General features: G+C 29.1%; 8 protein-coding genes across 14 annotated transcripts in view; 4 read left to right on the forward strand and 4 right to left on the reverse strand.

Moving 5' to 3' along the window:
• The first annotated feature begins 1,475 nt into the window (after window positions 1-1,475).
• On the forward strand, window positions 1,476-7,755 carry LOC126847229 (parafibromin). Of its 2 annotated transcripts, XM_050587426.1 has the most exons (12): window positions 1,476-1,720; window positions 1,899-2,004; window positions 2,082-2,201; window positions 2,268-2,416; window positions 2,976-3,189; window positions 3,487-3,664; window positions 3,757-3,896; window positions 4,247-4,267; window positions 4,339-4,463; window positions 5,086-5,315; window positions 6,056-6,197; window positions 7,321-7,755. In XM_050587426.1, exons 1-12 carry the CDS (start codon window positions 1,590-1,592, stop codon window positions 7,355-7,357), a joined length of 1,593 nt encoding a protein of 530 aa, XP_050443383.1. In that variant the 5' UTR covers window positions 1,476-1,589; the 3' UTR covers window positions 7,358-7,755. The 2 variants fall into 2 exon arrangements, with proteins under 2 accessions (XP_050443383.1, XP_050443400.1); XM_050587443.1 differs by lacking the exon at window positions 4,247-4,267 and having other exon boundaries at window positions 1,478-1,720; window positions 7,321-7,751.
• Window positions 7,756-11,801: 4,046 nt separating this feature from the next.
• LOC126847605 (uncharacterized) lies at window positions 11,802-64,973 on the reverse strand. 5 transcript variants are annotated; one of them, XM_050587927.1, is made up of 8 exons: window positions 64,773-64,973; window positions 51,422-51,515; window positions 19,721-19,926; window positions 15,381-15,516; window positions 15,009-15,142; window positions 13,769-13,855; window positions 11,998-12,175; window positions 11,802-11,913 (listed from the first exon to the last, which is right to left on the reverse strand). In XM_050587927.1, coding segments are annotated over exons 2-8 (807 nt in total). In that variant the 5' UTR covers window positions 51,423-51,515; window positions 64,773-64,973; the 3' UTR covers window positions 11,802-11,848. The 5 variants fall into 5 exon arrangements, with proteins under 5 accessions (XP_050443884.1, XP_050443889.1, XP_050443875.1 ...); XM_050587932.1 differs by having other exon boundaries at window positions 51,445-51,515; window positions 64,667-64,973; XM_050587918.1 differs by having other exon boundaries at window positions 64,667-64,973.
• On the reverse strand, window positions 46,919-49,125 carry LOC126847593 (uncharacterized). The gene is made up of 2 exons (XM_050587906.1): window positions 48,992-49,125; window positions 46,919-48,251 (listed from the first exon to the last, which is right to left on the reverse strand). The coding sequence occupies exons 1-2, from the start codon at window positions 49,076-49,078 to the stop codon at window positions 46,929-46,931; spliced, it is 1,410 nt and encodes a 469-aa protein (XP_050443863.1). The 5' UTR covers window positions 49,079-49,125; the 3' UTR covers window positions 46,919-46,928.
• On the forward strand, window positions 64,801-74,973 carry LOC126847577 (pancreatic triacylglycerol lipase-like). The gene is made up of 11 exons (XM_050587904.1): window positions 64,801-64,986; window positions 68,338-68,760; window positions 69,480-69,615; window positions 69,702-69,864; window positions 71,894-71,997; window positions 72,067-72,338; window positions 72,405-72,518; window positions 74,017-74,137; window positions 74,230-74,378; window positions 74,458-74,524; window positions 74,617-74,973. The coding sequence occupies exons 1-11, from the start codon at window positions 64,908-64,910 to the stop codon at window positions 74,723-74,725; spliced, it is 1,737 nt and encodes a 578-aa protein (XP_050443861.1). The 5' UTR covers window positions 64,801-64,907; the 3' UTR covers window positions 74,726-74,973.
• A 22,625-nt stretch (window positions 74,974-97,598) lies between these two features.
• LOC126834143 (uncharacterized) lies at window positions 97,599-101,807 on the forward strand. Its single transcript, XM_050565861.1, has 12 exons — window positions 97,599-97,712; window positions 98,112-98,259; window positions 98,747-98,823; window positions 98,944-99,142; window positions 99,211-99,294; window positions 99,361-99,419; window positions 100,411-100,552; window positions 100,645-100,703; window positions 100,949-101,111; window positions 101,198-101,268; window positions 101,381-101,543; window positions 101,622-101,807. The coding sequence occupies exons 1-12, from the start codon at window positions 97,656-97,658 to the stop codon at window positions 101,702-101,704; spliced, it is 1,305 nt and encodes a 434-aa protein (XP_050421818.1). The 5' UTR covers window positions 97,599-97,655; the 3' UTR covers window positions 101,705-101,807.
• Window positions 101,808-103,810: 2,003 nt separating this feature from the next.
• LOC126842510 (ATP-dependent helicase brm) lies at window positions 103,811-114,937 on the reverse strand. Of its 2 annotated transcripts, none has more exons than XM_050579635.1 (17): window positions 114,307-114,937; window positions 110,894-111,055; window positions 109,448-110,823; window positions 109,232-109,379; window positions 109,069-109,141; window positions 108,633-108,882; window positions 108,471-108,552; window positions 108,238-108,395; window positions 107,541-107,718; window positions 107,239-107,481; window positions 106,825-107,180; window positions 106,416-106,746; window positions 106,120-106,350; window positions 105,003-105,191; window positions 104,483-104,935; window positions 104,227-104,410; window positions 103,811-104,153 (listed from the first exon to the last, which is right to left on the reverse strand). In XM_050579635.1, the coding sequence occupies exons 1-17, from the start codon at window positions 114,616-114,618 to the stop codon at window positions 103,990-103,992; spliced, it is 4,890 nt and encodes a 1,629-aa protein (XP_050435592.1). In that variant the 5' UTR covers window positions 114,619-114,937; the 3' UTR covers window positions 103,811-103,989. The 2 variants fall into 2 exon arrangements, with proteins under 2 accessions (XP_050435592.1, XP_050435512.1); XM_050579555.1 differs by having other exon boundaries at window positions 109,069-109,144.
• Window positions 111,685-113,095, forward strand: LOC126842651 (inositol monophosphatase 1-like). The gene is made up of 6 exons (XM_050579748.1): window positions 111,685-111,866; window positions 111,938-112,071; window positions 112,141-112,391; window positions 112,502-112,610; window positions 112,737-112,888; window positions 112,959-113,095. The coding sequence occupies exons 1-6, from the start codon at window positions 111,807-111,809 to the stop codon at window positions 113,045-113,047; spliced, it is 795 nt and encodes a 264-aa protein (XP_050435705.1). The 5' UTR covers window positions 111,685-111,806; the 3' UTR covers window positions 113,048-113,095.
• Window positions 114,938-117,139: 2,202 nt separating the features above from the next.
• Window positions 117,140-122,743, reverse strand: part of LOC126834381 (uncharacterized) — a 5,916-nt gene continuing 312 nt past the window's right edge. The window contains exons 1-2 of the mRNA XM_050566254.1: window positions 119,835-122,743; window positions 117,140-117,985 (exon numbers count right to left, since the gene is read on the reverse strand). The exon at window positions 119,835-122,743 is cut by the window's right edge and continues 312 nt beyond it. Of these exons, the coding sequence (XP_050422211.1) occupies window positions 117,762-117,985; window positions 119,835-120,387 (777 nt within the window). The 5' untranslated portion in view covers window positions 120,388-122,743 and the 3' untranslated portion in view covers window positions 117,140-117,761. The remainder of the gene's footprint in view (window positions 117,986-119,834) is intronic.

The following is a 122,743-nucleotide window of genomic DNA, read 5'->3' on the forward strand; positions in this document are numbered from 1 at the left end:
GTCTTATTATTTGGAATGATAAAAAAAATCGTGAGATTTTGAGCTAAAGCTAGAAATGTAAAATCGTGATAATGTTTTTAGACTTTTCAAACAAATAAATAAAGCAAGTAAACCAGGCAATGAACTGTAATTATTGCATTATATTATGTTATATAAATATTTTCGTGGTCGGCTCCCAGCTTAAAACATCATATTAAAAATGAACCATATTAGGTATAATAATTTTATTTAGCTAATTATAAATTTTTAAAAATAACTATCAACAACTTTAGAGGGAATAATTTACTTAAGGCCCCTGGATACCGACCGTTTTTTCAGCCAAAACACATCATTTTTTGTCCATCGCACAGGCTGAACCATTAATCCGATAAGCAATCTAAAAACAGATATGAATTCGACATTAAGTTTACTTAAAATCGGTCAGAGCACTTTTTTCAATTTTCAATTTTAACCCTTTCCAAATTTGATTTTAAAATTTAAAATTTTATAAAATGTTCAAACGTGTTTTATGCGTAGTAGGAATAAGATTTCAAAAAAGTACGCTGACCGATCACAAGTAAACTTCATGACGAATTCAAATCTGTTTTCAGATTACTTATCGGATCACTGGTTCAGCCTGTGCGATGGACAAAAAATGTACTATTATATAAACTAAAATGGCTTTTACTCATAGACAAAATTATTAAACTAAAAATAATACCATGAAGCTCATATAAATTAACCGATAAATTAATTTACATGGTCGAAATTTAATAAAACCACTTTTTTCTTAAATATTGCCTATACAAAACTCCTTAAAAATGGTCGGTATCCAGGGGCCTTAAACGTTAATAGTAAGTTTAACTGTTTTATTTTTTATCAATAGTCGTACATTTTATTATTTTTAGAAATGCTATTATTGCGAGAAATGTTACTATTGTAAGAGTTATTTTTTTTTGTGTTCCTATCCTTTAATTAAAAATGATATTGCTTTTTATCGTAAGAATGAAATTTGATTTATTTATAATATTAGAGTTACAATTTATTTCGTAAAGGTGTAATATTTTTTTTAAATAATATTTTGCTTATCCGAGTACAGTCATTCAAACAATACGATTTTAGCAAATCTGGGGCAATGAATTATTAACCTGAAAGTGATTCAATATCTGGCAAAATCCTCGATACTAATGAGGGGCGAATTGAAATTTTTTTCATTCCTAGGCAAATAATATACTACACCATATTGCCAAAAAAATATTTTCAGATTTTTTAAAATAAAAATATAGTCATTCTTGGCGCTTTATACAACTGCTTAAATGTCTGCCCATAAATTCTCCGCTTATGCGGATTTCGAGATAAATACATAGTGTAAGAATATCACGTGCAGACTGCAGTGTTATTTATTATTATCTGGATTTATGTCACACTGTTTGATGTATTGATAACATTTGTTTAGGTTTTGAAAATAACACTGTCCACTGATAAAATTAAGAATTAACTTACCAAGCTAAATTACGTACGCAATATATTATATTTCAAGTTTTATTTTTGTGTACTACTATTTTCTATTATATTTTGTGTTGTGTGTTTTATAAAGTAAATTTGTAAAAATGGCAGACCCGTTAACACTTTTACGAACGTATAATATTAACAAAAAAGAAATAATAATCAAGGACAATCATATATTGTTTGGCGATTTGTCTTGGCCAAAAACAGTAAATACCAACTTTTTAATGTATGGGTAAGTACTCCTGTTTTTGTCAAAACTTTTATGTAATCATTCAGCTCCACAATCCTCAGCATATTTTTTCAATTGGTTAATAATGTTATTTTTCACTGTACGATGTAAATCTACATTGTTTTTTACAGACAAGACTTTTTAAGTATGACTTGTTAAATGTTTTCATTTCTACTTTTAGCTCTGGAAAAGATGGCGCACCTAAAGAATATTATACGTTAGAATGTCTACTTTTTCTTTTAAAAAATGTCACATTGACACATCCTGTGTATGTACGGCAAGCAGCGGTAAGTATCTAAATTATTGCTTACATATTTTTTTTCCCATTTTTTCCTGATTAACATGTTGATCAAAACATTTTTAGGCTGAGAATATCCCTGTAGTAAGAAGACCTGATCGAAGGGAACTTTTAGCTTATTTAAATGGCGAATTATCTACTTCTACGAGTATTGATCGAAGCGCTCCACTTGAAATCCCTACACAAGTATAGACTATTTAAATTTTAATTATGTAGTTTTATTATTATTTTTAAAAAATGTTTCTATATAAGGTTAAACGAAGTGCTGTTGAGGATGTTCAAGAATCAATTGCTAAAAAGCCACGTATGGAAGATACGCTACAAGTGCAAAGAGTTAAACAACAGCTGGCTGCCAGATTAGACGCTCCTAAAGAATCAGCCGTCAATGTCGATAATATTAAGTAAATAATATTTTGATTATTACAAAAACAAACAAATTTTTTAGAATTACACGGTAAAGCCATTCAGGCTCTTCGGCCAACCACCACTTTTCTCCTTCTATTTCTATTAGTTGCTTTTCCTTTGCCATTATTAATTCCCAGCATGTTTAAATTTGATGTACTCTATTCATCTATCTTTGTTAAGATTCATCCTCTAGTGGTTTCTTACTCTTTTCCATTTTACCACTTCTAGAATAATTTATTTTTGTATCCTATAACGTGTCCTGTCTAACTTATTCATTTGCTTTACATTATTGCTGCTATATCCTCTTCTGATATATTTCTATACAGTGGGTAAGGCGGCAGTGCGTTGTTGGCACCCACTGTCGCCGGTTCGACACTTGGTCACGGGCGCTCTGTTTTCCGGACGAGCCATCGTCTATCGAATATTGTAAGGTTTTGTTCATCTTTTATAATTGTGAACTATGGCTCCTTGCTTAAAGTACAATGAGACGATGTCTAAATAATGTTAAGAGTTTATAAATATTTTTTAAATGTTAAATTTTGTTTCTTTATTTAGGTCACTTTCAGAAGCCATGTCTGTAGAAAAAATCGCTGCGATCAAAGCAAAGCGTTTAGCAAAGAAGCGTACTACAATCAAAGGACATGATGACATCGGCTTAGGACCTGATTTACGAGTTATGTTGGATTTTGATGTAGATATTACAAAAGATATAATTAAAAGAGAAAGACAGTGGCGAACTCGGACAACAATTTTACAAAGCAATGGAAAAGTAAGTAAACTATAATTTTTGTTACTTGTTATTTGTTTGCATTATATTAGTTGTTATGCCAGCTTGATCGGCTAACTAGGAATTTAGTATAATTAAAAACATAGTAAATAATCATTTTAACTTATATGAGTAAAAGTTAAATTTTAAAGATACTGCATTTAAGCCCAATCACATTAAATACTAGATTACTAGTACTAGTTACTTAAGTGTACCCAATTTTGTGTTAAATAAATATAACTATAGTTTTTCTATTTATATGTTTATAAATAATAACAATAAATACCATTTTTAATAAAGGTATTTGGTAAAAATATATTTGCCATACTTCAATCAATTAAAAACAGAGAAGATGGTAGATCACGACCGCCTCATAGTATGGCGGCAACTCCACGTGCCGCACCACCTAAACCGACAATTCCACAGCCTACAGTGTATAACCGTTATGATCAAGAACGTTTTATTAAATCTAGAGAAGGTAACTAAAATATGTTAATATTTTAATAATCTATAAAATATAATTAATATCTAGATCAATTTACTGTTCATTCGAATATAATTTTATGTTAGATACGGAGGGTTTCAAAATTGATACTATGGGAACATATCACGGAATGACTTTGAAATCAGTGACTGAAGGAACGGTCCCAAAGAAGCCAGTAGCTACTGTTACACCTGTACAACAGTCATCACGGCCACCTGGAACACAAGTAAGTTGTTAATGATATTTATTTCAAGTTTACATCTGTCAATGTGTGTGGTGCAGTGAGGTATACGAGTTCTAATACATTTTTTGTATCATAGTCTAGTTAAAAAAAGCAGATTTAAAAAAATAATATGCTATGCTCGGGGGAAATGATATTTCTTGATATTCTTGATTGTAAAAATATATATCAAAATATTAGATACCGGTATAAAGTGGTATTGGCTCAGTTCTAATTAGAAGTTATAATAATAATAAACATCAGAACAACAAAAAATATTAAATTAATTATTTTATTATTATTATAATTATCATTTAAATTACTTTATTAATAATTTAAATTTAATTATTTTTAAGTTTTCGGAAAGGGATTTCTTGGTAAGTTAATGACATTTGTGTTTAAGTATATTGTTAAAATGTATTTAAATTATATTATGAATTATTTGCAGGCCAAATTGTCTGCTTCCCAACAAGCAAAACAAAGAGTGTCTCGAACTCCAATTATCGTCATTCCTGCAGGACAGTCTTCCTTAATTACCATGCATAACGCTCGAGAAATCTTACAAGATTTGAAGTAAGCAATTTTAATAATTTAATAAATACTTTTTAAATAGTTACTTTGTTTAAAAATATAAAAAAAATTCCCAAACACTGAGACCTAGCGAAAGAGTTGAGTATTTTATAGTTTGTTCATTTGGCAAATTATGATGAATGTAATTTAACCTCAAATGCTAATTCACTCTTTTGCCCGTCAAACCACTCTTCTTTATTATAATTTTTCTATAAAAATATTAAATTAGATTAATTTGTATTAAAGGTGTATGGATTTTGTTTAGTAATAATAATATAAGGCTACTAATAAAGACATATTATAAATTATTAAAATAGCTAAGAACTGATTACTGCAGATTCAAATTTTTATGTTGTTAACTCCCAATTTTTAACTAAAACTATAATCTTAAAAAAAAAAGGTTATAAAAAATCATTACTTATAAAAGCTTCACATTGGAGTTGAACAGAAAACAATACTCACATTTTACTAATGCTTTTAAAGAGTAAAATAATTTAGTCGGAATCTAAAACAGTGTTGAACATCTATTAACTGAAATTTTAGTAGAGAATATAGTTATTTTGGTGTTTTCTTGAATTGTAGTATTTTTGTATTATTAAATTATAGTATATATTATACTCGATAGATTTGTGTCGACCGAAGAAAAAAAACAAAATGGCTTCAAACGCGATAATGAATTACTTCTTCAACGTCGTAAAGATGGCGGCATGACTGTACCGTATCGAGTAGTAGATAATCCACAAAAACTGACACAGAGTGAATGGGAACGAGTGGTTGCTGTGTTTGTTATGGGTCCAGCGTGGCAGTTCAAAGGTTGGCCCTGGAGTGGAAATCCTGTAGAAATTTTTTCGAAAAGTAAGTACAATATCAGAGTTGGTCGTTATTTGAAAATGTTTTTAATTAAATCATTATTTAATAAAAAAAACGATTCAATTGAAAAATTTTATATTAATTAATATATTTTTCAAATTATGATTTATATTTAAAAGAAACATGGTCATTAAAACCACTTATAATATTATAATATTTTTGTTGTTAGTTTATTCTATTAATAATGAATACAAAATGTAATTTGTAATAATTGTTATAATATTATATTTGTGATTTCTTCCAATCATTTTATTTGCAATTTCTAAGTCCGTCAACTGTGTGGATTAGAATTTTTCCCAAAAATGTTACCAGTATGTTTGTTTTATTTGTCTAGATAAATTGAATTAAGTTTGTGGCGATTGGGAGTTTGGACTTAGTTTTGTGGGAATTTTTTATTTTGTCCGTGATCTATTGAAGTTATCTATCTAGTTTATGTAGGTAGTTTATTAAACTCGGTATGTGTAAAAATGTCGGCCCTTTAATTAAAAAGTTTTAGATGTTATGACTATTTTTGCTGTTATCAGTGGATCTTTCCATATACTATTTCACCAGGATTAAAGACCTTTTTTTGGTTATGTTACTATGGAAATTAATATTTTTTTGTTTTTTAATGATTTAATTTCTAGTATAAGTAGAATTGGTTTTTGAAGAAGTAAAGTGCCAATAATTTTAGGCATCATATTTATATTTAATGTATGTATTATTTAATAAAAATATTTTTGCAGTTTGTGCATTTCATTTAAAATTTGATGAAATGAAACTGGATAAAAATGTAGCTAACTGGGCTGTTAATGTACTTCAAATATCGAGGACGAGACGGCATTTGGACAGAGCCACTCTCATGGTATTTTGGGAAAAATTGGATAAGTATGTATCTTAAAAAAAAAGTTAATTAAAAAAAATAACTGTATGATATCACTAGATAAATAACAATAATAATAAATAATTTATAATTACCTAAAAATAAATAGTAAGACAAAATAAAATTAATTTTTTGTAAAACGTGATATTAAATAAGTAGGTAAATCATTTATTATTAAAATAAATAATTTACTATTTAGAAAAATTGCACACTAAATGTATTTTATTATTATTTTTCAGTACCTTAATAATAAAATAAATATTAAAAAAAACAAAACTATAAATTAATTTTGATTAAACTCGGGGACTCGGACGGGCCGGAACCATACTTAAAAATACCAGAACATATATTTTAAAAATATGAATCGTTATTTGAAGTTTCAGATTTTTTTTGTTTATAATGAATTTGGAACCGGAGCTTATATATTTACATATTTATTTTTATAAGTATTGTGTATTATAAAAGTAGCATATTTTAAATTTTACCCAGCAAAAAAAAAAAAAAATCCGTTAGAAAAAAAACCAATTAGTATAATATTGTGATAAATAGTATATATTCATTTTTATTGTTTCTGACTTTCTCTTGGCTATATCTATTGGCTAATATAGAAATATCATCTTAGCCTTACAATCCCAACTAATAGGGTCGGCCACCCTAGTTCTACACCTCCATAGAGCTCGATCTCCTACATCTCGTTCAATGACCCCAGCTATCATATCACTCTCTACTCCGTCTACCTATCTTTCCTTCAGTTTTCCTCTTCCTTTCTTTCTCTCTACATTCAGCTTCATAACAACTCTCACTGTCTCTGCCTCATCCCATCTCATAACGTGACCAAACCATCTCAACCTATTCTTTCTCATTTTCCCCACAATTGATGCATCTCCTACTCTCCACTTATGTATAAATTTCTTATTCTATCCTCCCTAATCACTCCACTCATCCATCTTAGCATTCTCATCTCCACTAAACATTCATCTCTGTTCAGTTTTCTTGTCTACTGCCCAACAATGTAATTATTTAAATATAATGTATAATTATAATGAGGATCTTTTTATTACAAAACAATTTACAATTTATATTTTTATTTTTATGTAGCATTAATATAAACTTTACATTTTTTTTCAGACATATAATGAAGAGCAAACCAACTTTAAGATTTTAAGTTTGAATGTTCACTCTAAAGTCATAATATAAAATGGTGAACAAATAAAGTATTCAATAAGTATTTTTATATTCATCATTATAAATATGTCTATGACATTACACTGTTACAACATTAGTTATAGAACAAAATGTTCATATTTTGTTTTATTGCATATTCTGCTCGAAGTCCAAATCATTTTTTTAATTTCTTTTGGTAGTCTTAAAAAGAATTTAGTTATGTCCCATGTTCAAGTATAAAACAATTTAAAAACTTTTGTTGTACTATTATGTTAAGTTACTTGTATATATTTTTTTGAAACTCCGTTGTTTAAATGTAAATTTAAATTTAGTGTATGAATTAAAAATAGAAAAACAATCTTGTAAATATTATAATCTATCCAAAACTATTATTTTATTTTTTGAGACATTGATTTGTTCAAGGTGTACAATTTTATATTAATTAAAGTTATTATCTAAAGTTTTAAAACCTTTAATCAAATATTTCTTATTGTAAGTCTGTTCTGATAAGTTTGAAATAAAAAACAATGTTAACGTTTTAGATGTTATTAGTCAATGTATTTTAATTTTTTCTTTCTTCGGTTGATCAGATAAAAATAGTTTATGTAAACATTTAAAATTCAGTGTGTTGTTTAATACATATATAGACAAATGTTTGTTTATAATTGTGTTCAATTTACAAAATCCATGTATTAATGCACAAATTAGAAATCAAACTATTTGATAATATAAAAAAAAACAACTAATTATTTTCAAATATCACGACAAATAAGTATATGGCTAAGAACTAAAAAAAATGGTTTCAATAAACAGAAACTCGTAGATTAGATTATTAGTTACAATAGATTTCTAATTTCATTATGTTCCCAAAGTATTATAAATTGTTTAATATTAAAAAATGATTCCACAAATAAAACCTATTTAGTATTCACTACAAGGGTTTCCCCTAAGGTAAATTAGTATCTTAGGGATTTTTAAAGATTTTTCGGTTGTCAATAATGTTATTATTCTGTATGGTTGTACTTGTGTAAACCAAAATCGGTAGTAAATATCTTTTATTTCCGAAATAGCACTGACAATATTAACATTTTTTTAATGATAAAATCATTGTTCATTTGTATGTTTTGACATTTTTTTACATTTTTTTCCAACTTTGATGTACAAAGATTACTATTGACGTGCTGTTTACGTTTTTGGCAGATTTTGGACATTAGTTGCATTAATGTATGAATTGTCTAATTTTTTTTATTCTGGTAAATGTATCATTTGCGTTAATATACTATTTATTTATACTGCCGACTGTCTTAATAAGAACGATTTTTGTAATGTTTTATTTTAACTCGTTATTAGATTGTGATTATAAATGTGTTATTGGCAATAAACATAATCACTGCTGGATTTACAATTTGTCATCTCGACTCTTATAGTAGATTTTGGTAATAATGTTATTACATTTATCCTTACTCGGCGCCTGTTTAACTACACACTAGGGTTTATTATATAGTACCATTGTGCTTAACCCCATCAAAATCGTTACCTCATTTTGATTTGAAAATTAGTTTATAGTTTATACATGTACATGTTTATAAGCTGAGATTGTGCCACTCGTTTTCCATACACTTGCCCTAACCCTTCAGTGTTGTTTCGGTTTGCTAATAACAAGTTTTACTAGCAATTTAAAATTCATGTATTATAAAGTATAAACAAAATATATATCTATAATTTCACAACTATAACACTACAATGATTTTTGGATCAAGAAACAAAGTAAATCTGATTTTTCGCTGAATCGTTTTATTTAATTTTTAACCCAATGGAAAATTAGATAATTCTAATTTTTGGTTTTTTAATATTGCTCTGAACTTTGAAAGCAAAATTTATAAAATAAATTGACGTGCCAGAGAAATAATTCTGAGGCCAAATTCGAATTCTGTGAGAAAAAAATAATATATTGGTTTTATTCCAAAATCGTGTTGTGCAGTGTGATTACAATAAATATTAGTATTTATATAAAATAAGAGGTGCTCGCCTATTATGTAACAGTGAAAAATGGGTATATTTCTTAGGTTTTATCGTTTGAAAAATGCCATTGATCGTATTGTGTTGTCGATAGTGCGATTTTTCGGCAGTTTTGAATCCAGATAAAGAGTGTCCACGTGGAAAACAGTAATATAAAAAAAAGTGATAAGATTAATTGTTATTTTTTAATTAAAAATTAAATTACAATATTATATTATTATTATGATTTTTATACGCTTCCGTGTACTTGTTGTATTATAAAATTGTTGTTGGATTGTTTTTATAATTATCGTTTATTTATAATTTGCCATCCCATTATTTCATAACGTCATTAGGTAATATATTATTATTTTATTCACGAAATATGGGTCACCGTAGTTTATCTGCTTGTTGCTATTATTATTTTATAACGTTATGAATTTGTCGAAACCGCGTTTATGGTTCATCTATAAATTATAATCGTGGTTGAAACTATCTATATAATATGTACTTGTTTCAAGTGTTTCAAGTGGTATGGTCAGTTCAAAATATATTTTAATAATACAATCTACTGTACCGTGTTATAACTTATAGTTTAATTTTGGCGTTAATTATTTGATTTTTTTTCACCCGAACCACATAGTCTGTCGTTTAAATGCATATAGTCTTTAATATATTTAGAACAATTCACTGACCGAGTTGAAATCGAATAATCATGTAAGGAACTCGTTGTTGACCTGACAAGGGGTCTAAACATTTGGAATCCGTGTTTTATCGAAGTGATGAAATAGACCGAACCGCACGAGAAGCGTGTTGGTAAACGGTAAGAGGTTTCTTTTCCGTTTTCTCGACGATGAGAAATAATTTTAACTGCTTGCGCACATTATACAAATGAGAAAAGTTTGTCTTAAAAGATGATTGTCTACTGAATAAATGTAATTGCGCAATAAACAGAATCCTGAAGAATGTTGTTAAAATGGCTCAGGACCGTTTGTATTCGTCTGTTGATTTATCGTTGTTGTTGTTTGAATTTTCACAGCTTTCTTCTTTGTTTTGCCTTTGTCCGTATCTTAATGAACGTCGAACGTCTTTTGCGTTGACATAACGAATCTTGTCGTCTGTCGATGACGAGGAGGACAAAATTAGAGTATATTTCGCTTATACAGTGTGATATATATATTTATAAGGCAGCGGTGTGTATAGGTAGGTATGCTTGACATAAATATGGTAAGACGGGTATTATTGGATATTGTCGGTTGGGATCGGAGTTGATTTCATCTCAATATTGTCCAAACGACTTTGGCATCTGGAGTGGTGAGATAGTGGACATAATTAGGTAGTGCGGTTCAAATTAAAATCACCCCCAGTTTGCATGTATTTCTTGTATAACTGTAGAGGAATAAATGTCGTTGATGAATTTAACATTGCCTGAACACCCCTCAAAATATATACAAGAGTAAGTCGCCACTTTCGAGAAGTCAGAAGGTATTTGTATAGGTATATTAACTAAACCTATCTACCTATATAGTATTCAATTTGGTTTTATAATTGAAACTTTCATTTTAAAAGTTATAAAAACTGTTAAAATTAAACTTTTGGAAAGTTTTATACCCCGATAAATACATTTGCATATTTCATTATACTCGATGGACATAATATATAAGAGTGGATTAAAATGTAATACCTAATGCATTAAAATAAAAAAATAATAGTAATATGTTAGTATGCTTATATGTTAATATGTTAATATGCTATTATGGTAGGTATCGATAATTTACCTTATATATTAAACACTATAATTTCTAAAATTATCAGTGAGCTTTGTGTAAAATGTGTTTCTGTTACACGCACGTATTGTGCTAATAATACCAGTTTACCAAATGAATTATCGATTGTCAAACTGTGACAATAGAATAGTGAATTCGTAAAGTTTGATGAAAAATTACTTAATTTATGGGCAAGGAAAAATAAAAAGATAAAGTAAAAACAATGTTTATTTATTTGATACCTTAAGTATGCTGTGCTAAACGCGTATTTACTATTTATAACCTATAGAATATATATATAGCGCGTACACTGTACTTACTTATGGACTTAATAATAATATCACACCACTCCAAGTCGTAAAAATATTTTTAATGAATTGTATTTTACATTATTTGCTCTAAATTGCCGTTATTTAACTATTAGTCTTCAACTGTTTTCAACCAATATAAAAAATTAAAAAGTAAACTAACGTGAAAATATTCTTTTTATCATGATATGTTGAAGAAATGCAGAAACGCAAATGTTATTCTAATTGTGAATTCACTTTATTAATTGTGAGTATGCTGTTTTATATAACGGACCTAATTACGAGAAACTAGTAAAAAACACATTGTGATAACTTACAATTCTAAAAAAAAAGTTAAAATTCAACAAAATGCAAATAAATATATAAAAAAAACCTTTTATTTTACAAAAAAACACAATATTTACAAAAGATATGTTGCTGTCACGTTTTGCAAACCGTCAAATATGATGTAATCAACAATCCCGTTAGAATTGATAATTGTTTTCCTGTTAAAAAACATGTAAATGATTACATTATTAGTATTAAAAGTTAAAAAATTAAGAATTAAAAAACAATTTAATGTTTCTAACTCAGTGTTAATGTATTTCCGGTGTTTCTGTATTCTTCTTGCAGCATATTATCCGTGTACGTTTGTGTTAACGGTTGTATTACAATCATTTTTCGCCATTTTAGTTGTTCTTGTACAAGACTGGCTTCACAAGTCAGATCTAGTTCTACATTAAGACCTTGGAAATGATCTTTCTCTACCTGCAAAGTTTAATAACGTTTTTCACGATTGTATAAATAAACAAATATATATAATTTGTATAATCTTCTTTTTTGCCATATACCTATAAAATATAAATCATTTACTTATGTAACAATATATATATTGTTTGTTCCAATTAATTAATCAATCAAATATTCAAATATATATCAGGTATACAAATTGCAATGCATAAATACAAAAAATACTTTCATGAATGTACAAGTTGATCCAAGCGGGCTAAATCACACGAGTCACGAATGTCGTATATTTTAATTGTATAGAGGACGTAATAATTCAGACTTCTTAGTTCTCCTCATTAATTTCAATATTTTGCCGGATGCTATTTGTTTCAACCCGTAGTATTATTGGATTTAATATCATACCTTTTCTACTTGTGCGGTTCAAGACTATGATTTAAGTATTGGATATTGACTTACGCTTTACATACATCTTTTAAAACATAAAACGTGATATGTATTTGCTATTGAATTGCAACTATGTCGCGCAACAGTTCAGTCTTGAGCCAAACACCTGTTTGTGCGACGTGTGGCAGCACAGCGGTTCAAAACAATTTTTTTTCATTACTCATTACACAACAGCATTCGCTTTATCTCGATCACCTGTCTTCCGATTAGCAATCCAGATCATCGATGCTTTAATAGCAGTCATTTGTTCTCAATTCACTCGCTGTAAGCGAGACCACTTTCATTGGACATCTACGAATTGGTTTCTTAGCAAATCTTAACCATAATACAACCACGCTTTCTATAAGCTTTCTTACATTTTTCTCCTATTATGTTCTATTTCTTGAGTGTGGTTTTGCATCGTCCGACTCCTGTTCTTAGTGATTTAATGCCTTCCATTCCCCCCCACTTCCAGTCCTTTCCTTTAGGCAGCTTTTTTTTTATTTCCCTCGTGGTGTTTTGTTTTCTTCTTTCCACCTGTTGGTTCTTTCTTTTCCTGGTAAATTCTTTATTAGTTGGATCGCGATCCAACTGGATCCAATTGGAACGCGATAAGGAAGTTTTTCCTGGATTTAAGTCGTCGTAGAGGTGGGTTCTTTCCATTTTCATAAAAGACTTTCCACATCTACACAACTTTCCCAATCTACTGACACCTCATGTGACAAATTCTGTCAGATAATATTACATTACAATTTACTAACTTGGTCACGAAGCTAAAAATAAATTAATCGTGCAATGATCAGTTTTTCAATGTTTGTTACTAAACCTGTGACGAATGCAAATTAAGTATTTTCGTGGCTTTGTTTGGTAGGTTTAGTATAGCTGGGTCATTTACTGTATTATCATAGTCAAAATATTTATCAAAACTTTGATTAAAAATGTAGTATGTTTTCTCTGAAAACCTTAAATCCTAATGATAATATAAATTGTAGCTAAGGTATGCTAAAAATTGGTATGTACATTGTATTGGATTCTTCATCGACCACATCAATATTTATTGTGTTTAAAGAAACGAGTACTCTATCACAATTCCCGTTCGTTTTTACTACAAGAAGAGAATTTTCTGAGGTGTACAATAAATTGAAAAGAATCAAAATCCATTAATACTTTACATACATGAGTGCGTACCTTAAATCGAATGCCTACAGCTTTTGAATAAAGAGGTCCTTCGGGATTGACCAGCACCGGATAGATTTCCACTTGACGGTCGCTTGCCTATACGAATAAAAACAAATATTTATTAGAAAATAGAGAATATAAAATATGCAGTATGTACATTGTACCTACATGCCATTAAGCATACGTCGGCGGTCTGCCGATAGTATATACCTAATCAAATAATTTCTTAGTTATAACATAGGATCGATTATGGTTGTGTCTAAACCGGGGTGTGATAAAAAAATGTGTAAATAGTAACAATATTAAAGCGAACGAATAGAGAGTTTTGCTTTGTAATCATCTTCATTCTTCAGTAGCGCAGTGTAATGAACCCAAAATCATAGAGCCAAATTTAACTTTTACCAAGTTTACATAATGGACTTTTACTCGTTATCCTGGAAATATTACCCTTTAAATTTGTTTTTTAATTTGATTATTAAGAACTAGATTTGTAATTAAAAATATATTTTACATGTGCAATAATTGAAATTGAGTACAATCTAGACTTGCGATGCAATTAATTTATAAAATCCAACATTTGAGTTTTTTTAACGACCGAATGTTATAATAATCACTGTGTATGCAAGTGTATTTATGCTATTATGGTTAGCAAAGTTATAATTCAAATTATATTTATTTCTCTTGGCACTTGAAATGGCTTTTTTAATGTTGGATTTACGTAAAAGGAAGTCATTAAAAATAAATACAAACAAATGTCATGTAAAATAGGAAAAAATACTTTTTTAAGTGGTGTATGCACTGGTTACTTCGTCAAAAGCAAATGGGTCGTGTATTATTATGTGGATAATATATTATATTATAAATCGACAGCGCTGTTGACAATTGCAACAATTCAACAATGTATAGATTATTTTTGTTGTGTATTTAAATTTAGGTTATTTAGGATTGGCCACCCTAGTTTTTAGTCTCTACTCTACACGACTTGCAGACACCTCTTTCAAAATATACACGATGGAAAATGTTGTAAAAAAGATTTTCAAGGATAATGTTCTGTACATTTTTGAGTTAGGTTAGGTATATTGCTACAATACACCTATATTTATTTATTACCACTATTTAAATGTAAGTACGAAGTAAATTTTATTTTTGGAATAGCCGACAGTAATTTACTTAGATAGTCATTAATTTAAATTTACCTGTTGAGTGATAATAGTATTATAAATTCCTAACTGATAGTCTGAATACTCACCTGAACACCATTGATGTACCATGTTAATGATGGTTGCGGGTAGGATTTGAAGGAAGTACAGTTTCCTGACACGATATCACCGACTGCGTACCTGCTGCGTACACCTTCTATTAACGGGTTCCCTTCCGGATATGCTGTCAATACATAGTTATCACTTATCATTAATCATTTCTACACTTAATGCCTTTAGAAGCTTTTAAAGCTATTTTAAAATACAGCAAAAGGAAATCTCTAAAATAAGCTCAACGTTACGAAGTCAAGTCTTGATAGAATTTGATCGAACTTTTCATACGATATATGCTTAACTTTTTCTTCATTATTTGCTTATTGCTATACATAAAATATATTATGAATTGATTATTGACAACATACCTATAACGGTCATGTTTGCAGACTTAAATACCATTTCAAATTTAGGTGCATCCGTTGAGACTTCACATCTGTAAATCCCACTTGTTTGGAACGTGAGATTACCAAGAGTCACTCTTCGCATGTTGCACCGAGAAAGCTAAAAAAAATAAAATCATTAAAAATCGTTTTTAATAGAATAGTTCTGGTTATTATGAACAAGTGTAGGTTAATGTCAATATGCACTTATATTATAGTTTACAGGTTATAACAAAAATTATATTTTATATAATGCATGTTTTATATTTCTGGCTAAAAAATATCTTAGTTTATTGGTAACTAGATAATAATATAGTCATTCTACACCGATTGAAAGAACAAAGAAAAGTAGTAATGACAAATATTTTTCTTAGGAAAATTACTCATATCTCAGCAGATGACAGATATTTGATAAACCGAATAACTTAGATTTTAAACTTTAGAATAATAGTATCTATGAATAACTAGTTTAAAAATGAGCTATTAATATGAAATCCTCAATACCATACTAATTAATAAATACACATTATAGTTTTAGCTTTAGGTAAAATTCATGTTTAGTGAAAAAATTACCTGTACAGAAATTCTTTAACTAAGGTATAATATATGCGTCCTTTTTACATCATACAGGGAGACTACTAATTATAAGTCAGTTTCGTATTATAAGCTGATTCATAAAGTACTTAAGACAACATTTTAGAGTTGAGCTAATCTCAGGGATTTCGTTAAAGTTGTTACGTGAACAGATTTATATAGGTGGACTTAAAACTATATAAATTGCAGTGTTACATGTTAATAACAAAATAAATTTGTATACATTTTCCATACACATCATTAAACGCCTTTTGGGAGCTTAACTGCTTTCCTTATATTTATGTATTAAAATGTATGTATTTAATTGAATCATTTTTTATGCTGTTTGGCGTTTTGGTAACAACGCAGCATCAATAACTTCTACCACCAAAATGGTAATACTTACTATTTACATAAATGTGTTCGTATCAAATAAATAAGAATTACTTACAGCCTGTGAAAAAATTAAAGCTTGTTTTTTTTGTAATTTTTAAGGAAATCGTAAGCCTAACGAAATGTGCTAAGAGATTAACGAGAATAGATGTTCCTCACACACATCGTAGTTTGACTTAAAATGGTTTGAACGCTTGAAATAAAAAGTAATGACTGTAATTACTGAATGCTAGTTATCACTAGGAATGTGGTTTTAGCTTAAAATGTGCAAGAATTTATGCATTTGACAAATCCGATAGATGCAATGAATCGAGCAATTAATAAATAAACCCAAGAAATTTATTATGTAGATAAGGATAGGTATACAGAACTTCTATAACCATTATAATAAGTTGATTTTAGAGTATTATATATTTTTTTAACACAGAATTATATGAATTTGAACAATTTTGTTTAAACAAATATTTACATTTTAAAGTTTAAATAACAAAGTGATTTGGTAGGCATGCAATTAGTTTCAAGAAGACACGCATTGATCTAAAATGTATGGAAAGCTAGTAACTTATTAACCTAATTCAATCGCACCAGAGCGTTTGACAGTAATTGACACCACTAATTTGTATTCAGTATTAATATGTCCATTCTGCCAATCAGGCGTCCGAACTAGGCCTTAGGGCCTACTCCCGGATTTAAAAAGTCATATGCGAAAAAAACCGTTATTCAATTAATTTCAATGTAAAGGGGATCAGAATACACCCACGGTACTATGCCTGTTGTAACAGGCGACAATTAATGAGATCGCGTCAATTTGACAGCCGGTGTAAAATTTTAAACAGCCAAACAATATGAGGAGTCCTAGAAAAAAGACGGTTGTGCACGGCCGCGGGGATAATAGGTGAAAGGAAATGACGTAGATAGGGATGGACGATGTAGGACTATGAATAGTGTGATACCAGCCGGACAGTCAGTGCTGTAGCTGTTTCATTTGTCAACTTCCCAACGCTTGTAGTCAATGGTGTAGAGATATTCACAACCTGTGTCTAGGTACGAGAAATAGGTATAAATTAAGAATAGGCACGTGGAACAATAACCAATAGACGTAGAGTATAGTAGAAGCGTTAAAGAGGAGGAATGTCAAGATTTGTTATGTTCAGAAAATTAAGTAGAAAGGAAAACAAAAAGGAGTTATAAAATAATACTTAGGTAGAACTAATACAAGGAATGGTGTGGAGTATAGTGGATAAAGATAAGTGGATAGATAGATAAGTATAGAAGTAGACTTTTTAAGAAAAAGGATTAGAATTAATCCTGATGAAATTAATTTTAGAGAAAAAAGTACTGAACGTAGAAAGTGTGTATGTTTCACAAGTGGATGTGATGAAAGAGATAAGGCAGAGATAAGACCTTGCCCCATCAAAACGTATTTTAGGAATAGAGGAGAGCATTATATAGCGTTTAAGAGGGAAAACAAATATATTAATTCATGTGGAAGAGAGAAAGTGTAAAGCAGATTAAGAATTATAAGAGCATAATATAAGTTAATAAAAGTCGTGGAGTGAAGTTCAGGTGTAGTGAAAAGAGAGTATACAAAAATAAAAAGAATAAAGGAGGAAATAATTCAATGGTGGAAATTAATAAGGGAACAAAGAAAAAGTGTTTATAAAGAATGTGAAAGAAAGGGTCGTGTGAAATGTTAAGGGAACTATAAACAAGGTGTGAAAAAGGAAGGCCGCTTATGTTGAGAGTGCTGCAAAGAAAATTAAGATGATGGATTGTTGGTGAGAGAAGAAGTAATATACCAGAAAACAAGGATATGTAGTTGTGTTGTGGGATGAGGAAATTCAGAGTGTTATAAAGAATAAGAAAACACAATTTAAGCTATGGTAGAAGAACAGGAGGAGAGAATACAGAAAGAGGTACCATGGTGCATGATGTTCGCAGATAGTTTAGTTTTGGTTAAGTTTAACGCATTCTCTGTGGGGGCTAAAAGTCCGATTTTTGTTTTTAAAACCTTATTATAGGGGTTTTTATTTAAAATATATGTATATATTTTTTAAATCCTTCTAGCTTTCTAATAAATAAATTCAAAATCGACCATTTAGCTCTCAAAGAGAAAGTAGTACGCTTTAAATAAAAAAAAAAAATGGAAATCCGTCCATTATATATTACTATACTCATAAGTGACTTCTACGAAAGTATTTTTTTCTTACGACAAACCAAAAAGGTGGCAGAAAGAAAAGAATAGTGGGGTATAACACGGTACTGGCTACGGCATATATTATAAACTGTGACTGCGATGACGACCACTTCACAACTCACAAGCAGCAGCGGAGCGACCAACACGTAACCAGCACGTAACCCAGCCCTGAAGATTGAGAAGAATAATTTCCAAAAATTTGGTACAGCCAAAATGTAAATACAGGTGTAACTGTAAACTATGTAATAATTTAAAACAAACCCTATACTAACAATCAATTTACAAGTAATTTGTTTATTAAACTGTTACCATAAGTCGGAGAAAAATAACTTTAAAAGTAGACAAATTTAATGTTCATTTCCCCTTAAACTAAAAGGCTTACTTAAAAATGGATTCTAGATCAATTTATATAAAATATTTTCTATATTTTTCCTCGTATTAAATAGCTCATTCCGTTACCCTCGAGTTGAAAGCAAAGCGAACTTATGCAGTTTGTATTGTGTATACAAAATTAATTTCGTAAAGAGAACTTGTATGATATTAGCAGTTTGGTACAAATGAAATTTCCACGTGGCTTCCCCTTTAAGTAAAACAAACGAGCCAACTCAAAACTAAACTTCAATGCGATACAATGAATTTACTGTTTCGCTGTACCTCAGAAAATCTCATATTCATAAAATACACGACTTAAGCAAATTAAATTAAAAGAACTTAGTATTTTGGAAGTAAAATATGTACATTTATAGCTACTTTGAGATTTTTCCTTCAGATTGTAGGATCGTGTTAAGGAGCACTTTGACGTTGGTTTTATATATGGGAGCTATACATTTAAAAATAGTATTTAAACACATACGAGTATGTGTCAATTTTAACAGCAAGAAGCGAGATATATCAATACATTACAAGTGGAGACGGGTGCTACTTCAGTATCATACACTTTGGAGGTCATAGTTGTCGTCGCTAAGTCAAAGACATAAGGTGAAACTTGGTCATTGGCTAACACGAATTAAGACATTGAAAGACTGTATGATTGTACCGCTTGAATTTTTACTAGTGATCTATGATAAAAAGAGACGGAAAGCACTTGTAATAGCAATTAAGCTGGGAGAAGAAGTAAAAAAGTTGATTTATAGCTAAAATTATAAAATAATATAATACTAACGTCAAGCGTAATACCAGGTTGCTTGAATACTTGCACAGCAGGTAGATCTTCTGGAATGAATCTGTAGAACTCATTGTCGTCTTTGTACCATTTTACAGAATAAAGTTTTCCGTGTCCTACTTCAAAGCTGCAACCAAGCACAACTGATTGTCTCAAATCCGCAAATCTCGGAACTAACACGTCAATCATTTTTAGCCCAAGTGTCACTGCAACAATATACAAGTATACAAATAATGAAACACTATAATTGATATGATGAAAATAAATAATTAAATAGATATTATTTCACGTTTAGATAAGCGGTTTTATATATTCATCTAACAAAATGCATACATTTTAAATAATTATGTGGTGATTTACAATGGACATTTATATTGCCTTAAACATAATAAATCGCCAAAAATCGATTGTAATTCCACCTAATTGATTAATAATTAATAATCAAACGATATTGTTGTAAGATATATTTAGTAGAAGTATGATTTTAAAAACCCGGATTTACAAAAACCAATCAAAATATGGTACTATTTTTAAATCTTGAAAAAAGCAATACAAAAAAACAGATGTCTAAATAAAAATGTATTATTTATGTAGCTACAAAAAAATTTACATATTCAAAAGATTTTTTTTTTTTAGTAATAATTGTGTTGTTGAATACTACCCATGTAACTTTTTTAATCTTAGTGAATTCGGATGATTAGTTTATGTACATAGTATGTCTAAGAGTATATTTTAGCATTGCAATGATTTAGGTCAGATAAATTGAATAGATTAATATATATTTGAATTAGTCTGTAATAACGTATGTTAGACACCTATATGAGAACAGTATTCGAACGATCGATTGTATACATTTTGAAAATATTTAACGATATAGTAATAATAATTTTGAATTGTTGGAATGATATAGTAATCGGGTATTAAGAGAGACCCTATTCTGGTGTATTTTGTGACACTGGATGATATATCGATAGGTCTCCACTCTCTGTGCACAGTAAACCCTTTTCAATGGCGACCCTTTCGCACAAGGAGGCTATTCTGAATATCAAATTATACACCCTATAAAATATACTATTGTTGTAAAACTTTATGGTTATACAACATTTGTATTAAACTAACGCACATCATTATTTAAATATTTTCCCGTTATAAATATACGTCTTTAACAATATTGCATAATTTAGTAACTTCACATATTTTTTAAACTTATACTTTTATTGATATCGAGTAACGGTAATTTCATGTCCAACGTACACTATAATATTTTATATATTACTGTTGATCTCACCATATAGTTTAATATAACTTAACTTTACCAAAACAAACTAAAATTATATCGCACATAGATCACACAGTTTTTGATTGGATTTTCTAAGTTATATTGTGTTGCAATATTGGGCTTCCATATTAAAACAACCAGATACGCTATTTGGTAAATAAAATATTAACAGTGTGTTTTAAATAAAAATATAATATAATGTTATTTGTTAGTTAACTGAAAAATAATTTATTGTTAAAGATTCCGCATGGGCAACCCGGTTGAGTCGAGGATTAGCCGGAGGACATTTGCAAGAGAACATGCTGAGCGTAAGTATGACTTTGATGAATGTCCTTTGGCATTAACTCCGGAACAATGACCTATAAGGATGAAAAAATATATTTTTTTACTTATCATAAACTCCGGGTGGTTCAAAAAACATAAACTGGTGTGTATATAATTGGTGGTAACACATAAGTCGAGGCTAATGGTATTCGACAGTAATATGTGCGATAACTTTGATGTTGAAATTATATATACAGCTAACATAGATAAATATAAGCCTGTATATATCATTTAAGAAAAAATTATAAGTATACGTTGTATAATAATGATTTTATATTTTCGGTTCTTTTTGTACTTTTGGACGTTGTACAACTATTTGAATAATTTTGTTATGGACTTGTAAAGTTACTGAACATTTTTTTCAATGTACAAAAACAATGGAGCACTATATTTTGTTCGTTAGAGAACACTCTAACCTAGAAATTTGTTTCCTGAATTCCGATAATCATAAAATTAATTTTATAAACTGACAATTTGATAATAATGTAATGTTACGCTAACGATACCTATAATACAGACTATATTTTTTTAACAGCAAACAATTTTTAGTTTCTTTTATGTTTTTAGTTTTAATGATAATGTTATTTGTTTTCATATTGTAATTTGAAACTTTTACCGCATATAGTTGTATACGCTTATTCTTTAATACTATTTAGTCCCACTTTGTTTTTAAACAAATAACTCACGATAATACAGTTTTATATATCAAATTGTCAACAAGTTATGTAAATGTTTTATTTGTAATACAATGAGTAAATATGTAAGATATGGTTATACATTTTAACTCGACGCTTAATGGTGATTACATGGATAATTCATGTCGTATATAACCACCTTTGAATTATTTTGTCGTTTCGGGAAATAGTGGGCGTACTGCAGTAAAATAACAAAAACGAAATGAAATAAAAACATTGCCATAAAAATAAATCTGGTTGAAATCTACTTTTGTAGTTCATAGGTAAACAAAACAATTTCGCACTATTGAGTTCCTACAAATTGACTTTTATTCAAACAGACAAACTGCCAAATATATGTGAAACTTGAGGGGGGGGAAATTCGGAAAAACTAACTTAACATAGCTGTGCGTAGGCACTGGTTTGTACTTTAGAGGTCCTATTCTTAGCGAAAACGTTCAAATACACTCTAACGGAATTCATCTATGACCTATGTATACTCGCTGGTCCACATAGAATTTCTGAGTTTGTTGATTTAAGAAAACATTAAGTTTTCCAGATAAATGTCATACGAGCGACTTTAGTATTTCCCGAGCCGTCAGGTTAATCAATATTCCACGAGATCGGTTTTATAGATACTTCCATCCATTTTTCGAATGAATTATGCTGTTGTAAACATTTAAATTTTATATGTAAATCGAAAACCCCGGTGAATCATAAAATACGCTTTTACGTGGTTATAATAAATTATTATTTCTCATTTAAATCGGATGTAACCATTTCGTATAAAACTATTCCATTAACGTTTGGCAAGTACACCAACACAAATTATTCATACCCCGAGTTGCGGTAAGCACGTTGATCTTGCTACTATGCTTTACAAAATATATCATGCCAAAGAAAATCGTTTCTGCAATGTGTAGATTTTAATGACAATTGTTTTTGTCAGGAACGAAAACGATTTAAAGTGATAAATAAAAAAGGAAACCATACTATTTCTACTTAAGGAGTTTGCTTTGGCCTACACCATATTATACTTTAATTAGGAATCACTTATGCTTACAACAAGAAGATACACGCATTAGGGTAAACACTAATACAGTTTTGATTTTTAATTAAAGATAAAATAATTAAAAGCTAATAAAACGGTAAGCTAAAATAAATGAAGCATAAAGAAAAACGAATTAAAGACTGGATCAAGTCAATATTTATTTATTTTTTATCGTAATCCATAACTTTTTGGTGTATATGTATTCTTCCATTGTTTATTCAGGTTAATAAATATTATTTTTTTAATGTTTACTAGGAAGATAGACTAGAGTAAACATTTTCTAGAAATATTGAATGGGCACGAAATTGGCTTAAAGCAAAAAAACAAATGATAACTTCTTTCGGATTATGCATTTATTATTTTAGCTTTAATGAGATACTGAGTAAGTATTGATTTTACAATGATGTGCTATTTGTTTGTGTTTGTCTACATGAATCACAATAACATCTGGACTGATATACTTGAGTAGCACACCAATAGATACATCAGAAGTAGTATCCATACAGAAACCTTAGGGGTAATAGTGTAAAAATTCAACCCTTTTTTTTCTCGGAAACGGGAAAACCCGGGAAACCTCGTTACTAAAAAAAAACAATAAAACAATGGGGATATGCAAAACGCTTTTAAATTGGACATACATAGTTTTGTCAAAGGGATAAGCTCTGTAAGAATTGTACGTACATCGTAATAGAATAAAAAATAAAATAATGGACGTACACCTGTCAGTATACCGCAACGCGCCGAAATCCTTTTCTGTTTTGTGTGTTAGGATATGAAAATGCGAATCTACGAACAAAAGACATAAAACGAACATAGATCCCATCAAATAAGGGCATATTGTAAATGTACTCAATCGAATATTTGTTATAAGGATGGGGATGATGGGTTGATGCTAAAATTATATTTTAGCATCAACAACCATTTTATATTTTTGTTTAATATTGAAGAAGTAATGTGGTCAAAAATATATATGTTTATTATGCTTTATTGAAGTCTCATTAGCAATAAATATCACTCGATTTTTAGCTTCGATGTGTCGCCGAGGAAGTGTTATTTTTATATTTTGCGTTTTTATTAATTTTTAGTTTGGACCTACAATATTTTCTAATCAGCTAAACCAATTTCTTTATGTAACAAGTCTATAGATAAGAAATCGCACCTGAAAAGTACTTTATTTGGCCAACAATTTAAAAAGTTAACTTCTTTCTTCTATAATTTTTTAAAAATAGTCGAACTAGTTCAAAATTTGTATGAAATATTCTTTAGATAAAGTAGTATCGGTAAATTATGTGGACAAACCTAGAAAATACCATAGACCCTTTTTCCCTACAAGGGGTGAAATATTTTTTCTTGATGTGTAGTCAAACAATTTTAAATTTAGGAAAAACAAAAAAAAAGGGGAAAATTACACTTCGACCGTTGTAAATTTTCCAGGCTGCTATGTGTGAGTGAATTAACCGTCAACAGGTATTTAAAAATGTTCACATAATAGTTAAATACTTAATATAATATTAACGAAAAGAGTGGTCGAGTGGGTAAGGCGGCGTCTTTGGAAAAATGAGGTATTATTTTTTGATGCAGCTTTTAGTAATGACAGTCAATGTTGTACAACTTGTTTTTGCTTACCAAAGTATTGAATAATAATAAGTGCAAAATTAACTGTGCGATCAAGTTATTTTATACTAGAGGTAAAGAATGCATTTGTATAAATATATAGCACTTTCACTTTAAACCCCTCCCCCCATCGACACACCATCCCTCCCACATAGTGTTTTTAATTATTTTCTTTTGTAGGTTTCGTTTTTATAGTAACTAATGGTCTGAATACTCGCGGTTGACTTTGAATTTTCACGGTGGAGATCAATTTAATTAAATTTTTTAAAGTCGTTTAGATATAACTTATCTTCAATCTTGAAAATGCCTATGTGTGTGAACAAATGCAGTCTGAATTTTCGAATGTAATGTCGTCGAATGTTGTGCTAGAGCCTTTTGTATTAACGTGTGTTTATACAGGTATTTCGGCTTTAGTAGGTTTAGTATTATCCTCGGTAGCAATGGGTATGTGTACTCATACAGTTAAACTTTAATACTGTAATACGATTTCGTGCGATTCTGATCGAAAGTTATTCGAGTTGTAATCGGAAAGCCGATTTGGCATTTGCGTGTGTGTTCCATATTTCCAATTTAATCTGACCTTTTTCTTGCTCGTTCGGATAAAGAGCAGATCAGCTAAAATGGTATTGCGGTCAAAGGGGTATTTCGTTTATTTAACCCGGGGTTCATACGACCGTGTGTTGTTAGGTATTAATATAATTATTAAGATGAAATCGCTACCTAAAACCCCTTGAAACGGAACTGTATTTTATGTTTATATAATGCGTGTTTCAGCTGAGGCGAAAATAAACCCGATGTTTATCAGCCCGGAATGGAAACGGGGGATTATGATTTGGCCGTTTTACAATTGGATAAAAAAATTCAAAGAAACCCTTGTGGGACGCGGACGTCAACATTTTCGACAAAAGCCGACAATCGTTAAGACTTTTGGTCGTTTTACCCAAGACTGTTAAAGTTGATTCTATACAGTAAACTCATAAATATTCATACTCGTATTATTATTATTGCTGCGTCGTCAGTAGGTGACCAATTAAATTTTATGTACCTTGAATTGAGGGGTTCAGTACGAATAAGGTCCAGATCATCATTTTGAAATTGTTAACAAGATCATTTGTAAAATTAATGAATATTGTTATTTCTCTAAATTCAAATACATTTGCCTAAAGTTGATTTGTTTGATGTCAACTTAATAATATCTTAATGATAGTTCAATTATTTTTTGGAATTTATTCTTCTGGACCATTTTAAAGTAATAATATAACACAAATCAAAATTGAGTGGATGCGCTGTAACCTAACCGCAAAAATCTAAGAATTTTAATATAAATGTAACAATTGTATATTACTTTTCCGGAAAGTTAATATTATTATTTATTAGTTAAAATGATAAAATGTCTAAAACATATACGTATAAATAATAATGTACACACATTTTTTTTAAGGAAATGCTATTATACTCTGACAAGGGTACTTTACTACTTTTACTGAAAAAAAAAAAATATGTTACGCGTTGAAGATAAACGAAAAGCGTGTAATAAATATCCATAAATTTAAAGAATATATATGTACATGATTTAAACTTCCGCAACGATACCGAATTATCCAACACATAAAACACACATGCTAATACCGATTTTTTTTTTTGGTAAGTTTTTTTTGGAAATGGAAACTCTAGATATGACTACCAGTTATATGTAGGTTATTTATTATAAGTTTTGACTGGAACTCAGTACAGTGTGTTAGCGAAGGTTAATGGCGCCCTTAGCTTAATAATCCAACATTTATGAACTGCTAGAGACTTTTAATAACACTTAAGCGCATTCGATGTACGGGTTTTTCTTTTTACCACTTCGAGTGCCGGCCTAACCGGCGTCGTTTAAGAAATGATAAAATTATTCCTAGAGGTTAGAGATAAGTCATCTACGCCATTTTTATTTTTAGAAGTATACTAGACAAACAAAAATAAATTATTGGAAATGCGAATTTATCGACTGACGTTTGGTTTCGTTATCGGATAATTTCGAAGGCCATGAATCGAAAGCATCGAAAAAACTCGTATGTACAACAACATTTACATTCGAAGTGTTATGTTTTTTCTCGCCGTCGTTTTGCCGGAAATGAAGTTATATGGTAAGCTTTTCGCTTATGACCCTGTTTGGGTAAAATTTATGATTGCTAGAATAGTTTCAATTTCAATATCGGATCCCTGGGCTTTCTAAAACGCAATGCTTGTAAACACTGGAAACCGCAGCTTATACATGTTTGGATATATTTCTTTAGAAATATAATAATTTTACATTATTTCTCCCTTTGTTTTTTTATGAACTATTTGGGTGGTAGATGTGTTTTCCTCTCATTTCGTTGTTGGAATATGCTAACCGGAAATCTTGTTGACTTTCAAATATTAATAATATAGGCGAACAACAATTGTCTTTTTTTTTTAACTTCGAGTGCTTTTTGATCAATTATAACATTTTATTTTTTAAATCTTTTTTTTTTTATTCGGGTTTATTTTTTGAGTTATTAATTAATAAAATCAATTTTCGCTTGTTTGGAAGATTTTTGTTTGTTATGAATACGTACAGTGGATTTTTATAATTAAAAACGATAATTTATCATATTTTCCCAAAAAATCGTTTTTATGCAAAGGAGCCATTGGCATCCTTAGCGAGAGGGCGCTAAGCGAGGGACTTGCTCTTTCCGTAAAAAATGAAATACTGCTTTCAAGCATACACAAAATAGCGGTTATTTTGGCATTCAGTGTATTAATATGGTAATGTGATAAAGCTATGTAATTATTTCATTATTCTTTGTGGTATAAAGCTGGAATTTTCAAAAACTTTATTTCAATATAATGAAATTTAATACTTCACAAAACTTTATCCTAGACATTACGGACCATTGTTATTCCTTTCATGTACAGCGTTATTATATATATATATATAATCTACGCGTCAGTTGCGGCGTTCTTTAGATATTTAACATTTTTTGTTTTGATTTTTTTTCACTCGAATAATTTTACTAAGAACGTCTGTATTATTTGCGTGGTGCAATATAATATGTTTGTCTTTTCTTTCATAATAAATAAAGCTTAACGCAGATAGACATTCCACCGTGTTTATTCACCCTTTTATCTACGTCTATCAACTGATAGTCAATTAAAACATTGTTGACGTAAAACATAATACGAACGATTTAGTTAAAACAATAGAAATTGGTTTTTGACATATTTAAACTAGAACTATTCGCTAACAAAATACTGCTCGTGTTCAAGTAAATGCAATGTTATTACTGTTTAGTTTAGTTCACCCCGGTCTTATAAATCGCATACAGTTCTATAATAAATGTATAATTAAATGATTCGCTATATTCGAAAGACCCATTGATGTTGCCACGACCACAAATTATATCATGCCTTTATACAAGAGGCATCCCCTTTAATCACATTTTTATCAGAATGCGGTACAAGCGGACACGTGTTACAGGGCGATGGTTCTGATAAACCCTAACGCGGCTTCATGAATAGGCAATTCGACTACGTTTATGCAATGGGATGAAAATGCTCGCCTGGCACTAAAAAGTAGAATATAATAAAAAAAGAGTCTGCAATTTAGTTGACGCGATGGCAGTTTAATGCTGAATTCAACCATAGCCTATTTGTGTCGAACAAAGTTTATCGCTCATTTCGACTGTTCGTTTTCAGCTGCGACTGCTATTTTGCAATTCATATAACAATTACGGCTGAACACATAGCGTCAATGTTTTAAAATTTAAAAATACGTCAATGAAAACTAGTGAAGGTTAATCTAAGAATATTGAATTCTGTAAAATTGAAAACAACGTATTAATATTTATATAGAGCTAAACATTGTGCATGAATCATTATCGTTTTAAAAATAATATCCTTTATTTTATAAAAACAAATGAAATCATCAGGCGGGAAATTAAATAATAAATTAGTATAAATTCAAAATACCGCTGGTTTCATGTTTTTAGTATGGTAGTGGCAGTTAGCTTATAAAACAGATTATCTAGATGGATATATCGGGTCTCTTGTTAGTTGTTATGCATGTAAACTGCTTCAGCCTTCAATCATAGCGGTATTTAAAATATATTTTGAATAGTCAGTCGATTAAAACAAAAATACGGTACAGTTTTCCTTTTGAAATATTGTTATTTGCGCAAACATATTAACTGACAGTTTAACACTAGTAAAAGTGATTTGAAATGAGATTAGTGATTTTAAATTTGACGTTACTTTATATATCAACGTCAACGAACAACATTAAACAGTTTTAAAATACTACGAATAATTAAAACGAAGTGTAAAACTGCTGGCATTACCGGGACTACAAAATCAAAAGCAGAAGAAAATTTCATAGGACCAAATGAAACGCTACTAATCTAGTCACTTCGGTTGAATTTATGAGTAGCAAATTTGAAGACTATAGAAAGCAATTACGCGAGGCGTTTAATACCATTAAAGAATTAAAGGAAGAAAATAAAATGCTTGAAAAAAATAACCATAAGTTAAAATCGGACGTTAACATTTTATCATTGCTAGTTAACTTATTTGAACAAAAATTATTATTATCGAAACATGTAGAAATAGTAGGAGTACAAAATAATAAAAAAACTGCGTAAAAATAGTTGAAAATATTGCGTCAAAACTGGGAAAACAAGTTTCTGTTGTTAAGGCCTATCGCATCCGTTCAAGAATACCCGATAAACCAATGAAGATTGTAGCCGAGTTAATGTCTACTGATCAGAAAAAAGACTTAATGGATCTTCCAAAAAATTAAAAAAATCAAGTCAAAAAATATAAATGAAAGTTGGGGAAGTACAGATATTTTCATAAATAATTATCTCACTAAATATAATAGTAACCTATTCTATAAAGCTAGGATTTTTGCTAATGTTTAATGTCTGTAAAATTTTTATTAAAAAAATGAAACTTCTAAAGGTTTTACTATAAATAAAGAGGCTGACTTATCAAAAACTAGTTATATTTAAAATTCAACATAAATAAGTTATTTTATTGTCTTTTTCTAAATAAGATACTTCAAACACAATGAGTAATTATAATATATTAGATCGCTTTTTAGATTATAAAACTAATTATTTTTTTTCCATAACTGAATTTATGAATAAATACAAAATACTCAATAAAATGTTTTTTAATATATTTCATCGTAATATTACTTGAAATCACTTTGATGAACTTTTGTTGTTTTTACAAAATGATGTAAATAGTAGAAATTTAGGTATAATTGTCGTAACAGAAACATGGCATGATGTAAACTATTCAATTTCTCAATACCAGGTTATCAACTATATTTTTCAAAAATTGAAAGACACCAAAATGATGGTGTTATGTATATGTATGTATATATGTGAAAGATCAACTATTTTTAGATTGTTTTTTTGAATATGAATATGTTAATGCCAATATTTTAAAAGTTGTTTTAAAAAGTAATAATACATCTTTATGCATTTTGTGTATTTAAAGGTCACCTTCATGTGATAGAAACGAATTTTTGACCAGCTTAAATAGTATATTTACCACAGTTAAACATTTTAATGGAAAAGTCATAACTATCGAGGATATAAACTTTAACATCGTAGGTAATAACTGTGTTGATAACGAATATTTAGATATTTTATCAGAAAACGGTTTTAAATCTTTCATTAATGTATTTACAAGAATGCCGATATTTAAAAATAAATTGTACAAGTTTATGCACCATTGTAGATGAAATTCGTTTTTTTCGTTAAATTATTGATTTTAAGGTTTTTTTTGGTAATGAAAATGTTATTGGAGGAAAAAAAAAAGAAATTGGGGATTATAGTTGTTGTAAAAAGTTTTCTTTTCTTTTATATTTTATTTGACCGTGAGTTGTAAAGAGCAGAGGAAAATGATAAAGGTAGATATTAAGATAAAAAGGGTAACCAAGATGGTTATACAAGTGTAAATTACTCATTAGTATTATTGAAGTTTGAAACTTCTGTATAAATGGCAGCATGAATTTTATCGCTACTTCCTTTCAAAACGAATACGTACCATTGTCTTCTTTTTATCCTTTTATATTATCCGCTCAATTCCTTGAAAAAGACATTTTTGTTGGTCATGGTTTTTATTTCTTTGTAAGCAACCCATTCAACGCATGATCTATCGCTCGTCGTGTGTTGCAGACATTTCAGTTTCTAGTGCTCACATTAAGCCATAATGTGATTCGAGTCGCTACAGTTACTACGATCGCATTTTTCGTCAACAATATCTTAGAATGTCTCCTAATCGCAAGAAATGTTTTCTCTAATTATAGAGGTTTTTTTTTTAAATAGATGAGGCCTGCAATTGATTTCAGTTGTCTTTGTTTTGATTCTTCTCCTAAATCAAATTTAAATAGAGACACAGTCTGGTTTTTTCGAATTTAAATACATTCCAACTCGTAAAAATATTACTTCAACACGCTGGTCGATACCGAAATCTGTATTATACATAGTCACGCTATAATTTATAAAATCAACTGTTTATTTTTAAGGAAACTGGCATTACAGAAAGTCAAGGAAAAAAAACGATTTACTCTATATGGAAATTTGTTATCAACCGTTAAAACTTTGATATTTTTGTACTCTATTGGGTTCATGTTGTGTCGTTATTCTTGAATTGTATACATCTTACAACAATGTAAATTACAGTCGCTGGAGTGATAATGTATTTTATGTACATTTCTTGTATAAACAAAATAATGCAAAATGTATGAGTAAATATAGTTTAAAACCAATAACACGTTGCAAAATACATTAATGAATCAGTTTATATTTTAATATGCAAATAGTTTGATTGGATTAAATTAAAATTATAACGATATAAAGTTGCCATTTAGATTAATCTATTTCAAACGATAAATCCTTTCCTTATCCTTTCCTATCGATTAACCTAACATCGACTTATTTCAATGGACAGGATGGAAATATAACTCATAAGTTTGAAAAAAAACGTTTCCAAGCGTACGCTGAGACAATTCCAGGAAAATTAGGTATTCCAAAAGTGTTTAAGAAATGCTATAATATTAAGAAAACATACATGTAAGATATACACATCTGAACTCACGCGTTTTTACGGAGAACAAATCTGCGTTTGATTTGTGGTACTTCTTAGTTTTAAAAATGTTTGTCGAATTAGATTATGAATAATATTATTGTATATATCCCATAAAGCAAATAATGTGTAAGTGTTAAAAATGTTGTGAAACGACTTCAATGTTTTTTAATGATGATTCTTCACAAAATTCAATGTTTTTAAAAATATTGTTATTTTAAAAATGTCCTATAAACATTTCCAATACTTAAATCATATTATTTTATTATGAATACTTATTTGAAAAATATAATATATGGTTGATGTCATTTTCATATTTTTAGTAACACAGACGAAGGTGAAGTTGTGTCGATTGTATCTAAATCATACTTAACTTTTAAAATATTTTGGAAACCCTCGTTTTGTGTTTCTTTAATCGCACTAGTTGCCGTGCTTCGACAGTACTAGTTTTCCGCTTTACCGCTCGGATAGAAATAATTTACCGCTGGGCAATTTAAACTTTTTATTGACACTTATAATCTCATATACGGCCTTTTTTTTAAATATAATACTATGTTATAAAAGTTCGCAAATTTTGTGTAGCTTTTTGTACTTTTCACAAAACAAAAAAAAAAAAATTCTCAGTCAGACCAGTGTGTTTGAGTTACATTTGACAGATTGTTTTTATTAAAAATAAATGTAAAGTGATAGATTTTGATTTATGAGTTTTGTTCAATTATTTTAATACATTCTTCCGTTACAACCTTAAGATGGAATTTTGCGTCGAACGAAAGCGAAGAAAGGGGCTTAATGACTTCAAATACATTATACAACCGTTGTACAACGTACATCCCTAGACCTCGGCGTCGTATTAATTGAGTTGGCGCGTGATCGTTATCCGACCGGAATGCCGTGATTATAATTCAAATGAACTTGATACACCTTACCTTAGTTTTATTGTAATAATAATGATAGTTATATATTATAATATATCATATCGTCAGTATTTTAGTTACTGACACCTGGTTAAATTGAATTCGAATTTGGCGCGCTGCTGAAGCATCTATTTATGTTATTATGTACACTATACAAATACAACATAATATACCTAGTCATGATGGCTACTGATAATTTCAAGAGGAAGACAAGAGGGGGAAAACATTTACACTTATATCTTCACTGTTTCTGTGCTATAATCGAATCTAAAAAAATTATCATGAATATCAAGTTGATGATATCTTCTTTTAAACATGTCTGTTTTATATAAATATATTTATGTATGAAAATATGTTTATAAAATGTTGATGTCGACTTATTTTATGTACATTTGTGTTAGAATAGTTGGTGTATAATTTTGATTGTACTTAATATTTTATGGAGATATAGCTATTTGGTACCTAGTAAAAAATGGCTATTGAAATCAAGTTACGAGATATTTTCGTTAGAATGAAACGACTTTTTACGATCTACATTGGTCTCAAATAAAATAAAATAAAATTTGTACAGGTCGTAATTAAAGTTGGATACTTAAGTTTTTCTTGTTTTTTAACCTTTTGTTGAAAAGTCTTACAAGAAAGAGCAATACATCAGTTGACTTAATTAAGTTCGTATTGTATTTATAACTATATCGAACTTAAGATTGAGATTTAATTAAAAATGTGTTATCAATAAACTTTTTTTCGCAGGGATACGATGTTATGAAACAATGGTAAGCTTTAAAAGTTTATAACTGCCAAGTTATTCGATATAGATATTTTCTTGAGCCTCGATTAAACTTAGTTTTACGCTGAGCTGCACCTATTCTCAGCTACGGCCTATTATGCGTCTACCGGTAATTGTTTTTGTTCGAATAGAGTGTGACAAGACATGCGTCTTAAAAGTGGGAAACAAATATTTAATACCAATATTAATATATATATATATATAAGAGTGTAATCATTTAGGCGGCGTGTCACGTTTTATTGAAAAATCTTATTACTAATTTAACTTATATCTAATATATTTGTTACTTATTAGTTCAGAGTTCTACCAGATCCCGGACACGGGTTAAAATCATGTAGACAAACGTTTTAAAAATTATTACTTGATTGCAAACCGGTCACATTGAAAAATAAAGTTAGTCAGACCACGTGAAAATCAATGTGGGCGCTACAAGGTTTTCGCTGCGATTTCGGTCGTACTTGATGGGCATTTCTCGCTTACGGCTTCCTAATTCTGCGCTAAGTAGGTATGTATAAATTGTAGCTGTATTATGCAGCAGCGACACTCACCTGGAAGTAACAACGGCAGAAAGTACACCATGGGGTTCGTGGCGATCGACATCATGGGTGATATATATATATATATGTATATATAATTTCGGTTCGAACCGAGATGGTCGGTCGGTCGGTTGTATCGTGACGGGACCGGCACGCACTGTGGTCGCGGCGGAGCACGTGTGTGCGAATATTATCCCGGCAAAGGTCTCGCGGTCGTCCACGGTGTGAGCGGCTGCTTTTCGCCACCCGGGAGGTCCAGTGCGCTCTGCCGGATAAAGGCCGCCGACATGAAAACACAGGGTACGGCGACGGCGGCAGCGGAAATGTCGAATCGATGTTCGACGTCGGCGGAATAAAATAAAACGGCCTAAGCGATTCGAAAATGATCGCCATCAGAAACGGAAGTTTTCGGCGCAACGTTTCCGACAGGTGAACGGCTACAAAGTGTTTTGCGCGCCCAACAGCGACAGCGACATATTATTTGTACCGTCGGAGTGAATGAAAAATGCATAAATCAAGTTCGGCAACGGCAAATGGCGATAAACCATTTCGCAGGCATTCCGACCGATTCGATGTACCGATAAATCGAATTCGAATATACCCTACGTAGGGCAGAAAAAAAACCAGCCAGTATATTTATAAATATTCGAATAAAGTTACTTTTTTTTTAATGTAAAATGGTAAAAATGAACAACTACAAAATATTTATTATATTTTTTTTTAATTAAAAAAAAGTTATCTACATATGTATCAAGTATGAAACACACTAATCAATCGGGCGCTCTTATGTATCCATGCACACATTTTTTCGTACAGTTTAATTGTCAACGTCTTCCTTGTAAGTGCAAGTGCCAAAGTGCGCGGGAATCATAACCGATGTCTCTACATAGTAACAATATTGACGCCTCGCCACAGTGCTCGGGGGATTTGGGGAAAACGAAATAGAAGAATGAAATTAAATATTAAAAATGTGCAATCCAGATAAAAAAAAAAATTAAACCCAGCTAGGGGAGGTTTTTATTCTCACACGCCTTCGCTTATTTCCCCAGTACGTCGATGCTCTCGTTTTTTTCACGGTATGATAAAATATTTCTCAATTTTAAATTATTGTCCCTTTGATAGGACGCACCGGCTACACCCATATTTCTTAAGGCGGTCGGTATAGACAATTTTAGTTTTCGGCTAAAACTGGATTTTATATTTATTAGGGTATGTTATGAAGTAATGCAGATTCTTTATTATCGGTATCTTAAAATAAGTTTCCGAAAATTGGCACTACTTCAATTAATATAAAAATGGATTTAATCAATCGTATTAATATTATTATTTTACTTATGTTCGTGTAATCATCAATATTTAAAATTGAATTACATTTTTTAGTTCTAAAAAATTAACCGATTTTACTTTTTATAATGAAGCCATTTGTTTTAAATTACACTCCACGTTACCCTAACAATTAATGGTTAAGATTCCATTAGGACCACGTAAAAACTAGTCCTTTGCTCTCCGTAGGTATAACTAGGGATATTTAACAGAATGAATAATGTTTTAATTTTGCCGCTTTGGGATTTTTGAATAAATATATATTTTTACATAGTATAAATAAGCATAGTACAGACAATGCACAGTAAGAAAACACTAAAGTTGGTTTAGTATCCACAGATTCGCATACAAGATGTTCGGTTTCAATAGTCTAGTTAACTACTTTAATTTTCCTTACTAGTTTTTTTAATGTGCTGCTAACCTTTTCAGATGTTGCATCGAAGAAAAAAACAAAAGTTCCATTTTTACACAAGAATTTCAAAAAGAATTTATTCGTTGCTTAAGTACGATTTTCGTATTTTTTGGATAAATAAAAAGTAGTTTAAAAATTTTTAATTTACATAAACCTGAAAGAAACAAAGGCAAAACTGAACAATGATTTAAAATATTCATTTTTCCACGTGACAGGTATTTATTATTTTTTTCAATAAAAAAAAGTGATTTCCCGAATAATTGTCAAGAACAACGGCAGTTCTTTGACACGTGGTACGGTTTTTTTATCCACCATTATCTTATTTACATGCAAATTTATACATATGCCAAACGTTGGCGTAAAAAAAAATTAATTATTTAATTAAAAAACTGTCCGTTGTTTGTACAAGCTTATCAATGTAAAGGTGATCAAGCTAAGACGTGATCGATTGTATAATTTGTGAAATCCGTGATCGTTTTTGTACACTTTATGCGAAGAAAAAATGTTAAAAGTTGTTAAAAAAAAATTGTGATAATACTTATTGTAAAAAAAAAAAACACATTATCGCTCTTCTTGAATTTAGATTAGTTTTTGTTTCTATACATGTATGTGCAATGTAATTTGATTGTTGGGAATTTAAATAAAAAATTGGGTTGTCTGTTCCGACTAGTGTTGTTTCACGTTACAAATGAACGCGTATTGCTGTACCTGACAAATGTTTTGCATTAGTGTAATATGGATTCCTTTAAACTCGTGTTTAACGGTAATGTTTCTTTTTCGCTTGTACAAACGATTCTAATTCGGCATTAACTAAACGTATTATGACAGTCGAAATGTAATTTCAAAGTTTCTATCTGCATTAGTCGGAAATCTTTTTTTTTCGGGGGGATTCGTGTGCCCAATATAATATCACTACTTTTAGCTTTACGTCAAATCTAACATATTCGCTAATTGTAGTAATGAGAAAAAGGTTAGGTATTCCAAAATGAATAGCTGTTTTTCGTTTCGTTACAATCAAAATTGGCGTTGTATGTGGTTAATATCGTTACCTACGAAGAACAAAATATAATTACTATTTGATACTATAGTTTTATTACCGTTAATTCGATTCCACAATAGGCGATCCTGCTCTAAAGCCAATGTTGTATGGAGCGAGTAAAACGCATTTTGCAATTTGCGTAGTCAAGTTTTTATGGCAAAAAAAATTGGTATATTGACAACCAAGCAGCTCACGTCATTTATTTTTATAACAAGTGATGCGACGTGAATACATACAAAAAAAAAAAATGTTTCTTGCATTCAAAAAGTGTCATAGACTTTATGGCGCCTTTTTAATATCACAACAATTCACGATATAATGGTACAAGAGCTATACATACTCCTTCGCTGTTAATAATATATAATTTGTTCAAAACTGAAATATTCTTGAAAGTTCATGTAATATATTTTTTTTATTATAACGAGTACTTTACCAACGTCCAAATTCTATATTATAGTTCTGTATTTTTTTTTTTTTTTTATGGTTGTCTGGTATGCTTAACAGGACAAGTGAAGTGGCCGTAGGGTGTTATGTCTGTTAAATGCCCCTCATTTTATTCTCAAAAGAAAACGCTTTGACACGTTTTTTTTTATTATAATACTAATATCAATCGATAGGCATTTTTATTGTAGAATTCATGTTTTTCACATTTAAGTGACATTTTTTTCATAGGTACATTATATAATGTTTGAAGACGTAAAAATCATTAAGTATTAGACAAATTTAACTTGTTTGAATTGTATATTTAAAAATACCGTCCATCCTATGGCATTTATTTATTTTTTTGAATAAGTAATGCTAACACATCTGTTTTGTTATGTATAGCTCATTTTTCCACTGGTTCCCGTAATACATATTGTGTCTGGTTTTACTTAACATCATAATAATACTATATAATATGTGTGCAAAAAATGTTTTTGGCTTGAAATTTGTAAAAGTAGGAAAATGGATGGTGAACACCGTATGATGTATTACAAGTTTGTTTAGCCTCGTTTTGACAGTTACGATATTAATGGCAAGCTTCGTACAATAATCGATAACTTTATTTTTTTATCTGACAGTTGAACATTTTTAACTAGGACCCGTCGAAACATTATCGTCGGAAAAAATAACAAATAATGAATTATGCTGACGCGCTGGCGATAAAATGTGTTGTGGTGTAACTTACATTTTGATTCCGTGCCAATGAAATAGAGCAAGTAGTAAGTGCTTTCACGTGTAGTATATACTATTTCCTATGGGATCCACCCTTGGGATGTTTAGAAAATCAGCAATTGTTTTTTACACCTATATACGTTTAATAGTTGTTTTCGTTAGTGACAAACCGTTTAGATAATATCGCCAGAATGATACTATGGTAAACGAGGGAATCGTATGTACCTAACATCTTGACTGTATGTCACTATTGATTTGGTTTATTATGTTTATAATGAGAGACGTTGTGCAATAAACAGATGAATCGAACGGCACCAATAATGGATAAACATAATATTGTTATGTAAATTGTCGTCGATTTCGATTTGTTGAGTCTTTACTGGAAAATTGAGAAATGACTCCGACGAGAGATTGGATGTCGCACAGCGAATGGTAATCAAATAAATTTAGTGTTAATACAAATACGAAGACGGGTTTCATTCGGGTCGGCGTCAAGTAATGCGACTTTAACACAACAATGGTAGATTGACGTCAGCCGTCTAAATTAATGAGCTCATCCGATTATGTACAGAGTTTCTGAAACAAATTAAATTGATCATTTATCCGGTCGTCTGTGCTCAAAAGTATTATAAAACGTCACGTTAATTTTTTTTTTTTTTTTTATAGTCGGGCACATTTTTAGATAGCTTATAAAAATGTAGAAGTATAACAAAATAATTGAGTTGTACATAACAGGAAAACAAGAAAAAATTAAATGTACAGTACCATAAACCATAATAATATAATATCTAATCTCTTGGTGTCCTATTTAAGGAGAATGTTTGTTTAAAAATAAATTTTGAAAAATAATTTAGTTGCCAGAGCTCAGATAAGAAAAACGAAAGAGGTATAAAAATATTAATATTGAACACTGTACATTTCACATAAGCGGTACTTTCGGAGTTTCATAAAAATCTCTCCTGGGGGATCAATAAGCGACTTGCAAAGGGTTGAGTCAATTTCACTACCTGCTCAAAAGTTAACATCGACAAAAACTTCCTTCTCCAAATATATGTACATATTTTGACGGTGGTTATTTTTAATACCTAATAATATTTTCCAAGAAAGACTAAATAACATAAACTTTTTGTCCAATTCAACCATGAAAATCTTAATAACATCCAAAACTTTCGACGGTCTTTAAAAACTCATTTTTTAAATTTCTCGATGGAGTTTAGGTAATAGGTATCTAATCTAACAAGTTTTGTTTTTTACTTAATATCAAATTCGTATTCTAAAATTACATATTCTATCAATCATTTTTATATTGTATATTAAGTATTAACTATACTATAGTAGTGTAGAATAGATATATCTTATACTTGATATTTGATATATATATATATTTGATTCGTCCTGAGTAAATATTTTTTTACCAATGTTGTTTGAGAAATACCCTTGATATATTTTGTTTCAAAACAGCAACTTTTAGATTTTTATACATTTCAGTTTTTAATTGATACAAAGCCCAAGCAATACATACATATAAGATGAAACCTAACTGGATGCAATAATAGTACAAAACATATTTTCAGAATGACATTTTGTAAATTTTGTTGTTATAACCTATATTAGTTAAATTATTTGTTTCCATCTTCGAATACTATCATGTATTTATAAGTTTATTGATCAGACGCATGTTCAATTCAATAAAAATGATGCAATCTTTGTTAGTTAAGCTCAGAATATATTTATTTTATAACCCTTGTTTTCTTTGTGTGTATCCAATCACAAATAGTATCTAAAAGGTATTCGGATGGGTCGAAAACATTTTTGTTATGCAACTACCTAATGCAGCTGTCTTTAAAAAAAATAAGTAACAACATAGTCTTTGAGAGGGAATATACACAATTGACAATACTAACTAGTATTAAAATAATAATAATAGTTAATAACAGTAGTATTAGACATTTTTTAACATTTGTCGATCAACTATCAAATCTCAGAGTATATTGTATTGATATGTTTTTAATATCCAGTATAATGTATGTATTTAAAAAAAATATGATATACTTTTGATTTAATACAATTTGACCTTGATCATACAAAATCAGCAATTTTCTCCAGCAAAAACTGCCTTTAAGTTCTGTGTAGCTCGACCTTAAATGTAATGATTCTAGTTACTTTTGTTTGTAAGGACTTTGTTTTTTTTTATCACTTTATATGGGTTTAATGAGTAATAAATTATAATTTGCTTTTCTTGTGAAACAACGTATGCGTTTTCATATAGTTATTTGAATGTGTGTTTTACCAAAAAACTTTAAGGTATGTAGTTTGAGAAATTAATAATAGCTATATTAAAAGAGTATGGTTGTTAAACATACTACCTTAATCTATCTCGTTTGTTAAAATCCTATGGTATATCTATAAACGTATGAAGGACAGACTTTTTCAAGAACGTTTAAAATAAAAAAAAATGTTATCGGTCTAAAAGTCGTATTATAGTTAAACAGTTTTTGGGAGTATTATGATATTGTATGATAAAACTCTGTTGATACTGATGAAAGTAATTTGATATCTGAAACTAGTGATAATGATTTAATTATAAATACTACACGTATAATAAAAACGCTGTCTGACTATACTATAGCAATTCAAATATAATATAATTACACTAGTATGACTAGGTAAACTGTTTAATTGAAGTTTTTTTTGAGAACTACAGTTTACATACTGATATGTATAAAATAATTTATTTTTATATACGATACAAATGTTTATATTTGTTACATGATACATCGATGAACGGTGTACACATATATAAATTATAATATGCATTATGTACTTTTTATACAACACAATACCGATTAAAAGGTTTTTTTTACTAAGCCGGATAGAGGAACACTTGGAAGAATATGATTTTATTCTGTGTTTTTCGTAAAATAATAACCATCGTCAGAATATTAATAACAAGGATTACATTTTAATTCCCGGTCGCTTGAACGCCGGCTCCTAAATTGACTAACGTCGCGCAAATAATAATAACAATAATACTACTATATTAATGCTGTTTAAATTTATGTATTGTTGTTAAATTTGACTCATTATCTTTTGTCAGACTAATCTTCAGACTAAAGAATATTTGGTAATTTTCTTTCATACTAACAACAGGACGAATTAAAGATAGGTACATTTTTATAAGAGAACATTGTTGTTATAGCTCATACAAACTAAAACTAGACCAGTAATTTAAATCATTAACAAATAACAATAAATGATAGCACTGGCCAATGTTACTACTTACAAGTTAATCTATTACACAATAGTTTTAGTTTCGAATCTGCACGTGGTAACGCTAAGCAGCTAGTCTTGGTAACTTTTATATTTTAGTGTTTACATTTCGTTAAGAATGGGGACAAAAATGATGTTATGACTTTTTTTTTGGTTGACCCGGGTTGATAACTGGCCACATTTTTAGTTTTCGTTTGCAGCCAAACTCAAGAAAAGTAATAAAAATGAATAACGTTTTGTTGCAGGACCAAATTTAGTGTTCCGTTCCGTTAATAAAGTACATACTTTCGTTTCCGTCGCGGAACAAAATAGTAAACATTTAATTACAGGCAAAACATTTAGCGTTTCGTTCCAGTGTCTAATGATTCTGTTTTCGTTGTGAAACAAAACTTAGTAACGAAATAACTGTGTTAATAAAATGTAAAACGTCAATGAATAAAAACAAATAAAATTGTTTGTATTTATATTACAAAACCAAAAAATGTCTAATATTTACAGTCATTATAAACTAAATAAATACATAATAATATAATAATATATAATGAGTTACTACTATCTAAAATCTATAATATGTTCTGGAAAAAATGTGAAAATCAAAATAATACTAACTTTTTTTATCATGTATTAAATTAAAATATGTACACATTTCCAACGCTATAGTTTTATATATGTCAATATAATTAAACCGGAAAGTTTGTATATTGTATACTTACCATATTTTATTTTTTCTAGTGTTGGTTATTATTTTATTTTCAATCATACTTATTTAATAAGTGTTTATTTTATAAGAGTTATTTTCAGTAAGGTGAAGTAGTCAAGTTTCATTACTTGTACGCAGCAGCGTTCTGCGTACATGTAATTTGGTTACAAGTCTTACAACAAATGTATAATGGTAAATGATATAGGCGATACTTTTACTTATTCAAGTTCCTAAGAAAAACAATGAGTAAGTAAATAGTTTAAATTAAACAGGTTATGGCAAATAACTGTAGTGTGGCGCATGTTGAAATTATTGTTAGTATAACTACACACACACACATATATATCTATATATATGTATGATATTATAATATACGTGTTTAATGTTCATGTTAGAAGCGCAAGTTCTTAATATTTGTTTTATTTTTCTTGTCGCACACTTAAAACTTTATAAACATTTTTATTTATCGTTTCCCTTTATTTTTATTTCTTAGCGCAGTTTTATTTCAACCGTCGTAGGGTAATAAAACATATACATATAATATATATATTTATACTCAGTCAGTTGTTAACTTGCATATTTTCTCATACTATTAAATACTTAACAGTTTCGTTTCGAAACTATAATTATAGCACTATCATAAAAAAATACAAATAATAACACATTAAATGTACCACAAGATGTTATATTTTGTCGTATAATATCAAAAATGCATGGTTCGAAATGAAATCTGAGATAACGTTGTTCAAGTAATGCAACTGCTCAAATAAAGAAAAAACTTTACTCTAATTTCTAAAGTGTCCAAACTATTTGCGTCAAATAATTTTATCCAAGTGTTGTAATGCGCGTAAACTAACTCTAGATAAGTTATTTTGAAAGTGAGTTATAACTTTCTAAGTAATCTATTTCAATAATATATAACTTAATCATAGTTTTCGACAGTGACGTTAGACGTAGACGGGGGTCGCGAATCGTCATGGGTCGTAAAAGTTTCATTTCGCAACCCTACAGAGAGTTAAATACCACTAGTATATAGTATTATTCTATGTCATTGACTTCAATATAGACCAACTGTAATGCAAACTTTTAGGCGAAATCTCGGCTTACACCGAAGTTGATGGCATATTAGTTATTTTTAGTACACTACATTTTAACCGTAAAACATAATTTTAAGTTTAGCCATAAGTATAATAAATATGTGCAGTACAAATTTGATAATTATAATAACAATGTACCTCAAATTTATAAAACATTTTTTTTATCAACAGTAAAAGGTTTTTAACGAGCTTGTGAGATCATCCACATAGGATTGCAAATTGTGATATCGAGATTTTAATTAAATGTTAATGTTTCCAAGAAAATTAATACTGTGTTTATATGTTTTCTTTTTTGTTGTATCATCCTTTAACGTAATAAAAGCATAAATTTAGTTAAATTAACTAGTTAACTCTGGCAGCTGGTTTAAGTTTAAAGAACATGTTTGAAAAGATAAATTTATTTTTATTTTATTTTCTTAGGGACGATTTCGAAGTACGTTTGTCTTTATTATTTTCTCCTTTTAAATGAATGAAAAATAATGCGTTGTAATGAAACTCAAACAAGACCTCCAGTAAATTAACATTGTTACAAAGGTGATTATTGGGACCGGTATTTCGTTATGGTCTACTGACTCGAGTTATACAGACGAGATATAAGGGCGAAATAGAGTTTGGTGGCAATCAGACGTGTTGGAGGTGTTAACGAGCGGGACGCGACAGCTGTATATCGTGTGAAAATCTAAATAAGACAAACATAATTTTAAATTTGCACCGGCCACTCGGGAATAATATTTTGAAGTAAACCAGAAGAACTTCAGTAAAAAAAAAACAAGAAAATATGATTAAAATATCTTTATCGGACACGTGTAATTAATTTAAAAAAAATAGAATCATCAAGTTTTTTAACACGCAACAATACATGCAATAATAAGGAAAAATTATTGTAAGTATACGAAAAGAGTCATGTAATCATTTTACACCGATAACTCATTCAGTTAAGCGTGCAAATTTATAATTTTAAAAGATAAACTTTTTGACGCCTGTTTGGCCGATACAGTCACGCGCTATAATTTAACCGTAATATTTTAGGTTCAGGACAGATAACTCGATTTTCTATGCTTTTAATATTGCTTTCGATTATATAAAATAGCCATCATTTCGTTAAGAATTTAAATATATTCGCTATGAGTAGTTTTCTTTGTACGAAGTCAGTAAAGTAAAAAAGACGATCATTATCTAGCAGCATCAAAAAACTAAAGTCTAAACGGAAAGCACAATATGTGAAACATTCGAAAATAGTCAAGTACCTACGGTTGGCTTTGCTACCGGTTGTGCTTTCCAAACCGTTGTTGATTTGCACCGGTCGCGTGATTGTTACTGCGTACGTTTGTGGCGCAAAGGAAGACAGAAGTCTTAAAAAAGAACGGAACATCGCGTGTGCGGTTAAAAAGGAAATTCGCGGCCGTGCCAAATTCCGTGATGTCGTAATAGTTTCTTTTTTGGTCAGTCCAAGAACAAAAGGAAACGGTCTCAGATAAACCGATCGTAGCAAAAACAGCCGAGTAAGTTTTCCACGCGAGCAAAGAACACGCACGATACTGGCTGGATTCTAGAACGACATAAATGTGCACATATCATACAAGCTTATATAATAGAATAGATACGTGTACGTACTTTTAAAGGTTTTTGGCTATTGTAGAACCTTGTAAGACCGTTCCAAATCGGTGAAAAAATCAAAAAAAAAAAAAAACTAGAAAAATAATTTTTCGAGTTTTTCAGTCTGTTTGAAGTCCTCTGTTTTCCGGTTTAAGCGGAATTTGTTTCCTACTATATTTGAAAAATGCTTGCGAAAAGTTTTCATTTCTTTGAAATTATTTGTTCCGATCGAATTTCCTGTGAGGATAATTATAACTTGTTGAGCTAATAATTCTGAAAATCGAATTGAGTTATTTATTATTAATTCGCTTTTTATTAAAAAGTGTATATATTATATAGTATAAAGTATTTTGGAATATTTCAGTTTTTCACATGGAAATGTTCCGCTCAAACAAAATAACAAGGAATTTCATGTAAAACCTGAAAAATATTGAGTATTTCTACTACCTTATTTTAAATCGAAAAATAACATTTGTTTTCCTTAATTTTTTAGTGTATTGAGTGACATATTTTTATAATTGAAAGTAATCCATTAAAATTTGATTAAAACTTTACAATACGTGTTAATGAGTTACAAAATTAAGGTATGATTTTTAGTTATTCAATTATAGTATATATAAAAAAAAAAAAATGTACATAAATGATTAAATATGTAAAATTGGTAAAGTTTAATACAAAATAATATATATTATACATAAATAATATGTGGTTATTATTTATTGATACCTATTTCTTTTTAACAAGATAATGTTACCATTTTTCCATAGTACCAACAACAAAATAACTACAAATATAGTACAAATTAAAAACATGATGATGATTTTGTACTGTATTAATAATGTAAATCATACTTTGCCCTTTGGATAAATTCTCTGAAATATAATTACATTATAGAATGTTCTAAATATATGTATATCATCATCATCATCATGAGACGCAGCAACCAATTTCAGTACTTTAATGTAACTTTCATCTAAATCAGCTAGTTTTAACCAATTTTAATCATCATCATCAAGCTTAACGGGCCTTTAAGGCCTAACGCTGCCACCACGAGATAGCAGGTTTCAAGACGGATTCGCTGCCCTGGACGGGTCGTTAGTCCGTCGTCGCAGAGGGGGATAAGGACTCGCCTTCAACATCGCACTGTTGTTCGCCAAATTGATAGTGAAAACTTGTTACAAATTACCTACACATTTATTTTTATTTTAATAAATGTTGTTAAGTAGATTTTAATAAATAAAATATATTTTAAATAGTAACCTAAAAAGTTGAAAGGTATATTATATTTACAATATTTTTTTTCTATTTATTTAAAGCGCTGAACAGATTTCTTCGTTTAGCTACTCTACAGATCAGAAGTCGTACCTAAAAGGTACTTTATTGGACCAAAAATTAAAGAAATTTACCCCTTCCCTTTCAATTGAGAGAAACATCAAAAAATTGTACATAATTATTTTTAATTTGAAACTACGATGCTCTATAACTTTTTTTAAAATAGTCGTATAAGTTCCAAATTTGTATGGAATATTTTTTAAACACAATTCTACCTATAAACATTGACAAAACTAAAAAAAATATCACAAATCCTTTCCTCTAGAAGGGATAGAACTGTTTTCTTTATTTCACTTTTTCAAGCCAAGTTTTAGAGGTTTAGACTTAAAAATTAGATTAAAGTTCGATCTAGAACGGAACTATAACATATACAACTTTCTCAAAAATCTGCAGTCAACATTTTTTTTTATTAAGAAAAAACCCCGAAAATAGTGGGAAATTACACTGTGGCCCTAGTCAATTTCCAGGTTGCTATGTTTGAGTGAATCAACAGTCAACAGGTAATGAACATATTTTCATTATATTGTTAATTACGGTACATGGGTAACTATGACAATAATTTTTTATAGACAGATGATCATCTTAATCGTATCTATGATTAAGATGATTACTACCATCTACAATATGATTACTACCCTAACACTAAAAATTAATATTCAAGTTCATTATTGTCATTAGGTACAATGATTTTATCGATATTTGTATTTTAAGCTGTGAACACTGGACCTCCCTTACTCACTTACCTACTAATACTTTCTTACTGTGGTTGGTTTGGACTGTACTGGTTTTCACAGATTCGCATCCTTATTTCAAACCTATTATGATTTCGATACAATTTTACGGTACCTTGTAGTTTTAAATATGTTAAATTGTTTAAATATTATTAGTTAATTTTCCAAATTTATTCGATTAAACTTGTTACTACAGTTTGCAACTCTTTTTGATTTTTTTTCTTTTATTTCATTAAAACTTGATTTATGAATATTGTGTTCTTAACCTAAAATTTAAATATATTGTGCAACGGACGATTTAATTACATCTATGAAATGTAAAAACACTTTATACTCGAACGGCAAGCACAAACGTTTTAATTCGTGTAAATAATCTTTGAAATCCTTAATGATTCTCATTATCAAATCGTCAGTAGACAGTTGGTGTACACTAACGAAACTGAGCCAATCAATATTGTTTTTGCTAACACTGTTTAAATCGTTTAGAATCTCGTCGGCCTTTGCCTTCACTCTTGCGGAAACGTCTTCTATCTCGTTGGTGTCGTTTATTTTTGCAAACTTGAATTCTGATAAAATATCCACAAGAAAATCATCTTTGTACGCCGTTACCTTCAATGCGTATTGGATAACGTGACATACAAGAACTTTGATGCGTGTCAGCGTGTGTCCTTCGAGTATGGATAGTTGTTTTTCATAAATATTCAGTACAACCGAAACATAACAATACAATCTGGCATCAACAATTTTGACCAATAAGTGTTGGTGGTCGAGGCGACCGTACGGTATGTACATCCAAGTGCGGTTTTCCACAAACTTCCTGGTAATAGTCACCTCGACTTCATGTCGTTGTTTCGCCTTACTCCAATCGACATCGGCTCCAGTTATTTGTCTGAACAATAATTGATTTCCGTCGTCCCAAAATGGTTTTAGATATAAAAATGTTATCGTGACTAAAACGACACGACCGTTTAAAATACCTGAAAACATTCCAGAATCCCGAAGGTCGCTGAACATATCTTTGTATACACCCTGCTTTTTCGAAACCAAATCAGATTCCATTGTAGTCAGAGGAAGGTAATTTTCAGCCACACAATTTTCGATGAAATCTGAAACATCGGTTTGCAGTTGGTGGTCTTCGAACGGGTTTTCATGGATAAAAGGTTTATTGTCATAGTATTGACTGATGGCAATGATTTTCAAATAGTAACTCCAAAGCCATTTGCCCGTCTCAATATTTGCCAACAGTAATAAATGAATTATAATTTCTACTTCCTCTTTAAGATCTTTTACTGTTTTCTCGTTATCAATGAAAGGCTCTCCACTTTTTACATTTTCAATTAAATTCTTCATGTTTAATATATTTGACTTTGTAATGACACAAAAACTGCATTTGACGTCTTGAGCTTTTTTTTCTAATTTATCCCGGCTTTTTAATTTCAATTGGTAATCATTAATATTGTTACAAGCCCGTGTTGACAACATTTTCTGTTCAGCGGGTTTAATACTTATCGGATGTTTGTTGAATGTTTTCAAATCATTTACGGTACATACATACTCTTCAAAACAAGTTTGAACAAAAAATCGTATAGGAGTTATCTAAAATAATCAAGTTGGATTTTAATTGCTGATAACAGTAATTATAAAACTCTTAAAAATAAAAAAAATTTGGTCAGCCTTGAAATAATCTATGATATTATATCCAATGATACATTATGCTTCAAAGTAACAGAAACTTAATTTCAGTATGATGCAGCTATTAAATATAGTTCGACGACTTCCGGGTAAAAAGGGTTAAGTTCAAAATTGCAATTTTTCAAGAGAACGAAAACAAAGTTTTTTTTCATTTTAAAATTGTAACGTTTTAAATAAGCTATAAAATGCTAAAAAATATAATCAACAAACTGTTATTAACTTACCCCTTTTAAATTAAAATCATACTGATGGTAAAAAGGGGATAACTTTACTTGTCTCTTAATACCCAATCATATTTTTGTTATCTCATAATATTCATGCTCCTAGAATTAAAATTTGTATTTTATGGCGACATAACCCTATTTTCGACAAAAATAGACTTAACCTCTTTTACCCGGAAACCGTCGAGTTTATTTTGATATTTTGTCTGAAAATATGTTATATTATATTATACACGGATACAAAGTTGTGTCAGTATTTTAACAAAATACCATAGTACCTAAATATTTATATTTTGCATTATTATAAAACATTTTAACGTAAGGAATAATTTGTATATTGTACAACTGCTATCTACTGCTAAATATATAATCGAATTTCTTAATTTTTTCAAAGAAAAATATATAGTTTAAATAAATGCTTACCTGGTGGTTACCTGCTGATTCTATTATTTTTATATTTGACGTTATAACAAAACAGCATAACAAGTATGCACTACTTTTGGCAGCCATTGTTATTTTTTATAGTTAAAATTACACTACAATAAAATACAAGTATTTCGTACGATATGGTGTAATTAATATTAACTTATTATACTCACAAAACTTTATACGGTAGCTTAAGGGTTTCGTCATGTTAACTTGTGTCAACAGCATAAGAAAATAATTAAATTTTTTATTACAACACTTGTTCATACAAATTGCAATTTTTTTTAAATTATATTTTTCTTACTACAACTTGATTTATATTCATTGTGTTATTAATTTAAAATTTAAATAGCAGCGTACGACAGTCTTTAGAGCTCTGTAATCAATTTCTATAGTTTAAATATTCTAAAAGTTTATGTTTTTGCAACACTTTAAAATTATTTTTTAATTTAAAAATAACAATAGAATGAAAATATCTGGCTGGTTAATAACAAGTTTTGAAGAAATACTTGAGATAATTAAAATATTCAGATAGGAGAAGAAAAATTGTTGTGTACAGAATATTTAATATATATATGTATATATATATATAAAATATCTAAGATGTTTTTTTAAATATGTATTTTACATAGGGAGATAGGACGTGATCTAGTTTTGAGGTACTTCGTGGCTTTCCAGCTAATTAAAAAAATAGTCAAACTCTTCATTAAATAGGGGTTTTATTATCAAAATGTTAAGAGGATAAATACCAAAATTTAATATCTATTCCCCTTCTGCTAACTTTAGGAGGTGTTAATATATTAAGGTGTTATTTTAGATCGTAAACTGACCTAGAACCCGCATATCTCATCAAAAATTCAGCAAGGATATCAACGGCTTAAAATGCTTTAACCCCTGTCATATCGCTAATACAATTTAAACGGAAACTGTTCCTCCCTCCTACAAACAGCTTCGCCGCCCTTTCTTGTTATATAAGGCGCCAGTGTGGGGATGTGCTACGAAACCACATATCAATAAATCTAAACTTTCTTATTCAAGATATTACGCATATTTTCTAACGCTTTCTAGTTTATAAGCAATACCCCTTATGAGTGGACTGTAGTTACTAGCTACCTTTACAGTTGAGCATATATTTGTTTTGATTATATTATTAGATATTTCTGTCATTTGTCTATTATTTATTATCAGATTTATTGTCAGTTATGTTTACTTTTCCCCACTTTACTTGTGTATTAACTATTTTAATTCGATCGCTTAATTAACCAATATGTATAATAAATCAAATTGTATTTTATTAGACGATTTTAATCCTCCTAAATTAATGTGTATAAATTATATTTTTAACAGTATTAACGATACAATTTGGCGAAGAATAACCGGTCATCGAAGTGCACTATATTTATAAATTATGCAGTACGTGCATTATGTGCTTACATATTATTATGTAGCGTTACGTGTGTATTAGCGAGTGTTAATTATTTTCAAAGTTGAGCTATAGATTTAGCATTAATTAAATTTAAATCAGTTTCAGACCTATTGTATTTATTTGTATATGAACTAGGCAAAGTGTATTATAGTTACGTGATTAAACTTTGATTTGAACAAAAAAAAAATCATTAACGCAATAGATCGATTAGGCTTAAAGACAAAAATTGAGTTAAGTAACTTAAAATTACAAAGTTATACTCGTGAGACTAACATAGATGAAAATATTACGAGCTTGCCCTTTATAAAGAATGAACTAACATATAATTAGAATTTAGGGTATGGTCCAAGTGGTCTCATTCGAAAATATGGGTGAACATTATTGCTGACAGTGTTACTATTATTAATGGTATTATACTATTTTAGTAAGTTTATTACACTATTAAATTGTATACTTATTTGACATTGTAAATCTATCAGTTAAATTAGCTAATTATTATTAAGCAATTATTTTGAATTCATTTGCAATTTTATTAAAACTTATTTAGTACAGAAATTCAAAATTTTTAAATATTATTTCTATAAAACAGAGCGCTGTTTTATGATCAGCTCATTGCTGAATTAGAAGAACATTAGCTATGGGTAATATTCAGGTATGAATACTACATGTTCAATTAATATGTTTGCAATATTTGCAAACATATTAATTTATTATAGGACATGGAATCTACGTTGTTATCTATAACCACAAAGTTTGTTAAGTACCTATAAACTACAAACTACAAAGTTATACTATAAACTATATTTTAACGATACTAATATTACAAGTTCAATAATATTGTTTAATTCATCACGTATACATTTATGTTTGAGAGTTTTGTGATTCTTTTCGACTATAAACGTTTTCAATTATATGCCTGAATAACTAAATTTTAGTAACTCATTGATGATTTTATTAAAAGAGAGAATACATGTTTGGTAAAATTAATAATTAGTATTTACTTATTTGTTATTAAGAAACTAACCATAACTCCTTAGTGACTTCTGTCTTCCTGCTGCAATATTAGGCTCGGGACATGCTACCGATCTGATTAATCTAGAAAAAAATGTAATAAAATAATTAATTAAAAACAATATCGATTTGTACAAACAAATTTTAAAAGTAAAACAATTATTGTAAGCAAATACATTTTTTTCGAATAATAAGAACATCGAAATAAATGTTAGAGTAGGTACTTTTGACTTTTGGGTCTTATCTTAAATATTTTCTAACAGGTACGTTTCACATCGTTTCTTTTTCGTCGTGTTTCTTTCTTTTATATTATTTTAGCTCCAAATGCCTCCACCAAATTACAAAAGCTCCATATTACGTTTCTAATGACGCTCTCCATAAAGTCATCTCCATCTCAACAGTAAAAAGCGCCGCCAAAATATTCTACAAGCGCTTCCACTCCAATAATCACAACCATCGAAATCCCTTAATCTCCGAACTCTCTGTCCCCGCTATTCCTGGGGCCCCAGGAAGGCGCCTAAAACGTACATGGTGCCGTGACTTACTAGATGACTAACCTCACTACCACATGACGAAGTACCAACACTGGTTGGCTCCTTCTTACAAATCATCAGTCTCTAATATATTTATATATATATATTTACTTATTTACTTTTCTCTTCTTCTTGCAATCGCACGAACCTATTGTAAACCGTCTTGCTTTACAGATTGTTCATTTATTTATAAAAAAAAAAAAATGTATTTTAGCAAATGAAACAATTTCCACAAAACTGCTCTAAGCTAAATATTAATGAAAGTAACTAGCGAAGTCATAGAAATAAAAAAATGATTAGATTGACGTTAATTAATTTCTATCACAAAGTACAATAGTTGCATATTTTAGTAATTAATAAAGGTTTAAGATAAACGTCGCCGAGATACATTCCTTGTAGACTCTTCCCGGCTCCCTCTGTCAAGAAAATCTTCATCAACATTCAAAGCGAGTATGTAATATATTATACAATTGTTCCACAACAGTAACAATGTGCCTCTGTAAAATGATCGGTCCTTTTGCACAGTAATTACGGTTCGAATAGGTCCTCGGACAATAATATCGTTATTATACTCAGTACTTCTCAAGTAGTATACATTCAACATTGTAGACTGCGTTATTTAACTTACAAAGGCCGCATGGTCGTTGTAATTGCTTTTTCTCCACATAGTCCGACTGTCCAGCGTCTTACCTTCAACCCTTTGTATTAACAGGAGTAGAAACGGATTGTTTTAACATAATAATGTTTTTAGGCTGGGGTCAATCCAGAAAACTCGATGAGTTTTTTTTAGTTACGCTAAATGCTTGACAGCTATGTCGCTGTTTTTTTTACAAAATAACATTAATAATAATAATAAACAATGCACTCGATTTATTTATTTATTACAAAGCTTTTACCAATACAATATCATACTTCTACATTTCTAGCTTTATCTCATGATTTTTCTTTTGCAATTAAAGTTTCATGGGACAGCGGTTGACCTACAAGGCCCGTTAAACTACATGGCGATGATGATTTTATTATTATTAGATAATAATAAAAAAATATTCAATCAAGTTTAAAGGGCAAAAATGTGTTTTAATATCAATTTTGTTTCAAATTTCTCACAAGAAATCCAATTAAAATAATATGATTTATGGAAATTTTCATTAAAAATCCATAATGTAAAATTGAAAAAAATAACCTAACATGGATAACCTTTTTAATCTACGTAAAATTATATATCAAGTACAAAGATCAATGTTTGCAGTTCAAAATCCGGTAAACCCTATACATATATGCTGTGATGACGTACGAAGAACGAGGATCTCATGACAAAAAAAAAATATAATATTATGCATGTATACATTATACGTAGTACATATATATATATATGACATACGGATTAATAGTAAGTATATACTGTGTTCGTGTGTACGTTTTAAACTGTAATGCAATTCCGTGATACGTGGAATTTTAAGTTACTCTGCCAATATATCATCTGCACTCATACGACGACGGATCAAGAACACTTATAATAACACAAATTACTAAAATAAGAGGTTTTCTTACATTTTTTTTTCTCCTGGAAACCGTGTAGGGTCAAGTGGGGTAATTTTAGCAATTGGGGTAGATGTAAAATACATTTTTTTATTAACGGAATTGAAAATTTTCAATTTTAACTCAATGATTTTAATTTATAATATGAAACATAAAAAAATATATGATACACATCGTTGGAAAACATTTCCGCATTTGTTGTCTATGATTCTGAGAGAGCGGGTTAGTAAGCTGAGCATGGAATTTATACAAGATATTAAAAAATTCCCGTGGACTAATTTGATATTATATTTGTAAAAAGCAAATTTTTTACAGCAATCGGAGCTAATTAATTATTTGATCTGTAATTTATTGACGTAAATCTCAATTTGTTTTTTTGCAAAATGTGTTTAGTCATCGTTGACGGTCTCTTAATAATTGGTTATTGGGTTTTCTACATTGGTATTTAATGAACTTACCATACGTGGATATGTGGTCAAAACCTGTACTCGCCAAGCAATATATACGACCCCAATAGAGACAAGATGGCAATTATGCAAAAATGGAATAGACAATAATTTTCGAAAATAAATGTGTAGTAACTACTACCCATGCTAGATTGTATCTTAATTTGATTTTTATAGACAATGCTTTTGTAACTTTTGGCCGTCAAAAGAATAAAATAAATAAAATTTGTAATAAACTGTTATCAAGACAAAAAATATTTAAAAAAAAATATACATATAAATATATTATAATATAATCATTGTTATTATATTTTTTAGCTACGAAACCAAACTATAAATAACTTTCAAAACCAATCATTATAATTTGTATTGCATTTCATAACGGCTATACTTAAAAAAAATATATAATATACAAAAATTAAAATTGATCAAAATTGACCAATTATCTGAAGTTAAATATCGGGTAAAAGATTTTTAATTAACATTTGTAGTTAAATATACAAATTTATTGCAATGTGAGAGTTCACATTTCTAACAGCTCTTAACCGATTTCATTTTATTTATTTCATAAGACTTTAACTTTAAATTATGCAAAACTATTTATTAAAAAGTTAAACAATAGTTAGTTATTCCAATATAAGTTTTTATTTTTGCAAAAATTGGCAATTATAATTTTAAAGTTTAAAAGCATATTGTAAACCATAATAAAATAAAAATAAATGTTTAAAATTAATATCTCGCTTTGATATTTACACAAAAAAAAAACTTAAAACCGCTAACGATTATTCAGTCGCCAACAATTCTGGCTGGTTTTTTTTTTTTATTAACGCAAAATAATCCTCAATATTGTTTACCTGTATAAAATAAAGTAAAACTGCTATGCCAACATTATTGGCAATAATGTTTGGAATTTCATTGGCAGGAGATTCTAAAAAAAGATACACTTATTGTAATATAATAGGTGCATTTTTTGCTTTAGTTTTATAATTTCAGTTGACTGTTTTGTCAATAATACACCCACACAGCAATTAGGAAACATTAATGTTATGTAAATATTGTGTTTTAATTTTATTTAGAAAATTATAAAAAAAAATCATATTTTATCAATATTTAATTTTTATGTTATTTTCACATTGTAAATTAAATTATTAACAAGTTGTAAATTAAAGTTTCACATTATTAAAGTTTTACATTGTTTCGGTTTAAATATTTTTAAAAATTGTTAACTCAATTTTAATATAAAGTACGTAGGTATATTATTCGAGTACAAATCATGAACACCATTTGAATATAAAGAGGTGCAATGCATATAAGGCAAGTGCCATAATTGGTATGATTTAGTTGAGGCGATACGAAGGGCATCCAAAATACGTCACCAAAGTTATATATTTTTTCCGACTGGGGAAGAGGGATATGTGCAATGATTAGCGGAATGTACCTTTGATATTTTTTGTTCTCACTTTATTCAATACATATATAATACAATACAATACCAATGTATCAATTAAAATATTTTCCTAAAACATATTTCTGAGACTTGTTCACAATATTTAATTGCTGTTTGGATATGAATATAGTACTTCTTTCTGTACATACAAGGTCCGAAACTTGTATGCTCACTATTCTTTTTTCTAAAACCAATTAAAATAATAAGAGAAAACTACATAAATTAGCATGAAAGACTAAACGCCTAGTCATTTTAATAACATTTAAGTTACTAGTAGTATTTTTTTTTTTTGTTCCATTGTGGATTTATAATAATTGTTAAGCGTTTGATATTTTTATCGTTATTCTAATTATTATTATTAATCAAATCGTTTTTTTTTGTTATTTATTGATATATAATAATCGTATTATAATGCAGTACTCATTTGAATCCTTATTCTGTAATAATTAACTAAGTAGGAGATCCCAATGTCTCAAATCGTAATAATTATGTATGTCAAGGTTGGTAGACGCGTTTGGGTTTATTTATTTTTTTTTGTTCTATATGGCTTATAGTATTATAAACAACGAGCAGTTGGCAAGCACAAACAATTATAACACATTAGGAATAATAATAATATGAAGTCTGATAAAGTACACGAATGGCATAGCATATTTTGTACAGAGAGAAAATAATATCGACTCTAATAATACTAAAACGAGGCTTTTTGTTACTTCATATTTTGCATAATTTTATAAAATTATTTTTTGTTTGTTTTTAAACAATTAGATATCCAGTGGAAAACTTTTAGCAAACATTATAATATATAGTGTATATACAGTATATATATAAAATAAGTACATGGCGACAGAAAAATATAAATGCTCAGATTAAGTTCATAATAGAGTAGAAAAAGTATATTTTTGAATAGCTTTTCAAATAAATTTAACTGTGTGATATATGTGAAAACTTTAAAACAATACAACCAGACAATGGTAAAATCCTTAAATGCCTCAGTTGTACTTTTCTAAAACTTAGAGTTTCATTCAAATCGGTGTGTTCTAATAACGTTGAATTTATATAAGCAATACAAATATTATATACAGGTTTCAGGGCTGGAAAAACTAGACGTCTTTAAGTTAGAAGCAACATAATTATTAACGAGAAAATGACGATGTAACGTTAAAAATTACTATCGTTTAAATGAAAAAAAATTAATCTTTATCATTTTTATACATGTACCTACATTAGACCTATAAACCAGATACCCGGTTAAAGCTAAGAATACTAAGTACTATTTTGTAGTTTTTGCTTTCATGCATTTAATTTGTTGTTGTCTTATGATTTTATGACAAAGTGCGTAGACTTGTGAATTTTAATTACAACAAAATTCTATTTATGACTGTTTAAAAAATATGGTTTATTATTACTACAAATCGATGATTAATTTCCATCTAGATTTGGTTTAGTTCTTCGTCAAATTTGATATACAGAGAATAAGTATAGTAGATTATCTTAAAGTGTCAGAGTATGTCGATTGCTTACAATATTATAATATTATTATGTGTTTTTAGTGTAACACCTTCATAGAATTAATTATATCAATAAATTTGCCCAATTCGTGAAAACCTTGGACGATTTCTTAGAATAAAAGAAATTAGGTACGCATAATATTAAATACATAATATAGTAATATACCAGAGTAAACTGAGAACTAGTGTTCAACGTCTTATTAGTAAGCGTATATAAGTATATATTATTTAAAACTGTGTAAGGTAAACCGGTCTAAACTGCTGTATACCGTAAACAATATTATAGCGTTAAGATCATAAATATTGTATGGTGGTTTTAAGACTTAAGGATTGTTATTTAAATTAATATATTATAATATTAAGATGAAGAAAAAATAGAATTAGTCATAGTTATATTTAACAAATTGCAGAAATCAGACGATTCGAATCCAAAACGCCGTAAGTCATTTGGAACAGAATAACATGTATGTGTTATTGAATATTATATATTTACTTAAAATCAAAATTTAAATAAATTATGTATATTAGTATGTTATGTCTAGTCGTATTATTTGAATTTACTTCTAATTACTCTAATAATTTACTCTAAAAAGCTTTTTTTTTTATAATAAAAATATTTTTTTTATACTTATATAAAAATATATTTCCTTTCTGATACAATACTATTTAAGCAGTTTTAATAAATGCAAAAGTACCTACAATAATATAATAAATATTACCTACTTACATTGTTTATTTTTGCATATTTTAGACAATGCATTTAGTTCATTTTAACATACGCTTAGCACGGCCATAAATATTTTATAAAAAAATATTCAGATATAAAATGTCAAAAAAATATATAACTAAACAACAAAAGAATAAAGGCTTCCAACTGGAAGCTGGCTAAAAAATGTGTAATAATATATAAAGTCTACTCGTATGCATTCGTTCTAATCTAGTGTTTTTCTTTCAAAATATTTTACAAAACATAAGTTCTCCCCAAGGTACAGCACAGAACAGTATTGCAAATCTGAATGATATTAACTAAAAAAATACATACGAATTTTTGTTTGTCAACTTTTAAAAGCAGCCGTAATTCTTGGCTTCCGTTTAAGGGTGTCGAATTTTGAGAATTATACATAAAAATAATGCTTAAAGCAGTCTCATTTTTGATATTAACTATGGATCAATAGAAATATTTGAAGTTTTGCACTTTCCACGTAATAGTAATAGTAATAATGTTTAGACTTACTCGACGATCATACATATTTTACTAAAAATATTGTTTTAATAAGATAATCAGTTACATTCATGTAAATCTTGCCATAATTTTAAGCAGGTTAAATGTTCAATAACTGCTAGTCAAAGTTTTTTTTTTTTATTGCCCAAAGGCATTTTTATTTAAACGATTAAAAAAGATCTTTACAAGTATAAACCAATATGAGTATTAATACATACATTCGAGTAATATATATAAATACACAAAACATATGTGGGGTTCTACTACCAGTGAAGTAGCCTTATTCTAGTCAAAGTAATGAGTTATAAATATGTATCTGTTACGATAGTATATAGTAAAACATTTAAAACAAGTCAATGAACCAAACCGAAAAGTTTGACAACTTTTCAGATTTTTTAATTGGTGATTGGTCGTTTTTTTGTTTAATTTCTGGGGTTTTAAAACATACATATATTGTTATAATCAAGCTGTAGTTCGTAACTCGAGGACAACCTAGACATAATTTTTAACTGAAAGCTGAACAAATGTTGACAAATGCGAATTTAATTTGTTGACGTATTTCAGTCGATCACCGTTATGTTACAACTTTAGAAGTTTAATATTTATTATTATTATTTATTATTATCTTTTTATAATGACTAGCAGCCATTTAAGGAGTCGTTACTCTTGTGTTATTGCAATTATAATAATCAACGTTCAGTATATTTCATATACACAATATTCATATATATATTTATATAATAATGAATTTGTTTAAACAATACAAATAATTATTAACCTAAATATATTTTGTGACCACCTTGACATTAATTGCCACATTTTGAAACTGTATAGATTATTATTATTATTGAAGTGGGTATTTTTTAAATTTAATTTTAAATTTTTTAAATTTAAATATGGCTTCGAAAACTAGGTCATTAGCCTTTAGTTTACATTTACATTGTAATTAAATATTTATTATTAAGGTGGACAAAATATTATTTTAATTACCGACGTAGGTATAGTTAGTTTTTCTAAGAAATATCTGTTACAGAGTCATTTTTGGGGTTTCTCAAATGCGAGATATTCTCTGAACACAATTTTGTATGGAAAAGAAACTTATACAAAATGTGATGTTTCCGAAATAATGAGTTTTCATTAAATTTTCAACAAAATGAATCCCGTTTTCCTTAAAGCAATCTTTAAAGTTGAGAAAACTAAATATCCACATTGTTTTTCCAGGCTCCGGCGAATTAGCGATTCAATTAAAAATACATTATAATATAATGTTTGAAAAATATTTCGAATTTGTACTAAAGTGTCAAACATTTCTGAATTAATTTGTTTTCGGCATTGAAATCAAATATCAAGAACTTACAGAGTTTTAAATAAGTGATTAAAAAACATTTAAAAACTCGTTTCTTGTATCAATAATATGGCTAACTCATTGAAAACATTGTCTATGTTGAAACTAATATGCTGAAGCTTATACAAATTAACCTGAAAACAAATTGATATGATCGAATTTATTAAATTTCCTTTATTTAATATATTGCCTACAGAAAACACCCGCTTTTAATCTCCGCATAAAAGTGTGTTAACTAGTAACAGTTTGTTTTGTTTAAGATTCATTTGGAAAAAATGTAATTTATATTAATTTTGATTACCTAGTTTGAATATCAAGAAGAACAAGTTTTTTGAAAAAAGTGTTCGTTAAATGAAAAAAACAATTATTAAAATGTACGTTGCTATACTTTTTTTTATCAAAGTATAACACTTTACGCAATATTATAATGAAATGTTATTTTTTTTTGTGATAATACGTAAAAAATTTCTACGTTAACAAGAAGAGTTTTTTATTCAACAAAATAGATTGCTAATAATATATTTTTAAAAATTAAGACTCCGGTGGGTGATATATTACATTGATCGTCCCCTGTAAATACACCACTGGAATTGAATGCTGAGCTAAGTATTGTCCATTAAATAGGTAAAAACAAATAAATCATTTGAAAAAAAAATTCAAATGTTTAACTTGCCAGGGTGATTCTAACTAAAATCGAAATACCACAATTATACTGTGAATAGGCGATTGTAAATTGCGTTTAAGTAATTAGGTCAATAGTAAATTACTTTTTTTTTTATTTGCTTAAAAGGTGGTAGTAAACTGCGCAGAATTCATTTTTTTTACTCGAGATGTAAAGTATATTTGTTGATGCTAAATATCACGAATACTTTAAATAATTTTATTATTAATCGATATTTTTTTTATTTTGCATGCAGTGTACATCCAACAGGTATATATATAGTATATATATTTCTCTTATCTTTTAAAAATGACGGTTGAAGTCAGTGTTTAGCATTAGACATATTTTTTTAATAAACTTCATGACACTAACCTCTAAATGTCGCGTTGAACTTGCTGTAAGACACTGATGTAGTATATTTGAAGGCCGTTCAGAGATATTAATATATCATTTCCCGCTTTACGTTTAGCCGCAGGGCTAATTTGTTGTCGCTCAGTAAATTTGCATAAACTTTTTAATGATTATGGACCACTTGATTTAAAAATAATATTATTTTTTAGTATTAGTTTTTTATGTGTAGCGGAATACGTGTTCACGGTGCACATCCATATTTCTTCACCGTTTGACAGTTCTCCTGAACAACGGTATTTATATCCGTTTTTCATAATTAAACGTTAACCTCGTTCACTTAATATCACTTTGAAATCAGCCTTATAACCATAGGCACAACTAAGGTAAAATTTCTGGAGAAGATACAGGCTACAGCCCTCCCCAAAACTGTGGACTAAAAATAACCCGTAGGGTTCCGCCGTTCATTCGTATCATAAGTCATAACACATTTTTTAACATTAATTACTTATAGAAATTGTTTTACCTGTGGCATGAGAATAACAAAAAAAAAATCTACTTTATTGTCAACTTTATGCTTTTGTAAGTAGAAGAAGTAAAAACAATTTCATGGAATATTATATATTTCCTTAACTCATGATTCAAGTCTAAAAATATATTTTTAGTCAATATTTTGAGAAATATAACATATATTCTAAAATAATTTTACCTAAAAAACCACTTTGAGTTTTAACTACAAAGATCGAGGTTTTAAAGTTAATTAATCATTTAATTAACGCTATAATTTAATGACAAATGACTAAAAAATGAATTAAGTAATTCTTAAATATTTTACCTGCTTTCAAATTAAATGCAGTCAGCAATTGATAGCACAATTTGAGTCATAGAATGCAAGCGCTCACGATTATATAACCAAAATAAATGATCAAACTAGAAATCTAAAATGTGAAACCATTTTTTTCGTACGTTTTTTACCATAATTTTATATTGGTTGACACAATATACTATAATTTTGACTTAAGCTTATGATAATGCAATGTAAAATAGTTAGAAAGTTACTTTATGCCGTTTAGTGCACGATTTTCAAAAAAAAAAAATTTTATTTTTTAAATCTTTTTTTCATAAAATGTTTTTCTCTAAAATTGTTTTTTATTTATTTAGGTACAATTTTACAACGAACTGTTATAATTTGTTTAGGGGTCGTTAATGAATTACTTTACTTCATTTCGAAATTGATGTATTGGCTAACATAATATATAACCAGTTATTTGAATTTATAATTTTATAAAGCGTACCAATATATTTGTAGATGTTTTTTTAAATATTTTCCTTACGCGTATACAAAATAAACATAATAATCATAACCATTATTATGCTAATCAGCCAACTATAATGTTTTTATATTATATTATTTTCAGGTAGTCGACCATGATGATGTTTTTTTAGGAAAACAATATTTTTCCCATTGGCACTTAATTTTAAAACAGAATTTCGTCGAAAGGTTTATTTATAAATATTATTTATCAGAATCAATTTAATACCTACCCTGAATGATAATACAAAACGAGATTGTCTGTAAATTAAATTCTGGATAGATTATCTGAATCAATTTAAAACACATTAAGTAACTTAAAAAATATGTAGTTTCAATTTTGTTATTATTTAAGCTAAAATTAAATAGCATTATTAGAAAAATAGATTTGTTTGATAAAATATTTTGACCATATGATCAACTTTAAGTGTATTGGTAATAGATTTAGAGTAAAATGTTTAATGTACAAAATATCGTATAATGCGATAGTAATGTATTAAAAATGACCGAATGAGAAAAACTATGATGCCACGTTGAGTAATCAAATTTTAAACACAAAAATGGGCCATGTGCCTTTAAGAAAAAATAATAAATCTATCAGTTAATACCTTCTCAGCTTCGCATCAAAGCTAAAATGATAGCTAAAAGTATGAATTTTTTTATTTTAAATTTCAATAAGTTATTTATGTTACCTTTTAAGTTTCAAACGTTGATAGAGTTCGAAGGCTTACTGAAAACGATAAATATTTCTTGTTTGAAAATTGTAAAATATATTAAAAATAACATGGACCAATAGATTTTTAAAAATTATAAATCTGCAATTATTTTTCAGTAAAAATGAATGGATCACTTGGTCCCTTTTAAGGTTTATTTTGTAAATACTTTTTTGTAGAAATAAAACATTTCAATTTGTAGAATTTTGATTGAAGTTATATGAAAAATGAAATTTCAACAAACGGTTCAGCTTATTAAAAAATATAACCATTTCACACACACAACTGTGTAAGCATAATATATTTATTTAACAAACTAATAAATCCCCATGAAATAACTTAAAAGGTTTTTTTATGTATGAAACAATGTATATATATATATTATACAATAATATGTTTTAAATCATTATTTTTGTTATATAATATGTACTAGAACGTATTTATAAACGTTACATTGTTACATGAAAATTAGACATTTTAGAAAATCGTGTTAAATACATTTTACAGCAAGTATTAGTACGAGTAAAATATTTAAACTGTAAAGTCAACATTTAAGTTAGCTCAAATGTTTTTAAATGTATTTGATTAGCTTTTAGAATATGTAATTATAGGTATATAATAGGTTAACATATAGGTTAACCATTGCATAAAATACAACTGCATACTATCAGCCAGCAATTCTACCGATATTTTGTAATTTTTACACGTTAACTGCCAACTACGAGATAACTCGTATGCGGTATTGCCTAAGACGCCAATTATTTCGTACTTTGTTTACTTGCAAAAAAAAAAAACACATTCTATAGGTACGCTTTTTGATGATTACTATGTACTATAACTAGAGTTTTTAATAATATAATATAATTAAATTAAGTTGGTTTTTCAAAACCGGAGTCTTAAAAGTACAGTGGCAGTCAACGTGTTAATGATTTTTATTTCAAAAGATATAATATGGAAGAGACTACCGAAAAGTAAAATAATATTATTCTTATTAATTCGTATGTTTAACACAGCAAATTGAATACTTTATAAGACTACAAAACGTTTATCGTAACACATATCACATCTACAGTATTTCAATTATTCAATAAAATAGAAAAAAATGTAAAGGTATGGATTTGTTAAGCAACAGCACATACAAGGCCGTTTTGGTGTGACCACCACTGAAATTCAAAAATTATTATTATTATAAAAATATATTATTTTTTATTCTTTTAAAACAGTTTTTGATCCGTGAATCAATACGTATTTAAAAGTATTGGAGTGATATTTAAGCCGAACATAGTTGTGTTGGCAAATTTAATATTTAAATTTATATAAAATAAAATATTCAACTAGGATAGAATGTGTTATATTTTAACATAAGTAAAACATCAGTAATAATATTTATAAAAAAAGAACAAAAATTATAAAAATTCAAGCATATTTACCAGTTTTTATTTAACCGCAAACAACGATTAGCATTAGTGAACTTGTTTTACAGGCGATCGATAAATCGAATCAAGGACGTAAGTCAAGTTGGGTTTTTCTTTTGAAAAACTTATAAAAATAAACTTTAATGTTTTCTTATAGATGGGTTAAAATATAGTTTTTTAAAAATATAAATGTATAAATAACAGTATTAATTTGTAATGACAGTTTTTGTAGTCGGAGTATTAAGTTTAGAAAATGGTATGTGTTTACTTTTAATAATAATAACGGATGGTAAACGGTTAAACACGCGTCTAAACTTCGGAAAACAGTTATCCAAAATGAAAAATAGCTAATAGCTGCAAACAGACAGCCTAGTTCGCCGATAAATGCAGTAAACAAATACCTGCACATATGTCATGATTCATAATTACTGTTATGATTTACACTCAAACGAGTCTGCTTTGGATTTCGCCAATGTCAATCACTGTAATCAGGCTAGACGTAATATTCTATTCTATACGTTTCATTACTACTATACGAAATCGTTTGTGGCACAATTTTTTTTTTTTTTACAATCGAAAAATATCATATTTAAGACAGGGTGTGCGTATAAAATGATTTACTATTTACACGCTAGCCCTAAGGGACGCATTTCTGCGCACGATGACGAAAATCTTAACAAAATATATTACACATTTTTAAAAAAAAAAAATCAAGTGTTTAAATTGTTTACAAGTAAAATTACCTATCAATTTTGTCATATCTGTAGCGCTTTGTTATTGCTGAAGAGGCGGTTCCTTCGTTTTATGTTTACGCGGGCATAAAAAAAAGAGATATATTGATATCACTACCTGATCAACTTGAACCTAAGGTCGCACTTCCAAACAACAGATCAACTCATATCCCACACGCGGTTCGTACACTCAGTCGATCACGGTGTTCCGCGTATAGGCGTTTTTCTTTTTTACTGCTGCCACTGCTGCTTGATGAGAGTCATCCGAAATATGTTCAAGACATTGGCATTGGTCGGGTTCGCCCTTGTGACATTGCAAGCTCAGAGCAAATGTAAGTGCAAATTATACACGGTTTAAAATATATATTACATACTATCAACAGTGCCAGACCAAAGGTTCTAAAATAATTGTACTATTATTATTATCATCAATCAATATATACTATATAGTATGTTAATAACAGAAAGAGTAGTCGAATTAATTTAAAATAATCATTCTCTTACACAATATAATGTTGGAAAAGTGTACGCTTATATTATATTATTTTTTTTTTAAATTTTACGCTGTATAGCGCATTGTTAGATATCAAATATAGAAGGAAATACATTTATTTTTACACCCATGAAGGCATATTAAATTAAAAATGTAATTCTTATTTTGATCTTCTATAAATATTTTTAAAAATCACGAGTTATGTGTTGTGTATTGACCTACCTACTTAAGAAGTTCATTAACTATCTATGGTCCAACAGTACATTTTTTTAAAAATATTTATGCCGTTATTATTTCTTTTGACATTTTTCTTTTGAACGTATAGCTTAATTTATTTCTCTTAAAACTTACTCATACATTTTTTATCATAGGATATCAACTATACTAAACAAAAACAATAACATTTGTAAAAAAAAGAATTTACAATTTTAGTTTAAACTTTGTTGCCTTTTTACGAGATTGATTTTTAAACAATGTTTGCTCTCTCTGAGGTTTTTCCGAATTGAGGATTTTCTGCACATACATATCCGTATATACACATTATTTATGTACAACATAGCTGTTTATAATTTAGTGCATAATATAATGTTACGTGAAATGTCTATAAAACCGATTTCCAAACTTAATTTCTTTTCTTAATGCATACATTTCAGCAGCTATGTATATGTTATATTTATTTAAGTTATTAAATAACCGTGCTACTACAATGTAAACATTACAATTTTATAAAAATAGCTGAACTATTAATATTGATTTTTCCACCGTTGGTTGTAAATACTAAACGTTAATGTGAAGGAAAATACAGCCATAAAGTATGTGTTATCGATTTTAATGGACCGTTACACAAAACTAGTTTAGACATCAGTATCTATAATTAATAAATCTTACATCGCACTGTAATGTAAGATTTATTGTGATTGTACTTATTAAGTACAACCGCAATTTTGAAATAGTATTTTAAAAAATTGTAAATTCCATAACTTTTTTGATCCATATGAAAATCAAAGTACGTTTATGGTAATCACGAAAACAGAGAACATTATATAATTTCACAACCGTTTTGTTTATACAGAGTGCGCCACGTAGATACAAATTTTGTAATATCCCCAAGCAAAATTGAGATTTTGAGTTGAGTTTTTTCCAAATAATGTTTTAATTTGTAAACTAACACATATAGTTTAAAAAAATATTTTTTTTTTTCTAAAAAAATCTAAAAGAAAAATTAAAAAAAATCTAAAAGTTTATGTTATTATATTTTGTTCAAATAAAAATATAAACTAAAAACATATTTTTATTCAGAAAATAAATTTTACAATATTGAAAAAAAAGGAATGAGACCCAAAATCGCCATCTTCATTAAAAAAAATACTCGGGTCAAAAGGCGTATTTTCTTTGGAATGAAGCAAAATTGTATTTTATTGTTATACAAATACATACATTATTAAGATTGTGTGATCGTAAATAAAAACGTATTTTTGTTTTTCATTCCATTATAATACAACTTTTATTAATTTTGGATTTTTTGAAAATGTTATCATCATTATAATATTAAAATTAATTTTTTTCTATTATTTAATACATAAGTAGTATCATTGGTGCAACTAGAGGGGGTGCTGAGGAAGTTCAGACGTTTTTAGAACTCTGAATGCTCCCTCTGAATTTCAGTAAAAATTAAAAACCTTACTTGGGTGATGCGTCTGTTTTGTTGCTGACATTATTTTAGAGCCTGAATGAGTTAAGAAGGATTTGACTTTTCTCAGCACCTCCCTCTAGTTGCACCAATGAGTAGTACATAAATTAAAAAAAACTTATCGATACTGAAACATGACTATAACATGATGAAAAAGGTAAGTATTTTTCATTAGATAATAGGTTCAGACATTTCCGTATTTTATTCTTTTAAATAAGATAATATTATAATAGTTATAAACCATAAAAAAAAAATGTGAAATTCATTAAAGACATTTTGATAAAAACAATTAAATTACTTTGTTAAATAATTAGTTATTAAAAAAACACTTTTTAAAATAAATTAATGCATGTTTCTTCATTATCGTGTAGGTAATTTAAATTACTTTTTGAATATGAATTTATGTAATTTCCCTAGTGTTTAGTTTTTAATGGACACCTTAATACGATGTGGAACAAATACATATTTAAAAAGAAGTAGGGAAGTTGCATAAAAAAATATTTTATTCGATGGATAATTAACAAAAAAAAGGTCTTAAAAAATCTTATAAAAAATATGCATTTGTGAGCAAGTTGACAAAATAACGTCATTTTTTAAAATAAAATAATGTGTCACCAATCGAAGATATTCATTATTTACCCTAATATTTAACATAGGTGTTATACAAAGACGGCCAAAAAAATGGCGTAATAAATGTTTTAAACAAACAACAATTTTTAAATTTTAAATATCAGTTAAATCTAATATTTTATAAAGTGGTTTACGTCAAATTTTGTTTTACCTAACATTGTATCGATCACAAATATAACATTTGTATGATACATTTTATGTAACTTACCTATAAATCCTACATAAAACCCGTTTACTCGAATAATTTATTAATAAAGTTAATTGATCATACTGTAGATAGAATTTGTTTTAAATGTGCTTTTATTTGTATCAGACTTAATAATAATTCCTATATTCCTATATTTATGACATCACCTCGATCTCACCATGAATCGCCTCTTTTTACTGGTTTTCTAATCGTTTTTATGGAGAACCCAATTTGAAACTTACACACATTGAGTAAAATTTTCTCAGTTGTCTGAAAAACATGTTGCAAAAATTCTCAAGTTTTGGGCAACACGAAAAAATCAACTTTTTAGATTATAAACTCAATTGTAATGACTTCTTGTTACTCGAAAAAAAAAATTCAGAAATCTCAGATTATTCTACATAATAAACTGATTTTTAACAATTGTTTTTGATGACCGAAGATACTATAAAAAAGAAGAGTAAAGAAAAAACGAAATATACTTTGTAAGACCATTGTCAAAAGAATTTCGAAAGAAATTTGAAAACATTATTTTCATCGTAATAGACATGCAGTGTAAGTTTCGTGGGGGAGGAGGGGGTGCTCCATTAGTTCTAAGATAAATATTATATTAAGTGCAGAAAAATATAATTAGAGCAAACTGCTAGTGACTACTATTGATTATATAATTATTCTACTTCTAGGTAATGCTCAATTTTTGGGATTGAGAAATCCATTGGGCAGATCAAACCATCAAGTTACTGTTGGAAATAATACCCTACTAGAGAACTCTACGTCTAATGAGAGGAATAATTCGATGTTGAGCAACATTCATGATGCGGGTTTTCTATTAGTAGACAGCGCTAAAAATACTGGACTAAGTGCGATAGGCGAAGTGAAAGATACCAATAAAGCAGCCATAGACAGAGTAAAAGAAACGTGCAATATGACGGGCGGGTGTATCAAAGGTCAAGTATCCAGGTTAGTAGACACGGCGGCTGGGATTATAGACTACTCAAAGACATCCATATCAGACATCATCAGCAAATCCAAGTGTGTGATTCCAAAAGATGCAGATAATATTGTTCGTGCAGCTCTTTTACAACAATGCGTATCACCAAGTTTCGGTAAGAGACTACAGTGCTTATTGGCACGACTACTACGACAAAATAAGTTGTTGGTAACAATTACAAGTAATAATGCAATGTGTTCAACAATGAATTCTAAATTTCATTAATTCCTATAACGACCACTGTGGTTTAATGGAAATATAACCGATGATCGATCACTATTTTTTTTTTTTTTAGTAAAAATTTGAGTTATACTGTGTGGGGAACGCGTAAAGAAAGTGTGGTTGAGTAGGACAAGCGGATGAACATAACATTATAATAATATAGTCTCTTTTCGCTAAACTATATTTGCATATGCTAATAATTTTAATAAAAAAAAGTTATCGGCTTAACCGCTAAAACTTTACTTTAAAATTACAAGTTTAGCTTGAACATGTAAATTTATTTTCGATTACTTAATAATACAACAAAGATTATACTTAAATATTGTGAAAAGGTTTTAGGTAAAATAATATTGTTTCATTATAAACATTACTGGCGCGTGAAATTTCGTACAACCGCTTTAATCTGTTAGTAACTAAGCGTATAATTGAGTTTATATACAAAATGTAAAACTGTATTATCATTATAATTATTTGCATTAAAATATTACCCCGTCATCTGTAAAGTAACTTTATATTTTACACAAACCACGACACGTGCAATCATAACTGCTTACGTTAATTATTATAAACGATTGTAAGAAAAAAGTTGAAATGGCATTTTTTTAATTTCAGGATACGGAAACGAGAGTCGTTGTTTTGATGAACTCGGCTGCTTTCCGATGGACTATCCGTGGGTTTCAATTCTTAGACCTTTTCCTATGCCGATGAGACCAGACGAAATTGATGTCAAACTGTACTTGTACACAAGGTGAATATTACATTATGATATATCTCAAGGTTGATTTACTTTTTTAAACATTTTTTTTCTGTTTTTTTTTTTTTTTTTTTTAACAGGAAACAACCAGATCGCTTCAACGTAAAATTGTGGCCTAACATGTCTGTGGAAGGATCAGACTTTGACCCGAAAAGACCTTATACAGCATTTATTACACATGGATTCTCTAGTGATGGCAACAGCTCATGGCTGGCCGACCTTAAAGATGGTTATCTGAAACATGTAAGTGCACACATAGTATTCAATACATAGACGCAGTACTAAAATAATACCTTTATAGAGACAGAGGATCAACCTTAATCGTATCTATACTAATACTAATAATACAATTTCAAGCATATTTTTTCCTTTACATTGATTTACTCGTATATCAGCAATTAATATTTGTACTAACAACAGATTCGCATCGAATCGTTTTATTGATGAGTGATTTCATAACTCTCAGTTATAATCATTTCTACAGTATTGTTACTACATCCACTTCACTATTATCTGTCCTTGCTATGCTCAGACTCCAATGAGCTAAATTTTTTAATTAGGTTTTATTGCAAGGTGTCAATATTTTATAAATTTTAAAACATGCTAGCAAAGTTTGGCATTATTCGCGTATAGTTTTATCCGAAATAAGGGAAAAACATATTCTCATAAGATAAATTTGTTTTAATATCAATTGAAATAATTTTGTTGTATTTAAACAATAATTTAGTTCGAAAAAAAATAGCATTGAAAATATTTGGCATTTCATGTTGCACGGTAGAAGATTTCAACATTTTTAATATTTTTTGCATCATCGGTGGAATTATTATAAAACGTTATTTAATTATCTTTGGTTAAGTCTAGGGCCGATATTATTTCGGTAATTCTGAACTAACAAGTATTACTGCTGCCGCTATTTGTTTAACCACACACTGTTATAATAATAAACATATTCGTTTGTGTTCCGACGTCGTTTAATAGTTTATGCATCATGCATGCATTGTGTGTTAATTTATGTTTGTGTGTGCGAGCCTGACTGAAATGTTCATTCGCAAACATTCACAAACACAAATTATTACCAGCCCATGCCACTCTGCAGTTTGTCAGGCGTGTCCTGTGGGTCAACGAGCATTCTCCCCTCATTGTGATCATTGTTTACTTTGAAAAATAAATTAATATACACTCTGCGTCGTGAGTAAATACAACTTAATTACTCACTTTTTTTTTAGCCTTTATGATTAATCAAAAATAATTACATGTAGTTTTTTTAGGAACCGAAAACACAATGAGTCGCAACTACGTCTATTAAAATATATTATGTAAAAATAGAGAAAACGGTTAATTCTACTTTTGTTTTAATTAAGTCAAGTAAAACATGTACCAATTTATAATATTCAATGTAAATTGGTTTTCCGAAATTAAAACAACTCTCCAAATAATTGACAATTATTTTAAGACTTTCTTGCAAAGTTGAATGAAGCCTGAATTGCTTTTGAGTTTTTAGGAGCGTAATATACTAGCATTATAGACCGAAATAAATAATTCAACAAAATGTCTTTTTCGCAAAAAGGATATATTTTTTCGCGGCCGCTATCAAGTTAAAATATAAATAAGAACTCCATAAAAAAAGATTATAAGAAACTTGTTTTATAACAAATATAATATTAAAAGGGTTTTTGTATTTACTGTTACGATCAAATTTGGACTATTAAAAAACAAATATGTTTTATGTTAAAGCTTTTTACATATATATATATATATATATATATATATATATGTTAAAAGGGTTTTAATATGTACTATTTATTTATCTTAAATGTAATGAGAAACACTAATTATTTTATGGAATTTTCTCTCATACTGAATGCAGTATTTTAGAAATATATTTTAACAATTATCTTTCACTTGTATTCAATAGTCTCACTTTGTTTAAAACTAACATACACTATTACTCTTGATGAGTTAGTCGATGCGGATCTGTGAAGATTGAAGGTATTGTTTTTACAAAAATTTGTTTTTTTTTTTTTAAATATTTGTTTGTATCTGGACCCACAATATCTTTACTGAACAGATTTCTTCGTGCGGCATCTCTATAGATCAGAAATTGTACTTGCAAGGTACTTTATATACGCTTCAAAATCGAGAAAAACACCCAAAACATTAACATGTTACTCTACGGCGCTCCATATTTTTTAAAAATCAGTCGAATTAGTTGTACTACTATTATAAGACAAACTGTATTTTAATGGACGTTTTAATGATGTTTTATTTGTAGCGTGACGCCAACATATTCCTTGTAGACTGGGGTAAAGGTGCATCCAGTGTTAATTACTTACAAGTTGCTTCCAACACTAGAATCGTTGGTGCTGAATTGGCCAGGTTGGCTACCGTCGTCCTTAAGATGAACTTTTTTAAGCTCATGTTTTATATGTTTGTTAACATTTTTAGATTTGGCAAATATTTAATTGAAAAATATGGACTGGAAACTTCGCGGATGCACTTAATGGGACATAGCTTAGGTGCTCACATTTCGTCGTACTTTGCTAAAGCCCTTTCCGGTGTTGCCAGAATAACTGCTTTCGATCCTGCCCAACCGGGTTTCGAGGGATGTCCCGTATCAGTTAAACTGGATAAGAGCGACGCAGACTTTGTTGATGTGATTCATACCAGCTGCCGACCCACCATTCCTTTATTGGGTTTTGGTCTCATCGGTACAGCGGGTAAGAAAGGCACCATACGGAAACATTACCATTTTTGTAATTAAAATAAAACCTGGGTTTTTTCAGGTCACGTTGACGTGTACATGAACGGAGGTTTTGTCCAACCCGGTTGCACTCTACCCCCAGTCGACACCATCAAGCTAACAAGTATTTCAGATTTGGCCCTTATTCCAGTGGATGGTAATTGCTAATAATATAGTAACGGGACAATGTATTATATTAGATTATTGGTAATTAAATTTAGGTTTTGGTCTTCTGAATTATAAATAAATTATTGCAGTTGTCTGAAAATATGCTCACTATAAAATATAGTACATCATGATTCATTCATAACCTTGTCCAGCAAAATTTTTCGGGGGCTACGCATGTTTATTTTAAGATTTTTCATGACCAAAATCAAAATATGTCTATTGTCTATAAAATAGATTTGAATCCTTAAATCTCTCTCATTTGAATAAAAGGTTTTATTTCTTCATAAAATTGAATATGTCGCCTGGGACATAATACTTACATTTAGAATTTTATTCACTTGCCGAATTATATTTTTACATCAAACGTATAAAACTATAATTTAATTTGAGTTATCTCAGGATATACTTGAATCATGTCTTAAAATTCGTGAAACATTATAAATAAAATAAAAATATATGTTTTAAAAAATATATTTACTAGGTAGCATTGATAACCATTAGAACCGACGGCAGTGATGTTTTTGTATACATCTGTGTACCTGTTTTGCATATATAATACGCCTTAAATTATTAGCATAAGTACATATTATATATTATTTTTTTTACATTAGGTAAAATTATTATTTGTGTCCACCAAAAAAAACATTGTTTTATTTAAAACAATAGCGGTATTATTAGATTTACCGTCACGTTTTGAGTATAAAGTAATTTTATAAAAACAACTGTAGTATTGTTTTCTCTATTACGACACTGTCTTCATTAAATTTATACAAATTTCACTTATAAAAAAAAAGCGTTTATACATGACACGAGTTATAGTGAACACATTTTTTAACATTTGTAAAACAAGCGATCCCGCTGACACGTTTGTACTTGTATGTACGATTCCCTAATGAGGGTAGCTCTCTCGAGATTCTTTTCCAGCATATCATTTTCAAACAAAAAGTAAAAATATACAGCGTTCGTCACGTTGACGGTTCTGGAAAAGGACTATGAATATTCGTAAATATGAGAATATTTTCAATGCTTAAATCGATATGCTCGTTACCGAAATCGAAAGTCTTAACTTTTTTAGTTGGGATGCAAATAACATATATTTAACATAACAGCGCAAAATATAATATAACCATTGAGTATATATTGTCAGCCTATTTAGCAAAGGACGTATCTCCAAAAAAAAAAAAATAGGTATTTGAAATAACAAAAATTGTGCGTCGGCTTGTTGATAAAGATTATATTTCAGTTTTTTCCCATGAAATGTAGGATAAACAGTAAGCAATTGTTATTGAAATAAATAGGATAAATTTAAGGTTTTTTTTAATTTTAGTGTAAAATTTGGTATTTTGGAGTTACACCCACTGCTAATAGGCTGACGATGTACTCGTATGTATAAATGTGTGTGTGTGTGTGTAGTTTACAATATATACTCAATAATATAAACTACAAGATACAGTTTTAAAATAAAAAATAATTTTGTTGGATTTCAGTGTTGTCCTCGTGGGTAGCTTGTTCACACGGTCGATCTTATCTCTACTGGATTGAATCGTTAACAGCAGACCAATGCACATTTTGGGGACGTAAAGCTAAAATTTTGAGCGCGATCACCAGGTAAAGTACACGTAACAACGTCTCGAGGGTAACTAAAAAATTCCAAACAGTTATTTAATTTAAATATTATTTCTAATTTAATATATATATAGTGTGGCCTCTATCGGTCAATTGGAGTCTATAACGTCGTTAGTACTAAAATGTAAATTCGAAGAATGCATTCCTTTGGGTTTGGATGCTGACGAATATCCAGCCAGAGGTATATTCACCGCGTCTACCGGTTTCTTCACGCCATATTGCAGTAAGTAGTATTACTTCGTATCCCAACTACTGTTAAAACATTTAAAAACTAAAACATTTTTTTCTATTTTTTTTTTTAGAAGTAAATGCTGAAACTGATAAATACATGCGATCGGAATTGGTAAACAGTTTAGATCGTAAATTAGGGTAAGTGTAAATTGATAAAAGTATGCCAAATTGTTACAGTAAATAATAACTTGTGGTTAACAAATATATATTTATTACATTAATCGATACAGAAATGATAAAAAAACGGAAAATAGCAAGAAAGGTGGTGTGTTTGGTTTGAATTTCGGGCGATTGTCCAAGAACAGCACAGAATCTCAAGAAGTTAATAAAAAAGACTGAAATAAGAAAAGAGCATGCACATCAATTTTTATATTTTTATTACTGAAACATCGAACGACTTTGGCTAATATAATTGTTAATTCAAAAGTCTTTATATTACATTTTTTTATACTTCATACTTTTTTTATATACATTTTATCCATGTATTAAAATAACATACTATGGTTATAAAATATATTTACTTCAATTTAATACTAATAATTTACATTTGTTGGTTAAATGTTTTATTATATGTTTTATACAATTGATTATTTTTTTTTATACCTATTAGGATTGAATTTAAGGAGACTCCTCATCTACATATTTTTGTTAAAAAACAACTCATTCTACTCACCTTTCTCCAATGTACAGTGTACTGTTCTCAAGAGTACTCCGATTGAAGTTTTGAAAAAATATTTGAATTCTTCATAACATTTTCAAGGCATCGATCGTGGCATAATTTTAATATTATTTTTAGTTAATTAATTATTTCAATGCAAAAAAACTGCAATTTTTAATTTTTTTAAACATAAAAAATTTATTAACAAAACATGTTTATAATTATGTCACGATCGATGTTATGAAGAATTAAAATATTTTTTCAAAAATTAAATCGTAGTATTTTTAGGTAAGTTTTGTTCGAAGTACAAACATATGTTTTTATGCAAAAATAGATCCTATATGCGTTGTAAAAGGTAAAAAAAAAATTAAATATTAAAATGGATCCTTCTTTCCTATGGTAATATGCACGTTTAAAAATTTAAGTTTAATTTTAAAATTTAGTGAATAATTGCCTATACAATGCGCCTTAATAAATGCTAGTGTAAATAACAATACATTAACAATACATTTTATTCAAGTTAATGACGCATACGATAATAATTTGTACGTGTTTCAATATTTAATAAGAGTGTCGATCTACAATATATATATATATATATATATATATATATATATATAAATTCAAATGAGTAAATAGTTATCTTGTTAAGTAATATACTGTTTTTTCTTATCTCTATTGAACTTTCTAAAATATTAATTAAATTTAGAAGACTAAAATATATTACAAGAAACAAAATAAAAAAGTTGATAACCGACACTTAGAATTCATCAATGTTGAAATTTAGCAAATGTAAACATTTTTTTATATAAAGAAGAAGAAAATGTCAGCTTTTCTTTATTTATTTTAACTAAAATGTTTTAGTTTAGGTCTTAGATTGTTATTTTAAAACCACCAGCATTATGACTACTAAAACGTATAATCATAATATTAGTATATAGACTTTTTAGATGGGTAAAGTATGTACAATGTATGTACTATTATACCATCTTTTTTTTAAAATAAACTTTGAATACTTATTTAATATTTATTTTGAAGGCTTTAACGGAAACCATTCGCAGATTTTTTTGTAATTTTTACCTATAAGTTGGCGGTTTTAGATTCTACAAGGAGCTGAGAAGGTGTTGTATCTCCCAAACCACTGAACAGATTACTGTATGTAGCAAGTATATAGATAAGAAATCATATCAAGAAGGTACTTTATGGGGATAAATATTTATCCTAACTCATCCTCATTCTCATTTCAAAAACAATTTGTTTGATATTTTTCGTAGGTTCCGAGTTCCTGAATAGTGATCACACTTTTAACGCAAATACTCCAAAACTATAAACTGAAAACTAGTACCAGTCAAATTAATAAAAATATCGTATTCTTTAAATAGCTCTTAATTTTATCTTCTATGCAATAGCAAGCAGTTATTGGCTTTATAACAATGTGTTTTTTTCTTTGTGTGTGTAGACACGATAACTTTTTTCCTGAGGACCTAAATACTCGTGTACCACTTTTATAAATACTACAAAACCGAGAAAAATAGAAAAAAAATTGACTGGTTTTTCAAACGTGAACTTTGATTAGATCTTGTATGAAAACGATCGGATTGATTAGAATTGTTTATAAAACATTGATTAGGCGTGCCTATTTATATTGTACTTGGTTTAGATATTTTTTTTTTGTATCTGTAAAAATGTTAACGAGTAGAACGATTATTTTCTAACGTGTACAGAACTCTTTAACGAGAGGCCCAAGTTTAGGTTTACCTTTGATAATGTGTTAGGTTTTATTGTGTACTCAGGATTTTCGTTCTATGAAATGCGCTACAGTATATTGTAACAAACGATAAAGTGTGAACAACAACACACAGCTGGTAGTATATTTTTTTTGCGTCTTATTTACCTTAAACTCGTGTCGATATATAGTATAAAAATACTTAATAACGGTCTATGTATGTACCCAGATTTTTCATACCTACTATTACATGCGTTGGCGGTTAGAATATAAAATACCTTAAAGTATTGCATGTAAAAACACACTTTTACACAATTTAATTTTCGTTGTTTTTGGTGTCTTATTCTGTTAGTTTCGTATCGATGTGAATAACACATGTGTAATAGCGCACACACAACACTTCTCTATATCAATACAAAACCACATAAACAATTTTAGAAATTTGGAATTTAGCACACAACAATGTGTTGAAAAATCATTTGAAATCCTCATGCTTTTTAAAACATGTTTTTATACCCTGAAATTGTCTTTTATAAATCGCATTTAAGCCAATCCAATACCAATGTGGTTGGCTAGCCAGGACATTTTTGTCCACGACTCTCGCTATATTTATAATATATTTCACTATTTTATTTATTTAACAAACATTAGAAACTCCATTTGGGTATGTTACCTCTAACATTAAATCCCGTATAATAATTATTGAAACGAATTAGGATTTATATCTATTATAATTATAAATAATGAACCTGTCACCCGCGATTGTATAGACATTTTATAAATGTAGAAAAATAAGGGAAGGAATCAGAATTAGAAATAAATAGTTGAGATAGACTAGATAAAAAAATACAACTATACTTATTTAGTAATTATTTATATTAGGTATTGGTAGACATGTCATGTGCTTGATAAAAATATGTGTTGTGTGGAATATGTTATTGGGAAAATCCACCGACGGTTCTTCTGTCGTTAGTTTTGTTATGTGTAAACAGTAACGAACAATCTTTTAATAATTATAAACTTCCTACCTAGTTTATCTCCTCGCAAGGAGATTATATATCAGAAATAATCACTATTCAGGAGCCAGCAGGCTAAAGCATGTTCCATGTTTTATAATTTTAGCCGTTAGGCTTTAAGAAGACTGTAACTTTTTTTAGATTCTTTTCATTATAGTCGTTTATTATGAAAAAAAAAATATTTTTTTTTGTCATGTATTTATTTACATCCATTTCTGCAAATTGGTCTCGGGGTACCTACAAATTTTGTAGGCTACATGACTTCTGGTCATGAATAGTTTTACAATTGATTTTTATATATTTATTTAAGACCTTTATATTTTATGGTTTTATCATTGTAATTACTTTTCTGAATTATTGTTTATGTACTTTCTTACACGGAAACATTGAAAACACATTTTAACTTGTGTTATTTATCGAATTAAAAAGAAAACATATAAAGGGCTGCAAGGGAAAAATCATCATTCATCATTGACACTTATCAATTTTTTTTCATTCATGTTTTTTTCCCCTCTAAAATGTATATTAATAAGTGTGATTATTTTGTATAGTAAACTTGTCAATAAATATAGTTCAAGAACAATATCATTTTATCTGCGTTATCTTATACTTTATCTCCGAGTCTTTTTTTAGTTCTAAAACTTTAAAACTGTAATACTGAAGACTTTGGGTGTATTGACTATGATTGTTTTTCCCGGCAGCCTTTCATATAAAACGCGATGTTTTGTATGCTTGTTCAAACAGTTAGTCATACACCAATGCACTAAATAAGAAATGTATCCAAAAACAAAAACAACATCGTTAAAATCGACCTAGTTATATTATTTGAAGTATCCAAAGTTTAGTTTCCGCTGATGTAGTGCTTTCAATATTTTATTGATTAAATTCAAATACAATTATTTGTTTAGACCTTAGAGTAAAACTTAAACATTTAGGAAATTATGGTAAAATATTTTTAGCTATAGGCCGTTTTGCATATTTGTCCAACGCCATTTGTAAACTATTCGTGGTTTAACCAAGAGTTATATTACGATTCGTTAAGTTTCGGCTTTCATCCAAAACCACAGGCGGTAAACGATTCTTATACAAATATACAAAATAATTCCGAAGAATGAAAGTTCAACCCGCAAAAATTTACGGAGCTCCAATTAAACTTAAGCGTATCTTCTTGGAAACTTGAAATACGACTTCAAGTATACAGAAATAATGATACCTTAAAAAATAGTTTTGGAGAAAATGCCAGCAAAAGTAAAAATGGTATATATATAATATATATGTTTTATAATAATCACCTTGTTCATTGTATTTGCCTATATAATTAAAAAAGCCAATACAGTGGAAGTCACAGGTCTACAAAAAGTGTTATAACTGGAATTGGTAAAAAAACTTTTAAATAAACGCTCGACGCTTCAATGTGAATCTGTGGATAGTAGGTTCAATTTGGTGAAGTCTAAATCGAGCACAGTGTTAACCAGCACAGTATGAAAGTATTATTCGTAAATGAGTAGAAGAAGTAGTAGTAGTAGTAAGTAAGGGAGGTCCAGTGTTTACAGATAAAAATACAAATTTCGATAAAAGCATTGTAACTAATAACAACAATTATGTGCCTAAAATCGTATTTCTAGTATTAGGGTGGATACGATTAGGGTTGGTCGTCTGTCTACAAAAATGTATTGTTGCCATAGTTACCCATGTATAGTTATAACAATATAATGAAAATATTTTCATTACCTCTTGGCTGTTGATTCACTCACACATAGCAACTATGAAATTGACTACAGTTAAAGTGTAATTTTTTTTTAAAATTGGCGGTTTATTTGTTTTATACTACGTGCTGTGCTATTCATTTAATTGACTTCACATTTTAATGTAAACCATATGAAGGGCTGCGGGGAAAAAAGATCAATGTCAATTTTCTTTCATTCTGAGAAAAACATGTTTTTTATTTCAAAACGTAATACATTTTGGCTAGATGCCTAAACTTCCGGCGGTCGTTACTCTCGACTAATCTGTTTTTTTCACTGGTTCGAGTGCATAAAAGATACAATACGTCAATACAAATAATTTGATACCAAAATCTCATTTTCTAAAAAAAAATGACATTGATTTTTTCCTCCCGCAGCCCTTCATATATATCCTACTGGAAATTATTATAAATTATAAAGCACGTTTTTTTTAATTTATACATCATATTCGTATATATCGATGTACGAATATAATCAAACGACGTTCCATGTGTTTTCATTTTCATATAATTTTAAAAAAAAAACATTCACAGGAGAAGTAGCGTTTTCGCTTGGTCTAAACCTTTATTCGTTCAGAAGGCTGTTCGATATATAGTTTAATAATACATAATTAATAATAGTATACATTCATGAATATTTTACGCATTGGTTTAATGTTATTAAGATAATGTATTATATTAAGTTTCACTAATGCCGAATAGAGTTTTTAAAGAGTAAGAAATAAAGTGTATAAATGATGGACTATCCGGATAAATCCTTTAGAATAAAACAACATAGTTTAAATGTATTTGTTAAATATATTATAACTTCATCGATTTTGATACGAATATAAGTGGTTGGAAAAATAATTAGTTCATGTGTTTTACATCAGTTAATCGATTTTTATTTACTAACAGAGTTAAATTTATAAATAATTTAAATTTAATGGTTAGATATGTGGATATTATTTGTGAATTTAAGTTGTAAAAACTATTTACAATAAATGTAAATCGTTTTCAGTTATCAAATGTTTAAAAAATCATTTTTAAAAATAAATAACGTCAACAACATATTTTTTTAATTAAGTCTTATTAATCGTTTATTAATTTTTGTCTTAAAGAATCTATGTTTGCCTGTGTTACTATTATTACCATCAATGTTAAAAGAAAAAGTGTGTTATGTACTATTGTATTGATCTAGTTTGCTGTGTCTTATATGGCAACCTATGTTTTAGGCAGCCCGCTTGATTTTTTTTAAAAATAAAGTTGCTTCTCTCTCTGTTGAGCTATGCGCTGATTTTAAGCTGCATAAAAACGAATTCGTATTTAAGATAAGAACACTTTTACATTAAAAAAGTACTTAATATAGAAAAAGTTTAATATCATTTTGACCTTGGGGTCATCTATGAAAAGTAAAAGAGTTTCGAAGTGAACTCTATATCCCACTGTTAACAGTGAAATACAGAATAACATGAATAACATAGAGCACTGAAATGGTAATAAATATGCAACATTATTGATATACATGTTGCTAAACATGTGTATTGGCTGTAATAATAAATTATTTGTTTTGGCCGCAAATGTCTATTAAAGTAGATTAATTATAATTTCTTATTGAATTGTAACCGGTCGATTGGAAAATTTATAACATGGTATAAAAACCTAAATAAAATACCATATGAAATATAAAAAAAAATAGCAAAAAGTAACATTATTTCCTAAAAATAAAGCGTTTTACGTTAAACCGAACACCCTGTATACATGATTAATATAACAAAATATAAAAAATCGTAATAAGTAATTACCGACAGTTAAAAATATACAATTGCGGTGTACAAACGGTTGTATTTGTTAAGGTGTTTTATTTAAGTTTTTAATATTTTAAAAATTTTTTTTTTAAATTATAAAAATAGGATTAAACGCAGAATTAGGTAAAAAGTTTGAATGTTAAAACTTATAAGACCGCTGTAGATATACTTACAGTACAATTTTCAGATCTCAAGGCCAAGTATTCCATCTAAAATGCGAAATCAAAGGAAAATGCCCACCTCTTCTGAAGAAAAGGGCTAATGATATTTTCTTGGGGTAATCGGTAGTTCTGTGTGTATATTATTTCAATGATATTATTCTCGTTTATCTCTTGTGCTCTTTGCGAGTAGCTTGTCTGAAGCGAAAACCGTTAAAACACACTTTATGACAGGCAAAGCGTCTCCACTTAAAACGTATATATTAACCCGTCCGAGTACTATAATATTATAACTTGACCGGCGCGGCGCAGAGAATATTTTATTACATATACATCTGAAATTAGGTCAGTTTCGATATAGTTTTATTTGGCCAGCTGAACCCACCAATTTTGGCTCCAAACGTACTATACCACGAAGTTACCGGAACAACAGACACTGCCAACAATAATTTGGATATCGATCCCCGCTTTTCAATTTTCTTTTCCGAAAACTCACAGTATCTGCATATATATAACTAGTTATAACCCGTCCAAAATGATTACTAAAATATTGGTATCTCTGCCTTCATTTTAGCGAACGCCGTATTGAACTAAAATAATATCGGGTAAATATTCAATAATTAGATGCATGTGTAAAAACATCTGATCGATCAATTGTGGCTATCATAATCTGTCATAACTTTGAATTGCAGCATCAAAGTACATTCGGACTCCATTCCGTACATTCAACATTTCTTCAGTACATTCAACATTTCAGATTTGGCTGGGCTTCGCAGAAACAAATACATACATATGAAGCTAATTATGTTATGTAAATGCTTACAGCCTAATAAGCACATAGGATTAATTCCAACCAGTATTTTAGGTATAATTACTATTATTGTAATCAGTCACATGCGTTTAATCACTATAATAAAATATAATATGTACCTTTACCCCCGTGCGTCGATACTCGACTCCAAAATACTAGAGGGATTAATCATTATTGTTATGGACTAAAACATATGTGATATATATATACATTATAAATAGTATAAAATATGACAAGGGTAAAAACTAAAAAGTTGAAAACGCATAGGTACACATATTTTTAAAATATATATAAAGTAAAAGTTTAAAAACATACATATAATTTTATAATAAAGCATATTTTCTATAAGCTAAATTATAATATGACTTGCTCGTTTCATTCGAACCCTTTTAGATCGTTATAACGGATTATTAGTGAACCGTACGAGATTTAAAAGGCAAAGGTAATTATTATTCATTTTGCCGATACGAAAATTCCTAGGTCCGCCAGAAAAGTATTACTGCTTACACTATAATTCATGTCACTCCAGTTGTTATAAATCTACATAGTAGATATTACGTTATGCTCTCAGTAAGATGTAACGCGATTGTACTATTATATATTAGTATAGTCACGGGTTAAAAAATGTTGACACGAAGCACGTTTAAAAACTCTACAACACCCCATTGAGGAAATAAAAGGTTGCTGGAAATTTAAAAAAACGGAGCAAAGGGACTAAGAGATTATGGGGGGGGGGGGGGATGTAGTAAAAAAGTATACATATAATCGCACATTATATTATCTGTTCAAAAAACGAAGTTAAAAATTTAATTTTCGGTAGGGATTGATATTCTCAGAGGGTTATTGTCAGAGGGTATTTCTCAGAGGGTTTGTGTGCGAAATATACCACTGGTAGAACTTTATTTGCCCAAAATTGTATTGTAAGATAGTAGTGATGATTATATCATAAATGAGGTACTAATAAACCAAAATTGTATAATATAGCAAAACCTATCAGAACCTTTTAGGGAAGTCTATTATAAATTGATAAACCCACTCATGAACAACGAACATCAACCATATTTATATTGCGTATATAATTTTGTGAAATATTATTTAATTCTAATTTATTATTTTTAAATAATAATAACAAATATATTAACTAATTTAACACATTCATAACGAATTCACGTCGTCGAGAATATGTCTGTGTAACCCACGTGTTTTTCAAACCAAGTACAGTGTAAGCCAGCACAGTCCAAATCAAGTACAATATAAATTGGTAAAAAAAAGCTGGCAAATTTGGGTCACATCAATTTTTAAATCTGAATGTGATTTCATCACAATCAAACGCTTCGACTCGAACCTGGGAATTGTAAGAAGCCAGCACATTATAAAGCAGCACAGTTAAAGCCAACTTCTAGGGAAGAAGTGGGATGATATCTTGGTCTGAGAATAGTTTTTTGGGAGGGAGAAGGTGGTCTCTATTCTTAAGAGTGAAGAACTTTTTCAAATTTTACCACCCCCCCATCCCCCCAAAGAGCAAACTAGACACAATTATTACTGAATGATAGACTTGCTGATCATGTAAATCAATTCAACAGTTTTAAAGTTAGACAAAAAAAAACATTAGCTTTGCATTGAAGTTAAAATTATTATCTAGACAAAAAAAATGTATTCGAAATAATCGAATAAAAGATAAAAAAAATTATTTAATTGGTTCGAATAAAAAATGTATTCGATGTTTTCGAATAATTTCTTTATCTTTTATCCGTTATTCGAACTTTTTATCTTGATAACGATTTTTCCCAACACTGGATGGGCCTGACACATGTGGAGACAAGAAGACTCATTGGTCAAATAACATATGGAAGCCAAATACAAAGAGCGCCAGAGGACGTCCTAGTCAGAGGTGGATAGACTGGGAGCAGGAAGATCTAAGAGTGCTCGGAATAGGGGAAGCTAAAAAGCCTGTTCAGTAAGTCCTGAAAGGTCTGTTATACGCTAAGAAGAAGACATATAATCACATGTACTCCATTAATTAATGTAGATACTTAGTTGTGCGTTTTGATGGAAAGTGAGCCCGCAAGAGTGCATGCTATGGCTAATGCGATTTTAATAGCTACGGCTGCTCGTCGTTAGGCAAATGTTAAATTCTTAATATCTATACCTGGTAATAAACTTTTTGAAAAAGACTTTTTTTGCTGAATGAGTTATTGATTTGTTTAGAAACTGGTGAGTCGGTGCGTCCGTGTACATGATCGTGTACAATGTTAGTACTACACCACGGATTACGGAAGGGGGGGGGGGTTATTAATTTCCAATCAGCTTACACGCGTGGTATGCAAATTAAACGGCAAACGAACGCATAATAGCATAACTGTGGTAGATACAGAATAACTAAACAAATTACACTTGTAATTACACGAATCTATAATTGCATTAGGTTTTCTCTCGGTCTCGTTCACTCTTGTTTATTGTATGGTCTATACTCTATATAATGACACCTTTCCGTTATCCATTTCATCCCGATATCCGTCTATACATTATTCACTTAAAGGGGTTCGGCAAACTTAAATGCAATTCCGAGCCTACCAATATAATGCGTAATGCGTCTTTAATTATTATTATTATTACTGTTCGGAGCCAACCGCAACACTATACATTACTGTCTAATGTATATAACGCATCGTTAATTAATATGAAATACAAATATTAGTACATAATAAGAGGGTTCTTATATTATATAGGGTTTAGAAGAATTTTTGTGTCAGAGCCCGACAATCGAGAACTAAATAAGTTTTAAAAAAATCAAACCCATTATTATCCAGCAGAATAAGAAATTAGCATAGTGGTTTAAGAAGGCTATATAATTTGAAAGTGAATTGGCAAACGCTTCGTTGCGAATATATTTATAGATATTAATACACAGTACAGTACAAACCAAGTAAAATAAAAACCAAATTTTGTAGTTTGTTGTTTATCACATTAAAAATCAAGAAAGTTTACATGCCGATCCTGACTTAGCAAGCATTTAATTTTTTTTTGCATCTAACAAAATTCAGTGATCTGAAACAACAATTTATTTTTTCTATCAGTGGTAACATTTAATGAAGGTTTAATTGGGTTACATTTTAAAGAATTACATTGCTGGTATTTATCCGAAAACAAAATTCGGTGGATTTTGGTGTCGTAAAACGCTGTGTGGTGTATGGATTTAATTATTATTCATAATTACTAACGAAAATTTTAAATTTCTAGCTATTATACTGTTTTGAATCAAATTTTATAGTTGTGTGATATTGTTTTGGTTAACAGCTTGGAAAAACAAAATTGTTTATCACCGTATAAATTTATAAATAACTACCATATTTTTATTTGTCAACATACACCTACGTGTAGCAGTATTCGAATCGAATAAAAAAACACAACGCGTTATGAGTGAAAATTACATACATATTTTTTTCTAGCAAAATCAAAAAAAGTAACTGAACCCTATTTACCGCCTTTTTAATGTATTGCGCCGACACCTTTTTGTATGTTATAAAACGAATGTTTTTTAAACCGTATTTTGTTTAAACAAAACTCATTTATAAAAAAAATCAAATAATATGTCAGTCAGATAATAAATAAATCGCATTTAGTTGTGTTATAGGGCGCACTACATAGGTTTTGGGCAAACAAGCAAATTAATTTCCCTATAACATTAAGAAATAAAATATACTATTAGTGATTGTGCCTCTGTATCTTATAAATATTTATTGTTTACTAGCTCAGAATTCAGTTCACCCCGGGTCAATGATCTTCTGTCGAGGAGACCTCCGTTGGGAAATATTAGAGGTTTATTTTGTCTATTATTGTGACTGGGTCCTTCACAAATTTTTTTTTCATAGCTCCAAGTTGTTCATGTACTTCTCAAAGTGCATGAACAACTAAAATAAATTTAATATATATATATATATATATATATATTAAATAGTGATGATACCTTGATTTTTGAAAAAAAAACCACTTCGATGCCAATCTGTTGATTACAGTGATTTTTATAATCAAAAATTAAATATCCATAAAAATCAGTGTATAGGAAATAATGGGCTTAAAACTGTATATTAGTATTAGTAAAGTAATATTATTATTAAGTTATTATAATAGTATTATTAATTTTAGTCCGTGGTTTTTTTTAATCTTTGGTATGAGGGTGAAAATTAATAGAGTCGATCGTCGATCAGGTCAACAGTATAATATGAAAGTTTTGATGAATAGCTATTTATTCACACAGGGAATTTAATATGGTACGAGTGTGATTTTTCCTTTTTTTTTAGTTTTATTATGAATAAATAAAAAAATTTGTCTACAGACTTTTGTACACCTTATAGCACCATAGTAGTTTTAACTACAGTCTAATATTCTGACTATAAGTTCAAAAACTACGCTCGTAAGAAGGGGAATAAAGAAAAAGTTTCCACTTCTATCATTAACTTTTTCTAATAGGGAAAACAGTTTTTGATCATTTTAACTTTGTCAACGTATGTTTTACGTTACGTCTAGAGAAAATTCCTTATTAATTTGGAGCAACTCACCTGATTTTAAATTTATTTTTATGTTTTGGTAGTCATAGCTTTGACAATATTTTAATAAATCAATATACAACATAAATACATACTTAATTTGACATAAATTAATTAAACTGAGTTTAACAAATATAGCTTTTATTTAAAATAAGTTACTACGTATTTACATATTTACATAAGTATAAATTTGACAATAGTAGTTTGTGTAAAACCAATTTTACCAACCATTTTTTAAAATAACCTATTCAATTGTAGTCAACAGAATTTGCAGTTCTAAAAATTTATTGGCGACATTCCTTTTAATTATCTATTTAATGAAAAATAAAAAATGTAACACGGAGTATTCGGAAACCTTCCGGTCAAGAGGACGACGAAAAATATTGAGTTTACTGTTTACTTATTTGGAACCCGTTTGCAGAACTTCAATATGAAGTCAAAAATAACGAACACCTTAATGAATATGGAAGAATTTATATCACGTGTTCGAAAAAATATCAAAGAGAACAGTCACATCTCGCGCAGACAAACTGCGTTTTTTGATGGAAATAAACTCAATGTATTACTTTTACAGACGATTTAAAATGTATATTAAAAAGGGGTGGAACGTTCCCCAGGCGCAACTGAAACGCCAAAATATTCGAAACGAGATTTAAATGTCAAAGGACAATACTTCTCTCGTTACAACCTTTTTAATTACTATAAAGCTTTTGTGTACAGACTATAAGCAGATTTGTTACAATTCAAGTAAAATTTTAATATTGTCAGCCATATTGTCAATGCTGCACTTTAGTAAATTGAGACTAAAAAAAAAAAAAAATGAATACGTTAATCAAAATCGACACCCATTAAGAGTTTTGTACTTTAAGTACAACCATTTGGTTTTAATATTTTTGACGCGGAATGTAAGAGATCTACTCAATGGTGTAAAAGTATTACAAACATTTAAAAAGAAAGTTTATTTTATGATTTATATTCAGTACTCGAATTACACAGCCCTATGCAATATGTTCTAAAAGTTTAGTACAGCTAATATTCGATTTTACAACAGACAAACTGCGTGTTATTTCTCAATAAGTTTTCTTTCTCCAAACGATAACTTCCATCAAAATAAATAGAGTTTTATCTACCGTTACAACTAACATATACGCGTCAACGGGTTATTAGATTATGTGTCTGGAGTATACCTAAGCACTGAGCGCAAATACTTTTGTGGTTATTATTTATTGCGAAGGAAAGAGATAAAGTAAACGGGAGACTCGTTCAATTGTCGAAAATACAAAAGACAAAACTTCACAATATATTAGACACAAACGATTTCTCGCCTCAGTGCGCAACGCCAGCGTGGTAAAAATTACATTATAAAGCTATTCAAGATGCACATTTTTTAATTTTATTTTATTAAACAAACACTGATACTTTTGCAGAATATTAAAATACTTCAATGAAGTATTTGAAAAAACAAAAATGTTAGTTAATAGCATACATCAGTGGTAGGACCCACGATATCGTCTATTTATTCATATAGAAAATCTATCTAATCAGAAATCGTACCTAAATGTAACTATAATTTAAGCCTAAAAATTAAAAAAGTTCACCTCTTCCTATTAAAAATCGAGAAAAACTCCCAATAAATTTATATATTTTTCAACTTTAAGTTACGATGTTTTATAAAATGTTTACAAATAGTTGAATTAGTTACAAATTTGTATGGAATATGCTTTGAATATAGTACCAATAAACATAGAAAACTAAAAAAATACCATAAACCCTTTGGCCTTTCCCCTAGAAGGGATAATCATTTTTTTTTTATGTCACTTTCCAAGCAAAGTTTTAGGATTTTAAGTCTGAAAATTAAACCTACTAAATCTAGTATGGAGCTGCAACATATACAATTTTCTCAAAAATCTGTAGTCAAACTTTTTTAATTTTTTTTAAGGAAAATCCCAAAATAGGGGAAAATTACACTTTAACTGTATTCAATTTCCAAGTTGCTATGTGTGAGTGAATCAACAGTCAAGAGGTCAAGAAAATATTTTCATTATATTGTTATAACTATATACGGGTAGCTATAGCAATATATTTTGCTTATACCAATCCTAATCGTATCTGCCATAATACAATAAATTCATTTTTAGGCACTTGATTATTGTGATTAGTTACAATCCTTGTACTCACTACTACTACTACTTACTTTCTTACTATACTTGGTTTGGGACTTTAATGATTTGAACCTACTATCCACAGATTCGCACCGAGCGTTTATTTAAAAGTGATTTTATCATTTTCAGTTATAATAATTCCTATAGACCTCCCCGTCCCCACTATGCCCCGATCCCACTGTACTGGCTTTTTTAATTTACCTAAAGCCTTTTCCTAATACTCATTTAAATTTTTTAGAGCGATTATTTTTTTACCATACCAACACGTTTTAATAAACATTTGGCGGTGGTAGATAAATTCAAAATACAGTAAATATGTTTTAGATACTCAGTATCTTGCCACAAGAAATACGTTCCTTAATAAATAAAATTGACTTGTTTTAGTTCATTCAGAATTTATACATGACGTGGGTATATGCTAAGAAATTTAAGTATGGTAGTTTCTTATAAACTATTATGCGACGATGAATTATTTGGTTTCTGCAACTGTTACCAAAAAAAGCAATTATATTTGTGATTAGTTTGTACTGCTTTTGATATGTGAATGAGCTTTAGTGACTGGAATAATGCTTTTGTCTTAAACTCTTTTGATTTTCTTTCCTCTAATCCTAATTAATTTTTATCACAATTGTTGCTATTTAAATACTTTTCTAAAGACTATGGACATTTTAAAAGTAAAAGTATTTGCTTTGTTTGATTTTTAAATCGCAAAAAACAAAATTTAGGACAAAGTGATACTAATTATAGTTTTTTTTTATATTTTCATAACTTTAAATTAAATTCCTTACGATTTTCCAGAAATGTGCAGAAAATAATTACAGTGATAAATATCCAATTATTGTCTGACATAAAAATATATATGAATATAACTTTTAGACAGGTTCAAAAAATTTGTTTTTTTTCCTGCACAAGAAAAGTGGGTCATCTCGGCGAAAACAAGTGTTTTTTGGCTAGTATACTTCATTATCCATTTAAATAACACTACAAGATTTACTATTTTTTTTTTAATTAAGCATAACTCAGTACATTTTTAAGACACGCGGTTCTAACTGCGATTAGAAGCATATGGAAAGACTTTTGAGATTGAATATAGCTATAGTCAAATTTTGACTAACTAAAAAAAAAAATTGTTTTTCTTAGTATTTAGGAGAAAATTTCGTTTTTACGGTTGTAAGTGTGTAGGTTGCAATGAGTAAGGGTCAACCAGACGATATCTGAAATATATTTGCATTATGATGTAGGTTTTTTTTGTGTTAGCTAATTGTAACTTTTTTTAACTGAACCAATTTTTTCGAGTAGCAACTCTCTAAATCGCAAATGTTATCTAGTTGGCAACTTTAAGGGAGTAAAAATTGAAAAAGTTCATTTCTTTACAGTTAAAATTAAAAAAAAAATCATACTATTTTTAAAGTTTCAACTTTTACTGGCTATAATTTTGAGAAAAATGGTTGAGTTGAAATTTTTAAAGAGGAATATTTACTTGAGATTCAAATTTAAGTTAGACCCATTTCTCACCCCCTTGCGGCGGGATGCAAGTTGTTTTTTTTTGGGGTTTTTAGGATCTTTTAGTTGAAATTTTGTCTGGAGCTAGAACTCTTATGTACACATAACATGTTAAATCTTAAAAAAAAAAAATGTATCAAATCATGCCAATATTTTGATAGATACTCCTTAGAGTGGCCTCAGTAAGTTTTAAGTGCTCAAGTACCAGTTTAAGGTTTTAATTAATTTTTTAAAAAGTGATTTTATTACATTCAGTCGGCTCGGTGCAACTCGAATCCCAACCCAAACTGTAATAGATTTTTCCTTTGAGAATATCCGTCGATAGCCATACTTAAGTTTAGGCTACTATTTGTTTTACGGACTATTAATGGCAGTAGTTGTAAATGAATAAAATATTTATTTGCGCAAATCGCATGTCTTTTTTACTTTAGTTCAACTCCTTGTGGAAGCAAGTCCTTTAATGTGTAACACCTCAAGTGTAATTGTCATTTAAATGTATTGTAGTATGTTAAGTATGTAATCAGTGAATGTACAACTAACAAACTGAGAGCATTCACTTGTTTTTCGTTGATATATAACCATAAATGAACCATTTAATTCTTTAGTTACTTTTACATTATAGATTCCAATATAGAAGAATGGTTTTATCTAACGACTAAAAATTGTTTAATTGAAATTTTTTATTAAATAGTCAATGTCAACTGGTTTCACCAGAGATAACAAAAAGTGAATACATTTAAAACAAAAATGTAACAAATTTAACCCAAATCATATCCACCCTTAAACTAAAAATTAATTTTTAAGCACATAATTGTCATTAGGTACAATGCTCTTATCGATATTTGTTTTTTTATCTGTGATCATTGGATTGCTCTTTGAGGCCCACATTTGGGTTTCCTAACCATAATATGTGAGGTTTTATTTTATGCTCTGAATTTTCGTTGTATGTTATAAACGCGTAAACAACACACGGTAAGTAATATTTTTTTTTGCGTTTTATTTACCTTAAATTCGTATCGGTATGAAAAAACATATGAGTCATAATAATACACATAAAAAAGCTCCTTAATGGTAGATGTACTCAGATTTTTGTACTATTAAATGCGTTAGTATATAAAATGCCTTTTTATTATGTTAAACATATTCGATATAGACAAAAATGTGTTGTTTACCTTTGGGTAGGTTTTACAGAAATGAGAAAATTGTAAATATATTTATAATATATTATTATTTATATAATATTAAAAAAACTATGAATTATCATGAATACATATATTTTTTGTATTGTATTGTATTTTATTTTTATCCATATTCCTACAATTGGTCTTAGAACACCTAAAATTGTCTATATCCGGTCATAAATAATATATATATATAAATAATTATTTTTACATTCAAAATTTAAAAACTTTATCATTACTTTCTAAATAATTGTATATTCACTTTCTTAAACGGGAAAACGTATTGAAAACACGTTTTAAGTTGTATTATTTATTTAAAATAAGAAGAATACTTGCTTTAATTTATTGTTGTTTTGTATGCTTGTTCAAACAGTTACAGCCGTACACCAATGTCCTAGATAAGAAAATATTCGAAAACAAAAACAACATCTTTTATCATCGACCTAGTTAAATTTTTTGAAGTCTCCAACGTTAAAACGATTTTGATAATTATTATATTTTGGGTTCAATAATTTTTTACTCGAGTTATTAAAATTGTAGGGCAATTGTCAGTATTCCGAATTTAGTTTTATAAATGTATAGAAAAAAATTATATTCTAAGACCAACAGAATACATTCCATCTCAGTAATATTATAATAATATACTGTTGACTTTGTTTCAAAAATCTATTTAGATTTATAGTACAATAAACACAATATACAAGTTACAGTTAAATACGTATATGTTGTTAATGCCTAGACAATTAGATAAAAGCCGATTTTGCATCGACAATACGAGACGCCAAAAACTTAAATATAAACATATCCTAGTCAATAATAATATTTTATCCTAGTTCTATTAGCCGTGTAAAATTATCTAAGCTTTCTGAAAAAAATATTAGAAAAGTTCTCAAATTTTGTGCAACACGTAAAAACCAACTTTTTAGATTATAAACTCAATCTTTTTGTCTTTCTGTTCCTTGAAAAAATAAATTATTATTTTTTCCAAAAAGCTGAGATTATTTTACATAAGACACTGATTTTTAAAAATTAATTTTATGGTCGGAAATACTATAAAAAATAAATAAAAATACTTTTTATGACCATAGCCAAAATAATTGCAAAAAAATCCAAAAAAAATTGAGAACAATTTTTTTCATCGTAACAGACAGTGTAATTTTCAAAGAAATCAATGGGGGTCGCTCCAAACGTTTGACCCATAAACATGTTATATTATATTATAACAGTAGACAACTATACAACATAAACTTTTAAACTATAAAAGTAGTTTTTTGTTGTAGGCTGTATTATTTGTGAAATTTTTGCTTTTGATAAAAAAAAAAAAAAACTATACCAAACAATTTCGTTGTGTCTTAGAAACACGGTTCGATCAGAGTTTCTCAGAAAGTGATGGTAGTACAGAATCTTTAAAGACCAGATGCTATAGCTGACATCGCTTTTGGAATATCATATAATTTATATTTCTGAATGGGTGTAAAAAGTACTTAGGAATGCTTTTAGGAAAGTCGCCTGCAGATTTTCATTCAACAGACGTCTACAACAATAGAAAAATATTTCGTCGTACTCGTTGGCTTTACTATTAAATTTTTATTTTTATATAAAACGTGTGTTTGTATAAAACGCTTTACCCTTTAATTGTCCGATGGACGATTACTTCGAGTTCATTTGGCGTTGTTTGCGTAAACGTTAACTATAGACATTTTCGTGTAACCCTAAAACCAAGTTTGCGTATAATAGTTTTGCTAATACTTATAATAGGTATATGCGTTGGCCAACTTCACAGACGATCACAACTATTGAAAAATAAGCATTATTTAAATTATAGAAGTTCGTTTGGGAGCTTACAACCTCAAAAGAGAGGTTTAATTTATAACAATAGAAGTTGGAAACGCCTTAGTTAGTATACCCTTTCTTATTTTGGCTATGACATAAATTACAGGATAATAAAAAATAATTTATGGCCATTGATTAAATGCTATAAAAGTATACCACTTTATTAAAATATATTAAGATTTAAAGAACATCAGACACAAAGTTGGTGTATATTATGATAATTTTGTTTTACATACATACGATATTTGTATTATATTAACGGCATACTATGCAAATGGATTTCTTCTTTCCGTACAAATAAATAAATAAACATAATAGCATGAAAAAAAATGTTAAGTTATTTATCACATAAAAAGTTTTTTTCAATACTTTTAAAATTAATTAAAAAAAGGTAATTGAGGACAAAAAAAAAATCTTCTTTTTCTATAATACACATAAAACGAAATATTGAATATTGTACCTAAATTCGTCTTCAGTATTCTTGAAATACTCATAAAACAATGTATATATTATTATAGCTCAAAATAGGTTATTATAGGTTTAAATTATTTTCGATGATACTGATTAAGATTAATATACAGGGTGTTTATAAAATAAACAATAACGGTTTGGTTTTTAACTGTTATTTAAATACCATTATACTTTAAAATATTAATTACATGAGTATATATTCTAATACGTCCACTATTCGTTACCTTGTACACGCCTCAACGGTAATCCAGCTTTTTGGGTGTAACCGAACTATTATCGAAAAATCCTTTCTCGTAGATAGATTCTAAACTAGCGTTATTATGTATTGCATAATTAAAAACACTTAAAATAAACTGTTATTTTCCATGTATAATTTTATTATAATTTACAACAAAATTAAAAAAATATTACATATTATATTATCAAAAATGTGATATAAACCAACAAAATGTTATATTTTTACCCCATAGATCATACTAAATTATGTGAAAAACTAAAATTTATTTACTTAAATTTAAGTAAAAACTAAAAAGCAATGATAAACGTTAATTACAATGACATAATAAAAATGCTTATTAAAATATTTTCTTATTACATGATGATTAATATAATTGAATAAGGTGATTAAATAATATCTGTCGGAATTTGATATAATTTTTTATCTTTAATATTCAGTATTTACTGTAGCTGAAGTTATTTTGAATTTGTTCTATATTGGATAAAAGGGAAAACTTATTTATGGAAAGAAAAAAAGTAATTCGCAAAGAGAAGTGAAAATGCAAAAGACGTTCTGTAAGCATTTATTATTCATTGTCAGATTCATTCTCTATATTACATAGCATTGAAATTATATGCTGCAGAAAAAAATAAAAAGATTAAATGTTGATAGTCGTGTAATGGTTTTTTATTCTTTGTGCGAAACTGAAAATACTATACTTAAACCTGTCCACAAAAGCGAATTTAATTTTTGCATTTAATAATCTCTTTCGAGTATCAAAATTTAACGAAAAATGATAACCTCAAAATAAATTATATTTTAGAAATTCACAGGGCAGCCAGGGCCGGATTGGCTCCATTAGACCTGCCTGAAAAGTGTGCTTAAAGTGGACCATAGCTGTATATTATTTGAATGGCGTTATGCAGAAAGCAGTCATCCCACAAATCTGTGGTTGGGAATAATTTGATGTTTTAGTCACACTTTATTTAAGTGTATAATTCTGTTAAATTTTGGAGCATTCATAAATAGCGCCACAGTCAACATTTTTTTATTGCATTTTGCAAAGAGACATTTTGTATCAAATAAATTTTATGTTTTTGTGGGATGGATGCTCTCTGCATAACGCCATTAATTTCATAAAGAAGTTAAGTAGATATTAAACTTAAGGTATACCACCATTTTAACTCATTCCGCCATCTTCTGATTTTATACAGTTATTCCACTATATTTACATTTAAAAACAACTCTATTTTTAACTTAATAAGATCCATTTTCACAACATTAAAAACGAAATAGTATTAATTTTAAGATGGTTTAATAACTATAGTATGAGTTTCAGTCGAAGCTTAGTGCTCGTATTTAATATTTATAAGTTATAACAATGTTTAACCCGCCGTTAGTCGCACATATATTTTAGTCATGCTGCGACTCAAGTAAGAAATGTACGTAAGTCACATTTTATTTAATTGTGACTAAAAATCGAACAAAAATAATAATGTTAAATTATTAAATATTATACTCGTGTTTTATGTTTTAGTCACTAATCAGAGTACAATAGTAATAAAAACTCAAGACACTAAACCACAAAGCTAACTGCTAATATATCACAGTTCCATGTCATATTCTTTTAAACAATTATAATTTATATTTTGTATTTTTTATATCTTTGTAGATTTTATATCTTTACTTTATATTTTCAACATTATTGAATGTCTTGTAAACATTTCTTTACCAATCTATCATACTTTTAGATTCACCGAATAGCTTCTTTCACATGATACATGTTTTTAAATTTTATTTATTTTACATACATGATCATCATGCCTGATTATAATATATATATATATATGTTTAATAAATCAAATAGGTTGTTACTCGACTTTTAACATTACAAATAAAACTTGAAATTGTTGGTAGTTTTGTTGGTTATCCATAAAACCAAAAACGACCATTTTTTCACATTTTGAATTGAACTTTCATTAATGATTTTTTTTTATGTCTAGAAAATAGGCACGGGTACAAATATTCAGAACAGAAGAAATTACTAAATCTAATAAAATACTTGCGCATGTGTTGTACTAGTGTGCGATAAGTAAATCCCATAATATATAAATTGCCAAGAATTCATGTTTATACTATCAAAATAAAGGCACGCATTGATCTTATAGAGTTCTAATGGATATAAAGTGAGTTTTGTTTACCAAAAAAAATGCTGCGGCATGGACATTGCAGTCGAGGCCTATTTGCTATAATAAAAAATAAATAATACTAATGTTTGAATAATTTTTGAGAGGAATTGGTGTACACAAATAATAGATAATTCGGTATATCTAATATATAATTACTTTTACACATTTTGAGCAAAACTACGATACAACTTTGCGTAATGCGTGTAACAAAACCTCACAACGGGTCTTAGGACCATAATTACTCAATCTACCAGTTCGCCCCTGCAAGTAGTTTACAACGGCAGGCAGTTTTTGACAATTAATTTATATAATAACAACGGAAGGTAAACCTTAGTAGACATATGGATAAACATCGTATGGGTACAATGGCAGTAAAGCTTAATTAATGGCTGACCGGTTTCGGGTAGAGGAAACACATCCACCTGATATCCTAATATGTGGTACCTATTATAGTGATGTTGTTATACTGGACTGCTGTAATCGTGTGTCCCACTTCAATACATATATTTAGTTGTTTGGACTGAAAACTATAAGTCCCCTATCCTATATGATCGGTAATGAAGGGCTATTAATTTGACTGTTAATTTTGTATTCTACTATCGGGAAGTCATTAAATCAATAATACAAAAAAACTACTATTTCAAATATTTATACGATATTTTTTGTTATTATTATTAATAATAGTATATTTATTAAAACGAAAGTATTTATGATTTGATTAAACATCGAATTCTTGTACTTCAAGGGGACAGAGAAAAAAAACAGGCAGGACACTTTTTAAAAATGGCAATTTTTTAACATTTTAAAACATTTTTTAGCATAACTTATACATGTTTTTCTTAGATTAGAAAAAAGTGACTTTCCTGTTTTTTCCCTGTATCTTTCACTTGATTTGTTTTTTAGTGATATATTCAAGGAGCTGTGTTTTACTAAATTCAAAAGTTGTATACCTATTGTGAAATATGATCTACACGGTGTTTTTGTAAAAAAAGTATGTATACTTATGAACAACTGTAATTCGAAATACGAGTACATAAGTCAACATATTTTGCTTAAACTTCTAGAATCTAGAACACGTAAAAGTATGAACGAAATAGCTAACTATAATACTAGTTTATTCATAAAGTTTAGTATGAGTAAATATATAAAACTATAAAAGACACAACAAATGTACTTATTTTACTGTAATCCGTTATTTTGACTTCAGTGCCAATAGTCGTTCTATTCTACATGTAACTCATTGAATTATTTCGTTTAAAAACTATTATGCATTTTAAGAGTGCTGTTATAGTCTGCGCGGTGTATTTCTTTACATCAGCATGGGTAAGATACTTATTTCTCTTATAAGGTGACTTATATAATATAGAAATCACTTATGCGTTAAAACCGTATGACCTTAAGCTATTAAAAGGTAACGTATATATTTTATTAACTTATTAATTTATCAACGACTTGCTAAATATGTTGACTGGTCGGTAACCAGTTTTGAATAATTACTTATTAAGTTAACCAGTCAACATTTTCAGCAAATTATCTTTATTTTAATAAGCTAATTAAATATATACGTTCTCACTTAAGCTACAAAAGTCAATTCGCATTAGAAAATATAAAAAAAGCCAAATATTTGATAATCTTTTAATATTGTAAATTAACGATTTTTTTCAAAAAGTAAAACTATCAAACTGTGAGTGTTAAGCTATGAGTCATTAAACTTTATTTTAGAGCTATGGACTAAATAAGAATCAAATAAAAGAACTTATTAAACTGTACAACAATTACGAAGAGCAAACCGATATTCCGAAAATTACAAATCTTATGACCAATTGTTTTGGAATTAAAAATCACGAAGAGGTTTTTACATACAACAAAAGTAAAATATTTTTTAAAAAGCTATTTAATTCATTACGTCTATAGAAAATTAACGTGGCGCTATTGTTTCAATAGGCGTATGCTTGGTAAATTATATATTATTAACTCAATAGATAATATTATGTATTTTTTTTTAAATTTTAACAACATACTTAACCGGACAAATTCTCATTACTAACATTATAATAAATTGTAATGTACTTTTTATTTTTTATACTATCAATTTGTTGAAAATTAATGATGAAATAATGTGTATAAGATAGGGTTACTTTTTAAAAACATAGTAAAGTTGGATAAGAGAGTAAACATGCATAAATACTTGACTCGATTAAGTAACTAGTTAATCGGTCTAAATAATTACACATGTTAAGCAATAAGCATACATCATTTAATTTAATATAATATCTAAATCTTAAACTTGCCAAGCTTTGTTGGAAACTATTATATTTGTTATTAAAAACTAATTGCATACTATTTAATTTATATAGATGAGGCCAAATATGCAAATTTTAAGAATTTATTGATAGCGTTAGCGTATGAAGATAAGACATCTGACAACTTCATGGTAATTGATCTAAAATAACTAGTTTAATATTATAACATAGGTATTCAACTATTAACAAATATCAAAATATTGTAAAAATATTTTTGCGAAATATTCGTGTATGTTAAATAATGTACTTAGGATTCAATGCTGTCGCCTTTTGAAGCAGAGTTTTATCTCAAAGAGTTCATTTTACACTCTGAATATTATAAATTTCAACCACAAGAGGGATACCTAACTCGTCAACAAATATCAGTTGTATTCAAACACTTATTTTTTAAAGATGGCGATATAGCTACAGCCGACAATTTAATTAATAAATTTAAAGGCAAAAATGGCGGTAATAAATTGAAGTTGACGTGGCGTTTTACTATATGTTGTCAATTTTTTTTATTTATTTGATTTTAGACGACTTTGAAATAGATGTAGATAAATTGTCGGATATCCTGTCGAAAGTTAAACTAATTAATGAATTAAAAGCTAAAAATGGCGGTAATAAATTGAAGTCGAGGTAGCGTTTTACTTTATGTTGTCAATTTGTATTTTATTTGATTTTAGACGACTTTAAAATAGATGTAGATGAACTGTCGGATATCCTGTTGAAAGTTAACCCACACGTAAGCAAATCCATTGTTTTTTTAAGAGAGGTGGATAGTTGTAGAATAATGCGCACAGATAAAAACAAAATACACTTCCCCCTTCCTTCCTCTCTAAATTTTAAACTTTAATAACTTTAAAAGTAATAATCCAAAAATGGTTATCGAACAGCCAAAGTGTCAGTTAAATTATTGTTTTAAAGGTTAAAAAGGTCGCTTTTTAACCCGTGCCCCAAAGGATTTCGACACTTGTGCAGAAATGAATGCATAACTTTTTTCCTATTCCTTAGTTTAAGCTATAGTTCTGACAGTTTTATAGCTTGAAGTCTTCCGAATACGAACACCATACCCAAAAGTTCATACCTGTCAAAATTGCTGCCAGAAAAGGAAAATTTAACTAAAAATTGGCGTATTTGGATACTTTTTTTAGTGTCGAAATCCTATGTTAAATCCCATTTAAACTTTTGGGGCACGGGTATAAATTAAAATTTTTCAAATTGTTTTTTTTAAATGTTTTTTTATTGTATTTAGAAACTTTTTAGGGGGCGTCGAGGTTAAAATTCGAAAATAGACTTTTTAAGGACCACCCTAATATATGTTACCATTTAAGTTTCAAAAATTGTTAGAGCTATGGGTAAAATTAAAAAAGGTTAATACTTCGGGTATTAACCTTTTGACCTAAGGTCAATTGTGTTTATTTTATTTTAATATTCACATACTGTTTTTTATATTATTCATATGTTATGCTAATTAATTTAAGATTTTTTTTTTATTTGCATTTAATAAAACGGTCAAGCTATAAAAAGCTTATAGTGAATATTTTGAGGATTTTTGGGGTTTTAAATCTTATTAACTAAAAATAATAATACTAATTGATAATTTCCCAGTGATGTATTTCTAAAATTATTGCGTATAATTTTTCCTAAAATAAATACATATCTATATTATATATAATATAATATAAATAATAATATATATATTTATTTATTTTAAATATTACATATGTGTATAGGTATGTGAGTCTTCAAATGGGACTAAGTCTGACATCATTAAGATCATTGGAGAAGACAAAAAGCTGACTTATAAAGATCTATTAGTTGTATTTGAACGATTAGGAGTTGATAAAAATGATAAGTCATGGGTAGAAATATTATGTAAGCACATTTATACTAAAAATAGTGATATTAAATTTAGGTCGAGGATGCGGTTTAATTCAAGTTGACAATCTTTATTTATTTAATTTTAGGTGGCTATGTAGTTACCGCACCGGAATTCTTGTTGATCATAATAGATATTCTACCGGAAGTAAGCAAATATTTTTGTGTTCAAAAAAAAAGTTTCTACTAATTGTAATTTTTGAAAATTGGCCATTTAAATTTGTCTGGTTAAAAAATGAATGCGCGATGTTGTTTAAAATGCAAAAGTTAAAGGAACATTACAAAATAGTAGTTAATAAATCGTTAAACATTATACACATGCTTAAAATGTTAAATGCATCGACATTTTTGTAGAGCTATCTTATATATTTATCCTTTTTGCTTACATTATAGGGCAATGGTCTAAGCGAAGCACAAATAGGACAATTAAATGCATTGTATACACGTCGTCAAACTGCATCTGGTTCAATTGACAAAGAATATATTCAACCCGTCTTCGAAGCTTTTGAAATGGCTACTACGGAGCATAACCCGTTATTGAAATTTAAAACTGACCGTAAGAATTAAATATAAATATATTATATATATTCACGTTAGATAAATTGTGATTTTGTATGTAATACATAATTAAAATTTGCACAGGACCCGCTGCTAAAGAGTTGATGGATTTGATGCTGGTTATGGCAGAACGTTCTAAGACAGATCACGGCGATGTAATATAATTTGTTTTTCATCAATTTAAAATTCCTTTACTCTCATCTATTACTTCCCTAACATTTAATTATCCTTTACGCTGTATATGATTTTATTTTGACAATTCTTCAGGATGAGGTAGTTTTACGTACAGATGATGTCAGAATATTATTATTTCAATTCACACAATTTGATAAAGACGGAAACGGTATACTTTCCGAAACGGAATCGACAACATTCGTGAACGAATTTCGCAAAAATAACCCGGGTGTTAAAAATATATACAGTTTTGATGGTAATTCACTAATTACACGTTAAAGAGTTAACGATGATTTTTGACCATCTCTTAATAATTTGTTATTTTGCATTTTAGATAAAGAAATAAACATCGCGGAATTCTTTTACTTCCACATACATTGTAAACATCAAGGCAACAATATTAATTATAATATTTGAAGTATTTAAATTTATTTATCAATTATAATATTTTAAATGTATTTATTAATTTTAACATTTAAAATATTGCCGTTTTATTGTCTATCATACTAAAATACAATTATTTTTTTTTGTCACGGGATTTGTAATAATAAGTAATATAATGATTAAATCCGTGATTAAACGATTCAGTACCTAAATGTATTTGATTTTAATGAATAAATAACCTATTATAATTTTCGTAACATTATTTTTTCTGCAGTCAATAAAAAAAAAATTCGAAATTAGTTTTTTTTCATGCAAAGTGATCCAAGACGGCGCACTTTTATCCGAGTTCTTCCGGCGCTTAGATCACTTGTGTTGTATTGAAACTTAAAATCATAACATTATGAGTACCTAGTATTTCATCAGTGTTTTATTATTACCTAGCTTAAATAGGTCAATGCGATGACGACCGGTCTCGTTTTTAGGTATGTGCGTTGTTTAAAAATCCAAACTGTTAGCATGAGTTCCTGGTACACGTTAGTGTTTCGTATACCTACTTTGCCGGTATCAGCTAAACGGAACCACAAATCGACATTAGCGGTGACCACGGTAGGTGTAGACTATAGTGTACCTACATCGTAGACGTACCTGTATAAGAACAGCCGTAGCGTGCACCAGGCTCCCCACAGACCAGTTGCATGCGACCCTGGTACACCTGATGTAAACCGGACTATCGAAAATAAGATACCGATCACATTGAAGAAACATAGACTTTTACTATATTATGCTACCTACTAAAATATTATAAAAATATTATAAAATATTGTTAAAATATGCTACCTACAAAATACAACTGACTACTATGATTATACCACTTATTATTATACTACACAGTGTTGATGGATTGAAAATATAATATTATCGACGACTTAATTTTTTTCTTTGTTAAGTATGTACAAAAGTTTGTCGATTTTGCAGAATCAAAATTGTTCAAAACACAATGTATAATACAACATCTGAGAACCCAGTTTCCTGTTTTATACCATTCAATAGTTTCTTTTGGTTGGAATTTAAGTCTATCTGCCTACGGTAAAGCCAATGTTCCTTCTCGGCTCCATGTCGAAGATATTACCATATTGGATAAATGTAATTAATTTAAATAAATATTTAAAATATTTTATATGCAAAACAAACTGTACACTGCACATTTTAACAATTGGATCTACATAAAAGATGTTTCACATTGTTTTGACAACCCAACATCATAACGAACATGTAATAGGGTGGACCAAAACACAATTTTTTAATTTTTACTGTTCATCTCTTGACCATTATGTTCTTTTGAGTAAAAAAATATTTCCCTATATTTTTAAGATTTTTAAAACTACTTTTAGAAGCTGCGAGCATCAGTTTTCCAAAAAAAAAAAATGTTTGTTTTTTAGTTCTTCATTTTTTTAAGTTATAAATACTAGTTTAAACAGATGTTGTTTGTATACAAAATCATCAGTAGAAAAAGTGGAATAAAGTATTTTTTTTTTTACAAAATAAACTATTAATAAACTTATTTACAAGCCTAAGAAAGTTAAATTTATGAAAACTTTGATAAATTAACCATAAATAGTATCCTTAAGTATTTTTTATAAGGGTTAAAAATATTTTTAACTTAGTCCTCATTTAATTGCGACGAAATCTGATATACTGATATAACATATTATTCCTACAATAGATACAAAGTTGTCAGTGTTACATGATACACATTTTTTAATCAAAATATCTAAATACTAGAAGATTAGTTGGGTTTAAAATGTTATATAATTAAATAAAACCATAATTATGTATAGATATTGGATAATATTATTTTCAATTTTAAAGCACACGGTTTGACAAATTTTATAAATAATAGTACACCATAACAAAGTAAAAAAAAAAAACAGCAAGTATATACAATATAAAATATTTTATTATATTTTATGAAATTCTCCAGTTACATTATGGATAGTATATTAAATACGAGCATCAGTTTGTCCAATAATAGACCGCAATCAAATGAGTATTCAGCGAAATTAAAATATTTGGGAAAACAAAGATGTCGAGGGAACAAAAAACAAGTTCACTGAAGAACCAAAAATGTTCACCGGTTCATAATATTTGTATAAGTTTAATTATAAACAATCATATTTATATATATTTATCATTTTAATTGTTATCATCTAAATCTAGTTATTAAAATTTTAGAAAAAAAAAATATTCCTAAAATAACATTTTAAATTAAGTTTCTATCAAATTTAAAAATCTAAAAAGTACTTAAAATTTTTTATGAACTACAAATTAGAATCTTCCTCATCGTCTTCGTCATCACTGACTTGCTTCTTCTTCTTACGTCGATTAGAAGTTCGCACTTCGGAACCTTTACCGCGGTTTTTCATTTTCAGCTTCATTTTAACCGAAGACGATGTTGTATCAGCATCCGACACTTCGTCTTCACCTGTAAATTGTGAAAATCGAGAATTCAATGAAATGGGCAGTTTAAATATTATTAAAAAAAAAAGTATATTTACTTTTAGTGCCTTCTTCTGGCCCAGATTCACTAACGTCAGTAGTCTCAAGTCGTTGACGAGTGTTAGTAAACACTGATTGTAAGACTATAGAATCTTCATGAATCAGTGAAGCTTCTTCATTGTATATTTGTGCATTCTTACATAGTTGTGTGAAATCTGCTTCGAGGTCATTTAAATCGGCGTACTAAAAAAAAAGTTTTAAGTATGAATAAAATACAAAACAAATATTAAAAAATACCAAACAAGCGAAGCATACTTTTCCGTCTTCGATTTTAGTCATAATTTTCTTTATGTCCATTGGTTTTTTTATTATTTCATAGTAGTCAGGTAGTTTGTGTCTGGACGGCAACTTCATAAATGGTTCGCTTAATATTCTGGAATCAGCGTCCGTATACTTGACAACAATATTCATGATGGCTTTCATTTTTTTACGGAGCTTCATTTCTTCGGGTCCAACTGTTTTGCGTCTTCTAATCGGAGGATCGTCATCATCATCGGCATTTCTTCTTCCCCTTTTTTTCCCCCGGTTGCCTTTGCGATTTGATTTAACTTCTTCTTCTTCATCTTCATCGAAATCTTCGACGTTTTCATCGATTGCTTTTAACCATTCTTTTTCCGTCAAACTGTCTGTGTAATCCACTTCTTTACGAGCGCGAGAACCCCGTCCCATTATTTCCTCTGAATCTTCTTCATACGTCCATCTTTCGACCTAGTTTAACACAATTAAGATATAATCTTTTTATAGCAAATATATTATTTAAATAATAACAAATTACCTCATCTTCATCTTTAACAAGCCATTCTGGTAATTCTGAAATTTCAATGAGTCTGGATTTTCGATTAGGACCAAGTTTTGCGTCCTCTCTCCTACGCTCAATATCCATTTTTTGGAATGATTCAAATTCGTCTACCGACCGAGCAATCATTTGGTTCACAACTTCGTCATCTGGTACTTCATTTTCTTCCTGAAAAGTAATTAAATTATTAGTGTAAAACATGAAATTATGTACATGTGATATTTTTTAAAGTGATCCACTCAATCTCATAGGGTGTAATTAGTAACGGAATTTTTATTTTTCATGGTGTTTATTTACAAAGTTGATCTTAGTTTTTCACAAACCTTTTAAAAAAACCCTTCCTAATTAATTAGTTATATATATTAACTTTTGAAACTTAAATAGTAACGTACATACTTTATCAAATTTGTAAATAAATAATCATTTACTTAACATTTTAACTGGTCGATAACCAGTTTTGGATAATTATGTTTAAAGTTATTAAGTTAAGTATTATGTTTAGAACGGAAGGAATGGTGGAGTGTAGATTATTATTTTTTTTGTGCGCATTACTCAGTTATTTAACAGCAAATAAGCAAAATTTAGATAAATATTTTAAGCTGTTATAATGCAAAACATCAATATTTGGAAAATAAATTGTTAATTAGTAAATAATAAATCAACTAACAATACAATTATTATTCACATTATTTTTTATGTATAAATTATTATGTAACTTGAAAGAACTATTATATTAAGTCATAACTTTTAATTTTTAATTTGAATTTATAAAGTTTGGTTTATCTTGTTTAAAATTGTTAAACAAATATGTTCATATTTTAAAAGTAATTATAAAAATGATTTGATTTTAATATATATATATTTTATTTTTGGCCAGAATATCCTACAAATATTGGTTACAAAACATTGTTGAAATATTTTCATAATATTGTACATTATAATATGTTAACAACTACTTTTAAAATATTAAAAATGTTTTGGCCATTGAGATATTATATTTATAAATTATTAATAAATTGATTTCAGTTAAATTAGAATAATACCTACAATTTTTATTTTTTAAAAATTAAACCCAAGTGAAATATTATTATTTTACCTCATCATCACCGTCGTCTTGGTGGAGAATAGAATGCAGAAACTGTTGTCGTTCCGATCCTGTAGATTTTTGATCAAACATACCAGCTTGGATAACTTTCTCATCCATGTTTAATTTATAACGCGCTGCAGCCAAAATACGTTCTTCCACGGAATTAACAGTCATAAGGCGCAATACTCGAACTTCGTTCTTTTGACCTATACGATGGGCACGATCTTGAGCTTGTAAATCCTAGATTAGAAAATTGATTAAATATTTATAAATTAAAAAGTTATTAGGCATTAATGGTGTTTTACTTGATGGGGATTCCAATCCGAGTCAAATATAATAACCGTGTCGGCCGCTTGTAAATTCAAACCAAGACCGCCGGCTCTTGTACTCAACAAGAATAAAAAGTATTCACTGCCAGCACTATTAAATTTCTTCAACAGATCACCTCTGTCTTCGGCTTTAGTGGTACCATCTAATCTTAGATATGCAAATCCTCGCCAACCTAAATAATCTTCCATGATGGTCATTAGCTGTGTCATTTGACAAAACAACAAAACTCTATGATTGGTGGCTTTCAGTTTTGGTAAGATACGATCCAGTAATTCAAATTTTCCAGACACTCTGTATAAATCCGGTCTGTAATAATATAAAAAATTGTTATCAACCAATGTTGGCTAACTTTTTTTTTACACCAATATTTATGTCAATAAATACCCCTGAATAACATTGCCAGCAGTTCCGACATGTTCACAGAATTTTTCTTCGATACTTTGGAACATGAACGGATGGTTGCAAAGCTTACGCAACTGAACGATAGTGTTCATAAGAGCCTTTGCACCACCCTTGCCTTTGCTGCCCTTTTCCGTACCATCGGTGAGCAGCACACCTTTACTCTGCATGTGTTTGTACAACACTCGTTGGAGACCAGACATATCACATTTGACAATATATTCAACTTTATCGGGCAACTGTGATTCCACTTCTTTCTTTAGACGACGTAACAAGAATGGACGTAACACTTTGTGTAAACGACGAATAATCAAAATAGTTTCTTCTTCGTTTAATTCCACCTAGACAACACATCATATTGAAATAATACACAAATATATTACGATTAGGGTTTCATACTTTTTCTCCTGTAGTTGCAAATGGTGCGTTAAACCATTGTTCGAACGTGGAACAGGATTTGAAAATAGATGGTAGTAAAAAGTTAAGCAGAGCCCAAAGTTCTGGAAGTTTGTTTTGTAGAGGTGTACCAGTCAACAGTAGTCGGTGTGGAGCATTGTAATGAGTGTTTAGGACTTGAGTTAATTTACAATGATGATTTTTCATACGATGTCCTTCGTCAATAATCATGTATTTCCAGTGCAACTAAAAAAGTTATCAGTTAATAATTCCAATTTTACAATAAATTAGATTAAAGTACTCACTTTGGCCAAAACTGCTTTATCCTTAATGACGTACTCGTATGTTGTTAATAACACATTGAATTTAGAAGAACGCATTTGTGCTTGTAATGTGCGACGCATAATTGGGGAGCCTTTATATGCGACCACACAAACAGATGGAGACCATTTTTCAAATTCCAATACCCAATTGGATAATGTTCTAATTTAACACAACACAATTTATAATTATAGAAATACATAATTAGTAGTAGGTGTATTCAGAGTTCAAAGAGTTTAATGGAAATATTTTACTTAACCCTTGATTTGTCGCACTTTCAAAGAGTTCGATTAAGGACACCTTCAAAAGGATCTACTAGACACCGTGCGATCAAATAAGGATTAAATGATGAATAAAATCGAAAAAAATGTATTCAATCACATATTTAAATAATTTGTTATTTAATTAAAACGTGCCAAAATTATTGATGATTTTTAATTTATTAATAAATAACATTGATTAATGAATAACATATATGAATAATAAAAAAATGTATTTATAAATCGACAAATAATGCATAATGATTTCATTATGCATAATGAAAAAATAAAATTACTCATGAATAATTATTATTAAAACAAAAATGTATAGTATAATGCCCATATCTCATTTAAATAAATTGAATAAACATTTGGGTATTTGAAAAATGCCAAACTGATTGTATTAAGCATGAATACTTACGACAAAGGCACAATAATTAAGAAGGGTCCGTTGACTTTCTTTTTTTCCATAAGATAGGTAATTAGTCCAATAGTTTGAATCGTTTTTCCTAAACCCATCTCATCAGCGAGTATTCCATTTAAGTTATTGTTAAATAATGATACCAACCATTCGAGACCCTGTGAAAAGTAAAAAAAAAATTGTATAAACACTAGTTTACCTGTTTTATGCAAGCAAACAGAAAAAACAATTACCTTTATTTGGTATTCTTTGAGATTACCGTTAACTAAAATTGAAGCTTGCTCAGTAACACTTTCATGAATTGTATGAGCAATACTAAGAAATTAAACAAAAATACATTTAATAATTAATAAATTAATAATATTAATCATACTCGTAATTAAATAATATTTAACCTGTAATAAGTATGTTCTTCAGATGCATTTTTATACTCGTCATCGTCCATTTTGGTCTTTTTAATCGGCTCTGGATCATTTTCCTTTTCGACAGTTGTCTTTTTGCTTTTTAGGTTGCTTCCTTCTTCGTCGTCTTGTTCGTCATCGTCTTCATCATCTGATGCTTCAACTACTTCCCAACCTGGATGAGCTTCCAACCAGCTGTTCAATTGTGACGTCAATGGAGCTTCTTCTCCTTTTAATGTTTTGCCTATATAAGACACAGAAAACATAATCAAACCAATTTATTATATTTTTTTATTTATTTGGTTAACAATGGTTATTAGCAGATATAATTGAATTTGTATTACATAAAAATTATAAACAAAACAAATTTTACATGCTCGATAAAATGTATAAGCAAATAAGGTAAATGTAAAAGTGTAACTTATATTACCAGTTGACTGTTCAATAACTGAAACATGCATGTCCGATTGTTGCGAACTTTCATCTAAGTCCTCAGGGCCATCCTTCTTTTTCAAAACAAAATGAACAAATATTTTTATACATATTTTAAAATATTTAATATTACATCAGTTATTTCAATATGTAATGCACACCTTTTTTTTCTTTTTTTGTTCTTCCTGTTGTTTGCGCTTTTGTTCTAATTTATGCTCTTTAACCATTTCCGTGAGGTTTCCAATGTATTCATCAGTTTGCGACAATAAGAACGCTAACCGCTTATCTTTCTTTTGATCGATCAATTTTCTGTAAAATAAATAAGTCAATGAGTATAGATAAATATTTTTATAAATTCCCCATTTAAATTAATTCACCTGTATCCTTCTTCATCTTCTGCCATCAATCTACGCATACGTTCTTTTTCAATTCTCTCCTGTTCTTTCTTTTGTTCGCGCTCAGCATTAGCATGATAATTGAGCACGGCTTTGTTCAACCTTCCTATTTTAGCGATATTGTTTCTATGGTACTCTTTAAGATCTTTACAGTGCTGTAGTACTGTACTGAGGTATTCTTGATGCTTTTGTCGTTTCTTTCGTTCGGCTTCCAATTTTTGTTGTTTTTCTAATTTTTCTGTTGCCCTTGCTTCTCGCAGACCTTGTCGTTTTGTTCGCTTATATGCTTTAACGTTAACCGCAGTTTCCAAAGTAGTATCTCTACGAGTACAGGCTACTACTTCGGCTCTTAATTGTCTTTGGAAATTTAAAACTCGCAATGCTCTTAGCTCAATTTCTACTTTAATTCGTAAATCGTCACTCATCGTTGTGGGTAAATTACTCAACTGTTTGACACGATGGGCAATTCGAGCAGCTAGGCGGTTTTCTCGTTCCTGTAAAATGATGAGAGGGTCTAATCCAACCGGTTTAGGACAGGTTGTAGTTCTGTTTTGTTTAGGAGGAGCTGGTGGACCAGGTGTTTGCTGCTGCTGCTGCTGTTGTGGCTGCTGCTGAGGTTGCTGTTGCTGCGGCTGTTGTTGCTGAGGTGATGGTTGTTGATGAGATGGCCCATTTGTAGTAGGCATGTTAGGCATGTGCGGTGGAACTCCTGCTGTCATTTGTTGTGGTCCGCCCATCATGGGTTGCTGAGGAACTCCTCCACCTATTGGTGGTTGACCAACTGGTTGAGGTGCAGAAATTTGTGGCGTTTGTGGCATATTGACTGGTGGCGTTGGTCCCATACTCGGAGGAAGTGGTTGAGGTCCATTGACAATTGTCGATGGAGGTTGGTTCTGTGGTTGGCTATGTGGATGTTGAACACTCGATGTTGGTTGTATTTGAGGAAGTTGTGGAGTTGCTCCAGATTGCGGCATGCGTATAGACTGTGGAACTGGACCAGATGGCAAAGACTGTCGAGGAGGGTTTTGCATTGGCGGCAATGGTCCTCTCATGGGAGCAGAAGTCGGTTGCATACACATATTATTATCCACTATTTCTCCTGGTTCTAATTGACGATGATGTGGTGAAGGTACAGGGGGATAGCCTTGAGGAGGAGTTTTGCCTTGGACAGCCATAGCCAACTGTTGGGTCAACGGTTGTTGGCGAGCCAGTAGTCTATAAGCCATAATCTGAACTCTGAGTTGTTGCATTTGGGATTGCGTTAAGTTACTTTGTGATGGTGGTCCGATCGGACCATTTGGATTTGGAGAATTTTGCTGAGGCGATGGTGGCTTGTCAGGATGAGGTGGATAATTTCCCTAAAACCAAAATATAGTGCGTAAAAATTAAATGATAGGATTTAAAAAAAAAAATTTTCATTTCACTTACTTGCATTGAAGGAGGTGGTCTCTGATTTGGGTCCATATTACCTTGACGAGCTCTAAGCGCCAACAATTGAGAATATCTAGGATCTTCTTGTAATCCTTTCTCTTCCATTGAATCAATAGCCCTTTGCAATGCATTCAAATTTTCTTGTGGAGGGCCACTTGACTAAAAACAAATTATTTACGTTAAGTTAATTAACAGGGTTTAGAATTTTATGTATTCGCATATTTAGTTGAAGTATTAATAGAACAAATCTATTGCAATATACATGTTGTTTATCATGTGACTAGATTTAAATTCAATTTTTTGAACGCAGATTTTTGCATATTAAGCGCTTTTTTCCATACAAACACTTTGTTAATATAAAGTTATAATTTTTTAAGTCTTGTTTTTTTAATTTTTACAGAAAACCAGTAGTAAATAAATATTAAATAATTTTTAATCAAAGAAAAAAGTGTATTAATACATTTATTTTAAAATATAATTTTAAATGTTTAATAAAAAACCCTATTTAATGTAATAGATGTAACGAAAATGAATTGTAATAATCATAACAAGTACGTCTGTACACAATCATTTTCAAGTAAGTATTATTGGTTTGATAGGTAGTACAAATATTACATATATTTCTGTTTTAATATTATTTACATGATATAACTATATTATGAGATAAAAATAACAAAATGTAAATATTGTTAAGCGGTCTCTTATCTTCAAGTTTTTTTATTTCTTGTTATGGTCACACTACATAAAGAATAATTTAATATGTAGAAAGTGGTTCCATAATTATTTTGTAGACAGCTACTTATCAGTTGTACGTGAACTTTGGCCACACAATTAATGAGTTTAAACAAATATTACTCATTGTTTAATACACATTTTATTTCCTATTTAATTTAAAAAAATCAGTTTAAAAATGGCGGATGTCAATCAATACTATAAAGATGCTCTTAACATTGTTCTGGAAGCAGGCAAGGTATGTTAATGTTACAAAATAGTGAATATAAATTGTTTGCAAGGCTTAAATGTACCTTTTTTTTTAAAAAGATTTTAAAACTAGGATTTAACAGTCCAAAAGAAATAACAACAAAAACAAATATTCAAGATTTTGTAACACAATATGATAAACTTGTTGAAAAAACAATAATCGAAGCAATTCTTAAACTGTATCCGAATCACAAGTAATGATAATAATATATTATTTGTTAATTTTTTTTTGTTTACTATTCAACATAATTTATATACAATAGATTTATTGCTGAAGAAAGTGCAGCTCAAAATACTTTGACAACCGAACCTACGTGGATTCTTGATCCTATTGACGGAACAACAAATTTCATACAAGGATTTCCATTTTGCTGTATTTCTTTGGCACTGGCAATTGACAAAGATTTAAAAATTGGCATAGTATACAATCCTGTTTTGGATCAATTATTTACAGGCCAAAAAGGGAAAGGCGCGTTTTTGAACAGTAAACAAATACATGTAAATGATACTGAAGGTATAAATGCCTATACAAAAATAATTGTATAGTTTTGTTATCCAAATTTCTACTATATTTTATTAGGAGGTCACCCCAAGCTAATTTAAAATATAATTCGTCTATTTTAGTTATTTTTAGCGCCATGATTGGTTTTGACTTAATATGTTTTGCAAATAACGAACCAGCACTTCAGATTTTATTAAAAAAATGTGAGCTGTTTATCAGAAATTGTCGAGGGTATGTTTGAAAGTAACATGTATATATTTGTATTATGTATAATTATTTAAATTATATATTTACAATTATTATTTATACATCAAACAATTTATAATAGAGATATAATGCTATTCCGAATATTTTTAGAATAAGATCTTTAGGATCGGCAGCATTACAGTTATGCTATTTAGCGATGGGAGCCGTAGACATATGTGTGTTTAAACATTTAAAATGTTGGGATGTTGCCGCTGGAAATTTGATTATTCAAGAAGCTGGAGGAATTATACTCGATTTGGAAGGTTAAGAATTAGTGAACTTAATACACACATTGTAATAATATCTTATTAAAATTATTATATACATTTTTAGGACGTCCGTACAATAACATCATGGATGCAGATATAATTGCTACTTGTACAAGAAAACTAGCAGATGAACTGTTAAAAATAACAAAATAATTCCACACAATGTCTAAATGTAAAAGAGTAAAAAAAAAAACAATCAAACACTGATCAAAGCAAATAGTGTTAATTTGGAAATTTAACGCCCGACTTTAAAGAAAAAAAATAATATACAATATACCATACAAAATTAAAAGAGAAAAAAAAGATCTAAAATTTAAATATATTATCGTTGAACCAATTTATTATATAAAACTATATCACCTACTATGACCTATTACGTCTAATGTAGTTAAATATGTTTTTTAAGCTTGTAAGTAAAAAATATGTATGTTCTAGATATGATACGTATATTACACAACAGTAAAATAAAATACTTTGATAATTAGTAATAAAAAAAAACATTTAATGAGAAATCAAACATTCTTCAGATTCACTAATAGTATTTATGCGAAGAAAAAAGTTAAGATAAATTTTATACCTAAACTGAGAGTTCAAATAGAAAATAATAAATTTATTTACGGTTATATTAAATTTCTATTTTAATACAGTTTTAATTTCTGTATAACATCGAGTTGTAATTGCAGAAATATCCTTATAGCTGCGCATTCCAAATAATTTATATTAAAATAGTCTATTTTTTAAGCTGTTATAATTGTTGAATAATAATTTTAATAAATTTACTTCTGGTATGGGAATCAAAATATAGTCAAATAAATATAATTGGTTACACCAAATATTAGTGAAATTATTTAATTTTACTTAATCAGATTTTTTTCATAATTAAATCTTATAACTTTCATTTTATCAACATAAACGTTTCATAAATACATAAATTATTAATCATTTGGCACTAACGAGATCAATGAGTATATGTATTTAGATTATGTTTAGCATTTTAAGCTATAGATGTAATATTGAAAAACTTAGTTTTACCATGTTTAGAGTTATTTGATTCAATAATTTATCACCCCCCCCCCTTTTTTTCAATTTATATTTGATAGGCACTATTGGTTGGTAACATGTTATTGTAATATAGAGAGTACAATAAAAAGTCCTATGATCAATAACCATCCTAATACCTAATACCTTATCAGAATCATAGAATACAATAAAATTACTAAACAAATCTATGCTCATTTATCTTAATATTAAAATAGTTTTAGAATTTCACTTGATTTTTCCAATCGTTTAATTAGCCATACCGATAATAAACTTAATCAATATTTATAATTTTTGTATGACTGTTTCTACAAGTAACAACTGCCTATGTTACTTTGAAATTCCACAATACAATATTATGTCATATGAATTACTTGAATTCCTGGAGGCGGAAAGGTTTGCGTGCCCTGCTGAATGTTCGGCGACGCTGGAGGCCCTGGTTGACTTGGCGAATAGTTTTGTGTCGGTAATGGTTGCGGTGGCCCGGGCGGTTGCTGTTGTTGTGGATGCTGTTGTTGAGGAGGTGGTTGCTGTTGCTGTTGCGGTGACTGCATCTGCTGTTGTTGAGGCGGCTGTTGTGGTTGTTGTTGTGGTGGTTGCTGTTGCGGTTGTTGTATCGGCGGGGGCTGTTGTTGCTGGAGGTTGGAACCAGGCGGTCCCATCGGGTTCGGCGAAGGACTCGCCATTTGTTGCTACACAGTGTTTAATACACTTTAATTATGAATACCAAAAGAAAAGATAAACGGCAACGCCACTAATGACGCGACATTCCGCTGGCCGAAAGTCACAAGTCGCCGATCGAAAACAACCGTCAACTAATCTGTAATGGAAGTCTTTTGACGCACGATCAGCTCTTAGGTACACTCCTAAAATCAATGAAGGCTAATGGATCGACGAACCATAAATAAAAAAGCTGAGATAGCTTGGTAAATGTAAAAAGTTTTACCAAATAAAAAAAAAAAATATTCTCACAAGTCACAATAATCGAGCCGACTGCCGAGTGACACGATAAACAAAACATCAACCGCCAGTGCGAACACCGGTCTAGTTTTTAAGACGCGGTACACTGGCCGGCTACACTGTTTGCCGGTACCATAGATTTTTTCTTCCATGGTCGAAATTTAACGATACAAGCATTGGTAATTCTTTGATAATAGGTACATATTTTTAATTTTATTACACGTCTGGTGGTCTGGTCTGAAAACCTGAAACTTGTGTTCCAGTTTGCTGGTAAATTATCCAAGTGTTGCAATTTCGTTTTATGAAATTTACATTCGATAGACAAATATTAATATTTTTTTAATCATATCTACTTACGATCTTCTAGGTATTAAACAAACTAACATTTCCTTTACTTGTTGAATTTTTTGAGACGGACATTTTTTTCAAAATGTAACTTCAAAATAGACATAAAGTATAACTTTTTAAACCGCGTTTACTGTGGCGTTCCATTCAATAAACCGGTAAACCGATTCGGTGGATAATAGTAAAATGTTCAAATTGTCATCACTTTCAAATTAATATAACTTTATAACGTTTGAATAAAAAAAGTAAAACAGATAAGTGCAATAAAAAACGTAGTGTTTATAGCGCAATTGAGAATAAATAAATTTAAAAAAAAAAATTGGAAAAATATTCACTAATTACTAGAACAAAAGTTATTTCATTTGTCAAATCTTTGTGGGACACCCTGTAAAATAAAATAGCAATTATATAAAAATTAATAATAATAAATACATAACTCAATAATACACACGCTTACTCTGTACCCAGTAAAGCGCTATGATGATGGTAACAATGTTAAAGATATAACTTTACAAGGCATAAGCTATTTTGAAGTGTGTAATTTTGTGGTAAAAGGTATACTTCATGTTTTATACTTAAAAAGAACTATTAAAAGTTGGTTAGTTTTTAAATACTATTATAGTTGTTTTAAATACAATTATTTACCATTAATTTCACACACTTCCAAGTTTGAACTTATTTTTTTAAAACGCCAAAAGTAGCAACTTCGAAAATCCTAATCGACATTCAACGGACACGGATTAATGCTGTACAACTGGCAATTGCAATGTTTTTTTCTAAAATACCGTCTTTGGCATTATAAGTTTTATTTTGAACGGTCAGCTATTACATTTTATGTAGTTATTACAAGTCCTTAAATAATTATTGTAAAAAATAACTACTTACAGCTCGTATAAATTCTTATTAATATTCATTCAGCTTTGGTTCATGTGGTACATGTGTACTATGCCATTTAAACATGTAAAACAGTTGGTGGCAATTTAACCCAAATGACCCAGATGCAGCATGAGTTCCTGGTGTACAATAGGGTTTAATATAACGCGTATTATCCAAACCACATAAAACGACACGGTGTGTTCATATCACAGAGAACAGTTGCAGCGTGTACACTATTCGCAATCCAGTTGCATGTGACCCTGGTAGATTCGATATAATACCGAACTATCGATAATATCGAATCGCCCAACACAATACGATTTGCAGTCTCCACAATTATTTAAAACAGTTACACAAAAAACATTATTACATTATTTAATAATAAAATTAATTATTTAAATTCATCGGAAGATGTAAAATCGAATTCAAAATATTTAAACAATATTAATTTCTATAATATATTCAATAATAATAATTATTATTGTATCGTATTGGTATTTGGTTATCACTTTATAATTACTATTTTTTGAAAAATACAATACTCACAAACAAAAGCTTTAACAATCCTTTGCAGTACATTATTATTGTAAAGCTCTAGAGTTCAGTGAAAAAGCTACACCATTCAAAATGGAATGTTAAATTGGAATTGAAATCAATGTCTTCGTATAACTTTAAATTAATTACTTCTTCGTTATTATTTTTAAGGATGAAAAACCATTAAATATTTTTAGAGCAGAACAATCTGCAAACAGTGCAATGTTCAAAAAATAACTATAGTGAACAATGTATGGCTCGGTTTTAAGCACCATATTAAACGCGGAAAAAAATTTTCAAATTTTCACTGCCTTAAAAAAAAAATTTAACAAAAAAAAAAAGTGACAATTTTGTGCAACAAAAAAACGTGGTGTTTTATCTTAACCCATACAAATAGAGTCGGTTAGCTAAATCCACCCTATCCATAAGAGTTTTTTCAATAAAATAATTATAATTCAGTGAAATTTTCGTTATTTTTATTTACAGTACAAATTAATAAAATTATAAAACAGTTACATACAATACTTCAATTTTTTTAACATATTTAAATATAACAAACAGTATTATTGTTGAGTGTTGACTACAGTATTAAGTCGGCCAGTTGAAGTTTACACGTATACATACACATTTATAGTTGCATAACTTGTTAACAAGAAACTTTATTCATAATCCTCAATGTCAGTTTGTACAAATATTTCAGTAAAAAAAGTTAGTGTCTACATTGGTCTTGCAGTAACTGAATATATAGATATAAGATATATTATATATTTTATATACAACATATAAAGAGATTAGAGAAAGGGATGCGAAACGGACAATTTAAACTCGGTTTGAAGCATTTCACTCTAAACGTTATTACTATTAAGCAATGATTTTTATAATACAATAATTATTTACCTATTCACTACGTTTATATAATGTGTATAATTAAGCGATTAAACCGTTTTCAAATACTTCAAAACGGGTTCAAGTTCTTAACCTACCTAGCACAAGCGTTTTATTTCTCAAAACGGCTCGATGACTTTAAAACGGTTTGGAGCTTTTTATACTATGGTAAACTATCGGGCGACGTTTAGATCGGAGCTAGTGTCCGAGGGTCCACACTGTTGGCCCTTTAAAAAAAGCTACTGTGTCCGAACATGCCGTAGTTATGGTGCATGTGTGGTTTGCACGACTTGAACAATCCGATTAGACCAGGCCCGACGAAAGCCAAAAATCCCAAGATTTTCTTAAACGGCGCCAATCCAAGGACGAGCGGTAAGAATAACAGCAACTTCATTTTGAACAGCTTGAGCAAGATCAACGGCGGTACCAAGAATTTCTTTACTTTTTTCTTGGCTGCGTATGAAAAATAACAATTACCATATTAACAATCGTATACACAACAGGGATGGGACCACACAAATTCTAAAACTTACGTATACAAATAATATGCTCGTGTTCAAATATGTTTGTCGGTTTATTTATGTGCAATCTACATTAACAATTATTACTATAGGAGCCATTAGGTATATGTTTTCTCTCATATTACTAACCACGGATTAGTAGGTGAGTAAGACCATATAAAATACCCTAACACGATTTTCGATTTACCTAACTTAGTCCCACCTGTTCTCGAAATTAAAACCCATCACGTTGACGGTAATTTGTTAATGGTTCGGGAATTACACATTCTATTATAAAAACATTAATGGAGTTCAATTTAATCTTTTTTTTTTTTTTAATATTTGTAATTTTCTCTGAATCACTACGCCACGGGTTCCGTTATGTGAAAAACATCATTAAGTGATAAATACGTAATTAAATAAAGCGAATCCTTTATTATATACATTAATACAGTTAGACTATAGAGTCATCAGCGGCTCAAGTCATACGTCTTAATTGAATCATTATGTAAGATAATAAACGTTAAACTGTATTGGTAATAATAGAGAATAGAGAGTCTACCTTCTAATTTATTAAAAGCTTCCGTTTTACTAGTAAGTTATTAGTATCATAAAAAACATGATTATTATAATAATAATAATTATGAGATAACGATCTAAAAGAATATTTTCATCCTGAGCCCATTTATTGTACTTTTTCCTCTAACCATGAACGATCCGTAGTTATTTCCAGGGCCGGATCTATGGGTGGTGGTGGGATGGGGAAGAGGCGGGGATTTACGGTTAACCAATTGTATGGTTAATACAAATTTAATTCTTCTGTTCTACATTGCATTTGGATTTTTGTTTTGATCATATTTTAAAGGTAATAATAATGTTTTCCCCAAAAAGACATAAACGAATAAAACAATTAGACCTTGGAGTTCCATCAGATGGCTGGAATGAAAAAAAATGTATTATTGCTTTAAAAAAATGTTTGTGATGTTTAGTCATGAATATGAATTGGAGAATTGAAACCATAAATCAGGTATCTTCTGATTTTAGTTTTTTAACTGGATCTGAACTAGTTAAAAATAATTCAAGTAAATTTATTAAAGCAGCTGCGAAATATAACAAAGATTTAAAATCTTCAAAATTAACGGACCCAAAGGAAATTGTCAACTTTAAAAATCTTGCTCTGGGTATCTTACCTAATATTAAAAAATCAAAGACCTCTAAACATTTTTGAAATAATACACGAATATTCAATGACTGATATTTTACCAAATATTTGTATTGCCATCCGTCTCTACTTAACGTTGCCATGTACTACTGCACAAAATGAACGTAGCTTTAGTAAGCTTAAATTAATTAAAACATACAACCGATCTACCATCAGCCAAACAGACTCACAAATTTACCAATATTATCAATAAAAAAAGAAATTGCAAGACAATTGACTTGAATTCAGTAATTAATGAGTTTTTTGCGATTAAATCTAGGAAAATTAAATTTTAAATAAAACAAATTAACAATATTTTACATATTTATTATATGTATACTTTTTTAAAGATATGTAATTTTTATAAATTTTTTTTTTTGAGAAAAAAATAATGAAAATTTAAACTAAATATTTAATTTTAAGTTAAAAAACCTAAACGTCCTTGGTCCTATTTTAAACATTGGGATTAAATATCTTCAAAAAATCTAATAATCTTGATTTTTTCCTAACTCGTTGATGTCAGATAGTCTAAATAAACATATCCTGGAAAACTGAGTTGCACCGTTAATGATGCCATAGATAAAAAAAAAGAATTACTCACTTATGAATTTTGCCTTTTTGTTTTCGATGGCGTCCAGCTCGGAGTCATCAATGAATCTTGGCGAATAACGGCCGCCTTCGGTAAGTTCATCAGGCACTTGTACTTCGACGGCCGTCGACCTTAAGAACATTTCTGTTTTGTGCATGGTGAACCTGACCAGCCTGTCCCATTCGGTGTCTTTGGGCTGCTGTCCTATAGAATGCTTCAACGTCCTAGAAGACCAGTACTCATTGTGATCGGGTTGCAAGTGGATCATACGCACGTTGTCGTTAAGCCGGTATGCGTCCTCGACGAAAAACTCGTCGAACCTGGACAACGCCTTAGCCTTAAAGCATTCGACCATATCGCCCTGCAGACAAGCGCCGTTAGCCGCTGCCTGGTAAGGGCCTGCGGAACTGTCCAACAAATTGAAAAGGGTCTTTCCGCTCCTGTTGCCGGCGGCAGTGCTGTTGACGTCTTCGTTGCTGGCAAACGACACGCCGTACTGACCGCGGGCCACCGTCGTCAGACACACGCAGGCCGTGCACCCGAACAACAGAATATTATAGTTCATGACGTGGTGCACAAACCCGCCAACTGAAGAATAGACGGCGGTCACGTAGGCGGACGACTGCTGCGGTTGCTTGAACCGTTGTAGTTATACGTGTGCAAGCCGAAAATGAATCTCGTCCTTTGACCGCTTGGGTGTACGGATCGGAAGCCAATCGTGTTGATGTAGCATACATGTAACCGCCGCCGCCACCGCAGTCTATTGGATAACCGCATTAACCATTAACGGAGACGGTCTGACTAAGAAAACCCTACTACCTAGGAATTTTCAAGATCTTAAATGGATAAAATTTGAAAAATAAAATTAAGACTTTAGTGTGCTAAGCAGTTTTGAACTTAAAAGGTTGTCTGTCGTGTATCTTTATAAGTGTTTAATAATTTATACGGACCCTAACTGATACTGAATGTTGAGTTACCACTTACTTAAAATGTAAATTACAATGTAACAAAAGCTCCAAGTTAGGACATTAAGATTTTAATTTAAAAATATTGAATTAATATCAAAAATCAAAGAGATATTAGTAATATTTTAGTATAATAGAAATTTATACTTTTTTAGAGTCTCTTAATTAGAAAAACCCAAAATGTTGTGGTTAACTTGACTCGTAGTACTTTTGACTGGAAATTTAATATCAAGTCAATTTTAATATAGTACTATGCTGTCAATCGGTCAACTTTCTTTTACATTTTCTTGAGATAGAAGTTTTGACGGTCTAATAAAACGGTGATGCTCAAAACAAAATATTTGATGCATAATAAATACTATACAAATTTAAACTATGTATAATATAGTTAACTGAAGGGTTATATATTATATGGTGCCAAACTTAGGTAAAAAATATATATATTTATTTTTGTATATTTTAAATTTATGTGGACCTCCCTGCCGCCGTTAACGGAAGATCGTAGAAACGCCGGAAAAAAATACTGTTTTCCATCATTCCATCATAACCGTTACACAATGTAATTAATACTAAATAGTATGTATTTTTTTCTCATTAGTGAGCCACTTTTAGAGATCGGACCCAAGTCAACGTTTTGGCATATAAGTCATAACATAGTCGGATAACCCACGTTATATTTTGTGTGCAAGCAAATAGTATAAGACAAAACCATGAACTCAAAAGATTCCAATTTACTAATAAATATAACGTATTACCTATGTTTATTTTTTCCAAAATTATAATAATTTAATTCACAATTTTTAAATACATTACAAACAATACATTTTTATATATTGCAGATTGAATAATATAGCTGTTATTTAAGTGCACTTACAATAATTGTAATATTTTCAAATATTGTTAGTTATGTTAATATTGTAGTTAGTACTACTAGTTATATTTTCTTATACTTGTATACGAATATTATATGACGTATTAAAACCTACGTAAAACTCTAATATATTCATCTGGGAACATACTTCCAAAAAAATCATCAACTATACTAAAATTAACATGATTTAATTTTTCTTTTAGAGCCACAACATATCTTTGTGCATTTTTAAAGTTGTCATCAATTTTTCTTCTTAACTCACTAGGTTTTGTGTGAGATGTATAGTCAATACCTTGTTTTCTGTCTACATATACTAGTTTTTTACCTCTATTATTATTATTTTTATTTATATTACATGTTGCCCTAAATATGCAAGTTCCCAATGGTTTTAGAACAGTTTTTGACATATTACGTTTGCGTGATTTATACGTTTTTAGAGCATCATAAAGCTCTTTTAATTCTGGTGAATAGTCCAATACCAAAAATTTTAAAAAGTCTTGAAATAATTCCTCAAAGTGATGCCATAATTTTTTAAAGTTTGATGAATGAAGAAGAGTAATCTCAATTTTAAATTTTATTGAAACGCAATTTAGAAATAGTTGTACGTGTTTATTTATGTATCTAAGCATTGGCAATACTATAATGAAGGTTACCTGTCTATGGTATTCAAAAAGTTCAGAGTAATTATCTGTTATCCATGTGTCCACGGCCTTGTTGTATGCTTTGGACAACTCGTCCTCTAATTCCTCACATTTCCACGTCAGTCCAACGTTTTGATTTTGAATAAAATAAACAAAATCGTTAACGTATTCCCCGATACGATTCAAAAATATCTTTTCGGGCTTAAAGTACAACGAATCGACATTACTCGGTTTATTGTCGCGTACGACGACCGCTTCGATTTTCTTTATATTTTCTTGAATTAAATCAACAAGGTCGTTTGGTGGCGGTGTTGTTTTGTCAAATGAACCAACGCTCACTTGTGGTCTCTTAGATAGGTGTGTACGTTTACCTTGATGATTTCAATGGCGTCGAAAACCTTCTTTAGCTTAGATTTTTTGTCACCTCGAACATATTTAATACAA

The sequence above is a fragment of the Adelges cooleyi genome, unplaced genomic scaffold, assembly GCF_023614345.1.
Source record: "Adelges cooleyi isolate 19-005CV unplaced genomic scaffold, UGA_ACOO_1.1 ACOO_flye_CR_arks_rails_tigmint_CR_PRNA_1, whole genome shotgun sequence".
Taxonomy (NCBI): Eukaryota; Metazoa; Arthropoda; class Insecta; order Hemiptera; family Adelgidae; genus Adelges; species Adelges cooleyi.

Coding starts and splice junctions, on each gene's coding strand:
- LOC126847229 (XM_050587426.1), top strand. CDS start 1,590: ATGGCAGACCCGTTAACACTTTTACGAACGTATAATATTAACAAAAAA. Junction 4,464..5,085: donor GAAATCTTACAAGATTTGAA/GTAAGCAATTTT, acceptor TATACTCGATAG/ATTTGTGTCGACCGAAGAAA. Junction 6,198..7,320: donor TTTTGGGAAAAATTGGATAA/GTATGTATCTTA, acceptor ATTTTTTTTCAG/ACATATAATGAAGAGCAAAC.
- LOC126842510 (XM_050579555.1), bottom strand. CDS start 114,618: ATGGCGAGTCCTTCGCCGAACCCGATGGGACCGCCTGGTTCCAACCTC. Junction 109,145..109,231: donor AACAAAAAAAGAAAAAAAAG/GTGTGCATTACA, acceptor GTTTTGAAAAAG/AAGGATGGCCCTGAGGACTT. Junction 107,181..107,238: donor TTGCAACTACAGGAGAAAAA/GTATGAAACCCT, acceptor TGTGTTGTCTAG/GTGGAATTAAACGAAGAAGA.
- LOC126847593 (XM_050587906.1), bottom strand. CDS start 49,078: ATGGCTGCCAAAAGTAGTGCATACTTGTTATGCTGTTTTGTTATAACG. Junction 48,252..48,991: donor AATCAGCAGGTAACCACCAG/GTAAGCATTTAT, acceptor TGATTATTTTAG/ATAACTCCTATACGATTTTT.
- LOC126847577 (XM_050587904.1), top strand. CDS start 64,908: ATGAGAGTCATCCGAAATATGTTCAAGACATTGGCATTGGTCGGGTTC. Junction 74,379..74,457: donor TTTCTTCACGCCATATTGCA/GTAAGTAGTATT, acceptor TTTTTTTTTTAG/AAGTAAATGCTGAAACTGAT. Junction 74,525..74,616: donor AGTTTAGATCGTAAATTAGG/GTAAGTGTAAAT, acceptor TAATCGATACAG/AAATGATAAAAAAACGGAAA.
- LOC126834143 (XM_050565861.1), top strand. CDS start 97,656: ATGCATTTTAAGAGTGCTGTTATAGTCTGCGCGGTGTATTTCTTTACA. Junction 98,260..98,746: donor GGTTTTTACATACAACAAAA/GTAAAATATTTT, acceptor TAATTTATATAG/ATGAGGCCAAATATGCAAAT. Junction 99,143..99,210: donor ATTTAAAGGCAAAAATGGCG/GTAATAAATTGA, acceptor ATTTGATTTTAG/ACGACTTTGAAATAGATGTA.
- LOC126847605 (XM_050587913.1), bottom strand. CDS start 34,067: ATGATGTCGATCGCCACGAACCCCATGGTGTACTTTCTGCCGTTGTTA. Junction 15,143..15,380: donor TGCAAACATGACCGTTATAG/GTATGTTGTCAA, acceptor ATGTATTGACAG/CATATCCGGAAGGGAACCCG. Junction 13,856..15,008: donor GGTACATCAATGGTGTTCAG/GTGAGTATTCAG, acceptor TTATTCGTATAG/GCAAGCGACCGTCAAGTGGA.
- LOC126842651 (XM_050579748.1), top strand. CDS start 111,807: ATGGCGGATGTCAATCAATACTATAAAGATGCTCTTAACATTGTTCTG. Junction 111,867..111,937: donor TTGTTCTGGAAGCAGGCAAG/GTATGTTAATGT, acceptor TTTTTTAAAAAG/ATTTTAAAACTAGGATTTAA. Junction 112,072..112,140: donor AAACTGTATCCGAATCACAA/GTAATGATAATA, acceptor TATATACAATAG/ATTTATTGCTGAAGAAAGTG.